Source organism: Cupressus sempervirens, chromosome 10 (assembly GCF_028749045.1).
Source record: "Cupressus sempervirens isolate cs-2001-9-10 chromosome 10, ASM2874904v1, whole genome shotgun sequence".
Classification (NCBI taxonomy): domain Eukaryota; kingdom Viridiplantae; phylum Streptophyta; class Pinopsida; order Cupressales; family Cupressaceae; genus Cupressus; species Cupressus sempervirens.
In genome coordinates, this window is record NC_143127.1 from 427,330,215 (window position 1) to 427,474,393 (window position 144,179).

The 144,179-nt window shown below is 35.0% G+C and overlaps 2 protein-coding genes across 2 annotated transcripts; both read left to right on the top strand.

Annotated features, from left to right (window-relative positions):
* The first annotated feature begins 5,421 nt into the window (after positions 1 to 5,421).
* On the top strand, positions 5,422 to 106,840 carry LOC149534537 (uncharacterized). Its single transcript, XM_089803008.1, has 11 exons — positions 5,422 to 5,602; positions 54,213 to 54,268; positions 54,567 to 54,688; positions 54,784 to 54,878; positions 57,176 to 57,381; positions 94,318 to 94,506; positions 94,594 to 94,803; positions 105,658 to 105,811; positions 105,932 to 105,995; positions 106,221 to 106,304; positions 106,383 to 106,840. Exons 1-11 carry the CDS (start codon positions 5,501 to 5,503, stop codon positions 106,457 to 106,459), a joined length of 1,359 nt encoding a protein of 452 aa, XP_089659134.1. The 5' UTR covers positions 5,422 to 5,500; the 3' UTR covers positions 106,460 to 106,840.
* LOC149534538 (uncharacterized) lies at positions 79,336 to 87,871 on the top strand. Its single transcript, XM_089803381.1, has 8 exons — positions 79,336 to 79,580; positions 79,780 to 79,984; positions 84,553 to 84,756; positions 85,899 to 86,237; positions 86,366 to 86,662; positions 86,774 to 86,898; positions 86,993 to 87,269; positions 87,377 to 87,871. The coding sequence occupies exons 1-8, from the start codon at positions 79,336 to 79,338 to the stop codon at positions 87,761 to 87,763; spliced, it is 2,079 nt and encodes a 692-aa protein (XP_089659507.1). The 3' UTR covers positions 87,764 to 87,871.
* Positions 106,841 to 144,179: the final 37,339 nt, after the last annotated feature.

Consider the following 144,179-nt stretch of genomic DNA (forward strand, 5'->3'; position numbering starts at 1 on the left):
TCTTGGATAAGGTTTGAGAAGGGCTAGTAGCTAAGGCTTGGGAAACAAGGATGGTGGGCTTGTGAGCACAAGTTTAGATCTTCCTTAGAGGTTTCTATCGGAGGTTGGATCTAGACTAGCTAGTTTTTGGGTTAGATCTTGAGGGGTCTTGCAAAACTATTATTTTAATTGTTTTTGTATTTTGGCCATAACCAAGAAGGATTTACAACTCGACACATTGCATGTAATCAGTTATATCTATGAGTAAATTATTATAATTTGGCTTCAAATCTTGCATTGTTGTTGAGTTTCCATTGTGTGGTTATTTTTTGGGGGTTAGGACGTCTCCTTTGGGGATTCTCCTACCTTGCATTGCATCCCAATTTTATCCACTTCTCATTTACAAGTTTACTAGTTGCAACAGAGAGTTGAAAAATGTCATTTTGACTTGTCCTACAAAAGATTTACTAATGTACTCCAAATATTTGCATTGCTCAAATTTTATGGGACATTCCACAAGTTTTACCCATACAAAAACATTGTATCATCAAATTTGGCACACTTACTTTTACTTACATACAATGCTTCTATCAAATATTATGCATGCTTGTAATGACAATTTACAATTACATTGTTAAATACTATTCAGCTCCACAAATACCTTTGTTGTTAAACACTTTTATCAAACATTATGCATGCGTCTAATGACAATTTACTATTATATTGTAAACTACTATTCAGGTTCTAAAATACCATTGTTGTTAAGCATTTTAGGACCACCCTAGCCATTATTGTTTCATGACAAAAAATCCTATATATCATGAGAAAAATATGCTTAACCCTTTACTGATCTATGCAATTTCGTACAATGATACTATTCATAAAATACACTCTTGACTTCTCCCTTGAACCTCTTACAGGTACAAGTGCTAGTCAATTAATCTCATTTTCCTTTAACCTACAAGTTTTTGCTGCCTTGTCAGGAAGAGGACTCCAATTACTAGTGTATTTACAATACATAAAATATTTCAAATATTGCATAGTTCAAATGAATTCTTGAATTGAGATGTCAAATATTAAATAATATATTAAAGTTATACAATTTCTAAACCTCGAAAGAAGGTAATCATAGATGTAGAGTCTACCTCTAGTTTACATTTTGTTGTCATTGCCGAACTCTTTTAAGCCAGTTTTATGCTTGATTACTAGTAGTATTGTTTTGAGATTATCAGATTTTGTTTTACATTCAATTGATTATATGAAGAGATTACTAGATACTCTATACTTCATGTATGCATGATGATTATTCAACAATTTCAGTTATTGATGATGTTTAGTTAGATGAACTATCATATGTGTTTTCTTATGGATACTTACCTCATACTGCATGTGTATGGTGTGAGTGTATGTTTTCTTTATGTATGACATTTCTGATGTGGTTAAGGAAGAGAGTCGTAGTCACATACTAGTTGGGATTTACACGATGCACCACTTCTTGCCATTGCCTGTTTAGCTTAGAATATTGTGTTTGTACATGCGTGGATTTTATGTAGGTTGCAAGTATCAGGTATCAACTTCCCTGAATTGCCAGGATGAGCGTACCCTATCACATTCTCTCAATGGTAAGAGAGAGGAGATAAATTCTTAAGTTCAAATCCTAAACCTTTAAGCCATTTGTTCTAGAAAATTAGGACAAGTATCTGAGTTAACTACCTTTTGAATGCATCAAATGACGTTAATTCGTGATTATAACCCTTTAGTTTGATTTTGTATGTGTTTTGCTATGATGGGCTTTCGTATTTTATTTTATGAGTTTTTGGTGAAATTACTTATTAATCAAGTCTAATTAAAAGATTAAATTAATGATTTAATTTAATGGAAAATTATTATGATATTCTAATATTTAATTATATTTAATTAATTAGAAAATTAATTAAAAAGAATTAAATGTGAAGAATAAAGTTATAAGAATAAATTTAGAACGTGATAATATTTAGTTAATTTAATAATAATATATTTAGAGCTCATTTTTAAATAAATGCTAAATAATATTATTGTTTAAGTTAATAAATGTTTTATCAATTAAATGTTCGAAAATAATTTAAGAAGTGGGAAAAAAAATTAATTTATTAAAAGTTCATGATTGCATGATTCGTGCATGAGATTAAACTTAATAAATTAATTAAAAAAGAAGTCAAGTGAAAATTAAATAAAGTTATTTAATAATTCAATTAATGTGCATGGAAAAGATAAATAAAAGTTATTAAGAGTTAAAGTTTGGTGAGTAAGGAGTCCTCTCGGTGAACGCACAATTAGTGCCTCGATTTTAGGAGAGAACTCCTTATCACCAATTGAGAATTCATTTTCAAGGGATCGAAAATTTTGGAAAGTTTGGGAAGGGACCGCGAATTTTGGAGGAGGAAGGAATTTTCGGAAAGAAGAAGGTTTTGGGAGGAGGAATTTCTCTACAATCTTCTTGGGCGTAGCAATTAGCATCAGTATCTAGGTAGACGCTCATGATTATTTGCTAAACTTATTATGCTCTTTCGTTCTTGTCTTCATCGTGTTTGTTGAATGTATTTCTGAAGAATTCTTGTGACAAATGTTTTTAGTAATATGCATTCCTAGTATGAATATTAAATCTTCTGTTTATTGAGAAAATCAAAAGATCTGTATAACCCTCTTTTAATAAATTAAAGAAATTAGAATATAATTTGGGAAGGGTTTGAATTTGAAAATGAAAACTCTAGATTGAAAATTTGAATGGTTGTCTGTAGTTCTCCTATCAAATTAAAATGGCAATTGTTTATTAAAAAAAATATATTAAAATTTTTAATTGGGGAGGGGTTTTGTTTGAATTAAATTCTATAAACAAAACAAAATTTAAAAAAAATAAATTAATAATATTATTGGGGGAGGGGGGGAGCAGGTTTCACCCACCACCTCCACTTTTTCTTCTTACCTCCCCATACCGCTGGCGCAGACATTAAAACTTGCGAGCAACAGTGTAACTGCCGCGGTAGGGTTTAAGGATGACGTGCCTTTAAAATATACGTCGTCATTTTTATATATTATTTTATTATTTTTTTAAATGTTATTTTTTATTAAAATTATTAATATTAAATTTTAATTATTATTTATAATTAATTAATAAATTTTATTAATATTTATTAATTTAATAAATAATTAGTAAAATATTAATATAGTTATTTTATAAACTCATTAATTAATCTAATTAATTGCAATTTTAATTAAGTTTAATCAATAATGAAGTTATTCCATGAGGATTTAAATTTTATTTAAATTATTATTAATAAGAATATTAATTTTAATAAAATTGTAAATTATTTTATTTAAAAATCGATATTTATTGTTTTAATAGTTTAAATAAATAATTACTTTTGATTATTTTGGAAAAATGTACTTGTATTGAATAGGGGTAATTGCACAAATTATTTAAAAATAAAGAATGGGTTAATTGTAAGGGTGAACTTTGAGACTTATTTACTTGGAATATACATTGAAATGAAAAAGAAACCTTATATTTAACTTAACAGAAAGTTTTCCAAATCAAAGCAAATTGTGAGACTATTTTATTTTCGATGTGGCATCTATGTTTTGGGGTTTTCAAGTTTGATCTAGCTTTGACTAGTCTTAGGATGTTACCAGAGGCTTGGGGGTTCTGTGATTGTGATGATATGATGAGTTGTCATCGATCTTTACAAACCCAACCATGGTAATGTGATTAGTATGCTCTATGATGAGATGTATTTATTATTTGTTATTGCTTTACAATCTTCTTGTGTGAAACTGAGGTGTATGTTTATGAGATACTTGACTTAACCATTTTGGGTCTGCGATCATTTATTTTTGGGATGCTTTCCAATTGCTCGTAGAGAATTGATGTGATTATTGTGAATTATCTTTTGATGCCTTCCAATCACTTGTATAGGATTGAAGTGATTTTATATAATTCTTTGATTTATACTTTTATGAGCCTAGGGTAGGTTATCTATATGTAATATTGGGAAGTGGCTTGCAATGGGGGTCAGGGCCCTAAGTGGTTCCCAAGGTAACCCATTGTAAGTTGTTTAATAAGTGAAAACACTACACTAAATGGGAATAAAATGAACCTAATAAGAGTCTTTGTATGTTCTTGCCCATGCCTCGAGTGCTAGTACAGAGTAGGATGGGAGTAGAGAGAACGCTTGGTTGCAACTTTGCATATGTAGTATGCTTTGTTAGTACAAGAGGATACTAGTAGCCACATAGGGATCACTAGGGGGCCAGGGTCCCAAGAGACTGCCAGGGTAACTCTAGTGTGATTTGTGCGATGACACTTGCCCGCTTACATAGTAGGTTTCTTACGTGTCTTATGTGCCTTTGGGAATTAGATGTCAACTTATCTTGGAACCTTTGAGTTAGATTGCTTTTAGGGTTTCCCAGACTTAGAGAGTATTTTTGATATTTGGATTGATATCTTGTTTGAGATTTGAGACTATCTCCTCAGTGCGGTGGGAGTGGGCCATTTAGGTTCCATGTGGTTGGGTGGTAGTGTTTTTTACTCTTACCATTGAGATTGGTCTGTTGATACTGTGTCTGGAGTTTCCTTATCTGCATTTCCTTTCATAATATCCTTGTATCATTATGATGGATGTTTATATTTTTAATGATGGATGGATATATCATGTATGATGGATGGTTTCATTTATTTTATTGTACTTGTATCATGGAAACGAAGAGGATGATGTATTTCTAGTTCTACATATGTATATTCTTTTAGCCCTTCATACCTTGTGACATGTACAGTGGATGATTGAGCATTCCGAATTTTATTGCCAAGTGGCATTCAGAACAAATGTATATTATTTAAATGGACTTTGGACTTTTAATTATTCTTTCATATGGATATGGTAGTTGTTAGAGTTAGTATTAGTTAAATTTAAATGTGATTCAACGTCATGGGATCCTTAAGGAATGTAACCTGCTATGTATGCTTATAAAAGAATGTATATTTTTGCTATGTTTGACGTGTATGATTATTCTTTCTTTAAAAAAAAATAAAAAATTGACAAACTTAGTAAAACTTTAGATTAATTCTTTTGGATCCCTTGACGAGGCGTTACAATAGATATATGCATCAACTCTATATAAAGATTTAATTTTATTGTATCAAATTTGAAATCTCTTTTTCAATTATACATCTCTTCAACTTTACTTTTATATTAAAACCTATCAGCCTATACCTTGCACCTTCTTATGATACAAATACTAGTTTCCCTTAACTAATTACACACCAACTCTTAAACTATGATTGATTAATGATTTTACCCTAGCATCTATATTAAATGGGTTTCATTGTTTCTCACCCCCTCCGTAACTAATAGTTTTAATTTAATCCGCTTTCCCATTAACAAATTCCGACGGCGTCCTATGGTAGTTGTGCTTGTCCTCCATTTGTGTCTGTTTCAGTTCAGTTTTTGTTGCTCTGGAAAAATAAAACGAAGAGCGATCGTAAGCAATGAGGGGCACAGTAGTCAATGGTCTCGTGGCGGCAGGGTTGCTATCTTCAAAACCTGTCCAAAATTTTCATGGCGCTGCCTGGGCTCTGGCTACCAGACGGGTAATTTTCATAGTTTAATTTTCCTCGGAAATTCGTCTTTTTAAGTTTTTGAAACGCTCTCGGAGTATAGGACATACTTCTCATCTACATTACATTGTAAGGCTTACAACATTGTATAATAATAATATGGTTGAAAATATCAGTTTGTAAATGTTTTCCAGATCTTAGGGTGCATTATATTGAAGAGGCCGAGAATCTTATTCTTGACCATTTATTGCAAAACTGAATCTAGTGTTTATTGTTACTTAAGGAACACAGCCGATGGTTTGTGAATTCCAGGAGATATTTCCTCCTTTTGATACTGTTCGCTTTGCAACGATTTGGGCATCTGTTTCCTTGATCCAATTACAATGTAAAGATTAGAATTTGGGTGGATATGTATTACGCCGTCTGAATACGTGCAGTCATCCCTATGATGTCTCAATATCTTTTTCCCCTTGATTTATGGAGTCAGAGGTTGGTTTCTACTAATGATAAATCCAACGTCAGTCTTATTCCAAGTCTGTTGTTATTTGTTGTCATTTTTCAACCCAATTCTAGCTCCAAGAGCTCTATTCATATCCTCAGTAACACTAATGGGATCCACCTCGCTTTGACATTCTGATTCATTGGACTTGAAAATGTAACTAATTGTTGCTTTATAAACTAACTAAAATATGGAGAACTTAGGCTGTTGACTGTTAGATTGATTCTATTGTCCACTAGTTTGAAGCATGTATAGTGTGTATTGACAAGGCAATCTAGCTAATTCTCAACATGTCCCAATTGCATGCAAACATATTGGTAAACTCTGCATCATGGCACTGCTAGAGCAGGACATGCCCAGACATTAGCAACGATACCTTGATAGAAATGGTGGCTTATATACACAGTATTTGGAAACGATAGAACACCAATATTACATTGCTATAAAATTGGGGAGAATGTCTTTTTCTAATGCATTTTTCATTTTGGTTATCTTTAACATGGAAAAAACTACCAGAACGTTCACTCATAGTTACAATATATAGGGCCTTAGTTAATAATTTATCCACTGCCTAAGCGCATCCATACGAAGAGTCCAATGGACAAAAGGTTATTAAAAATTTAATACAAATAGAAGATGAAAAAGACCCAAATTCTATTTAAGATATATTGCTGGCCTTGTAAAAATATGACGAGCCTATTATACTAAACTCTAGATATCAGTCCTTAAGGATTAATACACCATCAAAATATTTTGCCTTACAAAATTGTTTGTACTCAGATTGAAAATCTAAAAGTTCAAATAGAGATTTCATGAATTTCCAGGGATAAAGGCCATGGAATCAAGGAATCTTTGTATATAATCTTTAAATGATTAACAAAGTCCGAACTTTACTTTTAAGAGCTGCGCTCATCAAAAGAGAAACTCCTTTTATAATTGAGTTTGAAAATCTAGGAGATAAAGCTCTTTTGAATCTCTTATTTTATTTTCTCTTCTATTGATAGTGTCTGCATAAGATTAAGTAGGGTAATTTAGCCATCAAATATGCATAGTTACTATTAGGGTTTTACTATGTAAGATTGAGGTGACCTTCTCTTGCTATTTGGAATTTTCCCCAGTCATAAGGATCACCCATCAATGATTACTTGTGCACGATCATAATTAAAAACTTTTACAACAGTTGAAACTAAACTCAAGCAAGTTATAGACACATCTTTGTTTGAACATGAGCTTTGCTAACTTCACACAAAAAGGAAGTAGAATCACAATCATATCAAATCTGTATTTAGACGCAAGTAAATTTCGTAGACCACAATAATTTTTGTAAACAAGGTAATAAGAGCCACTGTATATAAATTGCCGTGCCACCTTTTCATAGTAGGCTGTTTTCATTGTCTTGCAAGTATGAACAGAAAAGAAGACTTTTTTCCTATCAAAATTCAGATGGCCTCTAAGGTTAGTCTATTTGAGTTTTGGGAGCATAAAACAAATTGTTCCGATGTCCATTGCAAACAATTTCATATCCAGAAACATAATGCTGGCATTCATGGTGATTATTTGAAATTTCACAATTGACAACTAGAACAGTTTAAATGTGCTCAAAGAATGTTTAAATGGGCCACACAAAATGATTGAATGCGCTAAATGTCATTTCATTAGGCACCACAAGAAAATAGTGAATGCGCTGTTCAATTTTGAAAGCGCTGCAAGGTAATTCAAATGCACTGTAGGAAAATGCAAATGCATGCAGGTTTCCAATTTTTGCAGTTTTTTGCTTGTGTTTGGTAAGTTTGACTTAAATTTTTTAATTTCTAGGATATTTTTTGCAAATCACTATGGAGATCAAACACATGAAGTGCAAAAACATTTCTTTTTCTCTTTTTCCATTAAATCCCTATACAATGAGTGTATGTTCTTTGGATTTTTTCAAATTTCAGCGAAGGAGAGACAAGTTGACCAAAACTCTGCAGCTAGATTAGTTCTGCTCCTACCTTGGGGGGTTATTGTGGGGGTCCCATAGGCTACTTTAGCCTCGTGGACTTCATTAAAATCTATCATATCATATCATATCTATGGGTTTGAACAAAATAACACTTCATGCATCTACCTAATGTCAAATTCGTTCATAAACATGACTCTAAATAGGCAGGTGAAAATGTTAGTGTTTTGCCCAAAAATGATGATAAACAACAATGAATAAACGTAAATAAAATTGCATAATAAGACAACAACTTTATCCTAGGAAAATCCTTCCACTTGAAGGGAAAAACCCAGCCACACCATAAAATATCTCTTTTATTGATTGTAAAATATTCAAGTACGATGCTTTCATATTTCCAAACGCATGGCTCTTCACATGATGCATGACACATCTCTTTTATATAATTTTATCTTAAGTAAAAATCTTAAACAAGGTCACTGGGAGATGGGGAGACTTGGAGGTCTTTGGTATTGGTACCAGTACATCAATTTTTCAAAAATAGGAGACAGGTACTTGGAGACGGCAATTTTTTTAAAATAGTTGAAAGAGTCTAATACTAAATACAAAATAGTAATATTGTAAAACCAAAAGACTAAAGTGAATAATAATAATAATGCCACATTAATATAGAGTCAAATGTTTCAAAACTCACATAATCACATTATTGTATCTCATAGTGATACTTGTTTTCTGAATATTGCTTATGATCATTATTACATGATATTGATAATCGTTGAGATTATCATTACATATTTAAATTTTAAATTAAAAAAATTGTAGTTTGATGCTAAATCGCTGATATGCAAATAAAAACAAACTTAGTACAGTAAACAAACTAGAAATCTATCTAGTACTAGTATGTTGATGGTACTATCATCTACTCCACAAGGTTGTGATCATCCATCTCAAGGTCTTCAACTATCATGCTCTCAAAATCATTTAAATTGTAATTGGTCTTAATTTTTGCATTAAAAAACATTAAAATGAGGGCTAAATATATAAAATAATTTAATATTATATTTTACATTTATTTTTTATGAGGAGACTTTGGGGAGATTTCACTTTTTGGATTAGGAAACTTGGAGACTTTAGGAGACTTTGTCATGAAGTCTCCAACCTTTTTTGCGGTCTTTGGAGATGCAAAAAGTCTCTAAGATGCGTCTCCGTCTCCGAGATGTGTCTTTTAGGGTGGGGAGACGGGTCTCCAAGTAACCATGATCTTAAATATATTCTCTAGTTGTAACAAAATTTACAGGTATTATCTTATTTTCAAATATATAGCAAAATCAGAGGTAAAGATCTCTATTGCAGCTACAATCTTCAAAACTCTCTGTTAGCAAGATAATGATCTTTAGTATGGTAGACACATAGCTGCAACTAAAGATGTAAATGATAAATTTGCATCACATAAAACCATGTTATCTCAGCATAACATAATTCACCATAGTTACTTGATAAGCACATGACTTCCACTATGCCTGCGCAAAGGGTGGTCCATCATACCTACTAGCAGAGGGTGGAATGAGGTCTATCATCTTAAACTTCTCCCAGAAAAGAATGCATTACCACCATGCCTACTCATAGAGGGTTGAACGAGGGCTTTCATCTTAGACTTCTCCCAGAGAAGAATGCATTTCCACCATGCCTACTTATTGAGGATGGTCCACCATACTTACTCGTAGAGGGTGGAACAAGAGCTTTCACCTCAGACTTCTCCTAGAGAAGATCGCATCATAGTAATCCAAGATTGCAAGCAACATCCCCATACAGTTTGCATTGCTTTGCATGTAATTTCTCATCATCTCATTGCTTCCTGATCCGTCCTAAAACCAAGAGAGATTAAAATAATTCATAAGGTCAACCTATCATAGAGACCAATGCAAACTGCATACACTATTTCTAGTTATTTTAAAAGTTCATGATTTATACAAAAAAATATAATCATAGAATACTTATCTTTATGTTGGTGCCAAACCAAAGTCTGCAACTCCATTAAGTTATCTCCTCTTAACTGTTGTTTCCTATTTACCACAAGATAGAGGACCTGAATGACGTTCTCTCTCTTTAAGATTAACAACAACAACACTTATACCATCAATATTGATGGAAGGCGGAGGGGTAAAACCCAATTTGTAGCTACCCTTGTTAGAGTCATTCACAAATGCCAGCCAATATAGGAGAAACCACAATAAATTATAGAGATATCAATTCATAAATGATGAGACAATCTTCATTCCACATGCCAGGCATAAGGCCTACTTGGTTGCAGCCATATACATTCAAAACACAATCTGTGAGCTTAGGAGCTCAAGCTTACGGAGCCAAACCTTTGTTATTTCCTCCTATGTAACTTCATTGTACGATGATGCTTTGTTGAATTGCATGTTTGAGATTGAGAAATATTTTGAATATGAAAGTATTCTTGATGATAAGAAGGTGAGGATAGCAGTTATAGAGTTGAAAGGACATGCATCTCTTTGGTGGGAACACTTGCAATCTGATAGACAAAGAAGAGGAAAAGAGAAGATCAGTATTTGGGTAAAGATGGTTGGTAAATTGAAAAAGAATGGCTTCTCGTTGATTATCAAGTTAATTGGTTAAGGAGAATGCAAAATTTGACACAAAAAGACATGACTGTGAAAGATCATACCGAAGAATTCTATGAGTTGGACATTAGATCTGGACAAGTTGATGATAAAGTAGTGAAAGTTGCTGAATACTTGAATGGTTCAAGGACTTCTATACAAGATTGAACCGGTTTTGTAAAGATCGAGAGTGTTGAAGAAGCATATTTATGCCTTAAAGGCTAAAGAAAAGTTGGCAAAGAAACAAGAACACGGACAAGGGACAAGAGGTGGGAGATCTCAACAAAGTAGAGGAAGATCTTTTGGAGGAAGTAGCATATCTGATAGTACATCTTATGACAAAGGCAAATCTGAATGTAAAGAAGATAATGGCAGCATATTCACTACACTAGAGGTAATTATATTGGTTACTCTAGGAATAATAGTAATGGAAAAAGAGAAGATAGATCTTGGTGTAAAGGTACTTGTTTTAAGTGTGGTGAAGAAGGACATGGACATTTTGAATGTAACTTTTTTGGTAAGAAGATGGGAAGTAGTAGCATAAATGCTTTGATTTAGGAAGAAGCTATTGATGCACGTAATGAACTTGAGAGAGGTGAGAACTTGATGTTGAGAAGAACTTTGTGGAATGAGCAGTTGGATAATGAACCTGTTTTGAGGAAAAGTCTCTTTAAAACCAGATGTAAGATTGAAGATAAATTTTGCAAAATGATTATTGACAGTGGCAGTTCTAAAAATTTGGCATCTAAAGAGTTGGTATCTAAGTTGAAACTGCAGAGATTGAAGCACCCTAAACCCTTATCACATTGCTTGGATCAAGGATGAACACAAATTACTGGTAAGTGAACAATGACTTGTGAAATTTAAGATTGGGAACTACTTTGATGGAGTTTTGTGCGACATTGTGCTTATGGATTATTGTCGTAATCTTTTATGAAGACCTTGGCAGTGTGATAGGAAAGCCTTACATGATGGTAGATTGAATCAATATAGTATTTGGGTTAATGGGGAGAAACAAATATTGTTGCCTTTGATTGAGAAGCCTAAATGAAAATCACTGTACTACTATGAGAGTTTGCTTAGTTGAAGGAAATTAGTTTGTTAAAGACACAATGAAACAAAATGTTTGTTTTGCTCTAATTCCTAGAAAGATTAAAAACCAAGATGAACTTGAACATGCACCTGAGGTTAGATCTTTGTTGGCTGAATTTCAAGATGTTATTTTTGATAATGTTTCTAATGGATTACCCCTTGTGAGAAGTATAAGTCATTGTTGTTAAAGTTTGTAGCTACGATAGAGATCTTTATCTCTCAAAATCTGTACATTATTATTGTTATTATTATCTTCAGCTGAAAAGGACACTTAAGTTTAACTTGTAATATTAAATATATATGACATATATCATTCTCATGCATTGAGGCATGAATATTCGAAGAGTTATTATTAATTATAGGAGTTATAGGAATCTCAAGAGACCTTTTAGTTATAATGTGAAGAGTCTCTCCTATTGTTATATATTTGCATCAAGCAAAGGGCATTGTACACTTGAAGTTTATTATCAATAAAATGATTGTTTTGTTGTGTGGTTGGGTTTTTCCCTTCATTCTCGAAGGGTTTTCCCTGTGTATTTCTGTGTGTTCCTTGTATCTGATTTGGTTTGCCTTATTGTTGTTTATCTCTATTTTCTGGGCTAAATTTAACATGGTATCGAAGGCAGTATCAAGATTAATTTACAGGTGTTCTCTTATGGTCTTTTGTGAGTTGCTTCTTTCATATTTTTCTTTTCGCCGAGTTAGTATGATATGGCTCCGAGTGTGTTGAGGTGGCTCATTTTTGGAAGATGACATGATTTAAGACTCATCGGGATGTTGATAATTGCTTGGGTTTGTGGATTGATATCAATTGTAGTATTAAGTTTTATTGCAATAATGGTAATGGTGGGTAGAATGAGGAGGAAAAGGGCTGTTGCGTTCTTTCATCCCTATACAAATGATGGTGGTGGAGGTAAAAAGGTGTTGTGGTGTGCAGTGAAGGCCATTCAGGAAGAAGCCCCTCATCTGATATGTTTTATTTATACCGGCGACGAAGCTACTCCTCAGAGTCTTCAAGCTCGAGCTCTAGATCGCTTCGGTGTAACTCTTCTTTTTCTTCTTTAGGTTTGCAAAGGGAGTAGAAGACTACAATTCGTATGACAATGAAAGAGTGGAGGGAGAATGAGCATGAGCATGGCATTGGCTGTACATCAAACTCCATCGCAGGGTTTTTTGTGCAATACATACTTCTCAACACGTAGCTAGGTGGGGAATAGAGAAGGTGGCTGCATATTTTCTTGTTGGAAACACAAGCAAATGCAGTGCATTTAATAATCATTTGTGTTTGAGCGTTGGATTGGAATACTCGTCAGATTTGCAGCTTCATAGAAATGGAGTGTTCAGCCGGTGCTTCACATAGTTGAATGGTTCTGGCATCATTCTTGTATCTCTATCGTAGCTAATGCTTCATACGAGATGAGCGGACATCTATAGTATCATGCACAACAACCAATTATGTTTGGCAAATCGTTATCGACAGATAAGTGTTTTATTTTTATATATGAGATTCATATTCTTTTGAAACCTCTTGTCGTTATTCAATAACCGATGGGTGTTTATTTTTGTTGCTTTATTGATAGGGGTTTATGGTAAAACACAAAATTATCACATGGCCCGTTTCTCGCTAAAAGGCATCATCTTTGCCAGAGGATTATCTTTGCATATTTTCTTGTCTTGTAACTGACGTCACTTTATTTATCATCTAATCTTAGTATTATAGTAATTGTGAAAAGTGTAACGTCAAGGTAGACTAAATATATCACCGCCTTAGTAAATAATGATCACACCGGTCGACAGCTTGAAAGTCTCTTTTATTCATATTGTGTGACTAAGGTGAATTTTGAGGTATTTTTAAAAAGAAATCGTGAAATCCATTCGTAAAATGTGTGCTTGATTTCAACTACGAAATTGGAGAATATTTTTGGAGGCATTCAATTTGGTGTTAGCTAATTGGAAGAGGTTATTCGGTTTTTAAGTTTTAATTCATACACAGTTTTACCCAAGAAGTTGTAGTTTTGGATGGCATGGAATTTCTTCAAATATTGCTCAAGCCTTCACATATTAGGGTCTCTAATGATCTTGATTGTGGCCGCCATTATCGGCGTTACTTATTATGTAGTAATTATTACAACTTATGGCCCTCAATTATTTCACGGAGGTTTTGAAGCGGTAGTAGCATTTCTCATTTTTGTTGTTTTCCATTTATTGCTGGTTATGCTGATATGGTGCTACTTTATGGTGGTCTTGGCGGATCCTGGTGGTGTCCCTTCAAATTGGAGACAAGTAGTAAATGAAGAGGATTTAGAGGCACACACAATGGCCATGTCTGAAACTCTACCACCTGGTTCAAATGTGGTGAACTATCCACAACCATTGGGGTGTCTGGAAGGGCATCATGATATTTGGAATTTTATTCAGCGGCTCTTGGACAGATTCAAGATGAGAGGCACAATACTCATATATGAAGTTGGCTTGCAATTCAATGGTGAAAATCTTGGCTCTTGTACTTGAAATGGGACCCACAGATTCTTGGTTACACTCCTCTTGCACATCAAGGAAAATTTTGAGACAAAAATGAGATAAGTTTTCATATTCTTGAATATTAGTAGAATACACTATTGTTTGGTATCTTTGATTGATTGATCTTTGATCTCTCATTATTACAGCTGCAACAAGAAAGGCAACAGGTTGCTTTGGGAGATGCTAATTTCAGAGGGAGGCTTCATAATTAAGAGGGAGTGCTTATGAAATCCCTTTCATTGTCATATATGCTTGTGATGCATGTGGTATTTGTAAAATTTGAGGCTTAAGTGGAACTAAGTCTTGTTATGCCTATTTCTATTCTTGTGTGTGTGCATGAATGAGATTGTAAGATCAGCTATGATAACTCTTTCACTATGTGATAGTGAACATCATGTTGAGAGAATTCATGATGTTATCAGGTTGAGAGATTTCGTGATGGGAGTTGAATGTCATGTTGAGAGATTCCATGACAGTTCACTTTGAGAGAGTCCATGAATAAAGGCTTAGTTGTGAGTCTTACAAATCTTTTTATGTTAAGTGATTCCATGAATATGATTGATTGTTTCATGTTTTCATAGGATGAATGGGATGAGAATTTATCATTGACATTTTTTGGTTGCAGCTTTATGTGACTGTTCAGCTAAAGATCTCTCTCTTGCTAAGAAGGAATTTTAAGTTTGTAGCTACGATAGAGATCTTTATCTCTCAAAATCTGGATGTTATTACCGTTATTATTATCTTCAGCTGAGAAGGACACTTAAGTTTAACTTGTAATATTAAATGTATATGACATGTGTCATTCTCATGCATTGAGGCATGAATATTCGAAGAGTTATTATTAATTATAGGAGTTATAGGAATCTCAAGAGACCTTTCAGTTATAATGTGGAGAGTTTCTCCTATTGTTATATATTTGCATCAAGCAAAGGACATTGTACACTTGAAGTTTATTATCAATAAAATGATCGTTTTGTTGTGTGGCTGGGTTTTTCCCTTCATTCTCGAAGGCTTTTTCCAGGGTATTTCTGTGTGTTTGTTGTATCTGATTTGGTTTTCCTCATTGCTGTTTATCTCTATTTTCTGGGCCAAATTTAACAATTGTATGGATTTGATACCTAGAGCTTGTTTTCCCAATAAAGCATCACATAGACTAATACTTGCAGAGAATGAAGAATTGAATAGGCAAGTGCAAGAATTGCTTGAGAAAGGTTTGATCAAAGAAAGTTTGAGTCCTTGTGCAATACTTGTTGTATTGACACCTAAGAAAAATGGGGAATGGAGAATGTGCACTGATTCTAGAGCTATAAACAGGATAACAGTTAAGTATATGTTTCCTTTGCTTAGGATGGATGACATTATGGATAAATTAAGTGGAGCAAAGTATTTATTTAATTTAATTTGCCTGACCAACTTGTGGCGTGAGTTTTTATTTAATTTAATTTGCTAGGCTGACTTGTGGCTTGCTAGGTATAAGTATAGTGTCTTGAGATGTCTAGAGGAATTAGTTTAGCATGGAGTAGCCGGGAGCATCTGGAGGGATGATAACTTGGAGGTGGATCTTTGTGTATGAGGATTGAGATGTTTCTTTGTTTGTAATGGTCATAACTCAGAAGGCTTTACAACCTAACATGTTCGATGTAAATCTTCTGATTCTTATTAATGAAAGAGTTTTGCTTGGATCTAAATCTCTGCGATATTGATTATCTTCTGTTGTGTGGTTATTTGCTGGGGGCTTGGTCACCCCTATTAGGGGTACACCTGGCCTTGTATTGCATCAGATGGTATCAAAGCAGATTTCAATCTTGTACTAGTTGTGTGGTGGATTGATTGTCTATGGAGCCCTAGATCTCTTTGTTGTAAGGTGGAAGATCATGGTTCTGGCTCACAAATGCAGAGGACTTGCAGATGGATCGTTTGGCTATGAAAGCTTGATGTGAGAAATAGAGTTTTCTTGGAGTGAAAAAATCGACAAATCGAGGCAGGTTGCAAAGATGGAAAGCAGAATGCCGAGTGTGAGGCAGCTGGAGTCTTGCAATCAGATCACCGATATGAGGCAATTGTACTTTGAGAGGAGTCTGATGGCTAAGTTGGATCAGTTTTGGGCTAAGTTTGATGAGAGGAATGAAGAGATGATGTCTTGTTTGAGTTGCCATCTACCGACTAGAAAGGGAGCCGTCTGACCAATTAGGAGGATTGTTTAGAGGAGAAGACACTTCGCTATTGAGGAAGAGGTAAAGGTTGACTTCACTGAAGATAACGAGGTATCTTTTGGTTTTCATGAGCAGATGGATGGATCTGACATGGAAATTGCAGAGCATCTTATTCTGGACAATTGAGATTGGTGATGATAAGAGTTTCACTCGTGTTCATGAGGAATCACATATGGCTGCTAATGTGAATATGGCTCTGGATTCACATGTTGCTGCTTATATGGTTGGGGATTCTATTGTTGCTGATATGGACATGGATCTACATGTTGATGATACAGATGTTGCTACTAATGTGGAGTTGGATTTACATGCTGCTAATGTGTATTCGCTTATTTCCGATGTGATTGAGGATCTACATGTTGTTACTGTTCTGGATTTACATGTTGTTGCTGATATGGATTTACTTGTTGATAAAGTTGCGGACTTACATGTTGCTACCATTGTGGACTTGTGTTTACATGTTGATTCTAAATTGGTTTTGGATTTTTATGATGCTGCTGATATGGTTTTGATTTGTGAGGATTCTACTATTGCTGGTTGTGATGATAAGTTGTAGAGATTACTGGTGAAGCATTGTGCTGTTCAGTTTGTTTTTGTGAGTGAGCATGCTGATTGGGTTGTTGGGATTCAAAAGATTTTGATGTTTGAATGGATGAAGCAAAGACGTTGGATTTGTAGATTTATTCTCGTCTTTGATGAATTGGAAAACTTTGATGAAGATGAAGTTGGGTGCAAATATTTCTTTTGGCATCAAAGTGTGGGACATTCTTTTTTATTTACCTCGAGAGTCTGATGCAGGAGCATTGAGCATAGTTTTGAGTGGATCCTATGTCTCCGAGCTTAGGGTTATGTTTGGGGCATCTCTGTGGACCTTTTCCTATGTTTGCATAATTATTGGTTTGATTGTGTTGGAGTTAGAGCTCTCTTGGTGGTTTGAGTGTTTATTTAAATTTAATCTGCTAGGCTGACTTGTGACCTGAGTGTTAATTTAATTTAATGTGCCATGCAGTGTTTATTTAATTAAATCTGCCAGGCCGACTTGTGGCTTGCTAAGTATAAGTATAGTGTCTTAAGATGTCTAGAGGAATCAATTTAGTATGGAGTAGTTGGGAGCATCTGGAGGGATGATAGCTTGGAGGTGGATCTTCGCATGTGAGGATTGAAATATTTTTTTGTTTGTAATGAATGTAACTGGGAAGGCCTTACAGCCCAGTATGTTGGATATAAATCTTCTGATTCTGATTAATGAAAGAGTTTTGCTTTGGATTTAAGTCCCTGTGATATGCTTATCTTCCGCTGTGGTCACCCCTATTGGGGGTGCTTCTGGCCTTGCACTGCATCAAATATGGAGTCCTTTAATACTGGCTGCTAAACAACACAGAGCTTTATCTTGCAGCTACAGATTGGCTTTAGCTCTCATAGGCATGATCCATAGGAATTTTGTCGTCACTGCTAGACAATTGCATGAGCTTGCTTAATCTTCAGGAAATGGTTCTCCTATTTCATAATCAGCCAAATCATTGGTTGAAATGCTGCTGCCTTTCACTTCCAATCAAAATTTTCTCCACATTTACCATGCAGCAGCTGGTAAAGTTGTTGAAATGATTAAGCTTTGATCAAAATGACAACGGTCTTTCATTTCTTGCGAAATTTGCTGGTAGCTTAAACTGGTATGCACTTGCTATTGCCATGATTTTTTCCTTATGAAAAGAAAGGTGAGAAAGAGATTTGAACTCGCAATAACGCCACACAATATTGACTACACATGATATATCTTGAACCACAGATTGCTTATTACATCAGACTATCACATAGAGAAAAGATGATGTGTAATGTCCCCGTTTTGGGACATTAGAAAAGTTAAAGACATTTATATAATATTAAAATTGACTTGGAGAGCGTGGACTCAAATTGTAAAAGGTCAATTTAATATTATAAAGTGGGCTACAAAGGACAAGGAGAGATAAGACAAAAAGCTAGGAAGGGAGTCAAAGAGTCACAACTGTGAGGATAAAAGGAGAAGAGACTCATTCATTTGGCATGCTTGATTTACGATTCAGATTTCTGTCTCTCCCTTGTGAGAGTTATTCAGAAAGCTTCAGCTTTCAGCCAATGTGAGGACGTAGCCGCTCGTGCTGGTAGACAATGGATGCAAACCCATTGTCCGTAGAGACGTCACTTCAGGTGTCTCGTATGCGCTTACAGGTTCTTCTCTTAGTGTTCCAATCTGATTGTAAAACTGTATTTAAGATTGGATTTTGAATGTTGGGTTATTGTATTGCTGTTGCATAATGCAATAACATGTTAGGAGGAGTTTAATGAGAGTTTATGGATTTTATACTATTGATTTGTAATGCATTTCCATATGCATGAATCCTAAATATTATTTAGAAAGAACAAATTTATATCTATTGGAGAATCTACTGGTTTCTATTGCTATTTTATAATACTTCTGCCTGTGTTTTAGTTCTGAATATATGTTGAGGAAAAAATTGAGTAAGTATCTGGTTTGGGATATTTCAGTGGTATCAGAGCTATCAAACCTGCCATCCTGTTGGGCAGAAGCAAGTTTACTAGAAAGATTATCAATTTTTTGAATAGTGTAACCTTCTCAGTTTTTCCATGCAAGTCTTGAAAGATTATCTTGAAACTGGATTCTGGAGTTTATGCACCAAGAGCAGTGATTGACCATTCCTAGTATTACTGTGTGAAGTAATTGCAGAGATACAATATCTATAGGTCATAGTCCTTTTCTCTAAGGATTTGGTACAAGGATTGGAAATTTATTTACACATTCCCATGAGTTGAGTCGAGGCTTTAATGTTTTAGATCCATAACTTAAGTTAGAAGTGACACATTGAATTAGTATAGAAGCTATGATCTTAAACGGCGGATAGCAAAATTCAGGCACTCTAAGTAAAAGGTTTTTGGATTGAATCTTGGTACACGAGTATCAATGATTCAATACATGATAACAAAGATGCATGACGTATGAAGACATATGAGGTTGCGCTAAAAGATAATGACTTTACAGAGGGTCCTTGGACACAGAGCAATTAGATGATGGCGTTGGTCTTCTAACCCTTGTTCCGTTGCCTTTGGGAGGGGTTATTATTATTGGCAAGCAGACGATTGTTTATTGTAGCGCATTTGTATATAAAATGATTCCAATTAGACCCTCCATCACAAAAGCATATGGCAGAGTAGATGCAGATGACTCTTGATATCTGTTGAATGATCATGTTGGATATCCAATTGCTTGTGATCACACATGAAAAAGAAAGGGTTATGGGTTTGAAAGTAGAAGTTCTAGGGGAAACTTTAGTCGCTTCAACAATTTCGTATTTAGACAATGGATATGTATATGTGGGATCTAGCTATGGAGATTCTCAGCTTATTAAACTCAATCTGCTACTTGACCAAAATAGTTCATATGTATCTGTGTTGCAAAGTTTTGTAAATCTTGGTCCCATTGTAAATTTCTGTGTTGTTGACCTGGAGAGACAAGGGTAGGGGCAAGTAGTTACATGTTTTGGAGCATTCAAGGACGGTTCACTTCATATAGTTCGCAATGGCATTGGTATCAATGAGCAAGCATCCATAGAGTTTTCAGGCATAAAAGGAATTTGGTCATTACGATCTTCAATTGTTGATATATATGAAACTTTTTTGGTTGTGAGCTTTGTTCGTGAGACCTGTATACTTGCAATGAATTCATAAGAGTCCGTCCTTGATAGGAAACCACACACAAATGCCCGAGCAATGAAAACTCCATTTTAACAGATAGTCTTTGCTTGGTATTTCACAACAATATTTATATCTAAAGCAGAGATCGAAGTGAGAGACATTGACATTTAAAATGACTGAAGGAAGCTTGAGCAATTGTCGTTATAGAAATTTTGAGATAGCAGACTATGGGTAATCGTTGCCTTATCAGGTTGAACGTATGTCCTTTCTGAGCAAAGACATTACGATTAAAATTCGAGAGGATCTTGCCTTTAGGTGAAATCATGTTGATAGTGATTGCCGTAAAGGAGAGTAACACTATCATGAGTTAAAAATTTCTTGAGTCGTCTCCAGATGTCAAAACTAGGAACGAATAGATTTGTTATTGCTAATATCCAAAATACAAAGTAGCCACAATAGAATCATTGAGTAGTGGTCAATAATTGACGGGAAGCTGCATTGTAACAATCTCGTCATTGTGCTACATGCGGGGCATTACTGGGTGTAGAATTGATCGTCAGTAGTGGAAAAGAAACCGTCACATACTCCAATTTAAATTGCCACTTGGCCAAATGATTCTCTAAATTTCCAATATTAACGGCAAATAATTGGTCATGATCTCAAAATATGGCATGTGTATGATTATGTTTGTTAAACGGCTAGAAAAATCCTAGACTCGACAAGAGAATGTCACGAATATTGGCGGACTGGATAAATTTGTCTAGGAAACATTCTTTTGGTAATAAAACGGAGTACAAGCCTCTCTAGAAAAGAAAAATATTGCATGCCGGGACTTACATATTTGTTTGAAGGAGTCATTGTGCTTGTGGCGAAACAAATTACCATTACATGCAAGGGTTGCATTCTCAAAAATAGTAGATGAGGTAGACGTGCTACTTATGTCAGAGAATAGAGGCAACACATAGGCTCAATCCTTGCAAATAAGTTGTTTTGACACAATAATTGATGTTGCAGTACCAAAGCACCTTCGCCTCTGCCGTCTCCAAGAACCCGTTCCAGTTTTCACTTCATGGCTTTCAGAAGTGTCATCATAAGGTTGTCATTGGTTAATAACTGTAATGCCATTAGAAGTGTGGAGGAAAGTTTTTTATTTTAATTTAAAAAAAGTTCTTATTTCTTCCACTTCCGATCCATCGTTTTTCAAGGTATTTGATGAACTCATTTTGTACAGTGTGGTTATGATGGGGTAGTATAATTGATTTGAAAATCAAACACCAAAAATCTTGTGAGTTATTGTGTTGATTCATTGCAGACTTTATTAACCCTCGACATTGTGAAAACACAAGGCTCAAGGAAGCATCAGCTTGTTAAATATACTCACCCCAGTGGCCGACTGATTTTGTATTGCAAGGTTGAGAACTACGGATACAAAGGATTACGCATTGGGTATTTTTCCAAATAATTTTCTGTGAGCTAAGGTTGTAAACTGCATCAATTGTGGGAATAATTATTTGGAACTTGGGAAATTTTTTGCTAATGTTGGAAATGTCTAGGCTGCAAGGAAGGATTCAAGGTGTTGCAGATCCATGAGAACAATAGCTTTCTTTGTTGTTGAAATTATGACCAACGTTCATGCAAATTCTTTGCTAAAATAACAAAGCAGAACTACTAGAGGATATTTCATTGGTATTAAACTTAGATCTCGAGAATGGTTTGCCCAGATTACAGTTGAAGACAGTTAATTGAGAATCTAAACATTTCTTAGACTAGTAGTATCTAGCCATGGGGGGGATACAAGGCTTGGTTAAAATTAGGAAATGTACTATTAAGCTGCAAGAATAGTTAGCACAAAATTTTGAATCCAATATAAGAGCAGAAATACTTGACATTTATAGAGAGTATAAAAAACTTCCTACCCACGTTTAGAACGACTTATTGTTTAGTGATTACATGGATTTTCATCCAAAGCAACAAAATAAGACTGATATGGCAAAAATGAAGTATTTGGATTTGGTTCAGAATCTCTTGCAAAAGATCAATGCAAAAATGTGTATGAAGAATTTCCAACAGATCCAAGTCATCTAATAGAGGATCTTAAACAAGAAGAGCCGTTAGCCACTATTGATTTGCAGCCTTGTCGGGATCATGTAGAAGATGTTACACAGGGTGTAAGTTTCTACGTTGGTGATTTGGAGGTTAGCTTTGACAAGTAGGTTGATGAGGTTGGTTGCACACGAGGTAATAATAGGTTGGAATCTTTGTATGATGAACCATATATTTTTGATGCCCATGATATGAATTTAGAGTAACAATCTAAGATGACACTGCAAGACGATGAACCGCTTCAACATGACAATAATGAAATGCATACCTTAAAGAACCAGCCGAAGGTTAGTGAAGACATGGTTGTGGCATCTTTGGTACATTATGACAGAACTCACAATATGGTGAAAGATCTCTACAAAAAGGCTCAAAGGGAAGTGGAATGAGATTGGCCTGTTGCTGATTTGCAGGTGGTCAAAACAGCTCTTGAAACCATGAAATTAGATTATTTATCTTTGCTTTCCAACAGAGATTATATTCTTAAGGTTGTTGAAGTATATGCTGATCAATCGAATAGAGAAAAGAATGAGATTAAGCAGCTCAACAGGGAGGCATTGGATGATACTCAGTTTGCTCTTTAGGAAGCAAAAAATCAAATCAGGATCACGAACCATTTTTAGGAACATGAGGGTAAAGAGAGGTAGGAGTTTTTCCAAGAAGTAATTAAGGAACTTGATAGCATTCAACAGACTTATGACTTGGACAGTTGCCCCAAAAGACCAAGTACCAAAGTTTTAGATCACATTCAACTTATAGACAACCTCATGTTTGAGGTGGATGCTGATTGGACTTCCGATAATCTCCTTTTTGAGCTAAATGAGAGAACGCCCTTTGATTGACATGAAGAAGATGATTCTGATTTCAAAATATGGAATCTTGGTACAATTCCTAGCAGTGAATCTTGGTCACAAGATGGGAATAGTGAATTAACTATTGTCGCTTGTCATTGGATCAATCCAAATATGGTTTCCTATTTCACCCCATATAGGAGTTGGATGGATTTCCTATATCAACCATTGGATAGATCTTGGTGGAGTATTGATGAGAATTATGTTTCAATCACAAGGAACGTTTTTTTAGCTTCACTCTTATTCATAGTACCTATGTACCCAGAGGTTCTCCAAATTGATGATGATAGTATGGTATTTGATGTGCCCTTAGTGTTATTTTTAGTTTTTGAGTAGTTTGTTTCTTACATCTATTTAGGTTTGGATCGTCACCATCTACTGGGTTATGCATAGCTCATTGATACATTTCTACCTCATCATATCAGTTGGTTATGACAACAAGGTTTGGGATCCAGGTGTTGACTGTATGTATCTATGGCTTGTTGAGGACTTTGTTGTAGTTCTACTCAGTTTGAGGCTGGATGATATGATGACTAGAGTTGTACAGTTTACAGGTGCAACTTTATTTCATAGATTTATATGGGATCTAGGGATTTGGTTGACGAATGGATGGTAGAGTGACACCTTGCTTCGCAGGATGGTCGGATTTGTTTTTAGATTGGGCTGCAAAGCTACGTGTAGATTCATATGGGATCCTGGTACTAATTGTTTGAGGACAAGCAATTTCAAGGAGGGGAGATTTGTAATGTCCCCTTTTTGGGACATTAGAAAAGTTAAAGACATATTTATATAATATTAAAATTGGCTTGGAGAGCTTGGACTCAAATTTTATAAGGTCAATTTACTATTATAAAGTGGGCTAAAAAGGACAAGGAGAGATAAGATGAAAAGCCAAGAAGGGAGTCGAAGAGTCACAATTGTGAGGATAAAAGGAGAAGAGACTCATTCATTTGGCTTGCTTGATTTATGATTCAGATTTCAGTTTCTCTCATGCGAGAGTTATTCAGAAAGCTTTAGCTTTCAGCTAGTGTGAGGATGTAGCCTCTTGTACCAGTAGACAATGGACGCAAACCCATTGTCCGTGGAGACGTCACTTTAGGTGTCTCATATGTGCTTATAGGTTCTTCTCTTAGTGTTCCAATATGACTGTAAAACTATATTTAAGATTGGATTTTGAATGTTGGTTATTGTATTGCTGTTGTATAATGCAATAACATGTTTGGAGGAGTTTTATGACAGTTTACGAATTTAATACTATTGATTTGTAATGCATTTCCATATGCTTGAATCCTGAATTTTATTTAGAAAGAACGAGTTTATATCTATTGGAGAATCTACTGGTTTCTATTGCTGTTTTGTAATACTTCTGCCTATGTTTAAGTTCTGAATATATGTTGAGGAAAAAATCGAGTAAATATCCAGTTTGGGATATTTCATGATGCCATATAAGAACACACCAATAATTAAATCCAACGATCATTTGGACTCTGAAAATACTTGAACTACACATTTTGGTTATCATATGATTATCAGAGATAAAAATTCCAGCAGCAGCAAATCTGTGAGAGGGAGCCTTAGTAAAAGAATAAATGAAGCTGAAAAGAAAAAGCATGAAAAAGCTCACTGACGCAATCGGACCCACATAAGGATCTTTTAATCATCGCTAATTAACGTGGAAGAGACTTGACTAATAACTTGCCTTGATGTTACATAGGTGGTAGTCATGGCAACATTAATACAAACAGGAAAGTAATGCTAATATAAATTGCCAGCATTCTGCCATGGTGAACAAGTTGGAAGAACTGACACCAACAGAAGACATCGATGAACTGCTACAAAGCCCAGACAAGGAACGAAACTCAACAGATATGCACATGACCGGGATGAACGCTGAAGGAAAATAACCAAACTGAATATTTCTATGGAATCAAGACAAAGCTGAAAATTCTTGCGTGTAGCATGAATAAAACAGCAGTTACAAACACCGTGTCATTACAATTTGGCATCACAATCATTAAGTGCACGGTGGAGACCAACGACATTCAAGATGTCATTAACTGACGGTTTCACCTTCCACGCAAGGAGACAAGTCATCATATGAACAACCACTGCAGGGAGACAAGTCATTACACACGAATAATATTAAGAGAGCTGAAACATTATTAATGGAAACCAATTCCAATTGGCAGTGAATACATGGATGCAGCCATATGCAGGTATATGAAACTTTTGCAGCAACATAATTTTTACTTGGATTGCATGATGAAGAACAACAACAACTGAACACATGGAAGAAGATAACCATAATTGAACAACAGCACGAGAAGAACTTTGACTGCATAAGCAGACATCAAACAATACAGAGATTTTCCACAATCAAACATGAGCATACGAAGGATCTACATTGTAGAGGATAGAAATTTTAAATAGAGCAATTACATCGATATGCAAATATCTCTCAGCAGCTACAAACTTTAACACATATTCAAACTGCATCAGATATACGTATTAGAAAAAAAAACTTCCTTTATTGCTGTTATCAAATTAGGCTCCGATACCATGTTAATATTTTGCCCATAAATTATGATAAACAGCAATGAGAAAAGTAAATAAAATTGCACAATAAGACACAACAACTTTATCTTGGGAAAACCCTTCCACTTGAAGGGAAAAACCCAGCCACACCAGAAAATATCTCTTTTATTGATCATATAATATTCAAGTACGATGCTTTCACTTGATACAATATATGTAAAGAATTTAGAGACTCTTCATTTCACGATTGAAGTTCTCTTCAATTTCTAAAAACAAGTTTTTTCATATTTCCAAATGCACGACTCTTCGCATGACGCATGACACCTCTTTTATAGAATATTATCTTAAATAAATATCTTAAATATCCTCTCCAGCTGTAAACACAATTTATAGGTATTATCTCATTTTCAAACACAGCAAAATCAGAGGTAAAGATCTCAATCGCAGCTACGATCTTGAACAAAAAATGATGTTGCCCCATAGTGGGTGCCATTTCGTATACAATCAAATATACACTCATGAAACATTAATTCGAAAGTCAAATTGACAATAAAATGATGAACAAAGCATAGGCACTTATCAAATTGAAAGATTCAAAAGTGTCTCATTTCTTCCTAACTAAAAGGACTAATAATGCTCTCAGCTAAGCACATTACTGACAACTTTTAGAATGGAAATTTAATTATCAACATGATTCTAAATGCAATTTTGTACTGAAATGCACTACTTAAGCTATGAAATCACAATTACTCTAAAGAATTCAAAAGGCTATGGTTTTTTAAAATATTAGCAATAGCCATAGAAATTTTATTTGGGAACTCATAAAAACTATAGCAAGTGCACATAAAAAAAGCTAACCTTTTGCTGGAATTTAACCAGCAGCCTCAGCTTCTTATCTCATTTTTTCTCACGCCAGGTCTACCAATTGGAGTGAATAAATCAGCAACCATACCTCTTTATTTTAGTGGCACAGTCTTTTAACAGCCCATATCATTAATACTATTCACTCTTCAGTCATGGATTCTTGTAAGTGTGTAGGGCTATGTACTAGTGCTATATCTAAGTTGTTAATGATATTTAAGTGGCCTATTATGAATTGGGATCCTGCCACATTGCATCTAATAGGCAGTGGAAGCTGAGACATAAATTTCCAAGAACCTTCAGTATCAGCTCCCATATTGGTTATATTTCTTCAGATACAAAATTTGATTCCCCTAATTCTGAACCAGCTCTCAAGATGCTTGACATATCCACAAAACTTTTAGACCTCCCCTGTTGCCAGTGCAGTCACCTCTATGCCTTCTCTTTTGCCCATTTACTTCTTGCTTGTTCAATTATATTGGTCACTATGTTACTATATTTTTGATTGTTCCCATGGCTATCTCCTTGAACTGCACTGAGCTGCTTCGGTAGCTTAATGTAGAGCCAGGATTGGTCGATGCACACTATTTACATTAATTACCCCTAGTCTCCAAATAACTGCAGTTCTTTCTTTCTTAGGATACTTTTGTTTCCTTTGTTTGAAATTAAAGACACTTCGCCTAAAAATTAATTGAACCTCTGGTTTTGGGCCTCCTTCAACAAATTAGGGGTTCTTGGCTCACAGAAGATTAAAAAGCTGATTCCACCCTAATTATTTTGCCTTTTGCATCTACATAGCAAACATATTAGGACAAAAAACAGATAGGCAGAATTTTTTTAATTCCATTTGTTGGGATCACATAGACCATTAAAAACTTCATACCTGCAAAGGAGGAGAAAACACTAGTAGCCAACCACTTCCATCTGCAATAGTCAGGTGATGGATTAAAATACCAAATTGCTTACCAAACAATGCAATATCTGAGTTAATGCTCAATCATTAATTAAAAAATGCTGTAGTTGTGAAATCTCTCTTTAGACCTGGGGAGAGATGGCACACCAAACATAGTAATATGGGGGTATGTGCATACAAGGGTACACCTTGTTAACATCCCAGCTTTCTCAGTAATGATCGGAGCCATACATGTTGCTCTGTGTGATATGATTGAACTTTTTTCCACCTTTGTTGATAACGTTAGTTTTGGAGTTTACATTTTCCAAGTTGAATGTCAATATTTAAAAGGATCCTTTGAAAAGTTAAGCCTCATATTCTTGACATAGGTGGAGGAGAATTTACTGCATGACTAGTCAACCCCCCAGTAACATACTTTTGTCTGTAATAATCAACAATGGTACTAATGGCTGGTCTCAAATTTTCCTTGATTTTATTCCACATGTGCTGAACGGTGGTGTAAGGTCAATTTCACAAGGATTCTGAGTGCTTTATACTTTTCACGCACATTTTCAGTAATCAGACATCAATAATTGTTGTTAAGTTTACAACTTTCCTCAGTAAGGATTTCTATAAAGAGTCAACCCTCACATTCATGGCATAGGTGAAGGATAACTTTTGGTGCAGCAATTGCAAGCCCTTGTCAATACTTTGGTCTCTTATAGCCATCAATAGTAGAAGGGTTATAGTTAATAATGTACTTTATATGCCTTTTGTATTTAGTTTTATCATTTCCCTATCTGTCTCTTTTCTTTTTGATGTGAAAGTTAGCTATGAGTAGGCAGGGAGCTAGCTTTTGATCCAGAGATCGTTTTGCTGGTCACTCATTAGTCTACAATCCTTTCCATTTTTTTTGGATTTAGTGTGGTGTTTGTTGGATATTGTAGCTGCCATAGAGATCTCTATCTATGGGCGTTAATACTGTTATGGTCACCTTCAGCTGAAAAGGACATTAATGATAAATTGTAATGTTTACTATGATTGCTTTAGTGAAGTCATTAAGGTATATGTTTTGTCTACCATAAATTCAATGAGGTGTGTGCAGTGGTTGTTTCAAGTGTTTTCTTGTTTTCATTCAGGTGTATCATGTGGATTTGTTATTCATTTTCAAGCCTTATGATATTGTGTGCTAGCATTTTTGGGGCTGTTTCGTGTCCTTCAATTTGTTTCCAATTTGTGTCATTGCTTTATTCTCCTTTTCTCTATTGAAGGATGTCATGGCACTAAGGTTACTTCATGATTGAGGTGGTTCGCATATCTGTCTGTGCTTGACTAGCTCTTCAAGTGCCGATATTTGTTGTCATCCTTTTCATGGCTGGTAGTCATGGCTTACTCATAGTCCTTCTTGAGAGTAGAGCTTTCGAGCAATGAGAGTCGTTTTGTTTTGCAGGTGCATATTAGGCATTTGTGTGGCTATTCTAAATTTAGTGAACTCTATGCAAGCTTGTGAGCCATGTAGAGAGTCAAGATTTGTAACCTCAACCTTTGGTCGTGGTAAGTTCCAATGCTGTGTGTAGAGCCATCTATTGGGTTTCAAATTTTGGTAATTGGAGGTGTGTTCGAATAGCCTTTGTCAGGGATATTTCTCTCTTCAATTGATGGTTAAAATTTTCCCAATTGTTGATGACGATGAGATATGCTTGTTTCTTCAATTCTTTTTTGTGTCTCTTTAGGTTTTTTTATTGCCATCGGTTAAGATTGATGCATCAACTTTGGCATTGTTGTTTTCCTTCTTTGATTATGATCGTGGCTTTCTTCATTTATTTTTGTTTGACACATATGCTCTATTTTGTCTTTCACTTCGAGACATAGAGGCAATTTTAATAAACCATATTATATTTTAATCACTACCTATTGCTATTCTTGCATTTTATTTGTCGTTGCTAGGTGCTCTCTTTCCTTCCGGTGTTTGTTATTTTTATTATTCATTTGTATAGCTCTATTAGACGACAGAGCATACATCGTGTATGATTGTGCGAAGTCTTAGTCAGCATTAAATATTCATTATTGTCTAGTAGTTCAAAGCATAAGGTTGTGTAATTGAGAGACTACGGTCTCACAATTTGGAGCCTAATAATTGGGTTGATGGCTCATGGAAGATAAAATGTACAGTCATCCACTGCAAGTATAGATCTTGCTATAGCTGAAGATAACATTGGTGAATTTGCACGGACATAAGTTTGTATGTTGAGATAAGTATCCTATGATTATTGAAGTTCTGTCATAGAGTTGAAAATAGTGATTGATTTTAAACACTGATAGTTAGTTCTATTAATATCCTTCTTGGTTGCAGGATGCAACAAGATGCAATAAGATGAAGATGTTGCTTTGATATGAGATGCAGAGGGAGCCCATGATTTAGAGGGAGATGTTCAATCTCAGAGGGAGGTTACACAAAGTCATCCTTGTTGAGAGGAAGTCTTTGTTGAAAGGGTATTTCCATCACTCTATACATGCAGTTAATGAGTTTCCTTATCTGTGATATGTTATGAATATTGTAGGATATTGAGACTCTTGATGGAACCGAGTCTCAACTCTTAACTTTTCCCTTGTGAATTATGGATTCTTATTTATGTGAAATAAATTAAAGTTGTAAGGTCAAACTGATAACTCTTTCATTTATGAGAGATTTATAGTGAACATCATGTAGAGAGAGTCCATGATGTCATTACGTTGAGAGGTTCCGAGATGGGAGTTGGAAGTCATGGTGAGAGAGTATACGACTGTATCATGTTGAGAGAGCCCGTGATAAAATGCTGGTTGTAAACCTTACTAACTTGTCATGTTGAGAGATTCCATTACAACATCACGTCGAGTGAGTTCGTGATGAAAGGTGATTGTGATTTTTGTAGATTTGTCGTGTTGAGAGATTCCATGACAACATCATGTTGAGTGAGACCGTAATGAAAGGTGATTGTATTTTTTATAGGTTTTTCATGTTGAGTGGTTCCATGTTTATGAGTAATTGTTACAGGTCTATCATGTTGAGTGATTCCATGATTATTAACAATAAGTCAACTGTTCTCGTAGTGTCATGATGACGGATTCCACGATAACATCATGTTGAGAGAATCCGTGATGAAAAGTGATTGTGTTTCTTGAGAGATTGTAGCTGCAATAGAGATCTTTATCTTTGGGCTTTAATACTGTTATGGTCACCTTCAGCTGAAAAGGACATTTATGATAAATTATAATGTTAAATATTAAGACATGTTTCATGCAACATGTGTTGAGGCATGAAAATACAATGAGTTGTATTTGAAAATAAAGAGTTATGTTTTGTAAATTGAAGAGACCTTTGGTTGTAATGTGAAGAGTCTCTTTTATGTTGAGTGACCGATTTGAGTTCGAGTTTAAGTTCGGGTTAAAAGAGCTGGTTTGCTAGTAAATCAAATTTTTGAAATGGGGTTTGGGTTTGTTAGTACAAAAACATGTAATATATTTATATATATCTACATACATACATATGTATGCAGCCTATAAAAATGAAGTAAGTTTAGAATGGCACATAGTATCATAAAAATAACAAAAACACTATAAACTTGTAATCTTAGCATCATATCTATTAGCAACACCAAAATATTAAAATAATATTGAGTTCAAGTATCATTGTTTAGACTTTCAACAATTAGAACTTTATGTTAAGTTTCAATCATCTAATGGATTATCTAAATCTTCATCTTCTTCTTCTTCATCGAAGGCATTAGTTGGTTCACAAACATTGTCAATGTTATTGGCATCAACTTCACTAATAAGATTCTTCCTTTCCATGTTGTCCAACGTTTATTACTTTTTCTTTATTAAAAGAGTTTGTTTATTTGTAATTAACTTGAAAAATGTTATATAAGTAGCTTGCAACTCCCTTTACCTATTGAAGATGTTTAATGTTTCATATATGATGTATCAATGTATAGAGCTGTTAGAATATATAGTCCACCAATATAACTGAGATGGGGGGGGGGGGGGGCGGGCGGGTGAATAAGTTATGCAACTATTATCACAAATATCAACCTTGTCAATCTTTAACCATATGAGCAATATAATTAGAAACCTTAACAAGATGCTCATGTACAATAACATTAGATATGTTAACTAGGGAAATTCTTGATCAGAGGGAAAACCTCGGTGGGGATGATACTCACAAGATGATGTACTAATATAAATATTCTTTGTTAGAGGATGGACCCTGTTAAGAGTCTATGAAATACATTCAGTACATATCAGTCCTTGTTAGAAGACTTTGAATCCCTGTTAGAAGATTCCAACCCTGTTAGGAGTTGTAGAAGGCAGATGGACCCACTGTCCAAATAGATTTAGGGGTAAGGCCAATGAACCCATTGTCCAAATGATCTCCATATTATTGCTTGCAGAATAATAGAAATGAATAGTTTTGCTCCTTCCTCTTTCTCTGTCCTGTTAATCGGACTTCTTCTCCTTTTGATCTTGTAACCAGATCACAAATCTCACATCCAATAATCCTTGGATCACTTACTCGCATTCACCAAATACTCTGCTCCTTTTCATACTTCCTTGCACACGTCGCAATTGATACACTTCATACAATACACTTTACAAACAAGGAAGACATCTTTCCTTTATACCATATCTTCAAATGAATTCCCTGAGTCAACTTTGAGGCTTTCCCAATTAATTATAATAAGATAGTTAATTAATTAGTAATTACAATAGCACTGTCGGCTCACAGTGTACAATTGCTCACACATGCGATACTAGGGCTTGTGCACTTGGTGACATCACCATGAAACTGTCTTTTGTCGTTGACTGACTGCGCAACTCCAGACTATATCTCTGTTGGAAGATATATTATAATCATCTCAAACTGCTTAATAATTACTCTGTCTCTGCATTGCTCTGTGTAAATTAGGCACATCTTCTGTACATCTTCGACTTACTTAATGCGTATTGAACCACAACATCAGGACACAATGTAGAACATGTCCATGACTTCGCATCACCAGACAAGCAAAACCTTGTCCGTACAACTATGATCTCTGTCTGTTACTCTGCCAGTCCTCACAGACTTACTGTTATGGCGACATCAGTGACAAACATAGTCACGAATGCAACATGTCAATACACTCCAATGCTTAGGATACTCCCCCAAAGGAATACCATCAGAATTCATACTAACAATCTCCCCCTTTGGCATTGATGACAACATAGATGAAAAACATCTAGGTTCCAAGAATACCAAATAGTACTCTGCTATGCTTTTTTTTGCAAATCCTCTTCATTAATCAAATCTGAAACCCTCTGGAGCACTGCTTTGTTCAACATCTTCTTTAGGATCGGCAATAGTTGTTCACACGCTAAACAACTCTCAACTTCTCCCCTATACATCAATCTATACTTATCTTCCCCTTTGACATTAATAACTCTTGATGCTGCATATCTCCCCCATAGAGATACTCCTCCTTACATGAATCTTTCTAAATCTCCCTAATAAAGTAGAGGTTTTTATGCACTCTTCTCCCATTCATACTTAGGAGATGTTTTTCATGCACTCTTCTCCCCCATTGACATCAATGACAAAGACCTCATTATGTCAATATACTGTTCTAATTCTTCAACTAGGTCGAGTGTCTAAAGACATTGTTTGTAATGTCCCCAATATTAGGGTTAGATTGGGACACTAATACTTGCAAAATAAATGTTAGGATTGAATACTAAAAAGTAGAAATATATTATTTTCTCCTTATTTCTAACTATTATCTCGTTCTCATCTAGCCATTTATATAGGGTTACGCATCTCTTGCATTGGCACGATAGCCATTTATACAAGGATCTCACTTCCTGCACTAGCACTCCAAGATTTCATCAATCCCATCTTAGCCATTTATATATAGATGACTCCTGACTCTATACTGACATGAAGCCATTTATATAAGTGAGCAATGTCTCCTTATACTAGCACTATGGGTTCTTAATCATTTTGTAAGAAATATATGTACTAAATAATTAATTAACTTATATTCATAAATGTCACTTCTAAAACCAATACCAATACCTTAGCAATTTCTTGTATATATTATATATAATTATCTACATAAAATGGGAATAATAATGTAAGCAGTATACATTATCTTAGTCATTTAATAAAGAAAATGTACTTACCTTTGTATGTGCAACCCAATATCCTTTACTCTTATAGATAAGTGTGGCACAATTCTATAACTTATGTATGGGTCGGATTGCTCAAACACTTCCATGCTTGTGGCCTTGTTAGACGTCTGCTTAATATATTGGTGCATCGTATTCTTAACTACTTCTCCCGAATGTGGTATCCGATGACGTTTCGATCCATGTCACCCATTATATTCAATTGAGTTTATGCAGTGGCTGATGTATTCTCTTTCCAACGTGGCTAATCCCTGAGTGGAATGCAGACTCACGTGGTGTGGACAGTTCGGAGGTGACGTGGTCTTCTGCGTTGATGCTTCCATACTACATGTGATATGATTAGGATGGCATATTCATATGTTATGGTTCAAGTAATTTCCACGTCACTTCTTTGGTTATGGTGTTCACATGTGGTGACATGTCTATAAACTTGTGGGTGGACTTATTTGCATGGGATGCATATTTACCTCTGCTTTTCTTATCAATTGCCTTTCTTTCCTGATGGTTTTCTTCCTTGTGCCCTCCCTTATTCCATTCATTGGAATCCTATTATGTACCGCCCAAATGTGAAGGGTCATGTCGCATGGTGTGTCCAAGGTTATGGGGCCCACATTGTATTTGGAAGGGATATGACCCACAGGTTTGATGTGATGACTCAAGGTTGGTCACTTTATTATGTTTATGAATCTTATATATTAAATAAATAGTTAGTATTACTTATTTATAAACATATATTTGTTTATTTAGTATGTAATAACCAAATAATTTACTATAGATAGAAAATATTATAATTGAGTTAGCATTTCATTCCTTAATCAATTGTAATTTAATATCAAATTCCATTATTAGGGGGGATATTACACTATTCAAGAGCAAATACCAAGAGTCCTTGATGACTCAACTTATCACAGATACTCTCCCATACAGGAAGCATCAACATTCAGTGCAGTCAAACAATAGTGCTTTGTACCATTGGATTGATGCAATCTCTACATCATCTATTCTGAAGTAGGCAGGGGTATAGCCCCAAGCATACCTTTGAAATACTAAATGTATCTTTAGGCAAAAGCTTAGTAAAGATATTTGCAATCTAATCTTTAGTACTGACATACTCCAATTTGATCTTATGCTATCTTTTCTCTCAAAACATGATACTTAATGGGTATATGCTTTTGTGTTAGAATGCAATACAAGATTCTTAGACATACTTATTGTACTTGTGTTATCACAATATATGATAACAGGTTCTGAAAATTCTATCACGATATCTTTCAACATCTGCTTCTTCCACATAACTTGATTACAATTATTTGCTGTTGCTACATATTCTGCCTTAGTTGTACTCTATGAGATACAATCTTTTTTCTTACTCAACCTAAAAACCAATCTTCCTCCAAGAAAGAATGCTCTACCATTGATGCTCTTTCTATCATCCATACTACCTGCCCAATCTACATCAGTATAAGCACAGAGTGAAATCACTTGATTTGTCATACCATATGTCATAATTAGATGTTCCTTTTAAATATCTGAATGTCCTCTTCACTGCTGCATAATGATACTCCTTAGGATCAACTTGAAATCTAGCTACAATCCCAACTGCATTTGCTACATCTGCTCTGGTGTGAGTCAAATATTGCAATCCTCCAATCATGGATCTGTACTTCTTCTGCTCAACTGTAGGTGTCTCATCTTTGCTAGATAACTTGTGACTAGTTATCATTGGTGTACCAATAGGTTTACAACTTTCAATTCCAAATCTCTTCAACAAATTTGTCAAGTACTCATCTTGTGAAATGAAAATACCATCACTATCTTGTACAATCTGCAAACCTAAAAAGAACTTCATTTTTCCTATCATACTCATTTCAAACTCATTCTTCATTTCTTTTGCAAACTTATCACTTGCTTCATTGTTACCTCCAAGTGTTATTTCATCAACAAATATTACTATTATCAGCAAACCATTTTCAATTTCGTTCAAATATAAGTTATTGTCTGCAGTACCTTTAGCAAATCCAAGTTTTGCCAAATACTTGTCCAACCTTGCATACCAGGTTCTAGGTGCTTGCTGTAAGTTTTAATAGATCGTGGTTGGTGTAGACTTATCAAAGTGTTTTGGTCTGTATTCTAGGTTATAGCACTGGTGTATTTTTTATGCAATGTTAGATTTTTGATATTCTTGCTGTGATAATATATTATCCTTATCTGAGATCAGTATGCCACATTATTGATATGATTGTTCATATATGAGATAGGAGTAAATACATATACATATTGAAGCACCACCAATTAGGGGCATGACCCTACGTGGTCATGCCTCAATATGCATATGGACTGATGTCGGTTCATATAGATTAGTTAGTCAAAGTTAACATAACATAAATCACGATTTGAGAGACCCGACTTCAAAGCGAACATAGCAATTAACGTAGGATGTCACCCGGCAATACAAGCAGTGTGACAGGGATGTAACCATTTGGCGACATTGTTATTAATGACCATTGTAATCTTAATACAAAGTTAATCTGCATTAAATGGTTCTTTTGAAGTAACCGATATATATTTCGATGAAAAAACAATTCATTTATAATGAGAAGCGACAATGTTAAACAAACAGTAATTACATTATATATATATATATATATATATATATATATATATATATCAATTACAAGATACTGTATTTGCTAATATCCTTAACACTCCCTCTTTAGCAATGAGGGATTGAAACTTCTACATACAGTTAAATATGATTTAATTATATTTGATAGGATATGGTATCCGGCAAAATCCGGTCTAAAGAATCATAATAGCTGATTTTCATGATGTCCGACAAGATCCGGCCTATAATCATGATGGATATCAATGTGTTTCGTAGAATCTGGCCTAATAACAATGGCACCAATAATTTTCATGATGTTCGGCAAAATCCGGCCTATAATCATGATGGATATCAATGTGTCCAGTAGATTCCGGCCTATAACAATGACATCAATAATTTTTCATGATGTCTAGCAAGCTCCGGCCTATAATCATGATGGATATCAATGTGTCCGATAGAATCCGGCCTATAACAGTGACACCAATAATTTTCAATACTTTTGGTATTAAAAATTGGTCATCTATTAATAAGATCGTCACCTTTCAATCGAGATCTTTAAACAAATATGAAAGATCGTCACATTTCATTTAACAAGTTTGCAAACAATAAGTTAATATAATATTCATGAATAAATTTACAAAGAAATGTGGTTACATGTTTGTCATACCAAGTCTAGATCTAAAATACTCTATTTTCACTCTTGCAAGAGGTTTGATAATTTGTTTTAACATAGATTAGCTTGATCACATTCCTGTAAACCATGTCTCTGTTATAGTTGTAAGGAGTCTCAATGTGCTTTGACCAATTGTGGAACACTGGATTTGTTGAAAGTTTGATCCAACTTTGATTATCACAATGGATCACAGTGGAATCTAACTTCTTTCCAAATAATCCAAATAATAGTTTCCTTAACCAAACTGCTGCACGTGCTCCCATGGATGCTTCCATATATTCTGCTTCAATAGAGCTCAAAGCAACTGTAGGTTGTTTTCTACTGAACCATGATATCATTGCCGATCCAAGGCTGAAGCAACATCCGGAGGTACTCTTGTGATTTATGGAACAACCAACCCAATCAGAATTAGTTTAGCCTTCAAGTTTGATTTCAATATTTCTGTACCTTAGTCCAAGACCAATAGTGCCACATAGATATCTCAAAACATGTTTAGCAGCCATCAAGTGTATTTTCTTAGGTTCACACATAAAGTGACTTAGTACATTCTTAGAATAACAGATATCAGGTCTGGTGTTTACCAAAACCATGAGAGATTCAATAATTTGTTTGTAGAGGGTAGGATCAATAGATTCTGTATGTGCTGCTTCCTCTTTTAGCTTGTGTCGATTAGTTTCTAGTGGAATTGCAAGTGGCTTCCTGCCCATCATGCCAAATCTATTCAAAATATCTTGAGTATATTTTCCTTAATTAAAGAATATGTAATCTTCCTTTTGACATACTTCTAGGCCGAAAAAATAATGTAGCAAACCTAGGTCTTTCATGTCAAATTCAGCGGCAAGCTCTTGTTTGCATTTAGCAATAAGATGGTCTTCACCTGATATCAAGAGATCATCAACATAAAGAACCAATATGATCATATCTCCATTAGAGATTTTAAAATAGATATTAGAATCAACTTCATTTTTAGAGTATCCTAATTTGATGAGATAGCTGTCAGTTCTTTCATACCAAGCTCGAGGAGCTTGTTTCAGGCCATACAATGCTTTATTTAGTTTATATACATAAAGATTTTCATTTTTTATCACAAAGCCTTTAGGCTGTTCAATATAAACTTCTTCATTTATGACTCCATTTAATAATACAATTTTCACATCCATTTGATGCACCTTTCATCCTTTCGCTGCTGCTAATGCAAGAATTGTTTTGACTGAAGTGAAACGAGCAATGTGGGCAAAAGTTTCTTCATAATCAATGCCTACCTTCTGTAAAAAACCTCGAGCAACAAACCTTGCTTTATGTTTCTCAATGCTCCCATTTGTTGCATATTTGATTTTAGAGCCATTTAGAAGAGACAACAGATTTGACTTTTAGTCTAAGTACAATGTCCTAGACATCATTTTGTACTATTGATTGATATTCTTCAACCATAGCATCTTTCCACGCTTGACAAGTTAGAGCTTCTTCAATACATGTAGGTTCAGATTTAGTGAGCTCAGTTACTAGTGCAGTATAACTTGATTTGTTTTTGGTTTTCTTGACTTCCTTAGTAATTTCATCTGGTTCAATGTCATTTTCTTCAATCATTTTCTTGCCTACAATGGTCTCTTTTTGATATTTGAGACGTGTCTATTTTTTGCATCCTGTACTAAACTCGTTCCTTCTGATATATTCTCCCTCTGAATTTCAGGTTGTGTACTTTCCTCTAAGTTTGTTGAAAGCTCATCATTTGTGCTTATAGATAGTTTTACGGTAGCGTTTTCCTCGAATATGACATCTTTACTTACCTCTACTGATCTTTGTCCAGGAACATAGATTCTGTATCCTTTTGAGTTTCTATTATACCCAACAAATTTCCCTTTTTTTCTCGATGGTTCTGACTTAGTTCTTCTTTCTTTAGGTATATGTATATACATAGGACAACCAAAGTGTAGGTTTTGGTCATGAAGCATAGCTTTTGCTGCCTCAACAGTAGTTCTATTTTTTCTTTTGGCTACCCCATTCTATCGAGGATTATAAGGTAGTGTATGCTCCCTCTTAATCCCAACAAATGTACAAAAAATTTTGAAATTCTTAAAGGTATATTCTCCCCCATTGTCAGATCTTAGAGTTTTAATTTTCTTTGACACTTGATTTTCCACCAATTCTTTGAATTCTTGAATTTTGATAACACTTCATTTGATTCTTTAACTTTTAGAAAGAAGATCCAAGTCTTCCTAGAGTAATCATCGATGAAGGTTATCCAATAGGAGTAACCTCCTAGGGAGAGAGTTGGCATGGGCTCACATAGATCAGAGTGAATTAGTTCCAGGATTGATTTAGACTTGTGTTCACTGGGAGGGAAAGGTTTTTTAATGTTCTATCCTAGAGCACAACCTTTACATATACTTATATGTTTAGAATTTAAGGTTTGGAATTGCAGAGGTGATTTTTCCTGTCTTTGGTGGTGAACTGAAACCAATATGCCCAAGTCTTCTATGCCAAATTTCATTAGAGTTTGTTATTTCATGATTAAGAGCTTGGTTTTGAATATTACATAGTTTATATAAGGTCCCATCTCTAGTCCCTATGGTGATAGCATTTTTTAGACTTGAGTTTTTAGGCTAGTACAAGACTTTGTCTTCGTTGAATGTAACTTGAAATCTTTCATCCATTAATCCAGAGATTGAAATTAGATTTCTTTTTATTCCAAGTACAAATAGATTATCTTTCAACCTTAATGTAACTTTTGTCCTTAATTGAATAGAGCAGGTCCCAATACCTTTGACTGGATGAGTGGAGTTATCTCCAATAGTAACTCCTTCAGATCTGTAATTCTCAAGTGTTTCAAATTTGTCCCTGAATCCTGTTATATGTCGGGAAGCACCACTATCTATTACCTACACACTTTCATTAGAGTTTATCTCACTTGATAAAGAAGAGTAGAATACTAGATTTTCATCTTTCTTATTTTTGGCTAATGAGGCTAAGATTCTTTCCCTTTCAGGACATTTGTTGAAGACATGTTCGAATTTCTCACACTTTTAGCATTTAACTTTGGAGAGATTAGTACAGTTGAACTTATTATTCTTTTTCTTATAGTCATGTTTCGTTCCTTTAAATTTCTTCTTTTTCTTTGATGATTTGGAGCTGAGAAAAGAGCTTGATTCTCTCCCTCTTGATTTGATACAATACCTCTAGAAATTAATCTTGACTCTTCTGATGTACAATCAATTTTTAGTTGATCAAATGAAGGAATTGAAGGTCTATTGACAACTTGAATGAATGCTTCCCATGATAGTGGTAATCCTCTAAGTGCTAATATAGAGAGTTCTTGATCTTCTACTTTGTTTCCAATGGAATTTAGGTGATTTTTAATTTCAGAGATCCTTCCAAAATAATATGAGATTGTTTCTCCCTTATTCATTCTAGTATTCATCAGTTGATTCTTCAGAGTAATCAATTTGCTTGAGTTGTTTATTTCAAATGCATTTTTTATTGTTGTGAATACTTCAAAGGCTTTCTTCAGATTTGAAATGGAAGGAAGTATGTGATCCTTTACGAAGTCTACTATTATTTTCTTGGCTTTATTGTTTCACCTTTTCCAAGTGATTTTTTTTGTTTCATCTTCAGAAATCAGATTATCAGATTCAATGAAGGATTTTAGTTCTAGTTCTTCAAGGATTGTGGTAATCCGAATTTTCCATGAAAAAAGTTTACAGCACCTTCAAGTCTATCTTCTACTCTTAGGTTATTTGACATGTTTGTAGCACTTTTGATAGTCTCTCTACCAACTAGGCTCTGATACCATGTAAGTTTTAATAGATCGTGGTTTGTATAGACTTATCAAAGTGTTTTGGTCTGTATTCTAGGTTATAGCAGATTGGTGTATTTTTTATGCAATGTTAGATTTTTGATATTTTTGCTGTGATAATATATTATCTTTATCTGAGATCAGTATGCCATGTTATTGATATGATTGTTTAGATATGAGATAGGAGTAAATATGTATACATATTGAAGCACCACCAAGTAGGGGCATGACCCTACGTGGTCATGCCTCAATATGCATATGGACTGACGTCGGTTCATATAGATTAGTTAGTCAAAGTTAACATAACATAAATCATGATTTGAGAGACCCAATTTCAAAGCGAACATAACAATTAACATAGGATGTCACCCGGCAATACAAGCGGTGTGACAGGGATGTAACCATTTGGCGACACTTACTATTGCCCATTGTAATCTTAATACAAAGTTAATCTGCATTAAACGGTTCTTTTGAAGTAACTGATATATATTCTGATGAAATAACAATTCATTTATAATGAGAAGCGACAATATAAAACAAATAGTAATTACATTATAATTACACACACACACATATCAATTACAAAATATTGAGCAAATGTTTCAATACTGTATTTTCTAATATCCTTAACACTTGTTACAGACCATATAGAGCTTTCTTCAGTTTGCATACCATGTCTGTTTCTTCTGTGAGAGGGAATCCTTTAGGCTGCTCAATGTACACCTCTTCTTCAAGTTCTCCATTTAAGAAGGCTGATTTAACATTCGCCTGATATACTTTGAACTTCTTACTTGCTGCATAAGCCAAGAACATTCTTACTGCTTTCATTTGGGCTATAGGGGCATATATCTCCTCATAATCTATTCCTTCTTGCTATGATTATCCTTTGCACACATGTCTGGCCTTGTTTCTTACAACTTCACCTTGTTCATTCATCTTGTTTCTGAACACCCATTTTGTTCCTATAACGTTCTTGTCTTTAGGTCTAGGAACTAATTCTCATGTATCATTTTTCACAATATGATCTAATTCTTCCTTCATTGTTTGAATCCAATGACCATCTTTACATGCTTCATCTGTGCTTTTAGGTTCAACTTGAGAAATCAAACACAATTCCTCATTAACTTTGTTTCTTGTCATCACTCCTTTGTCTTTGCTTCCAATTATATGCTTAGGGGGTGATTCTTTGTCAGATTCCTATTAGAGGTAGGAGTTGCTAACTCAACTCTTATCTCATCTCTTGGTTTAGACCTCTGTTCTCTTCTTTGTTCAACAATTTGTACATCATTCTGCAGATCATTGTTAGTCTGAATGAAAACTTAAACATTCTGTCTAATGATTCTAGTATTATCTTCTTGCAGAATTGTAATCTATCGTCTTTTCTTTTGTTCCAAACTTTTCATAAACTTTTACACTTGCACATTCAACTATTGTCTCGGTTCTATGATTAAAACATCTGTATGCTTTGCTTTTCAATGAATAGCCAATAAACACACCTTCATCACTTCTTGGATCAAATTTACCAATGTCATCATCTCTTTTAATGTAACACTTGCTTCCAAATATTCTGAAGTACTTAATTGATGGTGAATGACCAAACCATAGTTCATAGGGGTTCTTGTTCATACCTTTTCTAATCTATACTATGTTCATAGTGTACACTGCTGTATTGATTGCTTCTCTCCAAAATGTCTTGGATACATCATTCTCAAACATCATAGCTCTTGCTACCTCTAATACTGATTTGTTTCTTCTTTCAGCAATCCCATTTTGCTCTAGAGTCTTAGGTGAAGATAACCATCTCTTAATTCCATTCTTTTCATAGAATATGTTGAACTCTCTAGAGGTGAATTCTCCTCCTCTATTTGATTTCGAACATTTTATCTTAACACCAAATTCATTCTCAACTCTGTTCTTAAATATCTTAAACTTATCAAATGCTTCAGACTTTTCATTAAGAAATGCCACCCACATCATTCTAGTGAAATCATCAACAAAAATCATTAAATTCCTTTCTCCGTAGAATCCTCTTGTCCTTGTAGGGTCACTCAAATCCGTGTGAATAATTTCCAGCTTCTCTGTGGTAGTGAACTTCTTGTTGGGAAAAGATACTTTCTTCTGCTTAGCCAAAATGCATTCTTTGTAAGCAACATTAGTAGGCTTTGTTATCTTAGGTAAGTCTCTAACTGCAAATGTGTTGCTGACCTTCACAATGTTATCAAAGTTTATATGACAAAATCTCCTATGCCATAAGCAATTGTTATCCACTTTTGCAACTAAGCATGTCATTTCAGTAGGATTTAACTGAAATACATTACCTTTGGACCTTGTCCCTCTTCCAATTAGCTTACCATCTTTATCCTTAATAATGCAAGTATTCTTTGTGAATTACAACTGATATCCTTTGTCCACCAACTATCTAGCACTCAACAAATTATGCTTTAGTCCATCAACAAAATAAACATCATTAGTGTTAGTCTTTCCATCGAGTGTAATAGATCCTATCCTTGTGATGTGACAGGCTGCATTTTTACGAACTCTAACAATACCTCCATCATGATTTCTGATTTTAACAAACTTATTCATATCACCAGTCATGTGTTATGAACATCTATAGTCTATTATCCAATCAAATTTCTTTTCAACTTGGGATACTAAAGCATTTTCTTCTCTAATTTCTCTATCAAGGTCATCTTCTTTAATGGCTACAAATCCAAGCTTATTGTCGCTTTCACTTTGAGTTCTTTCATCATATTCCTCTTCTTCATTTGCTTATAAACAATTCCTAGGTCTTCTAGGCTTAAACTTTCCTTTATACTTTTTCTCTCTTTTAGGACATTTAGATGCATAATGACCGAACTCATTACAAGTCCAACACTTAAAGATATTCTTCCCATTTGGTGCTTTTCTCACAAGAAGAGTTATATCTTCTTCGATCTTCCTTTCTTTATCAGATCTGGTTCTACTGTTGCTATCAAAATCTCCATGAGTACTTGTGCTTTTAGACAAACCTGGCCAAATACTTAAGGCACCAAATATTGTCTCCATTCTTGTTAAATCTCTAGACTGTCTCAGACCTGCTTCTGCTGGTTCCAATCTTCCAAGCAACATTTCCCTGGTAAACTTCTTAGTCTAGGGTATAAGTAATTCAATCATCTACATGACTTGCTTGAATGGTGGTGTCAAAGTTTTCAGGATTTTCCATACAACTTCATCTTTTTCCTTAGTTCCACCATAAGATTTAATCCCTGCAACAATCTCAGATATTCTACCAATATAACTTCTTACATATTCATCTTACATCATTTTAGCATCTTGAAAAGAACATATCCAGTTTTGCAATCTTATCCTTTTTGTATGGTTATTACCTTCAAAGATAGATTCTAATGCTTTCCAAAATTTATGAGATGTTTGAAGTGATTTTACCCGACTGTAGAAATTCTCTGGAAGAGCTGATAGTAATGTTTCTTTGGCTCGCATGTTACACATGAACACATCTCTTTCTGCTTCACTACATTGTTCAAGCTTTTCTTCTTCCAGAATTGTCTTGCTACCTATTGTCAAGAGCCAATAACCTGGACCCATACATAGCAGATGAGTCTTCGTCTTCTCCTTCCAACTGTCATAGTTGACCACATCAAATCTAGGACTATCTTTTCTGAAAAGATTCACTATTGATCTCTCAAAGCTGTTAAGCTTTTTTTTCAAGGACCTGGTACTCTGATACCAATTGTTAGAGTATATAATGCACCAATATAATTGAGAGGGGGGGTTGAATCAGTTATGCGACTATTATCACAAATATCAACCTTATTAATCTTTAACTATATGAGCAATATAATCAGAAACCTTAACAAGATACTCATGCACAATAACACCGGATATGTTAACTAGGGAAACCCTTGATCAGAGGGAAAACCCCGGTGGGGATGATACCCATAAGATAATGTATTAATATAAATATTCCTTGTTAGAGGATGAACCCTGTTAGAAGTCTATGAAATACATTCAATACATATCAGTCCTTGTTAGGAGACTTTGAATCCCTGTTAGAAGATTCCAATCCTATCAGGAGTTGTAGAAGGCAGATGGACCCATTGTCCAAATAGATTCAGGGGTAAGACCAATGAGCCCATTGTCCAAATGATCTCTGTATTATTGCTTGCAGAATAATAGAAATGAATAGTACTGCTCCTTCCTCTTTCTTTGTCCTGTCAATCGGACTTTTGCTCCTTTTGATCTTGTGACCAGATCATAAATCTCACATCCAATAATCCTTGGATTGCTTAGCCACATTCACCAAACACTCTGCTCCTTTTCGCACTTCCTTGCACACTTCGCAATTAATAACTTCATACAATACACTTTACAAACAAGGAAAACATCTTTGTTTTATACCATATCCTCAAAATGATTCCTTGAGTCAGCCTTGAGGCTTTCCCAATTAATTATAATAAGATAATTAATTAGTAATTACAATAGCACTATCGGCTCACAATCTATACAACTTCTCACATGTGCGATACTAGGGCTTGAGCACTTCGTGATGTTACCATTAGATTGTCTTTTGTCACTGATTGATTGCGCAACTCTAGACTATATCTTTGTTATAAGATTTTGGCACTACTCTCTGTAAATCAGGCATATCTTCTGTACATCTTCGACTTACTTAATGCACATTGAACCACAACATTAGGATACAGTGTAGAACATGCCCATGATCGTGCATCACCAGACAAGCAAAACCTTGTCCGTACAACTATGATCTCTGTCTGCTACTCTGCCAGTCCTCACAGACTTACTGCTATGTTGACATCAATGACAAACACAGTCATGAGTGCAACATGTCAATACACTCCAATGCTTAGGATACTCCCCCAAAGGAATACCAACAGTATTCATGCTAACAAGAGCTTCCAATTATTCGAATAGGGATCATTATCAACAATTGGATGCCAAAATTTTACTGGAAAAAATCTTGAGGGTTAGTTTAATTTGATGTAATAAATATTTGAACTTCAGAAAATTTTGTTTGTAATGCCAAAATCTTTATTCAAATTTTGTACTAATTGTTTTCTGCTCTAAATTATAGAATATTTCCAATGGAACTATACCTGGTTCACACTCTGTCTACATGGGTCTGCCCAAGTTCAAGCTAGGTTTGACTCGAAGGAACCAACCTGCTTGGGTTCAAACCCAAGTTGAATCCAATAGGGAACTGGGATCGGGATCAAGAACCAGGCAACTAAGCTTTTATGTTATATATATCACATTAAGCGAAAGGCATTGTACACTTGAATATTTTGATCAATGAAAGTGACATTTTCGGTTGTGTGGCTGGGTTTTTCTTTTCATTCTAGAAGGGTTTTCTCAGGATATTAATGTGTCTCTTGCATCTATTTTGGCTATTCCTTATTGTTGTTATCTCTATTATCAGGGCATAACCTAATTGTGTTGGCTTCATGAAATAGGGATTGTGATTTGTTAACAGTTCTACTTCTTTGACATGCTCAATGGGATCTAACGTCATATAATTTCTACTATTGGGACTTGTTGAAGTGATTTTTATTCTACTACAACATGCAAAATCGAATACTTAGTATTGTAGGATGAAACATCAAATTGCCAACTCTCTCTTGAAGAAGGATGCTTATCAAATCTCCCTACTTTTAGGATTAAATTAGGATGAGTAATAAAAAAATAGTTGGTAAAGTCATAACAAATCAAGAAAATGTTCTACCCTTTATCACATGCACACATGTATTAACTATTTCTCGTCCCCCTTGTTCATTTGGGATGTCGTCGTATATATATTGCCAAACCCCTATTTAAAAGTCGCGACCAAGGGGTGTTAAGTATATGGACCCTCTATTAGATTTTAGGAATTAGATAATTAGTAATGTTTTAGAATGTTATTTAGGGATAATTATTAATTTATATCAATATATGATATATTTTTTGTTGATAAACATATATTTATATTAAGCTAATATTTGCTTGGTATATAAATGTAATTTATATTTGATTATAAATGTAAAAATGACTTGTGTGATCAAATGAGACAATCTCAAGGTTTGTTCTTGTGGTGGAATTTCACCCAGTTTTATGATGTGATATTGTGGTTATCACAAAAGGACTTACATTGTTTAATCAATGGATATCAACTTGAATTTAACTTCTTCTAACCAACAAAACTACAAGGGAAAGGGTTTAGATAGTCTAGTTTGCTCCTAAATGCAAGAAACTTTGGATGTCTTTGTGACTCTACTAGACTTAGTTTAGCCATTGACATCAGCGAAGCTAGTGCTATCTCCTAAGGTAAATATAAGATGTTCAAACTACCACTGTTCCATTAACATTATCTATCGATGCTTATCAATGTGCAAGCAATAATCGAAGTTAAGTTTATGATTTTATGCCATTCAACCACGTAATGCATACTTACAATCAACAAGTAGCTAGTGGTTTGGTCTATAAGTGAATTCACCAAAGATGCTTCGAAAATATCTTCCATTCAACTAAACACCACTCTAACCAACATGAAATAAAAAACTGTTCCTAAGATGGAAATGTAGAAACCATACAATACTCCAAAATGATACACAAAATTTACCATGAAGACCAACAATGAATTAAGAACAATTTGGCATCATCATAGCAACAATTTCAACAAGTCTCCCCTACTCTACTCTACCTTTAATCTATTCTCCTCTAATTTTTTTAGTTACAATGAGAAAGCCTTGGCCTTTTATAGTTGTTCAATTATAGTGAAGGACCAAGATTGATTCAAGATCAAGGGTGGGGATTTACCAATTACAAACCTTAATTAGGGTTGTCACACTATCATCCAGTTGCATGAAGACAACACCCTATGGGCCAATAAGAAAGTTACAATGCGTTTGAGAGCTAATGAGAAAATAGGTAAGGTAGAGATACTAGATGCCTTACACATGTATACTAGGCATATTATGATTGAATAACAAACTTGAATTTTTTGATTGGTTGGAGATGGGTGGGTGCCATCTTAACTTCCTTATTTAATAGACTTGATCATTTCTTTGTTCATGAGAAATTATCTCTTGATACTTGACATTATCAAGTCTTCAATTGTGACACATTCCCTAATTACTTCATCTTTTCAAAATTTCTCTATCTTTTGAAAATATTCTCATTCACACAATTTTGAGCTTGCTTGTACTCGCAAACTTGATGTTTCTTTCGATGCCTAGACCTTGATTGTCTTGAATTGATGAATCCTTCATAGAGTTGGATCTTTCAAAGTGAACTTGGATTTACTTGACATTATCAAGTCTTCAATTGTGACACATTCCCTAATTACTTCATCTTTTCAAATTTTCTCTATCTTCTGAAAATATTCTCATTCACACAATTTTGAGCTTGCTTGTACTTGCAAACTTGATGTTTCTTTTGATGCTTGGACCTTGATCGTCTTGAAGTGATGAATCCTTCATATAGTTGGATCTGTCCAAGTGAACTTGGATTTCCAAAGGAAATTCATGTTGGTGATGATTTTCTCCTTTTTGTAGATATATGCTTTTTCCTGTGCAAAATTGTTCTTCAAACTCCCTTTTGGTAATTTGATCTTGAACCACCTTCTTGCTTGAATTTTTAGAGTTTGATCTTCCCAACAAGTTTCTCCGTTAATAATTACCTTGCAAAACAAACAAGAATTTCTAAGTTGCCGATTTGGATTTGGGATAGGTTTGGGTACAAGAATCTAATTCGTGGATTTATGGATTTTTTTTTCCAGTATGATTCATATGGATTTGTGTGTGTGTGTGTGTATATATGTATTACATATATGGATTCGTGTGTACTTATTCCAAATTTGGCTTGCGGGTCCTTGGGGATCTGTACTGGATTCCATTGGGTCCGTGTGGATTTGTGACCGATGTCCAAATTTGACCTTGTGGGTTCGTTCCGATCTGTGGATCCAGATGGACCCACACAGTGATCTAGACGAACCCACAAGGTTTGAATTTGACCTTGTGGTTTTGTCCAGATCCGCAGATCGAGACAGACGGACAAGGTGATCTAGATGGACCCACAAGGTCAAATTCAGACCTTGCACGAATCTGGGCTCGTAGGAAAGTTTCATTGAGTTCACAAAATGATGTGTACAACTACAAATGATATTAAGGAAATCTGAAAGCTTACATGATATGAAATTGCATCTAGATTTGCTTTAAATCGATCACGTTAAGCATGTTTTATCCCCGATTTATCTTCTTTTGCAAGTTGTAATTCTGATTTTGCTTGTTTTAAAGCCCACATAACTTTCTTTTGTGCAAGTTCTGAATTCCGATTAGACAAAATCAGAGATTTGGCTTTTGGAATTTCATCAAAATCACCATTTTTCTCAATAAATCGCTGCCATCATGTCCTAAGTAGTTCGCTGCTTAAGAGGAGGTCGATCTGTTTTTGTTTAGTGGTGAAATGAAATGTTCTCTCCTCCTTGTATAGTCAACTGGGTGAAGGGGTGCAAGTCTCTAGACAAGGCCGAGTTAGCACATTAATTAAATCAATTGATTAGAAAAATCGCACCTCTTCAAATTTCATGATTAATTCAAATTAATTGGTAATCATTTTTTGTGTGAGTTAAATTGCCTCCCTTTCATAGTGCGCTAGGTTTCTTGATCTAGCGTGCACCTGTAATTGATCGACATGTGCCCATCATTTAGCCTGAGAGAGGGTGGAATTCCTTCCTCTCTTGGGCTTGACCCAAGATGAGTTCACTCTATACCCAACATTTGTTGATTCCCTTCACATTTTCATGTTTTGACCTCAATTCTCCAGATTTGACTTGGGACACACGATTTTGAAGGCCAATTTCTCCATTCTGTTTCACAGCCATTTTCAGATTTTCCAATTGTTTTCAGTTTTTGTATATAAAAGTTATCTGTGCTTTTGATTGTGAATCTTAACCTCCATGCTTTTGATTTTGATTAAAAGACACACTAAGGGTGAGGCTTTGATGGGAAGATTATGGGAGTGGAGTCTCAAGAGAGGCTGAATTTCACCCCTTTCTTGGGCTCGAGAGCCCCAAGGAGGACAAAATTCTGCCCTTCATTGGGCTCTTGTCAAGTGAAGTGTCATACGAATCTCTATCAATGTACGTCAAACGTTTTTGCAAATTTGACTTCTTGTTTTCCTCATTGATTTGTGTTAAGTTTTATGATTATCAGACTTACTGGTATAGATGATCTTTGTCTTTGATCCTTTCACTAACTCCTTATAACAGTTTGTGACAGATATCTAACTTTCAGTATATATCTGATTTAAAGAGGACAGTTTACAATGATAATAATCAGTGATAATCAAAGGTTGATGGCTATCAATCTGATTAACGAGATTGAATTGGAAAGTGAGATTGTTTGAATGCCACAAATGACTTGAAGACTGAATTATAAAATGTGTTCATTGTGCATCTGCTGCTGTTCGAATTGCATATAATTAAGTATATGAGGAGTCATGTCCCCAGTGGGAGTGATTCCTCAGATAAGTCACTCCATTGGGAATGTGATTCTTGGAGTTACGTGGATTAGCAAATAACATTCAGCGATAACCAGTTGACTAATTCAGTCGGTCAACATTGCTATGGTCAATCGGTGTTTGGACAGATTTGTTATAAGTTGAAAAGATATATATATATATATATATATATATATATATATATATATATATATATATATATATATATATATATATATATATATATATATATATATGTATGTATGTATGTATGTATGTATATGTTTTCAATATAGATATTATCCTGATTGAACTGAACATTAACGATTTGGTTTCGAATGCCTTCAATTGGTTTCAAGTTTTCAGCATTGCAAGTGTAAAGCAAATTTAGAGAAAAGCTGGGGTGGAATCACGGAGCCCAATGGAGGGTGGGATTCTGCCCTTAGCTGGGCTCAAGAGCCCCATGCAAGGTGGAACTCCAACCCTTCTTGGGCGTGAAATATCCCTAACTGGATATTTACTCGTTTTTCCCTTTTTAAATATATTCAAAACTAAACACATGCAGATGTATTATGAACACAATCGAAACTAGTAGAAATCCCCACAGATATTTGACTAGCTTCTTCTTGAATATAACATTCAAACTCAGATATAGGCAAATGTAATACAATACAATAATAAACCAGAAGATTCTCCACAAGATAATAACCCGTTATTTCCAAAATAACATTCAAGATTCGAGCGTATAACAATGCGTTACAAACCAGTAAGATAAAACCAACAAACTCTTATAACTCCTTAAAATGTGTTATTGCATTCTACAACAAAAATACAATAACCAGCACAGACAAATCCAATCTTAAACACAGATTAACAGTCAAATTGGAATACTAGAATAAGAACCTTTAAGCGCAATTAAAACACTTGAACTGATGTCTCCCTAGACAATGGGTTTGCGTCCACTGTCTGCCGGTATGAGGGGCTATGTCCTCATACTAGCTGAAAGCTGAAACTTTTTGAAGAACTCTCACAAGAGAGAAAACTGAACTGAATCATAAATCAAACATGCAAATGAAAGAGTCTCTTCTCCTTTTATACCCACAGTTGTGACTCTTTGACTTCCCTCCTCGCTTTTCGTCTTATATCCACTTGTCCTTTTTGCCCACTATATAACATTAAATTGACCTTTAATATTTTGAGTCCACACTCTCCAAGTCAATTTTAATATTATATAATATGCCTTCAACATTTCTAATGTCCCAGAAAAAGGGGACATTACAAGGCACGACCCAAATTCGTTGCCTTTAAAAAATATGTGTAATTGGTCTAAGCTTCCAATTTTATTGTTGATTTCGCTTGCCGTTTTCACTCAACTAAAACAGCAAATCAACTTATCCTTACAAAAATTCGCCATCAACAATTTTTCTTCATTTTCAGCAGCTTAGATGATTTTCAGGTCTCAAAATTCATCTTTGAAGTGTCCCAACAAAGGGTGGAAATCCGAACTATCTTGGGCTCTGGAGCCCAAAAGAGGGTGGAATTCTGCCCTCCCTAGGGCTCTACCCATGTAAGTCCTCCTTTAACACACTAAATGTTAACTCCTTTTTTATGTCTGCACGTGTCTTCAAAACTGACTTGAATATCACTTCCGCACCAAAGCTATTTGGGTTTATCTCTCTCTCTTCATTTTGACTTAATTTTTGCTTCCCTTAAAGTCTTCCATAAGCCTCTTGAGGGTTGTGATTCCTACAAAACTTCAAAGGCAACTTTCTTCTCCTCACAATTCCCACAGGCTTGCCTCATACTCAAATTTCACATATCTCCCAAAGTTGCTCCAACTCATCACTTAAACTTAGAGACTTGCAAAATTGCCACCAAGACTGCCTAAGATCACTACTTCTACTGCCAAGCAAAAAGATGGGCTTCCCATTTGCAATGGGGTGATGGTGTGAAAACCTCACAAGAAGACTCTTTCTCAATTCGCCCTGGAATTCCCAAATGGGGTTTGGATTATGCTTGCGGTTGTAAATTGTCAACTTAATATAATAATTTTCTGTTGTCTGCTGTCCTTGATAATTATAGCAGGCATCCTCGGTTTTTGTGAAGGAGCAACATTATAGGGGATCGGGATGTCATATATCTGTTTCTTTTTCAAATTGATGAGCAGGATTTCTTCCTTTCTGTTCCCTGACTAGAAGTAGACACATTAACATCCCTCAATTTCTGCGGCACAAGCAAGCTGTATTTTATGTTACACCTTTTACAATCTGTTAGTTTCATATTTTTTGATTGCTTAGAACTTCTCTAATGATAACTCTCAAGATGCTATTCAGTCATATAAGAGAAACGTTCAGACCCATAACATTTTTGGCTAGCTTCAAAAACAACATTTTGGCTAGTGTTATAAACAGCATTTTGGATAGTTTCGGAAAGAAGCAGAATGTAGAAGAAAACATCAGGACAAAGAAGAGAACATGATGGGTAAGGTGGAAGAGGTGGCAATAATTTTGATAAATGTTCTTCAGAATTCGGGGTGGCCTTTTAGACAACCCTGAAACTTGTGCTTCTTGCACCCTGCTTCCTTTGTTGCTTAAAAGTTAACTATAATCAAAGTATAGCAACAACCTTTTCTTCAGAACACACAAAAGGATAAATTTTCTAGTTCTTTGTATCCTTTTAGATTTTCTCACAAATAGTTATTGCTGTTTGTGTGATATCATAATGTGACTGTTCATGATATAACTGAGCATGGGAGAGGGCTTACAAAGTCATGTCTGATGACAAGCCTTATGTTTCAAAATATTTTTGAGAGAGATTTTTATGGTCTCTACAATTTCATTTGATCTTGCATTATTGTACCGGGGGCATTTCTATGTGTTCAAAAGTTAAAACATTACAAAGTAATAAAAATGTCTCATTAATTATCGGGTTTCACCTTTACTTCAGGATTCATTGGTGACACAAATTTTACAAATTTTGATTTTGCGTCTGTAGCAGATTGGTTCTCAAGATATTGTTTAGCACTGTTTATGTTTGCATAGTAGCATTCTGTTTACATGAAATTCAGTTACTAGGGTTTAAAACAGGAAACGAGGGAAAAATATTTGGCAGATGAAGAATGCTGAAATACTCAAAGAAGTGGATAAAAACTACTATTGTAATTTCATTCTCAAATAATGTGAAGAGAAACAGAGTTCAAGCACAGGACATGAATATTCAATGTTGCCAATTGCTCTCACACTTTTGATAAGTATCAAATTGCCAATCAAATACCCTGCACCCATTAAATCTTAATTCTCTATGCTCTTTCATCCAGTGTAGATAATAGCAATTTGTTCTATATTCAACTTAAAACCAGAGCAGGGGTTTCGGTGTAGCAGAAATTTTTGAGGCCACAGAGACCTTTATGGACATTACCATTTTTCATAATTGTGCCATTTTTTACCAAGTTCCATATTCTTTAAAAAAAGACCTTCTAGTGTTTATATTGTTTATTTTGGAAAAGACAGTTTTTGACTCTGAAAAAATGTTGTGATTTGATTTCTGGATTTGATTGTGCGAACAATTTTTTACATCAACGTTTCGGATCACACTCCGTGATCCATTATCAGGATGCATGCAAGAGAAGAGAAGGAGAAAGCATCCCAATGATGGATCACAGATTGTGATCCGAAACGTTGATGTAAAAAATTGTTCACACAATCAAATCCAGAAATCAAATCACAAGACTGATGGATTGTGGAAATCTGATAGCTTTGAAAAAATGTTAGTCAAAAGAGGAAAAAAAATCTGGCTGGTTGAAACTGGCATGTTCCATGTGCTGAGTGGTGGTTAACTATGTTCTTTCCTGGTTACTGTCTCTATGATTTGTAGGTTCACTGTAATTTTTCCCGACCTTGGCATTATTGTGTTTAGCATGCAGTATATGTTTGAGTTTCATACATCTTCCAAATGGTTTATAATTTCTCTCATAATATGATGGTTCAAGTTTTATCAATTTTTAATTTGTGGGAAAAATTCTAAATATTCTCTATCTTATCATGACATTATGAAATCCGTACAGTATGCAGCCACAGCGGCTTTATCAGAAGAAGAATCAGAATTGCTACCATTTCCTAGGTGGGTTTCAATTCATTTAGGTTTTGTATTATTTTTAACATAAGATTGCTAAATATAGTTTTAAACTCATCTATTGAAAAGTGGAACAGTGGATGGAATTACTGACACAAAGCATAAAGTATTTACATGTTGCCACTTTTAAGAGTCTTGGATTAGCAGAGAGAAAGAAATAAATCATATTAATATCTACAAATTTTGAAGGTAGACTAAGACAGAATATTCCTGTAAATTATAGAATGCAGTTTTGGCTTGATGAAGGTTCTATTTCTCCTATAATTGTTTAACATTGATTGTGAAGGGAGGGTCCAGGAGTTTCATATGCACTAAATTGGGCTCTTGCATCTAAAAGGGTTTTCCCAAAGGGTGAAGTCGTTCACAACTTGAAAGATGTTGATTTAAAGCAAAGTGCAACTTCAACAGGTATTAGATGGCTTATTGTGCAAAGGCATTCTGCAAATTCTATTCTCTTCTTTTTTTGCTGAGTATTTATGAGAGATGTTCTACTTGTTTGTCAGAAATATCTGCTGGAAGTCCTATTTTTGCTCAAGGAAGCTTCTCTTTGGGAGCATCTGCTATTTCAAAGCCCCAAGTTAACAAACTCCTGAAACAGGTATTGTTTTTAAAATCTAAAGTTTTTCGACATGTAGAAAACACCTTACTGAAGACTACACTTGATATTAGTAAACCTTTTAATGTTAAAGATATATATCCTAAGATCCAAAATGAATTCCTTTATTATTAACAAGCTGCATATCCTAGATAAGACTTAAGAATATGAAAGGAAGTGGAGATGGCCTTCTCTTATGCACTTACTGAAATAAACCCCCCCTTATGTTTTCTTTTGGGATTTCTCCGTTTTCTCAGGATTTTTTGACAGCTCAGTGTACTTGTTAGTATGCAAATAGATAATATTGGCAAAGTTTTAAATCTTTTATAATTATGTTGTTATCCTTGTTTTTAAGTTTGGGGCAGACACTTATTTTAGTTTGAGTACATACATTACTTTTGTAAGCTGATTTTTTGAACCAATAATTTTTATCTTTTCATTTTATTCCTTGTAATTGGGGTCAAGCAGATCAAATTCCCAAAAGACTTGTTTCCCGTTATCTTTTGTTTGTTGTTTTTTATATTTTGAAAGAAGATAGAATTTGCTTCTTTAATTAAGCTCACTTTTGTTTTTTGTTTTTATATGTTGAAGGGAGATAGAATTTGCATCTTTAATTAAGCTCATTGGCAGCTTTTATATGCCAGTAACTAGATTTGCCTTATTGTGCAGGAAAATTGAAGTGTCATTTGGTTTTTGTATTAAAATAATATTGGCTTTGAATTGAGTGTTTAGATGTTATATCGTTGTGTGTATGTTTGGAGTAGATTCTTACTTCTAGTTTGAGGACATGTTTACTGTATATTGTTTTGGACCTTGGTAAACTTTCATTGACCCAAAATATAGATTTCAATAAATCTTATTTATCTTCTCAGTTTATTTCTTATTCTGAAATATTGATTTGTACAGGGTTATCACAAAGGCTGAGCAGACTCTTTTTTCCCCTACTATTAAAGTATTAAAGGATCACGGAATATATTGGAAGCATGCATGTGCTTAGTTATAAGGAAAATTTGGAAAAACTGGGCTGTGTGATTAGACTAGGATAATTGCCATAGAGTTCAGTATTATTGATGTTACTATCTTATATTTTTGAGTAGATAATTATTCCTATCTAGACTACTATTATATGCTTTTTGTAATGCTATTGCTGAGCCAATGAATAGATCCTAATAGATTGTTATCTCAGTTTATTTCTTGCCCTAAATTGCCTTATGATTTGGGTTAATTAGCTTGAATCCTCGAATATCTCACATATCCTTTAAAAAATTTGTTAAGGTAGAATGTGTCAGTTCTTTGTTCTTTTTATGGGTGTTGTCGATATGATAGATTTATGTCAGCATAATGGAAAGTCAGGTTGTATCTGTGTTATAAATAATTTCTTATGGGTTTAGGCTTATAATGTTTAGGATTGTTATTTTCTTGCATAAGATTTTATAATTTCACATCTTAGTTCCCAGAGATGCAGAGACATGAATCGGTATCTATTGCTTGGAATATTGTGATTGGACTTCACCTAAAATATGTAGTGTACATAGGACCTACTAGCACTTGGCAGCATGATAGAACACATGTAGATGAGGGCTAGTGTCTTTCCATACCATTGTTTAGACAAATAAAATTTCAGCTTTCTAGCAACACTAGTGCATTTGTTTCTGTCTGCTCTGAAGTATTCATTTCTTTTAATACAAATTTGACGGATGGTCTGTTGCGTACTACTATCCAAGGTCAAGATGCTTATGTTTTCAAGGTGGTCAAGGGTATCATGCAACAATTAGTATTCTCATTGTATATTTGACATCTGTTCATTTGTGAGATTTCTATGTCATGCACACAGCAGAGTAATATTGTAATCCAAGTTCAGGAGGCCCCTTTTTTTTGGCAGGTCAAGGGGATCTTGCCATAATTCATTATGTACGATATGTACTTTTGAACTTAGTTGTGTTTTCCCTGTTGTGCATAATTCAGAGTAAGTTATATCATCCAAATTCAAGATACCATTATTTTCCAGTGAGTCAAGGGATCAATAATTCATTTACTTGTAAAGCCATTCCGTATTCATTTTCATTTCAATCATTTCTTGATCGATTAAATAAAGCTTTCAGCTTTTGGGAACACAACTTGTGTATCTATATAATTTTTGTAGAGTGGTTCTTTTTGAAATCTCTATCACAAGATGCATTATTAATATAGGCAAACCCTGTGTGGTTTGAGTGGAGCAATGTTGTGGTAGTTAAATTATCAATCCATGTATTGCTATTCAGCTGCTTGGATTATTAAATTTTAGCATTCTAATCATTCAGGTCACCAGTCATCTTTCATCTATCCCCAAAATCTTTGTGCAAGATGGAGCTGTTGGTTCATCCCCGAAGATCGATGCAAAAGTGCGAGCTATATGTGACAATCCCTCTGCTGCTTCAACTCTCCGTAACATATTGTGTCGAACTCCATCTCGAGAAGTTTCTCATGCTGCCTTTCCTTTGACTGTTTATGTTGCAGCAGGTGTGAGGTGAGCCTCCTGTAACTGGAATTGTAGTTAAATTTTTCAATGCATTTGTTAACATACACTTTTCTTCTGTAGCAGCAGTGCAGGACTTCTTCAGTTTTAAATATTATCCTTTTCAGGCATTTGGTTATTTTTTCCTACTAATGTTGAGGTTTTGGGAGTTAAAACATGAACAATTAGTATTGTGTCTAATTAGGGAAAACATTTTAAGCTGGGATAACAGAATATTTCAAGTAAAGTTATTTTCTTATTATCAATTTTTTTCCCGGACTTAATGCTTTGTACTTTTATATAACAAAGTGATTGGTAGCATTTTCTACAGACTAACTCCCAATTGTGCGTTGAGCCTTGGTCAAACAACAGGCAGCTCTGTTAAAGCTATTTTTGACTGTAGTTATGAGATCTGATCAAATTCTCTAGCTCTCTGAAACAATTTTTAAAATTTGGTCTGATCCATTTAGACTTTAAAAAAAATATAAATAGTTGTTGAAAATGAAAATATTGGATAACAAATAAAACCTTAGCTAAAATGTGTAACTGGAAAATAACAATGAGTTAAATCCATCTAGATCTAAACCTGAAACACTTCTATACTTTTTTAATTTTTGGTGAGTGCTCATGAATTGTTGTGTGTGTGTGTGTGTATGATACTATGATGTATATACTTAGGTTTATAAAATTACATATGATATCAATTTAAATTTATTTTTAATATTTATCTGTACAAAGTTGCATTGTTTAGGAAATCCTAATTTTTAAAATCTTTTTCTTTTCTTTACAGCTGTACTTTCTGTGACTGGTAATGATGTTTTTGACCATGGAAACTAACGAATACTTTATAGAAAGAGCAATCATATGCTTTATAGGACGTCAAAGAGTAGGTATCTCTGATAACAAGCACATTTTGTAACTGCACTCTTACTAAATCTTTGAGTCATTTTATTTAGAAACGCATGCCAGATGGCTTTGGTACAATTGCAGAAGTTGGCAGTGGCAGTAGAGGGTTTGAAAGCAATAATTTAATAAACCTCTTAAATGCAAAAGCAGTAACAGTAATTATCTTCTTTTTAAGAATTTTGTTTGTTACACAGAAACTCCTGGTGAACCCCGCTGGTATAGATGTAGGTTGTGGCAATGGTAGTAGAGGGAATGTTGTTACTCATTCAAGAAGAGAATTTTCTCTGACAATGTACTAATGTGGATTGTATCCTCCCACACCTTTTGTAGGGTAGCATCAGAATTTGTGGTCTATGATATCAAGGTAATTTCTCCGGGCTTCAAAACTTATGTCCTGATAAATATTAAAAACATATAATTAGTGAAAGACATGATATTTCTGTGGTCCATGAGAGTGCTTAGGAGTTCTGGATAAAGTATGTGATAAATTAGATACATTCTTAGCTTGAATGCATGGAAGAAGATAAGGCTATATAATTTGCTATGATGCACCTGGAGGGAGTGGTGTATGATTGGTGGCACCACAGATTAGTGTTCCAAGATCATGCCATGATACACTTCTATGAAAACTTTATAAAGCTGATTACTTGTTTTGGCAGGGAAGATGTAGAGGTTTATTACAGGGAATTGGCCCAACTGAAACATGTGGGACATGTGGAATTGTACATTAACAAGTTCCAAGAGATTTCAGTCATGGTTACTGATGTCACAAAAGTGAGTCAAATGCTTCTTGATCTTGAGGTTACACCCTCTTATCAACCAAAAAAGAAAAGTTTCAGCCCATGGAAATCTGATAAAAAATTGTTATAATCAACAAAAGAACATGCCTCCCAAAGTTGATCAAGAGTCAAGGAATGAACTAAGGTAGAAGCTATGCTTCTCTTGCAAGGAGCCATAGGAGCTTGAGCATTGTTGCCTTGGTAAAGGGAAAGCACATTTTATTGAGGTAATATCCGATGATGATTAGGATGAGTGAGATGCTAGCTTTGATGAGGATGATGCACAAGGGGATCAACCTTGACAAGTAGAACTAAAGGATGCAAGAGCCCAAGAGACTCCACACATTACCACTTTATCTGTAATTCTTCACAACTATCCCTTATAGTTAAAAGGTGTATTTAAGGGGCAATAGATGGTTTGTTTAGTAAACAATTCAGCCACGCATAATTTTATTGATGAGTGACTAGTGATGAAATGTGGGCTTTAGGCTGAGGAGTTTCGAAGATTCAATGTTAATAGTTGCAGATGGTTTTCCATTGAGCTGCACTAGAGTGGTTCCTCAATTGAATATACAAATTGGAGATTACACATTGCCAATTGATTTTTATGTGCTTGAGTTGAGCAATGTGGATGCCATATTGGGACTTCAGTGGCTAGAGTCAATTGAGTGGGTATGTTCAAGACTTTAAACAAATGCAGGTGGAATTCATGGTTGATGGTAAGAAAACTATGTATAAATGCTATGACAGATGGTGGTCCTTTGAGTGTTTTCAGCAAGGAGGATGGAGGCTCTATTTAGGCATGAAGATGTGCTAGTCCAAGATTTTGTATCCAACAACCCTTTACCTAATAGAGAGCCACAATATCTTATTGATATCCATACAATTTTGGATAAGCATAGTATAATGTTTGGAGATATTCCTCTTGGTCATCCACCTGGTTGTAGGTTTGAGCATGTCATTCAGCTTGACAAGGGTGCAAAGCTAGTTATTACTACACCTTATGTACACCCACACCATTTTAAGGAGGAAATTGAAAACAACATCAAAGAATTATAAAAAATGGGTCATATACGCCCTAACTCCAGCCCTTTCGCTTCATTAATTACTCTGGTTAGAAAGGATGACACTTTGCATATGTCCATAGACTATATAGCCTTGAACAAGAAGATCATAGAGAACAAGCACCCCATTTGCAAGATTGATGAGCTTCTTGACGAGTTACACGGGGACAAGTTTAGGCTATCACCAGATTAGTGTCTGGGAAGAAGACACACATAAGAATGTTTTTGGTTGTCATTGCAAACACTTTGAGTTTCTTGTCATGCCATTTGGACTCACAAACGCTGACAATGACATTTCAGTCCTGCATGAACCACACATTCTGTGGGAAACTGCTGGAGTTTGTTTTGGTGTTCTTTGATGATATCTTGATAGACAACAAGACATGGAGTGATCATTTGCAACATTTTGATGTGGCCTTGAGTATCATGGCGACACATTCACTATATTCAAAGGTCTCTAAATGTGAGTTTGGGATGACTGAGATTATTTTCTGGGGGCATTTGATTGTAGTTGATGGTGTAAAGGTGCATTGAGAAAAATACATGCAATTTTAGATTGGCCGCCTCTAAAGAATATATTTGGATTAAGGGGCTTCTTGGGTTCGTGTTGTTACTACATGAGATTTGTTCAAGGTTTCTCATAGTTGGCATCACCCTTGACAAAACTTACAAAGAAGGGTGCATTCCATTGGGTCTAATGAGGTACAAGTGACATTTGAGAAACTCAAGGAAGTAATGAGCACATGGCTTGTGTTGGCATTACTTGACTTTACATAGATGTTTGTTGTTGAGTGTGATGCATCAGGTAGGGAATTGGTGCAGTTTTTACGTAGAACAAAGACCCTATTACATTTGAAGGCAAGAAAACTCAGAGATCTGGAGAGATTGTAGTCCACTTAAGACAATGAGATGCTAGCTATCATGCATGTGCTAGCCAGGTTTAAACGACATCTAGTGGGTACAAAATTTGTTGTTAGTACTGATCACAACAGTCTTAAGTATTTTATGGAACAGAAGGATCCCAATAAATGAAATCAAAAGTGGGCAAGTAAGATTCAAACATTTGACTTTGATGTGGAGTATATTAAAGGAAAGAATATTGTTGCTTTTGCTCTTTCTAGGAAACTCAACAAAAGAGATTAAGATTCAGGCATATGACTTTGATGTGGAGCTTATCAAAGGAAAAAGGAATATTGTTTCTTGTGTTCTTTCCAAGAAACCTATCCTCTACTCTCTTTTTGAGATTTCAGCTGATTGGAAATCTCATTTGTTGGCCAAACATTCGAAAAGAATTTTTCCAATGATTTGATTGATGGACGAGTACAAGATGATAGGTATTCTATTGTTGATGTTGTTGTCTATTATAAGAAGAAAATTTATCTTGTCGTAGGTTCTAAATTGAAGGACAAGATATTGAGGAAGATGCATGATACCTCTGTAGCAGGACATCTAGATTTCCTCAAAATATATTGTTTGATGCAACATAGATTCTTATGAAGGGACTAAAGGATGATGTGTTGCAACATGTCAGAGAGTGTTTGGTTTGTTTGTAGATAGAACACACCTTTACTACATGCCTACTTCGACCGTTGCCTTACTTGAACATAAGTGGGAAAGAATATCCATAGACTTCATTAGAAGACTTCCATGAGTTTAGGGTAGAGATTGCAACTTTGTAGTTGTGGACATGTTAACAAAGTATGCACATTTCTTCGCCCTTTCTACGGATTATTCAAGACCTCAGGTTGCAATTTTTTTTGGAGTGGTGTTCAGGTTGCACAAATTCCCTAAGACCGTAGTTAGTGATTTGGATGACTGATTTCTAAGTATCTTTTGGAGGAGTTGTTCCAATTGGTAGGTGCAAAATACAAAGTATCAAGTATTATCCTCAAGATGGTGGCTAGATCGAGATAGTAAATAAATGGGTTGAGGGTTATCTTTGTAACTATGGATCAGATCAGAAATATGCTTGGATTAGATGGCCTCAATTAGACAAGTATCATTACAATACCACCTTTCACATGTCCATTGACATGTCTCCATTCTAGGCCTTATATAGGTATGATGCTTTATCATTTGTGGATTTGACTTTTGATGATGGGAAGGTCCCTTGTGTGAAGGAAACAATGCAGAATATCCTCAAGATATTGAAAGATAACATTCAGAATGCTTTGCATCAACATAAAATGTATGTAGACATGCATAGAGTTGAATGATCATTTGAGGTTGGGAACTCAGTTATTGTGCATCTACAACCATAAGGTAATCCACACTAAAGAAGAGTGGTTCAGAAAAATTATAACCACATTTCTATGGCCCTTACATGATATTGAGGGGAGTTGAAGAGGTTGCGTATGAGTTGGAACTACCAAAAGATGATAAAATGCATAATGTGTTTAGTGTTTGATGACTCAAATAAGGCATTGGGCCAACACATGGTTGCATATCCAAAGCTGCCCCCATTCGATGAGGAATGGAATTTGGTACTAGTTCCTAAAGGTGTTACTGTGATGTGTGAGAGAGAGAGAGAGAAAGAGAAAGAGAGAGAGAGAGAGTTGATTAACAAGGTGGTCCAAGAATATCTAATAAAATGGAAGAACTTACTGGTTGAGGATGCTACTTGGGAAGGTGAATAGATTTTGCAACATCCCAATTTGCAATTCGAGAGGACTAGCAATCTTGGGAGGGAAGGGACTATAATGCCCCATCACGCTTGATGATTAAACTGGTTGAATTTTTCTAACTTTTGATATTATTGAAGGTTAGAAAATTAAATTGAACAACAAGGGAAGAATGAGAATAATTAAGAGCAAAAAGTTTAAGTTAAGGCTTGATACTTAATTATTCACTTGTATTATGAAAGGGCACCCATTTAATTTATGACTAACTTCTAGAATATTTGCCATGGTGTCCACTATATTAATAAAAGGTAACATTATTGAATGGCTAAGACTAAAGACAAAAAGTATGGAGGAAGTTGAAGAATCATTATGTATCTTTTGAAGATTCAATGGGTTTGAAGAAACATTATGTATCTTTTGAAGTTGTTTATTTTGCAAAAATTCAAACCCGTTTTCTTTGTTAGGATGCAACCCATGGAAGCTTGAGCTTGGACGCAACCCCAAGCTGTTATGGATGGATGACAATATATTGATTACGGTTTCATGGTTGTCAATTTCAGTTTACCAAATTTAGAAGAAAGGCAGTGACTTAAATTCAGTGGAAATCTGTTTTAACATGCCAAGGGTTTGAAGCTCAAACTCCTAGTTGTCAATGAAACCTTCAATAAAATTTCATCTGCTAATTTATGCATCGGGAATTGCATGCACAAACAACAATAAATCAACCTTTTTGGTTTCAACAACTTAGAAGATCGATGATGGATTTCTTTCAGAATTATATTGCTTCAGCAGTGTGTTTGTAACCATCTTCTCAAAATCTAAGACACTAATAAAGGTCAAATATTTCCATTTTTGTGTGGATAAACTTAACTTGTGAGCTTAGTGACCTAATAGGGGCACATAGCCTGAAAGCACACCATCCTAGCGAAGGTGGGTCCAAACCGACATTAACACTATTTATGTAATGTCCCATTTCTAGCCCATTTTTTCATGATGTGTTGATTAGCCTTATTTCCCTTGGTCTTGTCGGCTAGAAGAGACTTTCTAAGGATCAGAGTGAGATTTGGCCTTGGCAATTCAGTTTCAGGCTGATCGAAGTTGTTTCAACAGGGCTTCTAAATGCTTAGTATTTATAGTAAGTCAAGAGGGTTCAATATTTTTGGCATTTTAGTTTTGAACTTGGAGCATCTCATTGAGATCTTTCTAAGGAGCTATCATATATGGTTTTGGGAGTCTGATTTGATATTTTTTGTAATACCCGAAGATCACATAATTTTCTAATATAGTGAGTATGAAATTAAATTATATATTAATAAGTGTAAAGATTCTGCTAATTCTTTGTTCTTTGGATCAGACTTTTGGTTTAGTCTTTAATTGCTGAGAATGATCTTCTAAGTACTATGATTATTCAGATTGTTGAGGAATTTAAAACTTATTTTGAAAGCAGATCTAATACTCTATAATCGATCTGATAAAATAGAATATCTCTGACTTAGTATTCGTTGGAAGTGAAATGCTTATAGGAGCAGACTGCTGTGAATTGTGTGTCCTATAAAACTGCATTTATAACCGACTATATATCCTTTCTAGAGGGTATGTCCCTCAAGGGACATAACTCTTAACTTGGCACTAATTATAATTCTCCTAAGTCGGCAATCTTAAGAGACTTAGATTAGTAATGACTAAGTAAGTGTTAGTTTAGTCAACCACCAAACAAAAGCATCACTTAGAAATCGCCGACACCTATAGGAGAAACACATATATATATTAAATGCCAATCATTAGATATATTATCATTAAGAGAATGTACGGTCTGTACTATCAAACCTGTAGGTTTATCTTGGTTAATATTTTAACACTCCCTCTTAACTTGATAATCCTACAGAGAGATATTATATCTAGCAATCATCAATACGGATGAGTAAGCAAGAATTAATACTCTATATCTGTCTGTCTCTTATGTGGTATCATAGAACACATGATACACAGTCATATTACTTAAACCTGTGATATGACAAATCACTGCCACTAGTGATATTATACAGGATAAATCTGAAGAGTAATCTCTTCATTTATCCAAGTTATGATTTCATAGAAACTGGTATTTCCATATCACAACACGATCCTGAGTTTTAAGATCTACCAGAATACAGGATAAACTCGGAGAATACTAAAATTCTTCCTTTATCCAATTTGTGACCCATGAACATAGCAATGTCAATATCACAATATGATCTTGAACTTATCTAGATCTTACAATAGAACTCTACAGTTTAGCACATTATCTAAGAGATCGTCACCTCTTAAAATAATGAATACAAATGGTGGAGCCCATAATAGTAATAGCCTGACAAAATAAAATTATTTTATTAATAATCAAGAGAGTACAAATGGATTACAACTCAACCATACCAAGTCTCCTCCTGAAGTGTTCTATCTTCACTCTAGATAGAGGTTTGGTGAGTATGTCTGCTGTTTGATCTGCAATGCAAATGTATTCCAATTTTACAGGATTTCTGCCTACCATATCTCGTACATAATGGTAAGGAATTTCAATATGTTTGGACTTGTCATGGAAAATTGGTTTCACTGAGAGCTTGATGGAACTCTGATTATCACAATGAATAATCGTAGGATTTATGGCTGGCCCAAATAATCCTACAAGTAACTTCCTCAACCAGACTGCTTCACGAGAGGCCATTGCTGCTGCAATGTATTCAGCTTCTGTGGAGCTCTGAGCTATTGAAGTCTGCTTTCTACATATCCAAGATATCATAGTTGATCCTAAATTGAAACATCCTGAAGTGCTTTTTCTATCTTTAACATTTCCACCCAAATCTGAATCGGTGAATCCATGCAAAACTAAAGCAACCTTCTCGTATTTGAGTCCAAAATTAAGAGTGCCTGTAAGTATCTCATAATGTGTTTAACTGCAGCTAGGCGAATCTCCTTTGGCTCACACATAAACCGGCTTAAGGCATTAACAACATAGCAAATATCAGGTCTTGTATTTACTAAGTACATAAGGGACCCAATCATCTGCCTGTAGAGAGTAGAATCTATGGAATGTGATTCTGCAACTGCTTCTTTAAGTTTATGTAAATTAGTCTCCATTGGAGAAGATATAGACTTGCAATTCCACATTCCAAATCTCTTCAAGATATCTGATGTGTACTTCCCTTGATTAAGTATGATACTGTCAGAATTTTGTCGTACTTCTAATCCTAGGAAGTAATGGAGAAGCCCCAAGTCTTTCATCTCAAATTCTCTAATTAGATCTTTCTTGCTTTGATCTATAAGATGATCATCACCTGTGATTAATAAATTATCAACATACAATATCAGAATTACCATATCATCTTTATCTCTTTTATAATATAAGTTTGGATCGGCTTCATTCTTGGAGAATCCTAAGCCTGTGAGATATTTATCAATCCTTTCATACTTGGCCCTGAGAGCTTGTTTAACCCCATAGAGAGCTTTCTTGAGCCTGCAAACAAATGCATTAGGATCATGAGTTTCAAATCCTTCCGGTTGCTCCAGATAGACTTCTTCTAAAATGTTTCCATTTAAGAATGCTGTTTTTACATCCATCTGATGTACCTTCCATCCCTTTTATGCGGCAATTGCTAAGATTTCTCTTACGGAGGTATATCTGGCAACAGGAGCAAAGGTTTCTTCATAATCAATCCCTTCTTTCTGAGAAAATCCTCTGGCTACAAATCTGGCTTTATACTTCTCAATACTACCATCAACAGTATGCTTTATTTTAAATATCCACTTGGAAGAAACAATAGATTTTCCTTTAGGTCTTGGAACAATTTTCCAAACATCATTTTTCATAATAGATTGGTATTCTTCTGTCATAGCTTCTTTCCAGGTTGAATGTTTAATAGCATCAGAAGGATTGGTTGGCTTTGTTTTGGATAGATCACTCATGTTTGTTGTATAACCAGAGAATCTTTTAGGTCTTTTGCTTTCTCTGACTGTTCTTGAAGGTGCAACAAAGTCTTGAGCCGCTTCAACTGTTTTTATTCTTTTCTTTGAACTTTCTTTAGGGTTCATATTTTGGATTTCATCTTCGATTTCTTCTAAGTTCTCCCTCCCTCTGGGATCCACATTCACTATTTCTTTCAGAACTAGATAAAGGAGAAGGTTCATTAGAACTTATGGCTCTTTTGAATGCAAGATCTTCTTCAAATATTACATCTCTACTAAGTTCAATATTTTTTGTTCAGGTATGAAAATCCTATATGCTTTAGAAGTTTCACTATACCCTACAAAAATACCTTGCCTCCCAGAGGGTTCTAACTTGGTTCTCTTCTCTTTTGGAACATGGATATATATAGGACATCCACAAATTCTAAGATGACTTATATTGGGTTTTATTTTAGTAAATACTTCTTTAGGGGTTTTATCTTTAAGATAGGAGTGAGGACTTCTGTTTTGAGTATATATACAACAGTACAAGAGGCTTCTGCCCAAAGATAGTATTCTAGATTTTGGTCAAAAATCATAGCCCTAGCAGCTTCTATAATTGTCCCATTCTTTCTTTCTGCTACCCTGTTTTGTTCTGGGTTATAAGAAACAGTGTACTCCCTCTTAATCCCCGATTCTTTACAAAACCTTTTAAACAAGTCTGAGGTTTATTCTCCTCCGTTATCTATTCTAAGGGTTTTAATTTTATGACCTGAAAATTTTTCAGTTAATGCTGTGTATTCTTTAAATCTTTGTAGGATTTCTTCTGATTCCTTGCATTTTAAAAAGTAAATCCATGTTTTCTTAGAGAAGTCATCTATGAACAAGATATAATACTAGAATCCTCCAAGTGAAGGAACAGACATAGGTCCACATAAATCTGAATGAATTAATTCTAGTACATTATTAGCTTTCCTAGTACTATCATGAAAGGGACTTTTGGTGCTTTTACCCAGAGCACACCCTTTGCAAATACTAGGGGTGGAATTATTTAATTTGGGTAATCTAGTAACCATCTTTTCCATAGTTGATAAAGTTTTAAAGTTTAGATGCCCTAATCTTTTGTGCCATATTTCATTTGGATCTTCAGCTTCGTGAACTAGGGCTTGAATGGATCGACTAGATTCTGTATTCAATTCATACAAATATCCCTTTCTTTGACCAATAAACTTTTCTTTTTTAATGGAAGAGTTCTTAGCCCAAGTTAATACTTTGCCATCCACGAATGCAACATTGTGTCCATCATCTTCAAGTGCTGTAATTGAGATTAGGTTTCTTTTAATCCTTGGTACATAGAGTACACCTTTAAGAAGAAGAGTATTTCTTGATTTTAGTTTCAAAGTACAATTTCCAATTCCTTCAACGGAGTGTGCTGAGTTATCACCAATGGTAACTTCACCGTTAACCTTCTCTGATAAAGAATCTAGAGTTTCTTTGTATCCCGTTATATGTCTAGAAGATCCGCTATCGATCATCCATGCTTTGTTTGAAATTTCATTTGATAGAGAGGAATACAAAAACACGGTTCTCAGGATCATAAGTATCTTCTTCTCTAATGACATTTGTACAATTTGCCTATTGTTTGGAATTTTCAGGACAATTAGATCTATAGTGTCCAAATTTTTCACATTTGAAACATTTTATTTTAGATAGGTCTTTCTTGGGCTTTCCATTTTTTTGATTTCCCTTTTTCTTCTTGAAATGCTTCTTCTTGCCCTTATAGGAGTTTGCATTAAGAACGTGAAGTTCTTCATCGTCTACTTTTGGTTTCCCTCCTTTTTTTAGTTTTTTGGATTCCTCTTGAAGACAATCATTCTTGAGTCTAAAGTCCGGAAGCTGATCTTTGGCACTTATTCCTTGTGCGAATGTCTCCCATGAATCTGGCAATCCATCTATAGCCATAAGCGTTAATTCTGTGTCATTAATGATGGTTCCTATGCTTGATAGTTCATCTCTAATGCTGGCAACTCTTAGGAAATAAGAATTTATTGATTCTCCTTTCTTTATCTGAATGTGATTCAGTTGCCTTTTTAGTGCAAGAACCCTAGTTGCATTGTTTACTTCATATGCATTTCGTAATGCATTCATCATATCAAAGGCAGTTTGATGTTTCGTAAGCATAGGTACAATATCATTTTTAACTCCATCCAAGATGATTTGAATAGCTTTTCTATTTCCTTTGCTCCATATAGATTTGTGCGGTTCAACTGGGGGTTGTTTGGATGCTCCATCAACGAATTGTTTAACACTGTTCTCTTCAAGAATCATCAAGATTCTGAATTTCCAGGCTTCAAAGTGTTTTTTCCCATCAAACCTGTCCTCGGGTCTAATTGTGTGTGCCATTGAAGATAGGAGAAAGCTATTGAGTATATATGAAGTCTGATACCTGAATTTCGCAGAGCCCTAGATTTAATAACTTGGCTCTGATACCATGTAAAGATTCTGCTAATTCTTTGTTCTTTGGATCATACTTTTAGTTTAGTCTTGAATTGTTGAGAATGATCTTCTAAGTACTATGATTATTCAGATTATTGAGGAATTTAAAATTTATCTTGAAAGCAGATCTAACACTCTATAATTGATCTGATAAAATAGAATATCTCTGACTTAGTATTCGCTGGAAGTGAAATGCTTATAGGAGCAGACTGCTGTGAATTGTGTGTCCTATAAAACTGCATTTACAACCGACTATATGTCTTTTTTAGAGGGTATGTCCCTCAAGGGACATAACCCTTAACTTGGCACTAATTATAATTCTCCTAAGTTGGCGATCTTAAGAGACTCAGATTAGTAATGACTAACTAACTAAGTGTTAGTTTAGTCAACCACCAGACAAAAGCATGACTTAGAAATCTCCGGCACCTATAGGAGAAACGCATATATTTATTAAATGCCAATCATTAGATATATTATCATTAAGGGAAGGTACGATCTGTATTGTCAGACCTGGAGGTTTATCTTGGTTAGTATTTTAACAATAAATCACTGTATTATTAAAAGGCCATTTAATTCTCTAAGTGGAAAAGGACATTTTTCAAAATAGGAATTGAAGATGAAGAGACAGGCAGGGGAAAGCGAAGAGTCAGAGGGCTATTCTTTAAAAGAACAAAGAGACACATATGCTTGGATTATGTTTTGATTTTCTTCAATTGGAGAATTTGGAAGCTCAACTTTCAGTTGGTTTGAGTATAGAAACTGTCTGGCATGGAGACAGTGAGCGGAAACCCATTTTTGTTTGGAGACACTGCATAGGTGTTTCATATTGTGTTTCAGGTTTGTATTTCTGACTTCCAGTCTCGCTGTAGTTCTGTAACTATGATTGGATTTTGTCACAGATCTGAAGATTTCGTTGTAATATGCATTTCTGAGACTATATTTTTATCTGGGTATTTTTTGGTATTTTTCTGGTTGATTTGAAATATATTGCATGAAATTATCTGTTTAAATTTTTGTGATATCTTTTGAGAAATTTGGGGAAAAATATTTGTCCGGGATATTACAGTAGTATCAAAGCAATGTATCCTGTCAACCTGGAGGGTTAAAATTTGCAAAAATAAAATATTTACAGGTTCTAAAACTTTTACTTTTGGCCATGAATGTTGCATGGTGATCAAAGAACAAATTTATAGTTATCATTTATCTGCAGGTAAAGAATATATATGGGGTTTATTGAGTACGAGAAGCTAAATTTTGTATTTGGCGTGGAGAACAAAATTTGAGTACGTTAATATGAAAATGTCGACATATATATTTGGGCATCTGACTATCAATTGAAATTCACGTTCGTAAATAAAAATGTCTAATTATTCCATCCGACAATATAAAAGTGACTATATAATATATATGTTTGAATGCCATTTGATAAATATTAAAGTTGGGGAAAACTTTTATGAAGATTATGTGAAATATGTTGTTGGGGAAGATATTGAGTGATTTTAGGAGATATTAATGTGTGATATAATAAAAAGATCGTTGAGCAACCATATGTTAAGATTTTGGAGATTTTACCCGATTGATCAATATTGCAGATATAATAAAGGTTTATTTCCTTGATATTTTATTGACAAAATATTGCATGCCCATGTCTAATGTAAGGTGATTTATATAAAGTTTGACATATATTTGAAGAAATAATAATCGTGACTTGAATGCTTCCACCACCGTAAGGCATTGGTGTTTCATTAGGAAAATATTTTAATATTTAGTGTAAACTTAATGGTAATTGAAAGGTTGGTGTTAATAATATTTTTGCAATCTGCCCTGTGCGGGCCAAGAAGGTGAGACAATGGCTTGTTTTGGTGTTTGAGCATGTATGCATAGCTTTTTTTGCCACGGGCATGAACGGAAATAAAGGAAGTGTTGTGTAAACATCAAGCCTCTAGAAACTCTTTCCATCCTATGCCAGCCAAAATCTTGCTGTAAATCCTGAGCAGAAATGCAGATTCTAGGCATAGCAATATTCAATATTCAAATGTTGCATAGTGAATAGAGAGTTGTCTATTGGTGCAAACTCCTTGAACACATGCTACTCCATATCTGTTGAATGCTGTTGGTATATACTATTGTCCATAGTTGTTATTCCAGATCAAGAGTCATGTCATTTTCAGTTTGTTGTTGCTATTGAAGTCAAAAATTGTGTTGGTTGATTGGATATCATCAACAGGCATCATTTGAATGACATATTCTGGATCAAAGGAGTCCATAGAGGCCATAATGTGGACTTTGTCAAATATTTCCCAATAGTGTATCACAACAGTAGAAGTTATTCATCTTCAAATTATTTGGCAGAGGCAAATAGATAAAGATGTACCTAGAATTTATTTGCAGGTCTAGTTTGTAATTTGGGAAGATGTTGGGAGACACCAAATCCCCTGGTGTTTAAAGTTAATGCCTATTCCTAAATAGGGCATCTGTAATGTCATCATTTTTAGTTGGTTCCTGCAGTTGGTCAGGTTAGTTCACCATCGTGACCCTTGTGAGCTAACAATGGGATTTGAGGGTCTCAGTTTTGTGGTTATAGGCTTTCCAACAACCTATGGTGTGTTTTGGCCCCTTCCGATGAGCTCAGTGGAGTTAGAGGAGTTGGAGGATGCTCTCGGTTTTTATTTCGGGCTTCCGATTTGGGCTCCAAGAATCTTGGAAGGAGCATCTATTTATAGTAAGTCACCTCCTTAGGTTCATTCATTGTCTTTCATCATTAGGATCACTTTGGTGTTGTCAGATTTCGATTTTGATGCTTCTTCAGTTGTTTTTGCAAGACAGGTGAATTATTATTAATCTAAATATGTTGAGGTTGTTATTTTTGTTAGTGTTGTTTGGTAGTCACCTCAGTATCATAGCTCATTGGAATCGAGATGAAAAGTTTTAAATCATGGGAACAAGAAATAGTGGTCTTACGTGTCAAAATTTTAAGTTATGGTGGAAAAGGTCATTTTCGGAGCCAAAAGCAATTAATAAATTAGTTTATAATGACATTTTATTATGTTTTAATGTTGTGTGTGGGAAGCTTCTTAAGTGAGGCTCATCTGGGAAACTTTGTGCCATTTGGAGATTATAAATATGGGCCCATTTGATGAGTAAAGTATCTAATTATTGTTTATCTCTTATTTTTGCTGCCTTTGTGGCTTTCCTAAGTTTCTTGCTTTGTGCCCTGGCTGAAGTATAAGGGTTTTTGAATTTCTGAGAAGATCTAAGTTTCGGATTTGAGGTTGTCATAGGCAATTGTGCTGAAGTATACAATTGTCTAATTCTCCTACTGTATTTAGTGTGCCTTGTGTTATTTCTAGGATCGTTTCTGCAAATGTAGAATCATAGCCATTGTTATTGATGATTTTCCAAATGAAGAGACATGTCTCATGAAGAGACATGTCTCTATGGTTAAACATCACTAGCTAACATATCAATATAATAGTAATATAAATAACCATATAGGTAACTCATCTTAAGCATATATGTAATATTAATATGTTAACCATACATGTAATATATTATTATATTATTATATAATAATATATAATATATAATGTATAACATATATAATATATATTATATTACATATATAATATATATTATATTGTTAATGGGCCCTTGGTCTACTGGTGAAGTTGAATGGCTCACAAAGAGCCCTCCAAGGATCAAGTCTTGCCGAGTGCAAGGCCCAAGGACATCATAAGGGATGAGGTTGGGATCGTGCCCCGGGCGAATTTGGCAGCGTGGATGCTCCTCAGTCCTTGGCTCTAAGACGAAGAGGTTTCAGGCACGAGTGGCCCGTATCGGGTTCCTGAAACGTCTAGGCGGCCTTCGCTTGGTTGGTAGCTCGCAGGCTTTGTGCCTCACTGAGCTGCGTCGCAGGTCTGAACCCTCCATAAAAAAATTAAAAATATATATTATATTATTTATCTTAAAGATGATTTACCATCAATAAGGTATCTCATGATAAAATCAATCCGATAGAAGCTATAACCTTAACACTCCCTCTTAGCTAGGGAGGATTTATAGAACACATTATGCTCTCAAGAATAAGAAGAGATATAATCTCAGTATGATATTCAATTCAGTGAGGTTAAATTTCTCACCTTTCATAGACACAGTTGAAGTGATTTCCATAACTTTAAAACACCACCTTAAGTGTGGCCTATAGTAGTAACTATGGTGTCTGGCAAGATCCGGCCCAAAGAACCATAACAAGTTGGTTATCATGGTGTTTGGCAAAATTCGGCCTAAAGAACCATGATAACAGGTCTACCATTTATAACATCGCCCTCTTACAATGGTTACCTTCTGTTTGTTTGTTGTCATGATTTCCAACACTTCGGAACAACAATTTAATGAAGTCTGTCATGATAACAGGTCTACATTTATAAGATCGTCATCTTATAATGGTTACCTTTTGATCATATATGTCAATGAAAGATCGTCACCATTTATTACATGTCATATGTGAAATAGTAACCACCATGAACCCAGTTAGAGGGTGGTACAAAGGCTTTCAACTTATTTTTTTCTCACGATGAATAATGCATCACAAGTAGATTCACTTAGAACTTCTCCTCATAAAGAAGATATCATTCACAAAGGATTGCACCTCAAAAATTCTCCTTGTGAACAATGACCCTGGGAAGTCAGGTCCAATAGTTACTCCCTTAGACTCTCTTCCCCAAGGATTCTTGTTAGACTCACTCTGAATCCAATATCTAATTTTCTGGTGATAAGTCATCACTTCCACATGATATACATAGGAGTGGGCCCATCAAAATCATGCAGTTACCCACATATATTTCTAGACTCCCTCTAAGTATCAATCTTCTAAGCTCCTGCATTACCTTTAGAAGAAGTGTCATCTCCCTCTTAATGTAGAAGAATATCATAATCTCAATCATCAAAAGATGTTTGCTTCAAGATCCTCACTTTATCCATCTTGATCATCAGGGTATTTGGAGCCACTATCATCAGATTGAGTCTGCACAATATTTGGTAGCATGTGTAAAGTACTGACCTTCCTTTCTAGTAGGAACATCCTTAGACATAAAGGAAAGGATCAAGGCAAATGACTTTTATAGTATGTATAGGATTACAAACAGAGAGAGAGATTACAATGAGTAGATCAATGTAAAAAATAAGAATACCTATTTGCACATGAGGGACTATAGATATTTTGTGAGTGGAATGTCTCTTTTCTTAAGATGTTTCAAGTGGGAATGAAACATTTGTTATTATTTCCCCCCACAATGTAAAATTCCCACTCTTATATTTTTGAACAACTATATTAATTTTCTTTTCTTTCTTTACCTCTGTGCAACAAATTATCCCGCAAGATTCTCATTAACATGCTTCCTAATGCAATCTGCTTCCTTGTTCGAAGTACCCTTCATTGTATTTGTTGTGTTGCTTAAAAATCTTGAGGATAGATCTCACATAGTTTGGAGACAAGCTTGATGTATCTCTTATGGACCCTTGTATGAGTAAGGATATGATATGGCAAGTTCCTTTGTAGGTCAAAATATTTGTACTCATGTCATGTAAAACTCATTTTGAAATTCTTCCTCTCTAGTTTGAAGCCAAACTTTTAGATGTGGAATGCTGGGGAAGCATAAAAGATGACCATCCTAGACTTTTTACCATATATAGATGCAAGTAGTAGCTAATGCTCTATCAAGTCTGAAACCTCAACCATTTACAATTGTATTCCCCATTAGTACTTAAGAAGTTCCAAATTTATCATAGACCAAGGTCTTCCCAATGTCTTGTATATACTAGCGGCTCCTTTATAAGCCACATCTTCAGATTTCTTGGCAAAAGTATATTAATTCATTGTAATTTGATTTTGAGACTTTTTTAACCTCTTTAATAATCATTTCTTTAAAATGTATATATCTAAATTATATAAAATATCATCACATATATTGTGTAGTCATAAATCCATTTCTACACATAAAATAAATAAAGGAGAGTAAATTTCATACCCTTTGCTTTTGTTTTGGGCCCATTCCTTATGCTTGGGAAATATTATCACTAACCTGAGATTATAAAATAATTGTTGATCACTTATAGTAATCTTGCCTTGATTCTCATGCATCACCACCTTTTTGATCACGTAAAACGCTAAGTCAAATTGGTATGAACAAAATTCCCCTAGTACGATGCCTCTTATCATGGGTCCAGTGAAATTGACCTCTGTCTTTCTTGCAGACTGAAAGGTTTGTACCTCCTTTTCTTATATTTATTTCCATGTCCTTGCCTATGCTTAGACTCATCTTCCATGTTATTGGCACCTTATTTTCCTTATTTTTGCCTTACTCCTACGATATGTGTGGTCACCAGGTCTTAGTTGGTTGTCTAACCAAACTCTGATTCATTTTAATGGCCCTTCTTTGACTGCATTCATTGTCCTTAGTTTACTTAGATGAGACTTATATATAAACTTCTGTGTTGATTCTTCCCATCAAATATTGCTAGCTTCCTCTATAATATTTGTTTCTATATCCATAATTTAGTGGTTGATTGACCCATTTCAATCTTAATTTATTCATCTGCCTTTGTCCACAGGAGTAGAATGATATCTTCCACTTACTAAGGGTTCGACGCCTGACGTGTCTCCTTTTGTCCTTATCTCTTCAAGGGAGGTAGAGTGTTTATGTGAATTGCTTCTCATGTGCTCATTGATTCTGTAATACACTTTTGCTAATAATATATGTTATTGGTTAATTTAAAATGTCCATCGTGCCTCTCATTGACCAATGCGGAACTTTGTTTCTTTATCCACAATTTGCAAACATTTTGGTCAAATATTCCATATTATTTCATATTGTACTTACTATTCACCAAAACTGACACATCTTAGTCAGTGCAATTCATGCCACATGCATTTGTGTAGGTATATAACAAGCATTTATTAATTCTTTCTTAGTGGTGGTTGTAAAATGGTTTGGACGGAATCCTCGATCGAAGAACTTCCAATGGTTTCTAACCTAGTCATGTCAATGAGGTATCATGTAGGGTCGATAACAACTCCAGCTTTGTCAGAAAATCGTTATCTTGAATTCTTGAGAAACTGTTGCAGACAATACCTTTTGAAGAGACAAGCCCGTGCATTTTCAAACGGTTAAGATTTCAGTGTGTACCATCTAAACACAAGCCCGTACAATGCTTAGTCAACAAGATTTTATGGCTGATGGTTGCCCAATATTTGCATATATGCACATAGACCAATTACCGTTGACGGATCTGTGAGAGATCAAATGTGCATGATAATTAGATCCATAATTCAAATCACTTGATCTCCATCACTTGATTTATTCTATGCATGTTCATTTGCAGGATGGCTCTAATACCATGTTATTTCTAGGATCGTTTATGCACATGTAGAATCATAGCCATTGTTATTGATGATTTTCCAAATGCAGATTTGAGGACTCATAAATATGAGAGGAGTCATGAGACATGTCTCTACAGTTAAACATCACGAGTTAACATATTAATATAATAGTAATATAAATAACCATATATGTAACTTATCTTAAGCATACATGTAATGTTAATATGTTAACTATATATGTAATATATTATTATATTATTATATAATATTATATAATATATTATTATATTATTATATAATAATATATAATATATTATTATATAATAATATATAATATATTATTATATTTTATATAATAATATATAATATATAATGTATAATATATAATAGATATTATATTACATGTATAATATATATTATATATATAAGATATTTAATAAAGATGATTTACCATCAATAAGGTATCTCATGATAAAATCAATCTGACAGAAGCTACAACCTTAACACCTTGGAGATCAAATTTCTGAAGGTAATCATTGAGAAGTTATTCAATGTTTAGGATTGTGAATTTAATTGCTAGAGGCCATGATTTCTATGCTACAGGCTGCTGATTCAATGTTTGAGGCAGCGATACCATTATTAAAGATGCCAAGTGGTAAACTTCGATTCCAATTCGCATTAGGGGATTGGGAGGCATAATCACTGGACCTATGATTTACAGTTCTGGTAATTGGTAACAAATTACGGGCTGTGTGAGTATTGGAAGAGGCCTGCGTCTATTCATTTCTGATCTGCGATTTATATTTGGGCCTGTGGTTTCATTGTAGAGACCATCGTACTCCATTAAGGGCCTGTCATTGGGTGTACTGGGCTGCGTTCAGCAACAAGGCAGCCAACTGGCATTATCCAAGGGTCACGTCCAGTCATTGCATGTATTCAGGCATTATTTCTTTCAGCAATACTATCAAGAAGTGGCTTACAGCACAAATATTGGATGCAACAAATTATATCAGGTTCCAATTTGGTATTTGATAAAATCAGTAGCCTTTCATATATATTTCAGTGAATTGTTGCTCTAATTAATCGGAAAAACAGTAGCTGAAGGGTCCTTGTTATTATCTTAATCAATTTGAAATTAGAGTGACAAAGTTGTTACTGTTATACTATTGTTGTAATTCTCCATTCTCTTCATATCCAAAATTTTAAAGAACATTAAAAATATTTGTTTTTCCAATCACACTGCTGGAGACTTCTTTGCCAACTGTTTGACAAAATGTCAAATTTCTGGTTTGATAAGGAAATAAATGTGTTAAAGCTTATTGTTGAACTATAACCAGCTGAGGGTTATTACAGCATCCATGTGAGGTCAGGAATGCCATCACTTTTCTTGTAATCATTTTTAAATGTAATAATTATGCCCAGCTCTGACATGGCAACAAATTTCAGATCTTCCCTATGTGTGTTCACTTCTTTCATATTTGATTCTATATTTATCATGTATAGAAAACACAAATAAGCACGTTCTCTCATAATTGCAAACTGAAGTTCACACCTTACAAACAAGCAAACTGTTTGGCAAATTTCAAGACTGGAAGGGTGAAAATTTGCCATGCAAATCTGAAGGCTCTGCAATTGCAAACCATTTAACTCCATTTCAGAACAGTGAGATATGTGTTGTCAAAAGATAAGAGGCAAAGTGTTTGATGGAATGTCTTTGTGGAGTAAATGAATATTTCTGAATTTTCAATTAATACTATTGTTCGTTCAAATACCAATTTGTGAAAATTCCGACAATTAAGACAATGGAAAATCTGAAAAATAAACTTTTCTCACAAGAATTTAACGATACATTCAATGGTGATCAGCTATGGGGCTTGCAGATAGAACAGGAAGTGGGCAATTGGTTGTATATGATTGGCTTACAATTAGAGTCCATGTATTCCCTAGATGTGTTCTCTTCAAGTTGAAATATTAGAAACATATTTGTCCAAACCAGACCAGGCAGATTGGAGACTTCTAAATTGGGCCTTGCAGCCCTCAATGCTCGTCTTGGTTCAACAAAAGTTTATGGAACATGTACAATAAGATGTTAGGCTTGTAGTTGTTTCATGTCTGAGTGAGATCACATGGATAACAACTCCTATAACACCCTATAATGATGACATGTTAAGGAAGGTTTTGCAACTAATTGGGAAAAGCTTTCAGGGGTTACATGATGACAAAGGTCTTTCCTCTGTCCAGAGGGATAAGATCTTTAGGAACTATGACAAATGTCAAATCATTTTACATTATGATTGACCTTGGATGTATTGATTTGATTCTTCAAATATTCCAGTACTTCTTGACTGAGATCAGGAAGCGTCATCTAGACAATGTGAGGGCTTGCATGCACACACTGATTTCCTTGATCCGTGATGAAAATGATGAAACATGGCAAATGCATTTAGATTTATTAGCCTCTTGGAGGAAGGAGCAAGTTGTATCCCCTATTACTTACGAGTTCTCAAGGAGATTGGTTGAACATAAAATTGAAGTGTTTAAGGAGCACGATTGAAAATGAACCAATACCAATGGGCTTACAGGTTACAGGATCTCCATAAATGAGCAAGAACCAAATGTGAAGAGAGCAGATTTGTTTCACATGGACACTTGGACATCTAATCATGTTTTTTGGGGATTGTAATGAAGATAAGACAATGGAAGAAATTCAAACCAGCAATGAAGACAATGGGAATCTCATAGCTTGGTCCCAACAAAATAACACAAAAATTGGTGATGTGTTGAATTAAGCTATCGTTAAAGGTATGGAATATACAAATCTCTACATTAGTGACTTGGAGGTTGTAATTGACACACATTCTGTTAAGGATAGTCTTACTCAATGTGAGAGCATGTTGGGATCTCAAGATGCTTCCAAAGAAGTTTACAAAACTTCACATTGTGAGAAATTGTTTGAGAATGATCGCATAGCAACAACCTTGTCTTTGTACACAAATCAATCATACAAGGATGTGGAGGCATATGATGACATTGATAACACTTATGAAGAGTATAATGAATCATGTGTTCTTTACAAAAACAACTCACTTATGCATGATAGTGATATAAAGGACCTATCAAAGATGGCATTTAAGGACCTATCAATGACCAATCAGAAAATGCTCTTCATAATGTCAATGATAGAAGCATTCTTTGAAGAATCGGCTGAATGTTACTGCCGCTTCAGTTTGATATGAAGACACTTATAGGATCATTGAGGATCTCTATGGGAAGGTTCAAATGGAAAAGAGGCAAAGGGGCATGGAAGGGGATTATTTTGTTGCTGATTTGCAAGTGGCCAAGACAGCCCCTGAATCTTTGAAATCAGATAATTTATGTTTGCTTTCAGATAGGGATCATATTTTAAAGGTTGCGGAAATATATGTTGATAAATTGAAGAAAACAGAGGATGAGGTTAAAAAGCTCATCAAGTAGCTTAACCATACATGAGAAATGTTAGAGAATACACATATTGCTCTTCAAGAAGGAGTAAACTAGATTGTTGCTACCAATTAATATAGGGAACAAGAGGATAAAGGAAGGTTAGGGATTTTTAGGGAAGCGATTAAGGAACTTGATAGCATACATCAGACCTATGACTTGGATAGCTGTCCCAAAAGATCAAGTACTAAATTTTTGGATGAGCTAGAATTTCTATATCAGTTGGTTAACTTTTAGTTAGTTGACAATTCTTTGTTTGAGGTGGATGCTGATCGAACCTTGATAATCCACTCTTCAAGTTAGATGGGGACATTTTTTTCGATTCAAATGGTGGGGGATGAAAATGACTGTTGATTTCAGACCCAGGTACAGATCCTAGTAATGAGGGATGGTAGTAATGAGGGATGGTCACAAGATTGGAGTCGTGGATTAGTTTTTGGTGTTAGCACTACTACCCACTTATCAATCAGCCTACACATGGGCTCAGATGTGGATCTATAGGTGAACAAGATGGATCCTTTGGTTCAATGAATGAGTGGTTTTGGATTGAGGATGGGTGGTAGATATGTTTTGATTTGATAAAATGATTTTTTAGCTTCTTCCTTACTCGTGATTTCTATGTGTTCAGTGGCATTTTAGATTGTTTATTGTTGTGCTAGTTCCTTCCTAGTGTGGGTGTTGACTTTAGAGTACTTGTATACTTTAGTGCAACTAGTCGTGGGACATTTTTTTGGCACAACTCAATTATTCTTCATGACTATTTGGGATAATTTGAGTCATTATGGTCACTTCAAAATAGTAGTTTGTGTGCTTGTAGTGAGTTGGGCTTGTTGGAATAATCATTTTTCCTACACTAGCACTTGGAGGCAAACTGTTGACGACAAGTTTATAGTAGTTGACTACAACACTCATACTTGGATCATGATTGATGAGATGTCTTATGAGGTGGTCTCTCTCGAGTTACCTTGGCAAATATATATCATGGCTTTGATCTCAATGCTCTTAGAGTTTTCAAACCTATGAGAGTTATGCATTACATTAGTAACTGATGCTAGGTTGGTATATGCCTATAGTGGGTGTTATGCAGTTTGAAAGTTTATTAGAAAGATGGCTTCTTGAAATACTTTTATCTCTTCATATCTGAGAGTCGTGATAACATGATAGTCCGGTATCCTGGGTATTGACTTGCTTGGTACATTACTTTAGTGGGGGTTTAATTAGTAGCTTCACAATTCCAGGCATGTTATTTTTATGTGTAGAGAGCAATAGTTTGTTAAAGTAACATTCTTAAGGATTATATGGGATCCTGGCATTTGGCTCAACTTGTAGCTGCAAATTGCTTGAGGGCAAGTCTATGGAAAGGGAGGATTGTAATGTCCTCTTTGCTAGCCAATTCTTGCATGATGTGTTGATTAGCCCTATTTGCCTTGGTCTCGTGGGCTAACTAGGACTTCCCAAGGATTAGAGTGAGATTCATCCAGGGCAATTCTAGTTTCAGGTCAATCAAAGTTGTTTCAATAAGGGTTCCAGATACTTAATCGTTATAGTAGTCTACAGGGTTTAATAATTTTGGCATTTTAGTTTTGGACTTGGAGTGTTTCGCCAAGATCTTTCTAACTAGCTATCATACATGGTTTTCTGAGTCTGATTGGGTATTTATTAAATGCCTGAAGATTTCATAGTTAATTAGCAAAGTGACTATTGAATTAAAGTACATATTAATAGGTTACTTAATCATTTAAAGGGCATTCTATTTCTTAAGTGGAAAAGGACATTTAAAAAAAGGAATTTAAGATGAAGAGACGGGTAGGGGGAAAACGAAGTCACAGGGCTATTCTTTAAAAGAACAAAGAAAAGCTCATTTGTATATGCTTGGGTTATGTTTCGATTTTCTTCTCTTGGAAAATTTGGAAGCTCAACTTTTAACCAGTTTGAGGAAAAAAACCCTCGAGCTTGGAGACAATGGATGAAAACCCATTGTCAGTCTGAGACATCGTGTAGGCGTTTCAAGTTCGTATTTTTGATATCCGATCTTGCTGTTATTTCTGTAAGTACAATTGGATTTTGTCCTTAATCATTCCTAAGACTATATTTTCATTTGGCTATTATCAAGTATTTTACTAGTTGATTTGAAATATATTGCTTGAAATTATCTATTTAAAATTATGAGATATCTTTTGAGAAATTTTGGTTAAAATATCTGTTTGGGATATTACAATTTATTGGGCCAAGTGGGTATTTAAACTGTGGTTGCACCATTAACAAAGCAACCACTTAACCGTTACACCTCTAGATGCTCCCCAAAAATTTCTAGTTTATTGTTTGGATGCAAGTCTCTTGTATATTTTAATAAGACATCTCAATTGTTATTATATTGCAAAAATTCAACTCTTATTATTATATGCACTCATTGCTCATGATAAAAAAAAATGTTTGCAATCAATTAATTGAAATACAAAATCAAATCACTGTCAAACTCGTGGTTAGCAAAATCCATTTTCGGTTAGATAGGAAGTCATTGTGATTCCTCCAAATGAAAGCTTTACGAGGAGTTCCTTGTTTGAGAACCCATTTCTGCAACAAAAATTGATCCTGCTAAAGAGTCCTTTGAGAAGAAAAAGCAACTTTAACCTCTATTCCAAGTCTATTTGCATCTAAAAAATCTCGTAGGCATTTCTTTATAATTTGCAAACTATGATTGGGAGCCAAGAGAGGATTGGATGTTTAGGAATTGAGGAACAAGATTGGAAAGATCCAAATATTCCTAGAACTTGCCAAATCAAGTACATAAATCTTGCTGATCCAAACCAATCTTGACAAAAAACTAATATTCTCACCCAACAGTTGAAGCATCCTTGTGGATGTACAACTTAAGAGGAAGGTTATAAATGTGAATCCAAATGAAAACATTCAAACAAGATGCATGCTTAGGGTAAAAATATGGTTACTACAAGCTTAAAAACAAATTAGATCTACCACAAGATCATAGAGGTTTGCTCCATGCTTACTCACAATCCTCGGAGGGATAAAGTGGAGACCTTGTTGAAAGAAAGGAAATATTGCATTACTCTAGCTTTGGTTAGGAAAATTCTACACAATGAATTTTTTTCTTTGTACATATTTTAATGCACAAATTCGCCCACCTAAAAAAGAACAGTCATGTTGCAAATAAACTTCAACGACACATCTTTAGAGCAAGGTATTCGTCTTGGATACAACAATATTAAGGGGAATATTTTCACAAAGAATCCAACATCCATTTTAGGCTGCTCAAGAGCTTCATGTAGAATGTTTTGAAGCTACATCAACTTCTAGGTGGGGGAAATTTTTGAATTTATGGTCATTGTAAAGTTAGATTAAGTTGATACAATCAAGTGGAAAGATATTTGTGCAAGATCCCTCAACAAAGGATCAAATTTTGTTCAAGTGAAGATGGTATTGGCACTCTAGAAGCACAAGTTTTGGCATTATTGTAGAGCAATAAAAAGCAAACCAAATAGTAGGTCATTAATCAAATCACTATTCGTTAGATCCCTCAACAAAGCATCAAATCTTGTTTAAGTGAAGATGGTATTGACACTCTGGAAGCACAAATTTTTGCATTATTGAACTGCAATATAAAACAAACCAAATAACAGGTCGTCAATCAAATCACTCTTTGATAAAGAAAGGATCTAGAGGGATGAATTCCCCGTCTTCGTCTCCTCATTTTCAACCTATAGAGAGCCACCCATTTTTGTCCATATCTAAAGAAGCACCTTATGACTGCTACACATAAGAGATCAAAGAGGTTGTTGGAAATGACATTTTAGAATGAGTCTGTTGATGTGAGTTTTAGGACCACCCCACATGTAGGATATAGTACCAAGTATTCTACCCTTTCTTGAACAAGGAAACACCAAATGCTTAAAAATATAATAATATTGTGTGATCAAGCGAGTGACCACAAGTTTACATTGTCTAATTGCAACTTTCTATTGGACAAAACTCAATTCTGCGATGTGAATTGTTAGTAACCATGTGAGGACTTATGCTATTTTATTGTGGAGGATGTATCAACTTTTTTTTATGACAAATGATATGGAAATTTGAGCTCTTCAACTAATTCTAACCATGATTTGAAAAACTAAATGCAAAAGGTATTGGAGTTTGAGAGCCTAAGCTACTTTTACTACTATACCAATGCAAGAGACTATTGAAGATGTGAAACTAAACCAGTCCTTGCTTTGCCAATTTAAACAACTACACTAAGGAGGGTGCTATCTTCTAAGGATTTATGGATGATTTTCAAATTGCTTATACACCAACACCACAACACATGCAAATCAATGAGCATAGGGCAATTGAAGTTAGGTGCTTGCAATTAGCTTAGTCTAACCTTGCACTGTTGCTTGCAATCAACAACTACCAAAAGGTATGAACATAAATTTCACCATGAAACACTATCAATAATTTCTTTCATCGCCTAGTCAACTACTTAACAACGCCTATTCAATATAAGCGAATCCTATTCTAAGTGAGAAGTATGGAAACAATCTTAGTTACCGGATTCGCCTGGAAAAGGCCGGATCCGGGCTCGGGTCCGATTCGGATCCGGATCCACGTATGGATCCGTGAGGATCCGGGCAGGATTCGTAATCCTGCCTATGGATCCGGGCAGGATTCGTAATCCTGCCCGGATCCTCGAGGATCCACGCGCGGATCTGCGTGAATCCGCGGCAATGACAGGAGGATTATACAAAAACGTGGGCCCATTATCATTTTTTTATGTTTTTTTTTTCCCTAAAGGCCCTAAACCCTAAAAACGACCCTCTAAATCACAATGCAAGTTCATTTGCTCTCTATTTTGCTCTCTCATTTTGCTCTTTCATACTTGCTAGTTTGAAGTGAAGTGCTTGGATTCGAAGGAGATCGGTTGTGGAGCTTCAAATACCTTGCAAGAAGTGTTTAAGGTATGCATTTCAACCATATGTTTGAATTCTTTCATAGATTATTGATTTATTTTTAGTTTTCCAAATTTTCAAGTTTTTGTGCAAGTCTGAAGTATGGTTTTCTTTCACTTTTTCTAGATTGCAAGAATAGAACAATGAGTAGTCAAGGCTCAGTGGGTGGGGGTAGGGCTGCATCACCAAGCTTCAAAATTGATAAGGGGTCTCCTTTATGGAGACACACAACAAGAGTTGCACAATGTCCTGGGGGTGGGGCATACATATGGAAATGTAATTTTTGCAACATACAACATAGAAGCTCTTATTCCCGAGTGAAACTACATTTTTTGGGCCTTGCGGGTGAAGGAATTCACATGTGTCAAGGTAGTGATAAGAAGGGATTACCAGCTGCACAAATAGCAGCATTAGCAAAAGAGCAAGATGATGCTGATAGAGCAGTTGCAAAAGCAAAACATGGTGCTTCCCAAAAAACAAATATACCAACGCCATCATTTGATCAAACAAACACAAGAACACATCCTTTTTTGCCTATGCCAACTACAAATGATGAAGATGAAGACCCATCTCCACTCACCCGCAAGAGAGGCCCACTAGATAGGGCATTCCAAATTGAAAAGAGAGACATTGCTGATCACAAAATTGGACGTTGTTTAATTGCAAATGGTGTTTCATTTAATTTTGCTAGATCACCTTATTTTAGGGAGATGGTGGAAGCAATAAATGATGCACCCCATGGTTACAAACCGCCTGGTTATGAGAAGTTACGCACTACCATATTACATGATGAGAGGAAAAATGTAGAGGCTCAACTTCAACCAATAAGAGATTTTTGGGTTCAATCGGGTGTGTCTATTATTTCGGATGGTTGGAAAGATTGTAGAAACCGTCCATTGATCAATGTTATTGCTGTATGCCGTAAGGGGACAATGTTCTTGAAGGCAGTTGATTGTGAAGGGCAAGTGAAAGATGCAGAATTTATTTCACGCATTCTCATTGATGCCATAGAGTCAGTAGGTCCTGATAATGTTGTTCAAGTGGTCACGGACAATGCAAAAGTTTGCAGGGCTGCAGGGATAATTGTAGAGTCTAGATATGATCATATCTTTTGGACACCATGCACCGTCCACTCTCTCAATTTAGTGATGAAAGCAATTGGCACCGAAATAGATTGGGTGAAAAGGATATATGAGGAAGCTGAAGAGATTCAAATGTTTGTGACAAATCACCACATGTCACAAGCAATTTTTAGGAGTTTCTCGGACTTGGAGTTATTGAAGGTAAATTTTTATATTTAATATATAATTGAATATTATTGGATTCCACAATTATTAATTTTTGTTGTTGTTTACATTAACATGTTTTAATTTTTAAATGTTTTACTAACTTGAGTTTAACATGTTCTTAGGTTGCTGAAACCCGCTTTGCCTCTCACACAATCGTCTTGAGACGACTTGTGAAGGTAAAAGAAGCATTGAAGCATATGGTCATTAGCCCCCAATGGGGCATTTGGAAGAATTCCAATACAGCAAGGGCTTTAAATGTGAGAAGAATGATACTAGATGAGGATTGGTGGGGTCTTGTGAGTTATGTGTTGGAAATCACCGATCCAATAATGGCAATGCTTCGCTTCGCAGATAGTGATGAGCCATGCCTTGGGGATATTTATGATTCCATGGATAGTATGCTGGAAAAAATTAAAATGGTAAGTTTTACGCTCTTTTACAACAATTTTTTATTTGAGAGATATCTAGATTCTAAAGTTTAAATTGACATATTCACTAATTATAATTATTATTCATATTTCATATCTTAGGTCATACAGAGGAGGGAGAATGATCCTGAGGACACCCTTTACAAGAAGGTGGAAAAAATTGTTCATCATCGATGGAACAAGATGACCACACCTTTGCACCTCCTTGCATATGCTCTATCCCCGAGGTACTGTAGTTCTTATCAAATGTTTGTGCTTATTTTATCCAATGTTTGTGCTATTGATATTTGATAGTGTTCAATTGTCTTTTGTTATCCCCAGGTACTATAGTGCAGATGTACTTCGCCTTCCAGGTAGAGTGCCACCATTTAGAGATGCAGAGGTTGCAGATGGGTATAAGAGGGCACTAGCTAAGATATTCCAAGATCCAGAGATTGGGGCAATTGTGAGGAGTGAATTTGCTGCTTTCAACTCAGGTGAGGATTTCGACCCTATTGCCATAGCAGACCAAAGCAGGATGGGTGCCATCAAATGGTGGTACCTTCATGGGCGAGCCTTCACGTACCTCCAACCTCTTGCCATAAAGGTCCTATCCCAAGTAAGTTTGTAAAATTAAGCTTAAGGTTAACATTCTCAATTCCTTGAATTTATTATTTAATTTATTTATCTTGATTGTTGTATTGATAATTTTTAATTTCTCTTTAGGTTGCCAGCTCTTCTACCGCTGAGCGGAATTGGAGTACTTGCTCCTTTATCCACTCAATCAAACGCAACTGGTTGGCTCCAAAAAAATCAGAAGACCTTGTGTTCATTCACAAAAATTTGCGCTTGTTGTCACGGAAGGATCCTAAGTACAAGAAGGGGCCCGAAAAGCTTTGGGATGTAGCACCCGAGACTCCTGATTTAGATATGACCATCCGAGATCTTGCTAGATCCACTTTGATTGATGTGGATGATGATGAGGAGGATTATGAGTTAACAATCCCCTCTACTACTAGTGGTTTGGGTTCCTCTACTAATACAGATGCAGCACTTGCAGCTCACCAGTACCCCTCTGATGCGGATTTTCTTGAAAATCCATTTGATGATTAAATAAAAAACTTTAGTGTTGACTCTTGACTCTTTTATGAGTAAATCATGTTATAAACTTTAAGTTTAATGATCTATATTTTGAATGTTACAAGCTTTCACTTTCAGTAATTCAATGTGAATGTGTTGATTTCTTTATAATCGTGAAAATAGATTAATTATCAATGTCATTGATCAAGTATACCAGATTCATACTATGAAATGATTTAGTTTTAGAATTATGTATATTTCTCTTATTTTTTAGTATATATAATGCATATATATATATATATATATATATATATGCACGAATCCTCCACGAATCATAATTGGGAAAAAAAAAAAATCCCGAATCCACGGATCCGATTCATGTGCCCGAATCGGATTCATGTCACGAATCGGCAACTAAGGAAACAATGCAACACACCAAAATAATACAAGTATCCACCATGAAATAATAATGGATCTACAAGTACATTGGTAACATTTCAGCAACAATATCTCTAAATTCTTCTCTTGTAAATGATTTGAACATGTCTTATATAGACGAGTCAAGTAAAATGGATGGCCCAAATTGATCTAAGATCTATGGTCTAGATTGTTCAAAATAACGCTAATCAGGTGTTAACCTAACTACCAACTACACGCATCAAATAATGATCAATGAGAAAATTATATTGCATTGAATACATATCCTCTTGAGGATGAACCAATTAGAAAATTCGATTGGGAATACATTAAATGTCTTCTGCATGTGCACTTGATTAAACTTGATTGGTTGCACTTGTACATGATAAGTTGGAATCCTTTGATTAGTTGAAGATGAGTAGGCACAACCTCAACATGTTTTTTTTTTTTGATCCTACTACTCCATCTTCTGCACCTTAAATATCTTCTCACTAAAATGTTCCTGGAATTGTACTAGTAATAATACCTTGGCCTTGATCCTTCATGACTTGAACTTGAAGACCACCTTCTTTCCTTGTTTGGGCTTGACTATGACTCTGTCACTTGCATTGTTTGTTAACCATTATATTACCTGCAATCACTTTGTCTTTGAACTTGATTTGTACCCTAATTTTTCTTATTATAGGATATATGTATATTTGCAATTTGATCATCACTTTTGTTGAGGTTTCCAACAAATTTGGATATATAACATTGATCATCATAATCCTTTCCTCTACATTGTCAAAGTTATGGGGTTGCAATGGCTGCTCCTTTTAGCCCTAGGATTGTTGGCTTTGCACTTGCACTTTCATCTTTAGTTTCCAATTCTAGCCTTTTTGTGTACTTGATAAATCACTTGAGCCTTGTTGATGCTTCCGTTCAGTGCTAGATGTTGTATTGTGATTGCCTCGTTGATGCTTCCGTTTTGCACTAGATGTTGTAATCATGTAATGGTCAACCTTGAACATCATCCTTGCACATGAGATGCTCAGCCCCTTGCTTGTCATCTCCATCTTGGAAGTCACCTATTACTTTGAACTTTTTCCTTTAAACTTGGTCTTTGAGGTCTCCTTCCTTTATGTACTCGCTTGAGCTTTACCTTCTAGGGTCACCTCCATCTCATCATCATGCATGGAGCCTTTCAAAACAAGAGGGGAGACTTGTGCTGGAGATAAAATTATTGCAAGAAAATGATCATCAATATTTTAATCAAGAAATCAATTTGTGACTTGCTTCTAACTAGCAATTATTCAACCTTGTGCATCTTATGAAATCAAATTATGAGTTTTGGTCTAATTTCAGAATTTCCCACTTGAGCATGAGCAGCAAATCACTAATTTGGTCAGGGTTTTACCATTGCCTATTATATTTTTAGACTCAAACTTGATTGTAATTTTGGTTAAGTTTTGAATTCTCTTCAAAGTTTAAGTCTACTATTGCGCTAACCAATTTCATAGTCTTGATGCTCTTTGAAGGATACCAAACACTCAACTGGTTCTCTCCATTCTGATTTTAGCTTCTCTTAAGTCTGGTCTGCTTTAATTCAATCTACTTGCTTTTGGTCTGAGTGTTGAATTGTGGTTCGGATGGAGGCATTTGACCACCCTTTATATGCTTCTCCCTTAATGACACACACCGTTGCCTTACTAGGCCAATCTCATATGATTAAAATTTCTTGGCCGACTCTCCTCTATGTTTCAAATTTCTTCTCAATGCTGGTCGATTTTTACTCTGGGAAATCAGATTTTCTTTTAATAGTTTCGATTTTTCACCTTATTGCAAATCAGGATTCATCTTTTGTTTTGGGATTTATCCCAATTGCTTGGTGGAAATCTTGGCGTCTTTGGTCTTCAAGCATCAAGGAGGTTGGATTTCCGACCTTGGTTGGGCTTGCTTGCCCAAGGGAGGTCAGATTTCTGACCTCTCTTGGGCTTTCTTATTAAATTCAGTTTGCCAAGATCTTAAAGTGTCAAAAATGTATGTTGAAATGATATTAGATCTTCACCAAGTTTCGGAATTTTTACCATGAAAAGTTCATTTTTTCACCATATTCTTGGATTTTTTGTCCAAATGCATATCTGGTTGTCATTCATGACTTGAACTTTTACAATATTTGTTGAGGACATGATATTTGTTTTCTTGAAGGCATGATGATCAAGTCAAACTCCTAGTCATATGTTTGAAAATTTCATTGACAACACCTAGTTTTCAATCTTGTCTTAAGATTTTCATTTGCTATGCAAGTTGGATTTCAGCTTTGAATGCAATTTGCCCAAGGGAGCTCCAATTCCCAACCTCTCTTGGGCTCTTGTATTAAGATCAACTTCAAAATCGTTAAGTCTTAGAAACTCATCTTGGCACAATCAGATCATTCACCTTGCCTAAGATATTTCGTTTGCTCAACGAAGTCAAAATTTCAACACTTGATGGGACATAATCCCATAAATTTGGTGGAATTCGCATGTTGTTTGGAACATGGTTGGGATTAGATCAGAAATTTTATGAAGTGTTTTAAATTTTTCTCACAGTAACCAGATTTTACCTTCCCTTAATATTTCTCATCAATGTGCAAATCAGATTTCATTACTTGGTTGTACAAATTGCTCCCATGGTAGATCAGAAATGTGATAGTTTTCAGGAATTTTTTCTAGAAGCAAGCTTCCACTGCGTTAAGAACTCTTTGCCATAGGCAGGTGAGCAATTAGCCTTGGTTTGGGCTTTGGGAAATCTTCCCAAGGGAGGTTAGATTTCTGTCCTTGGTTTGGTCTTTGGGAAATTTCCCTGTGGGAGGTTAGATTTGCGACCTTTCATGGGATCTAGTACTAAGATTGACCTCAAAATTTCACAAAGTGTTGGAAACTCAGCTTGGAGTAATCAGATTTTCAGTTTTATTATTCTATGTTTTGCACCAACATTCAGATCAAATCCTATCACTTGTTTGCATAAAATGCCTTGGGTTGAATTGGAATTTTACACCTGTTTGGAATTCCGATCAATACTCTATCCAACTCCCATGTTTGCTAAAGTTTTTCCAATAGAGGAGATCAAATTTCATCCAGGATCTCACTAAGTGTATGGATCATGACTTGACAATTGAAACTTTTAACTCATTCAAGGATCCTGAATTGCAAGTTTGCTCAAATTTCTTACCTTGTCAATATTTTAGACTTAAAGATTTTGCTAGACTAAGACTAAACTTGACAAACCACTAAATCACTAAGCAGATGAGGGAGTCCCCATTTGCAATGGTGTGAAAAGGTCACAGCATAGTTTAGAAGATAGTAAATCAAGACATATCAAGATCTATCTATCCGAATGGAGTGACATTCAATGTTGTTTACTCACCATATTGGCAATAGATGGTGAAACGATTAATGAGGCTCAAAAGAAGTACGAGGGCTCAGGTTTTGAGAAGGTGTATAGCATCTTATTGAATAATGAGGTGAAATTTTTAGAGGATTTGTTGAAGTCCATAAGGGATTCATATGTTGAAACAAGGATGGCCATTGCTGCTAATGGATAAAAAGATTCAAAAAATTGTCCATTGATCAATGTTATTGTAGTGTCCTTTAAAAGAGCAATATTTTGAGAGTAGTGGATTGTGAAGATTGGCACATTTATTGCTAACATTCTTTGTCAGACCATTAAGGAAGTGGGCCTTGAAAACATTGTGCAAATTATAACATATAATGTCAAAAGTATAAGGTTGTTGAGTTATTGGTTGAGAAGCATTAATTGCACATTATTTGGACAACTTGGGTTGCCGACAAAAATTGGCAGCAAAATTGATTGGATCAAATAGGTGTATGTTAAAGTTGAAGATACCCAAATGTTTGTGCTTTCAACTCAATTAAGCACAATCGAGATGAATTGAAGCACACACTCTTTGTCAATTCAATAAATCACAATAGACTACACTCAAAAAACCGAGGACTAGGTGTATGTACATTCAAACTTGCAGCTTTTTGCAAAACAAAGTGGCCACCAGGAAGAGGAGGCAAGGAGGTGGGATATCAAAGACTAAGCTTATTGACTTGGATGCTTCCACTACAAATGCTAGTGCGACTAGTTGTGCTAGTGCTAGCGACAAAATTTGCGGTTCTTTCAATATACCACTACATACATCATCTACTGTGAATGGTGGTGATGATATTTTTGATGACCCATTTGATCTTTGATCAGTGATGGCTGATTGTTGACACTTGACATTATCATTTTTTCACTTCAATATATATCATGACATTTGAGTTTGACTAATATCTGACTATATGGTGGTGTTTTTTGAAATTAATTACAGCTGCAAATATGCATATATTTCGGATTTTTATATGATTTGTATGGACAAGCCCAACCTATTTTTTTCATCTGATCCTGCAAGTTGAGCATTAAAATTTTTCTTGAATCAGTACTAACTTAACTTTCATTCGAGGGATATCAAACCCATTGATTTTGGACAAATGGATTATTGATTTATCATTTTGAATAATCGTTTTTGAAACTTCCAATTTGAATCTTTTCACTTTTCTTTTTAGTGTAGTTGAATTTAATTTTTTTGCTATTATTATGCATTGTGGCAAAAATTATCCTTATTGGGATGTCTTTGCTGATTTTGATGTTGTGAAATTGACATTTTTTGGGTCAATTCCAATGTCTTATGAATTATAAAAATTTCAATTCTTTTGTAAAATTGTAAGTCTAGATCTTCAGTTCTTTCAAGTGTGCATTAATATTATTTCAGGCCCAACTGAAATTTAAATGTTTTGGAGGGAAATGGCCAATATATGTAGCACAAAAGGAGATCAAGTGGGGATGCAAGAAGGTTTGGAAATTCTTCATTGTGCTGAGTTTGGGTCTACTAAATATGATATGGATGCTGATATGTATCCTGCTGTATGTGAAACATGTTTATACATCATATTGGAATTGATATTGCTTGAAGGGGGCATATCTAGTACCATTTATTATTAATTTGAGAATGTCATGACTTTTTACTGTCACGATTTATTTAGCCTGAAATTGTAATGCCTGAGGAATTTTTGGACTTAACTCAAGCCAAGCACACTACTTACTGATTCAGTCCTGAAATTCTACTGCCTGAGGAATTTTTGGACTTAACTCAAGCCAAACACTACTTACTGATTCAGTTTTCTCATCAGCACAAAGTACATTCACAAGTATTAGATGAAAAAAATATAGGATGCATTATTTTTTTCCCTAGAACATCAATGAAATCCGATTCAAAGAGGATTGTAATGGACAGAGTGACCTCTGACTTGATCAGATTGAGGTGAGGTAAGTTGGCATAGAGATAATTTGCTTCTGGTCATGTAAGTGCTCAAGGAATCGAGGTCCTTTAGGCACTGTATGATTTAAGACTTTCAGAGAAAAATAAATGATGGTATATTGGCATATCACTATCTCACATTGTGCTGGTAGCCTATTTGTGATGATCTATTTTTCATTTTAAATGTTAGTGTAAAGGACCAATGAAGAGTAAATTGAGCTGTAAAGTCTTAAATATTATTGCATGGAAAGAACTTGTGCAAAACAGAAAAGAGGAAGAGAATGGGACATGCTTTTGTGGTGGTATGATATATACGAGTGAACTTTGTTGAAGCCTTAGAGGTATACATTGAGCTCATTTTGTCCCTTTCAGTGTCTCTGTGATTAGGTGGATTCCTATTTAAGGAAACAACCTTCATATTGTGATAAGCTAAAAGCATTACTTGAGTAGGTATAGGATAGAATTTACATAATTCACTTCACTTCTGCAGTCTTCTGTTTGTATTTGTATTCTTGATATGTGAACTATATATCCTTAGATGGTGGTGGTATACCGAATCCATTTTGTAAATTTTTAGTTATAGGTTATAACTTCACATTATATTTCTTATCACAACAAAGAGAATAATGGTACTATTATGACATTTGTTAGATTGTTAGTCCATATAAAAGTTTTAGATGCAATTTGTCTATATCTGAATTATAATTTGTTTCGATTTTATGTGAAAAGGAAGAAGTATTGCTTGGAAATTTGAGCATTGCTTGGAAATTTTACTCATATTTTAAGATGTCGATCAAAGGTGCTTATATGTATTCTCATACTTTTAAACTGTTTCAACTCACAGTCCAACTGCATGGGCAAACGTTGGGCTGGGGCCTCAGGCAAATGCTGGATTTGTGGTAGCAGATTATGAAAAATCATCCTTGATCCTCTGTGGGAAAGCTTTCACAGATACTGCTGTATTGAAGAGAGCACTGACTGCTGTTTCTGGCCAAACAGTATCTTCACGTAATGCCCTCCCCTTATCAGCATGGTGAGTGTTAGGAAAACAGCTGAATGTAAGCTTTGATTAATTCATATGGATAGAAAAGATTGTTGATTGTATACTCGTATATTCCAGGCTTCTTGTGCATGGAGAATCTGTTATCTTGTTATTTGCACCAGAAAAGATGGTTCAAAGTAGCACAGCTTTGCATAAAATGTTGGTTTCAAAAGGGGCAGATGTTGCTTTGTGCTCTGATGGAGTAGCAACATTGTATCAAACCAGCGATTCTAAAGCACCAAACCTCTTCAAGCTGCCATCATCGGTGGCCATGCTTTCGGCTGACAGGTAAACTTTAAATGCTTATTTTGTACATCAGTGAGTCCTGTTTGATTAAGTTTTTCAAAATTCTAGAGAAAAAATTGAAATTCAATGGGTCATAGACTCATATGCTATGAATATGCTAGGAAACTTAAGAATATTGTTTTTGTTATGGTGATTTTTTTCAATATTGTACTTTTGTCATAATGCTTATTTCTGTGGGTGGTTTACACTGACTTTGTTGTGTGTAGTTTGTAAGTGTACTCTTGTGAACCTGGGGGAACTAGGGATGTACTCCGGTGAAACTGGTTATGGTGATTTTTTCAATATTCTACTTTTGTCAGAATGCTCATTTCTATGGGTGGTTGACACTGAATTTGAGGAATATAGTTTGTAAACAGGTATACTGAGAGACACTCTTATATTATCTATGTTTTGTGAAGTTTCAGAACAAGGAGATGGGGGAGATACAGATGGGTTTACAGATGGAGGAACTATGCACTATAGGAGATAAAGGGGACTGTAGCACTGCAAATTACCTTTTTTTGTCAGTATATTGTTTCAGAAGTGAATTTAAGTGTTTATCAAAAATCTTGTAATTTCAGGGATTTTAAGGTGTTTCCTAACCATCATCAATAGGAGGGGTAAACCAGAGACATTTCTTGCTTGTACAGGTTGCCTCAAGTGTGTTTTCCCTTTGCTGTTGCTGTTGGAAGTGTTGGGATGCATCTCCAACATCTCCAAGCTCAAGGAATCCCATCCCCAGAAATGAGATATTTTCAGGTGGGGATGCGCCCCCATAAAACTAGAGAAGCACAAGATATAGATCTTTGGGGGTTGCTCATTCTGTTGCCATGTCGGTGCTGAAGGGTATCATAATCCATCAGGAGTTCCAGGCCCAATCGAATATGATGATGTAAAAACATTGTGGAAACTGTTATAGAGCAGGAGCCAAGATGATGAGACAACTGCTAAATGGAACTGTCATTAAAGAGGAAAATAAAGTCCTCAATGGTGCCCTCCAGATCTGCAAGATAGAATTTAACATACAAATGGGAAAGATCTGTCAGTTACTCATCCTAGTGAACTTTATTTAGAAAACAATTATCCTGCTGCATTGAATGACTAGAAGCCCTCACTGACACAATCTGAATTTTTAGTTAGGAGATGTTGGAATCTTATCTCATGTCATGTGACTGCACTTTTCATGCCACAATGTGTTTATATAATTATATCGAATGCTTGAGTATGAAGAATCGTCAAATTTAGCAATGTTGGAGGTGAAGGCTTCTCAATCTTTAGAATGGCAACTCAGAGATAAAGGAGTTGAAGCCTTTGAATTTATATTAGGGGTCATGAAGTCAAGGAATCAATACAAGTCTTTTTAAGATGAAAATGAACAACATCAAGATAATTCTGTCATCATGACATTTAAGATTTTGAAATATTCCTAATTGCAGGCTATTCAGTTTGACATTTGCGGTGGATTCTTAGAATCAAAGGTACAAAGCAATCGATAATAGTAGTATCATTGGGAAAGGAGGATCATCGAGATCTCCACACATCTCCCGAATTTTGGTCCAAAGAGTATGGAGGAAGTCAACATGAAATATTGCAGAAATTGAGTCAATATTAACACAACTATTTTGTCTTGGGGCACGACCCTTTAAATCATTCCATGCTTGTTTCCACCAAAATGTAACTGGTTTAGAAACAAATCAACATAAATGGGTCAAAAGTCTAATACATTCGTAATGTTTCAGGATTTTGTCTAATTGGGACTTATAGTCCTATCCTATGTTATTGAAAATGACTCTTAGAGGTCGGGTGTGCGCTTGGGTCTGGCCCTAGTGTATCATTGCTTGGAGGAACTAGGGATGTACTCTGGTGAACTTGGGGCTTCTTGTTGGCATAATTGCCTAGAAGAGTCATTTTCAACAGAAGATAAATAATATTAAAATATGCTCCTCAATGTGTCTGTGTTACTAGGTATGCCTTTAAGATACCACACACTTGTATCGGGTACAACTAGGTATGGGTTCACTCATGGGTACGCTTAGTTATGCCTTGAGTACATATGTGGGTGTTTGGGTATGCACAAGTACATACCTGAGCATTCTAAAACTCTTAATATCAAATGCTAGTAGATAAAGATAAATATCATATCAATACTTATCACTACCATTTTGGCATTTGGCATTGATCGACAAAGTATCATACTATGAATTGTATTTAGTTTTCCAAATTTGTGATCTTTAAATTTTTGTATATATAATAATATTATATATATACACATGCCCAAACTCACATACCCAAGGGCAAAAAAATTATCTGTACCCACATACTTAGTTCTTGTACTTGCACCCATAATAACAACTAGCAATGCATTGTTTTGTCCTAACTTTCATCTATTTGGTCATTGCATCTCATTCTATAAACACGAACACCAAGGATAGTTTTTTCTGATAGTTTTTTCCTCCAAGTTGCCATTGTTTGGTTTTGAAGTTTGCTTTAGCTTTTCCGAAGGTAAAGGCTATGAAGGAGTAAGATGCACACCAAAAGATTTAGGCATCAAAGGTGAGTAAATCTTTCATTTTTTCAAGTTGGCAAAGGAGAAAACTTCAGTGAAGACATCATCGAGAGTGGTCAAGGTTACATGGTCCAAAACAAGCTTGTCCATTTCTGAGGGATGGAAAAATTGCAAAAATAGACCATTAATCAATAATATGCAGTGTTCCCTATATAGGGGTGATATTTCTAGGGCAATTGATTGTGACGGGCAAGTAAAAGATGTAGGTTTCATTGTCAATTGAGGAGATGGGGCCTAAAGATGATGTTTAAATCATAATCAACAATGCTATAACTTGTCGGGCTGATAGACCTATAGTGGAGACTACATATGGGCACAATTTTTTGGACACCATGGACAATCAATATTGCAAAAGATTGGTAACAAATTGAATGGGTCAAACTAGTATACACGGAGGCCAAGGAGATTCAAATGTTTGACTGAAAGGCCTTCCATATTATTAGAAGTAAATTTACATATATACACTTAATCTCACACACAATTAAGCTTACATTGAAGCAGTTTTCTCAATTATTTAAGATATGATAATAGATTTAGATTTAATGGCCAGCTACACAAGGACAAGAGTAAGAAAAACACAAGGAAACTGTTTCCTTGTCAAGGGACGATGAGGTTGAATACAATGAGTGTATAAAGTACACGACTGATGATAATCCTAACAAGAAATTCTGACACCTATCTCCCTGGAGGACACTACAGGTAAGAACATTGTTAGAGTGCTTTTTTCCAAACGTAAACTACACATGTTGGAACTCTTACTAACATAAATAATACTTGACCTTGCATGAGGATGCTTAGCAATACGAAACTAGGAGTAATGGAATTTGGGGCTACATGATAGTATATTATAGGATTCTAATGTAGCGATGTCATGATGGAAGAGAGTGTGGAACATAATGATTCAAATAGCAAGCATATACTAAGAGATCAAATAAGCTTTGGCCAAACCACCTTTTTAAGTTGACCATTGGCATACAAGCTAAAGCAGAGACTTCCCCTTCTTTGCTCAATATTTGGCACCTGTTTGGAAACACAAATCAAACAAGGAATACACTGTACACACAATACACTAAGCATACATGAGCAAACAAAGCATCGATCCATGCATTATCCATTTGTCAATTACTCACAAATATTAATCAATTGTGTTCACAGTATATATTTTACACAGCTAATAGAAGCTAAATTTTTATCAATAACACAATGATTCATATAAAAGCATATCAATAACACAATGATTCATATAAAAGCATAGAGTATACAAGATTACAAGTGTGTACAAAAGCATAGCTGAATTCTTATTTCAGCTCAATTGTTTCATAATATGTCTATATAATGAATGGTGAATGCAGTATTGTATGAATATTTTAAATTTCTTATATTTTTAAATTTTCCCGATTTTCTTTTATTTCCATCCCCTAAAAAGTCCTCCCAATAAAGTGTTCCAAAAACATGGCTTCCTGTCTCTTGCATCCTAGAAACTTGGTGCAATTGAGGGTGATGCAAATGAACTGAGCTTTAAGAAGATGACATCCAGAAGCTGCATGCACAAAATCGTCCTCTTGTTTATTCAAATACATATCACGCAGTTAACTCATACCTGTATTATTAGTTTTATTGTAAAAGAAATGTGAATTTGGAAGTCCCCATGGGCATAGGATTCCTTTTAATTTATAATTATTTTTCATATTTTAATGCATCACAAATGTAGATGTTACTGCTTTAAAACAAAGATATTCAACTAACTTCACCACATTCACTCAAGTTCATACTCTAGTGATATTTGTGTCAAAAGAAGTCATTACCCTTTATACATCGCACTATTCTTATCTTACCACCCATTGGCATCCTACATGCAGAGCATGAATTTTATGTTTAAAAAATTAAATATCTTCACTCCCTTTGCATATTGCAATCATCCCTTTGATACTATCATACAAAAATATACTCTCGAATGAGCACCTTCTTCAAAGCATATCAAGGTTTGTAACAGGCATTTTAAATGATATACTTTAACTAATGCTTTTGATGATCCCTTGATGCTCATAGTTAAGTGTCACCCTATAATCTGGGACCATACTATTCTTATAGTTTTAAATTCAACTTGGATTAACATTTTTATTATATCTTTGAGCCTATTAAGTGCCATTTGGTGAAGATCACAACTCTAAATTTGGGGAACCCATCTATAGCTAGGGGGCACCAAATGCAGTGTAAACCATCAAGCAAAAAGTGGCTTACTTGCCTTGCATTGATAACAGTTTCATTTGTTGACCATCTGTTTTTTTTTTCAAACTAAAGGATTTTCATGATATTGAGGGTTACATGGGGGCATGTCCCTGGGGTTTTCCTTGGTATCCTTGTTCCTGAGGTGTTTCAGTATGTGAGGATGGACAAGAAACATCCCTTGGACTGTCCTGTGAGCTGCCAGCTGTTGCCCACATTTTCTAAAGAAGGAAAATTTGTAAAAGACAGTAAGAAAACGTAAATCTTATCGGACATCAAGGATATTAGGAAGGATAGGCTGCAATCTATGAACAATCATTTTAGTTATGATATTGTATAACAAATGGGTAATGAAACATGCTTATATCACTCAGGCTTTTCAGATGCATATTAATTTGGACAAGAATGGAATGAGTAAAAGTTTAGTCTTTGAGACTTGTTGCTTGATGACATACCATTTGTGATTTCTTGCTTGACAGTGGATCTTTCAACCACCCTAGTAACCTATTGCCAATATATTCCAGAACTTTTGGTAAATTTGTTCAGGTAAACCAACCACTTGGTCCTTGTCATTGTCAGCTTGCACTGAGAAAAGAGTGTACTTTGTTTTGGTTAGTATTACTGGGATCATATAAACTTGATTCTTTAGCTTTTCAATAATGTAAATTTTTTCTGCTGCAGCTTATTGTGTTATCTCATATGTCAACGAGTGGTTCTGCTAGTAGTAGTACATTTTAAATTGAATTTGAAAGTGTGAATTGTTATAAAGATCCTCCTCCCGTTAGTTCAATGTTATGATTGTTTATAAATGTTGTGATAAATTATAATTTCCTATATTTTGAATTTTGTTATTTTTAAAATTTACTATTTTCCAAAATTTAAAATGCAATTGGCCACAATTCCCAAAAAGCTGCCTCACGCCACTGCCATCTCCAAAACATACACCCATATTTTTTGCCCTCTATCGTGGAAATTCCATGGAACATAATCAAATTCTAATGTTTTGGCCGAAGCTAATATTCTGTGCATCTTGTTTGAACTTCAGGCATATCATATTTTCACAATGCCATTTAGCAATTGGTTCCTATAAAGAAGAAAGAAATAATCCATTGCTAATAAAGAAATCACGGCCATCTGAATATTCTTTCTTGAACTTTTATGCTGGATAGCTGTGAACACCCTCTTGCTGCCAACTCAATCCTTACGGTACTGGTTTTTTTTATCAAATCACAATTCATTTTTGAATGGTTTTGATATATGGTCATTAATCCTTTGGGTATTATGGCTTCTAAATTGCTTTCTTTGAGTTTGGTTTACACATTTTGGACATCAACATCTATGTGTGGAGAAACGACAGCCTGCAAATCATAACCAGTTATTAACTCTTGTGGAGGAGTTGAAGCCCACGACACAGGATAACTACACTGTTTGAGGAAAGACTCAATCTCTTTTCAAAATTTATGACACCATAGGTTAGAAAAATAATGAGGGAGGGGGTGATGCAGATGGTTGAGCCTCACACGAATGGACCACACAAGGTATCCAAAAGATATGCTGATATTGCTCTTCAACCAACAAACCAGCAGCTCTGCAATTCTTTGCGTTGTCTGTTATGACTTGAACAACGTCTCTAGCACCCCCTTGTTCAATGGCCTCAATTAGGACGTTAGCAATAAATGGCCCATCTTTTACTTGGCCCTCACAATCCATTGCTTTCAGAATTCATTGCTCCTTTAGGGGACATCACAAGGACATTGATCAAGTGACGGTTCCTAGAATCCTTCCACCCATCTGAAACAATTGTCACCCTTGTTTTAACCCATGAGTCCTTTACGGGCTTCAATTGATCTTCAATCAGCTGGACCTCTTGATCCAACAAGGTGGTACGTACTTTCTCAACCCGTGGCCGCAATACCCTCTCGGAGCTTCATTGGCAGCCCTCAACGTGTCCTTCCAAAGTGGAGAGCAAACAACGTTAAAGGACAACCTATTTGTATAGAGGCATCTTCCCACCTTAATGTCAGCAACTTCTTCACTCTTATTTTGTAAAGTAGTTTCTAGTGGTCCCTTTCTTTTGTGTGTGAGGGGTATAGATTCAGTCTCACTGTCCGCTGCAATACCAAAAAAGGGGCGGTCTTGTACCATGACATCTAGGGGGGAGGTGGGGTTGCATTCCCTTTGCTCTTTTCTTACTTTTATTGCTACTGAGTTCGGTTGTCCTATGTTTGCTCTCTTTAGTTGCCTCATGCCCTTCAATATATTTTAACACGGTTTCATTTGGTATAGGGGCACCTTCTTTGCCAAGGCATTTCTTGACTGCTCGTCTAGTGTATCCACACAAATGACCTATTGCATGATAATGAGAACTATTTCTTTCTACACAATTCCGAAATCTCCAATAGAAGCACGACCTCTTGGAAGGGGTTTTATAATATCTACATACTTCCATATAAGAGAATTAGAGCGGGGTTCTATTCTTTGTTCGGTATTGCCAATTGATGAAGAGGTAGATGCCATTGGGGTTCGTTTTCCTATGGCAATAAACTAGATACATGTTCATTTTATAATTTATATGCAAGAAAATGAAAAATTGAGAAAAAAATGGAAAGAACTTATGAAGAATGAAAGAGAAATGGAAAAATAAAAAAACTAGAACAAAAATAAAAGCAAATGGAACAAGAACTTACCTTTTCCAGCCATTGTAAGCTTGCAAATGTGTAGGAATGAGGCACAAACACTTGATAACACCCACAAATCAATCTTTGAACTCCTCGTACAATCAAACTCTTGCTCAGCCACCTATATGCTGTTTCTTAAGACGAAATAAGCTGTTTGGAAACAAAAAATGACAATGAGAGGCCACCAAAAACATTTCATAACAACCTTTGAGGGTCGTAGACACCAAAAACTCATTAAATTTTGCAAACAAAACACTTAATTGCCATCCATGGGGCCCATAAATGACTTGGTTCGAATGTGGTTCAAACTTGGTTTGACACTTAACGCAGTGGTCCACCTAGGTTCAAACTTGGTTCGAACTAGCAGGGAAATTTTTGCACCTTGCTCGGACTAGACATCAAACTGGACCTGAACTTCGAACTAGTTCGAACTTTTGCTGGTCCGGGGGGTGCAGGGACGAACCATGGTAACTTAGGGATTCAAGATCACCTAAATTCACCAAAGATCTTTACTTTTCTGATTCAACCTTATTCAAGTTCACGACAATCAGCACATATGGAACTTTTTTAATACCCAAGTTACCGATTTTGGTTCTGGTGATGCGTGGATGCACATATTTTTTATTTTTGGGATTTTGGATGCATTTGTCCGTCCATACATAAAACTATATTTAAAAAATAAAATATTAATACATATATTTGTAAAGTTGTCAACTATAATTTATGTATGCAAAGAAATACAAGAAATATACATAAATAAACCATTCATTGAATCATTATCATAATCAAATTGAAATAACAGTAATGTCTACTTAGTAAATTACTTGAGTTCAAGATTCCAATGCAACTCGAATTACAAAATCAAAACATAGTTCTTGGATCAATGTTGATCAATCAAGAGTCAAGGCTCAAGATTCAAAAATTACATTTAGTCATTCAGAATCATGAGGATTCTCAAAAAAATCCAAATTCTCATCGTCTCCTCCTGTCGCAATACTTGCAAGATCATTTGTACCATGCATGGTTCCAATTGTGCAAGATGCATGTGCTATGATGTTATCAACATGATCATCTGTCATCATAGTAAGATCTTGAAGTGTTGCATCCAAGTTTGCAGATTCAGGGGCTACATCCCAAAGTTTGGTTGACCCTTCCTTGTATCCATCCTCCTTATGTGACAAAAGACACAAGTTGGTATGTATATAAACCAAGTCCTCGGTTTTCTTTGAGCCCAACCGGTTGCATTTCACTGAATGGATATAGTAGTATGTACTCTAATTCCATTCAACAGTAGAAGAACTTGCAACTTGAATAGTCTTCATAAAAATTTAAAATTAAACATACAAATGAAAAGCAAATTAGAGAATGTTAAACACTAAAGTGTAGAATACAATTGCTAAATAAGTAAATAAATGGAAACTTGTGAGAGGATCTTGATTGCAAGAGGTTGTAGATGCATGAATGATTGACCATACATGTACCACCATGTGATAGCTCCCATGTCATTTTGGTCCTTTATTGCATATGGAGGAAGTTTTGATCCTGAAGCAAATAAGTCAAATTCTTGCCTCACCTTTTGGTGCATTTCATCATCTGGGAAGAGTCTTGCAAATGCAGTATAGCACCCAGTAGCAACTTCTTCATCCACATATGGTGCAATTCTACCCAGCATAGCAAGTATTTTCTGGCTATAGTACTTTGGAAATAAGGCATATGCAAAAAGGTGCAATGGCGTAGTCATCCTCTCCCAACGATGATGAATGATATCCTCCACCTCTTTGCACAAGGCTTCACATTCTGTGGGGATAGTCTCCGGAAACTTGTGATGATCATGTGGTGTGTCTCCATAATGGAGATGCAACATCAATATTGAAGTTATCACTTTGTTCTTGCCTTGCTGCTGAACTTTGACTATCAATAGTGGCCATTCTTGCACAATAGAAACTATGAATCTAATAAGAAAATAGAAAAAATTAACTTAGAAATGCTTAAAAAAACTATGAACATGAAACATACAAGTGCAAATATTCAATACAAAAATACTCAAAAAAGATGGCTAGGCTTATTCCTTCATTTCTTTAAAAAAAGAAAATAGAAAAATCTTGAAAAAATTCTTCTAAAACTTGAAAAATTCTTGAAGATCTTAAAAAAATCACTATAAGAGCTCATGAAATGGATTGAATGCTTACCTTAGATGCTTAATCGTCCTTTGTGGAAGCTCAATAGACACCCTACGAATGATCCTCTTCAAAACTAATGACCTTGCTTTTAGAATGGCACAATAGAGACCAAATGAGAAGAGAGCCTAGCTGCAAACAAAATGGGAAAAATGGCCAATGATGGCCTCTTTTAGGGCCGTTTTAGGGTTGTGAGGCAAATAAGAGAAAATAAACAATAAAAAAATATATAAAGCACATGTTTTATTAAGTCACTTAAGTGACTGGCTGCTGAAAACATCCGGATGCTCACGGAATGCACCCAGATGCTCTCCCAAGCACCCCGCGTTCATCCGCAAGAGAAGATAGTGCTTCCTGACAGCACTCCCCATGCATCCTCCCGCATCTGCACACCAGATCGCATCAGCATCCGCACCCCCCTCCAGACCAAATGCATCGGTAACTTAGTTTAATACTAAGACTCCACATTATTCGAAAGGGCAATAGATGACAAAAATTATTGTTGCAGACTAGTTTTCTTGTTGATTTGGCTGACATAACAGCGAAATATTTAGAGATTTTTAGAAGTGTATCTATTGGCCATTGTTAATTTTACAATTAGATTCATCCATACACGTTTATGGTGAATTGAGTTTACTGCAGAGATTTTCTTGAAGTGCCAGACAATTACTGAGTCTTTTGCATTTTGTGCCACCTAGAGGCCTAAACTCCCTGTCCAACTTCCTCTGAACTTCTTTTGAGTTTCCATCAACAATACTAAGATTTGATCGCCACAACAGTTGGGGAACTTTGAGAGGTTCTAAAGCCAATTAAAAATATGTTGACATCCGGTTGTCTACGAACTCTGCCATTTTGGTGGCAATCTTTGAGCTTACTTATTTGTTTTCTTTCTGCCATTTTGGTGGTGATCTTGGAAGTTGCTTATTTGTTTTCTTTTTTGAATATGTAAAGCTTGTTTAGAATATTTTAGGCTAGGCCTCTGTTGGCAATGCCGTTATTACAGATGTTTACAAAATTTTTCCTGCTAAATTTGTCCATGCCTTTTTTGCATTATTTTTATGCTCCAGTTCTCAAGGCCTTTATATGTGATTTGATATGCATTTTTTGTACGGGAGAATACATAATGGTTTTTTGGCTTCTAATTTCAACTTTCCAACTAGACTATAGTGTGTGGCTCTCTAATTTTAGATTCTCTTTATTGAGAGTGCAGCTCAGGTGTTATTCCATCTATATCCAAGCTTACACCTGGGCAAGCTGCCTATCACTTTTTGGCTGGCTACCAAAATGGAAACTTCATGCCTGCATATGAATCAGGTCCTATGTCTCTTGATCCTGTGGCAGTTGCCAAGGAGTTTTCTTCACAGGTTATACTCTCTGATTTTTGCAAATCTTTTTTGAGGAAAATGTTTCAATTATCTATTACTGGGACAATATATGAATTTTTGATGTATGTATAACCTTACAAATTGGTTGGTACCTCTCAGCTAACAAACAACAAAATTCCCTCATTTCTTGTTAATGTTAACGAGAAGGAGAAGACTCTGTCAGGTATGTCCCCACCATGAGTTTTATTGCAGAACATTTGAGTATTTTCTAGGCATGTGAATGGTTGCCCATTGTCAGTGATTGGTTGTGAAGGATGTTAACTTTTATTGATATAGTGGAAACCAAATGTTCTTTTTTAGTCTTGTACACACAATGTGTCATTAAGATTTATGCAATACCATTTAAGTTTGTTTGCTAAATTTTGGTAGCTTTGTCATGGTCCAACAGGAGAGGATATCTTGAAATTGGTGGAAGCAACTCTTTCAGATAAGTTGCCTTCAAGTAAAGCGAAGAAGCCATCTAATACGGCAGGTATAGAGTATGTTATGATGTTTAATAATGAAGATTATTATATACTTCAACTTCTTATACAATGGCATTGTTGGGCAGTTGATGATTTGAAGGCAAAGTACACAAATTTCATGTCTGGGAGGTTTCCAGATCTGCCAGAGGATATTTCATTCTAATCACTTTCTAGGGGCTGAATAGGTAGTTGTTGAGCACATCTTGCTGGCGTGAATGTGCATCTTGCAAATATTAGGATGGGATAAAAAGAATAAATTACCAGTAAATGCTATTAATCCGTTATTCAATCATTCATTTCTTGTTCCCATAAACAAGCATGTCACTTGATTTGTTGCAAGTTAGAAAGTTACCTCAATACATTTACCAACTTGTTCTAAATGTGCAAGTAAAGACTGTTGGTTCAAATTCATGCCCATGTGGGAGGCCTTTGGCAAGAAAAGCATGAAGTTAAAAATTAGGGGAAATTTAATATCTTGTCACAATGAGTTTGGATCCATAAGATAAAACATTGAGTGCATTAATAACAGTTATTAACTTTGACCTTTTGCGTCGTTTGGCTAAGTTCTTACGTTGTTAGAATCTTCCTACAAGGAGATCTTAAATTGATCTGTAGGCTAGTTACGCTCTTAGAACTCTTCACATCCATCCTGAGGAATTGATGTATTCGATTGAAATTTGCAAGTCTCACTAAGAGTGTGGCTGGTTATTGTTGAAATTTTACTCATCCTATTTCTTTTGTGAGCCAAGAGCTAATATGCACCACATACAAGGCATTTAACTGCCATTTATTGAAGAGCATTTAATATTTGCAAAGGAAAATTCTTTTTATATTTTGCTAAAATTGTAGAACAACGTGAGGATGATGAATATCTGTGGGATATAGACAGTAAATGGATTCGGGCTAGCTGGTAGATTCTGTTGGGTATCAGCAGTTGTAATAATGTAATGGTATGAATCTTTAGTCTATTCCTCTATTTTGGACAGCTATTGATTTATTAGGAACCTTCTGTCGGATATTTGAAGTCCTATGGTTATTTTGTCTTCCCTCTAATTGTGTCTTGGCCTTTCACATTTTGGACAACTCAATATGTTTATTTATTTGGTGTACACTGTAAACTGCAGCTAGAAATGTAGTTGTAAAAAACAGAGATTAATAAGAGAGCTTTTCGTGCTTCAAAATGGATGTTACCTTTATGGCCTAGTTACAGGAGTGTGCCCCACCCCTGCGCATCCAGGCTGGATGTGTACCAGTTTGGAAACGTTGTCTGGATCTGTGTGTATGCATCCAGGATGCACATCATGGATTATATATTTCTTATTTTTTTTGTCTATTTGACATTGATTAATGATGAAGTATCATACTATCAATTGATTTAGTTTCACAAATCTATATGTTACAATTTTTTAAATATTTTTTTACATCGTTTGTCTGTGTTTGGGTGGTGCGGGAGGGGGTACCCAAACACTTCCAGGCCTCTATATGTTTTTTCACACATCCTTGTGCTAGGTTCTCTTATCAGCATCCAAAATCAATAACTAAGCTTTATGGTGAACCACTATAAATTGTGTTGTTTATCTGTGATTGTTTGTCTTCTATTATATGTAGTGCCACATCAAATTTTTAGGGGAAGTACAATAGGGGACAGGTGTTCAAGACACTTTGTTTTTGCCAATTTTGGGGATGGCTAGGAGACGACTATATAACAACAGGGAAAATTGAAATATATAGAGAAATTATAAATATATATATTAAAATATGGACAGCACATGCACTTATACATAAAAGACCTTAAAATATAAGAATTAGTAGAATTCATATGCCAAATTTGTGTTTCTTTGAGTGTCAAACAAATTTGTTCTAGAAGTTGAAGTCAAATTCCCCTCAGCGTGCCTAAGGCCCAAGACGTTTTTGTGATAGGGATGTTTGTAATGTCCCCTCTTGAGACAATAAAGTATTCTAGGTGGTTATCTCCACTTCACTTTATATGGTGCCAATCAATTGTAATAAATTTTTTTTAATTAGAAGTTGATTTCTAGATATTACAGAATATGATGTCGGGCATTATCTAGTGTACAGGCATTACATGCTTATGAATTGGTTGATAAGAATGTGAAGATATATTAGTTATGGTTGACAATCTTATGTAAAAAGTATATTTCTTTGAACTATGGCTCTAAATATATGTTTTAGATAAAAATGTTTCCAACAAGGGCTGAGGTTATTAATATAACAAGTTATATGTAACTTGGATAGTATTGTTTAGAAACAATATGTACTTTAAAAAAATGTTTTCCCTCAAGAGTGAACGTTGTATCCGACTTATAATCCGTTGTCTATGTTACACATAGAAGTCTCTTATTTGCACTATACACAGCTACTGATAACGTCAATAGTTATTTTCTTAGGAGCTATTTGCTTTCACTGTTCGGGTGTCACAGATTAGATAAAAGTTGCCGGTGTCTTCCCCTATTACCAGTATGATGATTTACGTCTTACCTTCTTGTGGGTCAAGTATGATATTGCATATCTTGTTAGAGAAATAGGTCTTGTCGTTATAGTCAACAACAGGGCAAGTATCGTGGACACCTTATTTATTCACGCGAAATCCTTCTTTATCCTTGGAACGATGAAATGTTTGGGTGTTCACTACCTTGCAGATACAGAGCTCCGAGTGCTTATGCGTGGATGTGTTTGATGATTATCTGCCCTCACATTGGTTCTGTCCGAGTATTATGCAGCTGCGTTTGTTGACTCCCGCACAGAGTTTGGTGTCCAATGTTGATGTGCGTCCCTCGATAGAAGAATGCTTCTTCCTCTTTATATCCCAAATCCTTATTCGATGCCCCTTTTTAGTACGTCTTCTTCATTTGAAACATTGAGATGCATTGCAATAGTCCCGTCACTTGTATCCTTTAATCACATGATTTTGTATTTAATGCTTTTGGCCAATATTAAGAATGTGTAGCCTTGAATGATCGATAGAAGTGATATGGTATTTATAATTGTTTAAATCATTTGTTATTTAAAATACACCTTTCACTTCGTTATTGCTCTTTTAAATATTTTTTAAAATTATCTTCTAATTATCAACTATGTTAATTTCATAATAGATTTATTTCTATTTTAATATTTATTATTATTTATTTAGTTAATCTATTGATTTATTCGTTTACTTATTTAATTATAAGTACTATATTATTATATTAATAAAATAGCTAGTTTTATATTATTAACATGGCTTGAATTCCATTTAATTTAATTTAGCTTTACTCTTATTTAATAATGTTGTAATATTTTATTATTATTGGAAATGGGGCATGACAATGTTTTTGCGACAGGGACAACCGGAAAATACCTAGGACACATCCCTAGGTAACACTTATTATTTCTTAATCTATACATTTCTTTATTCACACTTTATTATTTACAATTGGTATTAGAGCTTGGTAGTGAAGTTGTGGTTGGTAATCAATGAAGACTTTCCAAAATAACAAAGGAAGTAAATAAATGGAAAATAAGAAAAAAATTGTAGGGCAAAATGTAGAAATTTTCACTCACATGAAAAGTGAAACCAAAAAAATCAAATTCAATGATGGATGAAGTTGAGAGAAATAGAAAAGAAAGAAAGGCTTGAGAAGCTTTCACGATAGGAACAACTGAAAAAATACCTAGGACATATCCCCAGGTAACACTTATTATTTCTTGATCCATACATTTCTTTATTCACTCTATATTATTTACAATTGCTATTAGAGCTCGGTAGTGAAGCTGTTGTTGGTAATCAATGAAGAGTTTTTAAAATAACAAAGGAAGCAAATAAATGTAAAAAAAATAAAAATTGCAGGCTAGAATGTAGGATTTTTGACTCACATGAAAAGGGAAAGCAAGAAAAAACAAATTCAACGATGGATGAAGATTGAGAGAAAGTAGACAATAGAGTAAGGGCCAAAGTTTTTCTTTCATTTTCCAACATTATTGTCTTAAATGTCTTAGCTTAGAAGACATCAAAGGAACTGTGGGATAGAGTTTTTGATATGTATGTGATGGCTTCAACTACAAATAATGTTTTCATCATGAAGAGCTTATGTGATAAAAAAAAGGTGGGATTGTATCAAATCACTTGAATAAATTTAATGCTTTAGTTAGCCTATTGATTTCATTGGGTATCAATTTGGATGATAAAAATAAAACTATTGTGTTATTATGTTTTATTGAGTAGTGGGAAAGTGGTGATGATAGTCAACACATTAGTGACTTTAAAGAGAAAATTAAAATTTGATGACGTTGCAAGTACACTTCTTAGCAAAGACATTTGGAGAAAAGATCAAGAACCCTCATTTGAAGATGCCTTGACAATCATCAATAGGTGAAGACCTTATTATGGAGGCAAAACTAATAATGGGAGGAGGTCCACATCTGCAAGATTGAAGTCAAGAACCAAAAACAACAATTGTTGGTTCTATGACAAAGTGGGTCACACTAAAAGGAATTGCTTGTCTTGCAAAAAGCTACACAAAAATGTGATAGATAGCAAAGGCAATACACAATATGACAAAGGTGAATGTGTTTCAATTCTATCTTCATGCGATTCATGGGTGTTCGATCTTGGTTCCTCTTTACATGCTACTCTACATTGGGAGGCTTTGCAAACTACTATAAAGGTCAATTTGGAATGGTGTATCTTGGAAGATAATAAAAAGCATGTGAGGTAAGTGGCAAGGTGATGTAATGTTGTAATTGAAGAATATACACAAATGGGTGTTAAAACATGTTAGACATGCTCCCAAAGTAGAAAGAAATTTGATATGTGCAAGGCAACTTAAAGTTCAAGGTTGCAACAATGTATTCTCCTTCGATGCTTTGAAGGTGACCAAGGGAGCCTTGGTAGTTACAAATATAAACAAATTAGTTTGTCTATATGTACTAGAGAAGGGCAACGATTGTAGTTGTGGATAGTGGGATGGAGCTTTGGCATACAATGCTCGAACATTGAGCCAAATAGGACTTGTGAAGTTATGCTCACAAGGGATTAACTACTAGGTTTTGGGATTTGTTGTTTTGGAGTTTTGTGGATGCCTACATGGAAGATGGAAGTGGATCAACTTATTGAAGAATAGTTGTGACAAGAAGACAACACCTTTGGAGCTTGTACTCTTTTTGTGGACATCGTTTGGTGCTCCCCCTGTTGGCATTTGCCCTTTGTACTGTTTCCAGTCCCTTAGACCCTCGTTGGTCTCTTGTTGGACATTAATAAATTTATCTTATCTTATCTTGGATGTCTTCAAATGTATGTACACAATCTCTATTGGAGGGACACACTACTTTGTTACATTTCTTGATGATTGTACTAAGAAAGTATGGATTTATCTGATAAATAGAAATTTGAGATATTTGTCAAATTCATAATTTTCAAAGCCATTGTTGAGAATTAGATTGGGCACAGATTAAAATGTTTAAAGCTAATAGTGGTAGAAATTTTTTCTTCAAAATTTGATAGTTTTTTTGTAGATAAAGATATTCATAAATTTTAAACAATTTCTTTCATTCCTCAAGAAAGTGGTGCAACTGAGAGGTTGAATCAAATAATTTTAGAGCAAGTTTGATGTATGATATCTAATGGAAGTTTAGACAAATAAATTATGACAGAGGCTTGTTATACAACATTTAATTTATTAGGTGGAATGTCATCTCGCTTGAATTTTGATATTCTTGAAGAGAGGTGGTTGTATAGGGAGATTTCCTACAATCACCTACACATATTTGGTTGTGAAGCATTCAATTATGTCCTTAAGGAAAAGTGAGTGAAATTGGATGTCATATCAAGACATTGCATCTTAATTGAGTATGATGAAGGAAAAGTGAGTGAAATTGGATGCCATATCAAGACATTGCATCTTCATTGGGTATGATGAAGACAATATGGGTTTAGATTGTGGGGTCCATTTGATAAAAGGATAATTCAAAGTCGAGATGTGGTATTCAATGAAAAGCCATTTGTTGAGTTGTAGATACAAAAAATAGAAGTAAAAGAATGTGCCACCATGAGATGTTATAAATAATAATGTTAGAGGCATCACAACTTGGAGGAAATCAAAAATCATTTGCACAAGGAGGAATGTGCCATGTTTTTTGAAAGTGCTATGTGATGAGTTTATCCCCTACAATTGACTTCACTATCTTAGATGCAAGGGATGTTGAGGCAATGTACAAGGAGTAATTTGCAAGCAAAAAGTATCAATTTTGATGGTATTAATTTCTAGGAATTAAATTGTAACAGGTACTAATCAACATACATTCTTTCATTGGTGAAATAAGGGCATAGGGTATAGAGGAAACCAATATCAATGATGTAACATTGACTTTGTTCGATTCTACCTTTGCCTGTATTTTGGTGGATTTGGATGTGTCTCATATACTTCTGGAGATGTGGTGCTCCTAGTTGGGGAAAGGTCATGGTATCAAGCATTGGATTATGAGGGCATTCCTTTTTGTTGTCATTGTTGCTTCTTTATTGTTCACATGGCTTTTGACTATGTTTTCTTGCACCATAAAGGTATCACATCTTGGTTGAAGCCTACAAGTAATACTCATTTGACTAGTCCACTGATGATTCTCTTTCTGAGTCATCTAAGAATTCAATGCCTACTACTGCTGATGTAGATTGTGGTCAAGCCTCTAGTACTATTCAATGTTATGCTCCTACCGCAACAATTATTGTTGCCTCCATTTCTATTGGTGATTTTCCCTTTGGCCAGGAGGGCATTTCTACTTTCTTTAATTCTGTTGTTACTTCGCACTAGGACTCTATTGGCACTGCTTAACTTCTTTAACACTCTAGCTATTGTGTTGAGAGTTTCCCTAATAGAGTCTCCTTTGTTGGGGAGCCTAAGGATGGTATTGTCTAGATAGTTGTCTGACAATGTAGAAATAACTTTCTCCTCTCCTCTTGCAGTGTGAGTTTGACCCTTCTGGTGGGGCTCTAGCCTTTGTGGTTTGGGGTGGTGGCTTTTTGGCTTTTTGTCATCACTTGTTGTGCCAACTTGTGCTATTGATGGTCTGACAATATGTTGTTAGGCCTTTCTTTTGTAAAGGATCAAACCCCTTGTTTGGTTGGTTTCTTAAAAAAAAACAATATCAATGTTGTTCATACTGACAATGACATGCCAAGTAAAACTCATAATGCCCCTAATTCTATTGGTACTATTGGGGTCCTAGATTCAAAGTCAAAACAAACATAATAATCTAAGCCATGTTCTTAGTTAAGGCCTAGTAGGTAGAGAGAACCTTTGACAAAATTTACAAATTATGAGTTGTTAATTAATGATCTCCCAAAGTCGTTATTTATTGATCAAATAGTGCTTGTTATTTTGAAACAAACATATAGTGCCGATGATTGTGACAAATGGGTGAAAACAATGCAAACGAAAATTGACTCAATGACAAATAGTACTTGGGATCTAGTGAAGCTTTCGTCTAATTGCAAAGCTTGTAAGAATTAATGAATATAAAAATTGGAAGAGGAAGGGAACAAATCTTTAAACAGGCTAGACTAGTTGTGAATGGGCTTGACCAATAGAAAGGGATAGATTTTTATGAAATCATTTCACCAAGCATGAAGATGGTCATAATTCAAGTTGACTTGGGATTTGTAGTTGTATGGGATCCAAAGCTTGAACAGCTTGATGTGAAGATTGCATTTCTCTATTGTGACATTGAGGAGAAGGTTTATATGGAGTAGTTTGAAGGTTTAAAAAAATAGGGGCGTGGACATCTATATTGTAGGTTGGAGTAAAGTTTATACAAGCTTAAGCTTGGGGGTAGTAGTACCTTAAGTTTGATTACTTCATCACTGAGCATCAATTCATACATCATGAATAAGATTCATGTGTTTATTACAAGAAGCTTCCTAATGATGAGTTTGTTCATTTTCTTTGTGTTGATGACATGTTGGCAACTGCTACTAGCATAAGGGTTGTTTTCTAGTTAAAGAAACAATTAGCTACAAAATTTGCATTAGAGGAATTAGGAGTAGCAAAGAGCATACTTGGGATGACCATTATTTGGGGTAGATGGAAGAAGAAAATATAATTGTCACAAAAGACATACATTGACAAAGTTTTGGGTAGTATTGGAAAGATAGGTGCTAAGATTGCAAGCACTCCAATTGCTAGTCATTTTCGTTTATCTTTTGAAATATGTCCCGAGACACAAGAAGATCAAGACTTTATGAAAGATATCCTATATTCATCAACAATTGACAATCTCATTTATGTCACGATTTGTACCCATCGAGATATTTCTTTTGTAGTGGGGGAAATGACTAGATTTATAAGTGATCTAGATAAATCTCTTTGTAATGTGGTTAAATGAATATTAACAAATTTGAAAAGTAATTTAGATTATGCTTTGTATTTTAAAGGGATTTATGCACAACTACAAGAATTTGTTGATTCTCATCTAGCTAAACATTTAGACAAGCAAAAATCCACTACAGGCTAATTTTTCACATTTGACGGGGCAACAATTAATTGGGTTTTACCCCTAGTAGCTCTTTCCACCTTGGAGGAGAAGCAAAAAAGGTAACGTGGGCACAATAATTGTTGAGTTATTTGAGATGCAGACAACACAACTTCATTATTATTTGTGATAGCAATGATACCAATTCATTTCCTCCAAATATAATGTCATTAACAAACATCTCCACTATAAATACCTTATCTTTTGTTTCTCTCTTCAAGTATACATTACTATTGTCACTAGTTCTAATAAAACCAATTCTAATCAAATAAGAATGTAATCTATTATACCATGCTCAGGGTGCCTGCTTCAATCCATACAGAACTTTGTGTAGTTTACATACCACATTCCTCTTATTTTTTCCACAAATCCTTGAAGTTGTTCAATATAGACTACTTCCTCTAGAATTTCATTATAAAATTCAGACTTGAAACCTATTTGATAGACCTTGAACCTTTTGTATGATGTGTAAGCAAGTAGTATTCTCACTCCTTCCAATCTTGCAATAGGGGAGAAGGTTTCAACTTAGTTAATTCCTTCTTCCTGAGCATATCCTTTACATACCAGCCTTGCTTTGTTCCCTACAACTTCTCTCTTTTCATTCAACGTGTTCCTCAAAATCCATTTGTCCCATACGGATGTCCATGTGTTATTCTTCTTAATTTGATCTATCCTTTATTTTAAAGTGCATCTTTAACTGTTCTAAGCTCAACCTCATAAATCAAGCATGTGTTAATTTACTTATAATGATTCCATCATTCTTATCTCTAATTATCTAATTTTTTGAATAACACCTTTTGACATACTTTGCTAATATAGAATTAGTTTTAGGTTCTCCATCATTTCAACATTTGGTGGTGGCTCAATAGTTTTCTCAATGTTCTCTTGCTATGGCTTACGTACTGCACGTTGTTTCTCAATGGCTCTCTATTGTTGATTAGGAATCTTTGCTTATGACTCAGTTGATTGCTTGAGTAGAGTGTTAGGTGCTCCTTCCTGTACATAAACAAATCTTCAATACTCTTCAGGTTCTTTCTTGCTTACCTTATCATTTTCATCTGCAAACTCATCGATTCTCACATTTTCACTTTCCACCACAGTGTCAGTATCTTTATTCAAACACCTATATACTTTTCTCCTAGTAGACTATCCTAGGAATATTCCTATTAGAAAGTAAAGTCCACCAAGATAACTGAGAGAGTGGTGGGGGAGGGGGGGGGGGGGGGTTGAATCAATTATCAGATCAATACAATTTTGATCAACCTTATTAAACCTTAAGCATGAGAACAATATAATCAACAACCATAAGAAAATACACATATAAAATAACACCAGATATGTTAACTAGGGAAACCCTTGATCATAGGGAAAACCCTTGTGGGGGATGGTATCCACAAAATGATGTACTAATATAAAAGTTCCTTGTTATAAGAGGATGGACTCTATTAGAAGCCAATAAAATATATTTAGTACATATTAATCCCTATTAAGAGACTTTGAATCCCTGATAGGAGATTCCAACCCTATTAGAAGTTGTGCCAACCTTGTTGGGAGTTATAGAAGGCAAATGTATTCACTATCCAAACAACTTTAGGGGAAAGAGCACCAAACTTGCTATCAAACTAGTTTCTGTATTATTCATTGCAAAATAATAGAATGTAAATAAATTGAACTCCTCTATCCTCTTGATCAAACCAAACCGCTTCATATCTCAATACAAGATCTTCAAACTCGCATCACACTAATCCCTTTAATTGCTTACACACATTTACCAACTTTGCATATCACTTGCACAATTCAAAAATCCACATCTCTTATGTATCTTACATTTTTCATCACAAGGAAAATACCTTTCCTTTATATCATGTCCTAAAATAATTCATTGAGTTGGCCTTGAGCCTTTTCATATTAATCATAATAAGACCTCATTAACATATTACGATTCATTACATCTTTTTCACAAATACAAAACACTATCGGCTCATTGTAAATACATATTGTCACACGTGTGACCTCTAACCTTGTGCACCTGCTAAAATCATCATCATAATGTCTACTATCACTATTTAACTTCACTAATAATGATTCTATCCTTGTTAAGAGATACAATCCAAACATCAGAAACCACTTCTCATACACTGTGTTTGCACAATGTCCTCTGTAATTCTTGAATAACTCTTGCATGTCTTGAAAAATCTCTGAATGTGTCCTTGTCCACATCATTAGGACACAATGTAGATCATATCCTCAACTTCTCGACTTTATCATCAATACACATTTCGTACAACCTTGTTCTTTGCTTACTACTCTACCAATCTTTATAGAAATAGTACTATGTTGACATCAATGATAGACACAATCATGAATACAACATGTCAATCATGCTAATAGTCTTTCCAATGCTTATGATATTACCCCCAAAGGAATATCATCAACATTCATGCTAACAATGTCCCCCTTTGGCATTAATGGGAACATAGATGAAAAAACATCTAAGTTCCAAGAGTACCAAATCCAACTCTGATGTTGCTGTTGCTCTCATATTTTCAAATCCTCTTCATCAATCAAATCTGAAACTCATAAGAACAACTCCCCACCTATGCTTTCTCATTCTTACATGGATGGTATAAATTGTTCACACTTCTCCCCCATTGATATACTTAAATGTGATCATCTTTCTTTAGTATATCTCTCCCTCAACACACACTCTCCCTCATTCATAGGAGATGTTTTTCATGCAATCTCTCCCCCATTGACATCAATGACAAAGGCACCATTATGTCAATCAACTTCTCAAAGTATTCAACTAGCTCAAGTGTCCAAAGTCTATTTTATATTACCTACCAAGAGTCATTGGTGACTCTACTCAGCCACATATACTCCCCTATACAAAAAGCATAAGCATTCAATCTAGATAAATAATAGTGCTATGTACCATTGGATTGACACACTCTCTGCATCATCTATTTAGAAGTAGGCAGGGGCATAACCCCAAGAATACCTTACAAATAATCAAATGAATCATTAGTAAAAGGCTTCATAAAAATATTTATAATATGCTCTTTCATATTCACATACTCTAATATGGTTTCTTTCTCTACAACTTTTCCTCTCAAAACATGATACTTAATCGATATATGCTTAGTCTTAGAATGTAATACGAGATTCTTAGACATACTCACTTTACTTGTGTTATCACAATGTATGATAACAGATTCTGAAAACTCTATTCTAATATCCTTCAACATCTGCTTCATCTACATGATCCAATTGCAATTATTTTCTTTTGCTATATACTTTGCTTCTGCTATACTTTGTAAGATAAAATCTTGTTTCTTGGTTAGCCAAGAAACCAATCTTCCTCCAAGGGAAAATGCTACACCACTTTTATTCTTTCTATCATCCATACTTCTTGCCTAATCTGCATCACTTTATGCACATCTAGTAAAGTCATTTGATCTGTCATACCACAAGCCAAAATCAAACACACCCTTCAAATATTTGAATATTCTTTTTATTGCTGCATAGTATGATTTCTTAGGGTTTTCTTGAAATCTTGCTACTATACCAACTGCATTTTCTATATCTAGTTTGGTTCGAGTCAAATATTGCAAACCTCCAATCATGGATTGGTAATTCTTCTGCTCAATTGAAGGTGTCTCATCTTTGCTAGATAAATTGTGACTAGTTATCATAGGTGTACCAACATGCTTACAACTTTCCAGACAAAATCTTTTCAACAAGTCTTTCAAATACTTAGTTTGTGATAAGAAAATACCATCACTGTTCTGCACAATCTATAGACCTAAGAAATATTTAAACTTACCAATCATACTCATTTCAAATTCATTCTTCATTCCATTAGCAAATTTTTCACTCGCTTCATCATTACGTTGAAAAATTATGTCATCCAAAAACATCACAATAATCAACAATCCATTCTCAATTTCTTTTAAAAACAAGTTACTATTTTCAGTACCTTTAGAAAATTGCAGTTTTCCCAAATACTTGTCCAACCTCACATACCAAGTTCTAGGTGTGTTCTTTAGTCCATACAACACTTTCTTCAATTTGCATACCATGTTTCCTTTTGCTATCGAAGGAAATCCTTCAGGCTTCTAAATGTACACTTCCTTTTCAAGTTCTCCATTCATAAATGCTAACTTCACATCCATCTGATACACTTTGAACTTCTTACTTGCTGCATAAGCCAAGAACATTTTTATTGCTTAAATTTTGGCATCAAGAGAAAATGTTTCTTCATATTCTATACCTTCTTGATGTGAATATCCTTTACATACCAATCTTTCTTTATTTCTCACAACCTCACCTTGTTCATTCATCTTGTTTATAAAAACCCATTTAGTTCCTATAACATTCTTATCTTTAGGTCTAGGAGCCAATTTTGATGTCTCATTCTTCACAATCTGATCTTATTCTTACTTCATTGTTTGAATCCAATGATCATCCTTGCACGCCTCATCTTCACTCTTTGGTTAAAATTTAGAAATCAAGCACAATTCTTTATGTACTCTATTTCTTGTCATAACTCCTTTTTCTTTGCTTCCAATAATATGAGTAGTAGGGTGATTCTTTGTCAAATTCCTATTAGGTGTAGGCATTATTGACTCAACTTTTACCTCTTTTCTAGGCTTAGATCTTGGTTCTTCTCTCTATTCCACAACTTTAACACCATTTTGCAAATCATTGTCAATCTCAAAGAAGGTTTCAACATTTTCTATGATAGGCTTAGGATTAACTTCTTCTTCATCATAATTTTGATCCAAAATTCTTCCTTTGACTCCAAACATTTTATCCACTTTAACATTTGCACACTCAATGATAGTCTTAGTTTTTTGATTAAAACATCTATAAGATTTATTTTCAACCAATAACCAAGGAACATGCCTTCATCTCTTCTTGCATCAAACTTACCAATGCCACCATCCCTCTTTACATAATACTTTCTTTCAAATATTCTAATATATTTTACTAATGGTGCATGTTAAATCAAAAGTTCATAGGCTGTCTTATTCCTACCTTTTCTAATTTGTACTTTGCTCATTTTACATACTATTGTATTTTATGCTTCTCTCTAAATGTATTTGATACATCATTCTCAAACATCATGGCTCTCACTTCTTCTGTTACAGACCTATTTCTTATTTTAGCAATTCCATTATGCTCAAGAGTCTTAGTTGCTAATAGTCCTCTCTTAATGCCATTCATTTCACAAAAGGTGTTGAACCCATTTGAGGTAAATTTTCCACCTCTATTTTATCTTAAACATTCAACCTTCACTCCATATTCATTCTCAACTCTATTCTTAAACAACTTAAAATTTTCAAATGCCTAAGAATTTTTTTTAAGGAACTCTACCCACATCATCCTAGTGAAGTCATCATAAAAAATCATGAGGTATCTTTCACTATAGAGTTCTCTTGTCCTAGTAGGTCCACTCAAATATGTATGAACAATCTCCAATTTTTCTATTCAAGAGAACTTCTTGCTAGGAAAGATACTTTTCTTCTTCTTATCCATAACACATTCTTTGTACACAACATTGGTAGGATTTACAATCTTCGCTAAATCTCTAATAAAAAATGTACTAATAGACTTCACAATATTATCAAAGTTTATATGAAAAAATATTCTTTGCCACAACCGTTATCCACTTTTGTAACCAAACCTTTCATCTCTGTAGGGTTCAACTAGAAAAAATACCTCTAGATCTTGTACCGGTGCCAATCAACTTACCATCTTTGTCCTTGATAATGCATGTCTTTTCTATGAATCGTAATTGATATCTCTTATCAACCAACTATTGAATACTAAATATGTTATGCTTTAATCCATAAAAAAAGTACATCATCTAATGGTAATGCAATTGTTCAACACAATACAACCTTGACAGGGTCGTAGCGATGGCAAGTGGGAGCGAGGAGAGCAGTGTGAAGTTTTTGGGCAGAAATCTAAATCTAAAATACTCTATACTTGGTGAGCATTCTAGAGATTCCCCTGTTGAATTTGGGGATGTTGAATCTGGGGATGCTGATGATGGTAGGTTTTTGGAGGACTCGGGAGGGGGGCCCAAGCAGATTAAAAAATGGTCTAGTTTATTTAGGGTACATCCTACTGGAAAGTCTGCTTTCCCGCCGGTTAGAGATATTTTTGTGAGGGATAAAGGTAAGTTCTCAATCGAAATCCCTGATTAGATTATTGATAAAAATATTTCCTATATGGACATGACTTTGGTTGGGCATTTTATTGGAGCTAGACCCAATATTGAAGATGTACGAGCTTTTGTTCACAAAAAATGGTGTTTGAAGGGCCAAGTTGACATCTCAGCGATGGCTAAAGGATGTCTTTCCTTTTGTTTTTCTTGTGAGGAGTATAAGCGAGATATCCTTTGCAACAGTCCTTGGGTTATGGGAAGGCATACCCTACTGTTACAGAAATGGATCCCCAACTTTTACTCTTTGGATGATTCCACTATTCAAGCCCCTGTTTGGGTGAGACTACATGGCCTCCCTCTTGAGTTTTGGGTGGAAGACGTGTTCAAGGGCATTGCTAATACTTTTGGGGAACTCCTCTCTTTAGATCTTGTGACTGTTTCGAGGATGCGACTAAACTTTGCCAAATTCTGTGTTGGGGTTTCACGTGGTGTGGATCTTCCCGAATCCATCTCTTTGAAATCTAAACTTAGTATTTGGGACCAATGGATTGAGTATGAATCTATCCCTTTTGCATGCTTCCACTATAAGAAAGCTGGTCATTGAGCTAAGAAATGTCCTTCTCTGAAAGGATAGGCTAAGAAGATCAAGAAATTGTGGGTGAAGAAAGATCTCTCTAAGGGTGTGAGGGTGGATTTAGATGAGTCTATTTCCTTAGAAGACCAGTCTAAGTGTTCTGATGGTGGTGTGGTGGGTAGTGTGACTGAGGGTGTGGAGGTTCTTATTGAACCTTGTGAGATTGGTGTTCCTCCTCAAGTTCCTTCAGTCATCTCACACTGTGATGTGGGGGCTCCCCATCTTGGCTTGGTTTCACCTCTAGAGAAGGAGATTGGTTTGATTGATTCTACCTAGGTCCTTTTAGAGATGCCTAATAGTGACAGAGGAATCAAGAAGATATGGTGATCATGACTAAGGAGGTTAGGGATTCTGTCAAAGAAGGGACCCAAAAGGAGACATGTGTGCCTTCTGTACATAAAGCCCAGGAACCTGTGATGAAGGATGGTAACTTTGATAGTGGTGAAGTCCATGACCTTCTAACTGTCTCTCATGTTGAGGAAGCAATGTGGGAAGAGGGCAATTCTGATGCCAATTGGACTAAGGTCAGTAAACAATCTAAAGGAAGGAAGAAAGGTAGTAAAAAAGATGAGGACTCTGCTCCAATGAAAAATAATAAGAAAGGATCCAAAGCAAATTCCAAAAATGGGGAGTCAAAACCTTTTAAGGGTAAACATGGAAGTTCTTTGTCTAAGAATGGTGGATCTACTTTCAAGAATGGTGATGTTGGGTCTTCTCCATCATCAGTTGGAAGACCATCCAATTTGTAGAAGAGAACAACTGAGGCTAATAGAAGCATTGCTGATGGTAGTCAGAGAACCATCCTTGAATCAAATTTTTTTCATATATTATGAAGATAATTTCTTGGAATATCTGAGGGTTAAATAACCCTCATAAACATGACATTTTGAAAAATAGGATTAGGGATAACATGCCAGACATTTTATTTATTCAAGAAACTAAGATGCTAAAGGATAAGGTGGAATGCCTTTCTATTTTTAAGGGAAGAAAGATGATTGGTAATGATTATGAAGGAGCGTCAGGTGGTGTGGCAATTTTTTGGATTAATAAATAGATTCAGGGGGAACTCATTTATCAAAGTAGAAATATGATGAATGTTCAATTTTTTTTAACTCAAAAGACAATTTTAGTTGGGTCCTTACTAATGTTTATGCCCCCAATTCCAAATGGGGGAGGAAGGCATTGTGGGAAGAAATTTCTAATCAAAGAAAGCTTTATGTTGAGGATAATTGGTTGGTGATGGGGGACTTCAATACCTCTTTAAAGGATTCTGAAAAATGGGGAGGTAGTCAGACCAATTTGGATAATAGATTAGATTTAATGAACTTTATTGATCTTCATCTTCTCCATGATCTTGATTTACATGGGATTGAGTATACATGGATGAATAGAAGAGCTGGAAAGGATCTTATTCAGATTTGAAAAAATGTGGAATCTTCATCTGAATTTGGAGAACCTCATTAAGGAGTGGTGGGATATTAAAGTGGAAGGTACAACAATTTTTAGAGTGGATGCCAAATTGAGAAATATTAAGAAGAATATTAAGATATGAAATAAACACACCTTTGGCAACATTTTTGAGAACAAAAAAAATATTTTGGAGGAACTCAAAGATATTCAAGATAGGATTTAGACTGATGGTTATGAGGTGGTCTCAAGGGAAGAGGAAAGCAACAAACTGGTTAAACTTCATGATCTTATTACCAAGGAAGAGATGTTTTAGAGACAACATTCTAGAAAGGTCTTTTTGAAGGAAGGAGATCATAACACCAAGTTATTTCATTTGACTACCTTAAAGCATAGGATGGCTAATAGAATTTCTAGACTTAATACAGATGAAGGTTTGACTGATAATGAAGAGATTATCAAAAGGGAGGCTGTGGAGTTCTTTAAGTAGATTGCTACAAGGCGACCCTGATTTGAATTTGGATAAGCATAATATGTTCATGGAGTGCATTCCTTCTTGTATTTTTGAGGCCTAAAATTTTTCCCTTACGTCCATTCCTTCTTCGGATGAGATATCTAAGGCTGTTTTCTCTTTCAAGGGTGACAAAGCCCGTAGTCCTGATGGGTTTCCTCTTTTGTTCTTTCATAAATACTAGAATATCATTGGTGTTGATGTTTGTAATGGTGTGAAGGAATTTTTTGGCACTAGAAACATACTTAGAGAGTTAAATGAGACATTTATTGCCCTTATTTTGAAGAATCTAAGAGCTAATAGAATGAATCAGTTTAGGCCTATTAGCTTGTGTAATTCGTTTTATAAGATCATCTCTAAAGTTCTTACTCTCATAATTCTTTCCCTTCTTCCGAATATCATCTCAAGGCATCAAAATGGGTTTGTTCTGGGTAGAAAAATCTTGGATTCCATTATCTTAGTTCATGAAAATATACATTCTCTTGCAATGTCAAAGAAGGAAGGGTTTCTTCTTAAGCTTGATCTATCAAAAGCTTATGACAGAGTTGACCAGAATTTCCTCCTCAGGAGTTTAGAAGCATTTGGCTTTAATAAGAGATTTCAAGATCTTATCTTCATGTGAGTTTCTTCGGCCTCTTTCTCGGTGCTTGTTACTGGATCCCCTACTTCCTTTTTTAAGGCTTCAGGAGGTCTTAGACAAGGGGACCTGATCTCTTCTATTTTTTTTGTTTTCCTGGCTGAATGCTTGGGGAGATTTGTAAATAATATGGTGATGAAAGGGGACTTTGTAGGCCTTAATCCTTCATCTTCTACCCTTGTGTGTTCGCATTAACAATTTTTTGATGATCCTATTGTTATGGGGGAGGCTTCAATGAGGAATGCTAGGAACATTAAGAAGGCTTTGAGTGACTATGGAATGGCCACTGGTCAAATCATTAATTGGAGTAAAAATGTGATTTACTTTATCAATGTTAGTGAGGCTAGACAAAATAAGATCAAAAAGATTATTGGCTGTGAGAGTGGTTCTCTGGCTAGAACCTATCTAGGTTTACCTTTGGGCTTAACCCCTCTTGATAGATTTTGGAACTCGCTGATTGATAAAATTCACTTCAAACTTGTTGGTTGGAAATGTTCTCTCCTCAGTCAGGCTAGTAAGGTTATTGTTTTGAAGTCTATCCTTCAATGTGTCCCACTTTATGCCTTGAGTGTTTTCAAAATTCTTAGAAAGTTTGCCCTTGCTATTGAGAAAATTTAGAAGACTTTCTTGTGGACTGGTATAGAGACTAAAAAATGACTCCCTCTTATTGCTTGGGAGAATGTTTGTATAATTCGAGGGAAGGGAGGGCTTGGTTTGTGAAGGATTTCAACAATGAATGAACTCTTACTAGCTAAATTACTATGGAGATGACACAAGGAAGAGGGGGAATGGAAGAATATTTGGGCTGACAAATATAATAGGGACCACTTTGACAACATTTCCTTTCTACTAATGTTGATCAAGGGGGTTCTCTAATCTGGAAGAATGCTTAGAAATTTAAACATATTTTAAGGAAAGGGGTTAAATGGAAGGTGGGAAAAGGTAGGAAAGTTCTTTTTTGGGAAGACATTTGGATCTTAGATCACCCTCTTAGTGCTGATCCAAGGTGGAATAGGTATATGGAGCAGTTCAAGAATCAGTATGGAACTTTTGTGAGTGATTATTGAAAGGATGATTTGTGGGTGAATCTTCATAGGGTGGACCATAACTTGATTGAACCTGGTAAGCGTTTGAATGCGTTCTTTCTAAACCATGAAGAGGATATTCTAATTTGGAAAACTGATCCTAGTGGTATGTACTCTATTGCTTTAGCCTTTGCTAACTCTTTTGATGATCATGATGAACCTTGTTGGGCTACGGCTTGGGTGAAAGGTTTGACTCCCAAAGTTAATATCTTCTTTTGGATTCTTTTGCAAGATAACATTCTAACTCTTGACAATCTTAAGAAGAGAGGTTTCATCATTGTTAATCGATGTGTTCTTTGTAAGAATGATGGGGAATTGGTGGATCATATTATGCTACATTGTCTCTTTACCAAGAAGGTTTGGGATAAATTTTGGAGCTTAATGAATGTGGATTGGGTTTTCTATGCTACCATCTAGCTATTCTTTTCTAGTTGGAAGGCTCCTTCAAAGAATGCTTTGATTATTAAATTATGGGACTTTATCCTTCCTTATCTATGTTGGGGCATTTGGAAGGAGCGTAATGATAGGATCTTTAGAGGGGTAGATTCCAGTCTTGCTCAGGTATTTTACAAAATTAAGGTCCTTATAATTGAAAACATTAAAATTTGTGGTTCTGGATAGCAACCTTGTAATGAGTGGGAAGAAGGGGTGCTTAATAATTGGAATATAAGGAGTTTGGGTATGAATATTAAGGATCCTAACCCAAGGGATAATGCTAGATGGGATTGTCCTCTAGTGAATTGGTTTAAGATAAAATTTGATAGGGCATCAAAAGGGAACCTAGGTAAAGTAGGTTGCAGAGTTGTTATTAGAAATTCTAATGGAGACTTTGCGGGAGGCATGGCTATACCATTTGGGAGACAAACTAATCACATTGCTGAAGCTTCTACTGCTCTTCATGGTCTTATCTATGCCAAAAGTATGAATTTGAAGAACATATGGGTTGAAGGTGACTCCCTCAATATCATTAATTATTTAAATAAAATTACTCAACCCTCGTGGACTATCAGTAATATTATTTCCAAGGCTATTAACATTATAAATTCTTTCCAAACTTGCATTATATCTCATAACTTTAGAGAAGCCAACTGTTTAGCTGATTGGGCTTTGAATGTGGCTTGTTTAAGTGATCATAAAATTATTTGGGAGACTTATGAGACCTTACCTCTAGATGGTTTCCATCATATCGAGTATGATAAATGGAGATCTCAGCGAAAACAATTTTATTATGATGGTGTTAGTGAATTGCAATTACGAGTTTAATTCCTTTGGAGTGAGGTGGGTTATGATTTTTAGAAAGGTGGGCTTTCACATTGATTCTGGATAGTTTTTACCTTTCCTCTTTTTGGTAGTGATGTGGTTTTTAGTTGTAGAGCATTTTGGGATTTATTAGAGAATGAAAACCAACGAATTCGGTGTTGAGAAAATGGGGGAAAAAAGGAAAAGGGTGGAGCTGCCTAGCTACTCGGAGTGGAAGAACAAGTCGGAGGTGTGGGACATTCTGTGGCATGGCAATTTCATAGGGTACATGGAAAGGTTGAGAGGTAATAATCTGACAATTATGCACTAGTTCATTAAATCTTGGAAGGATAGCTCTATGATGGTTGGGAACCAGCGTATGGATATCACCGAAGAAGTTATTGCAGAGGCTACAGGGCTAGACATGGATGGGATTAATTTTTATTGAGAAAGGAAGCTTTCAGACAAGGCTATCAATGATTTTTTGGAGACTGAGCAGGAGAGAAATCGTCTAATCAAAATAGGTAACTTGTATTATAACCTAGCCTTCGTTTCTCAACCATGGCATTTTGTGGTTTGTGATAATGGAATATCTGACTTTAGATGGGAGATTCACTAATCTGTATGGGTATCATTTCATGTTGGAAAATCATTTCTGACATGATGTTAGGATCAATTTTCCTTTTTACCTTTTGCAGTCTCTTAGTATTTCCACTCAGGCCATTTAGAAAGGCCTGAATAGAGAGCATGTTTTCCATGAGGGTCTCATGGTCTTGATTATGAATGTGTTAAAGTCAATTTTTTTTTGAAACTTAGGAGTTTGAAAGAAGTTGATCAAGAAATGAAAGGGAGTATCCCGGATAAGGGCTATGACTTTGATACCCAAGATGAAGCTGAAGGGGGTTTGGGAAACATGAAAAAGAGCTTGAGTGGTAGTTCAAAAAAGAAGAAAAATATTGTTGAGGATGATGACTCTGATTGGGAAAGTGACTTCGTGTAGGAAATTGTGAGAGACCATTACAATAAGAGGAGTGGAGGCAAAGGAAAGAGTAAAGGCTATTGTGATGATTGGGTCTCTCCTCCTTTTGATGATGAGCCTCTAGCTTACTGGTTGGAAAGGAAAAGAAAATCCTTAAGGTAGCAGGAGGACAGGTATAAAACAAGGAAGAATGAGGAATTGGACAATGAGGATGATGGAGAACAGGGGCATATGTCAGATTTGGATGATAAAGTCGAAGGTGGGCTTGGGTCTTCCAAGGGATTATTTGGAAACTTAGGTTCAATTTTGAAGGAGATTGGTACCCTTAAGCAACAAAGTAGCTGTTAGGCAAGGAAATGGAGCAACTCAACAAAACTTCAAGAGGGGAGCGAACATTGGGCCAACATATTGATAAACTTTCAAAAGTTATTGGGAATGCAGAAGAAGTGAAAAATCTCATGCATAAGATACCATTGCTTGAAGCAAAACAAAGGGTGATGGATGAAGAGATAAGAAATATTCAGGGGAAGGTGTCAAAATTGGAAACAAAGCTGGGAAATTTGGATAAATTGTTCAAACAACTAGCAGACAATGTGAGTAACCTCTTGAAGAGGAATGGGATTGACAAGGGCCAGGACTCCCCTTCGGGGGTAGAGATTCAAGGAACAAGAAAATACACCCATGCTCACTCTAAGAAGAATGAGGAAGTTAGTAAGAAGGACAAGGTGAAGGTTGCCGCTGAAAATATGCACACTTTAGTGAACCAAGCTATTGACTTGATAAATACTTCTTAGCTGGTCGGTTGCTGTTCTTTTGCTGTACTTTTATTATTTTTTCCAGCTCTGTATTGTATGACCTCATGACTATTTTTGTTGGAGGTCTGTTTCATGTTGTTTCATGCTTCTTTTCTCTGATGTTTATCTCTTGACTTCTGTTATTGTAAAGGTTTCAAATCCTTTAAAACCTATTTTTACTTAATCAAAACAAAGTACATCATCTAAGTTATTCTTTCTTTCAAGAGTAATAGATCCTATCCCTTGGATATGACAAGCATCATTATTACCAACTCTAATTATCCCTACATCATGGCTACTAAACTTGATAAATTTAGTCATGTCACCGGTCATATGATGTGAATATCCACTATCCATGATCCAATCAACTTTCTTTTCAACCTTTGAAACTAAGGCTTTCTCTTCTCTAACTTCTATTTTAGGATTTTCTTCTTTTATAGCTACAAATCATAACTCTTCATCACATTCACTTTGAACTTTTTCATAAGACTCATTATCTTAATTTGTATACAAAAAATCTCTAGGTCTTCTAGATTTGAAATTCTTCTTATACTTTTCTCTCTTTTTAGAAAACTTAGAAGCATAATGACTAAATTCATTGTGAGTCCAACATTTAAAAATTCTCTTACTATCTGGTTCTTTCCTTACAAGAAAGGAAATTCCTTCTTCAATTCTTCTATCTTTTATATATGGATATATTGCTACTAGCATAGTCTCCACTAGTGTTTGCACTTCTTGACAAGGAAGGACATACACTTAATGCACTAAAAGTAGTTTCCACTCGAGAAAAATCTCTAGTCTACTTCAAGCTCACTTTTGCTACTTCCAATCTTCCAAGAAGAGTCTCTGGTAAACCTCTTAGTACAAGGTATCACTTTCTTAATCTTTTGCACTATCTTCTTGAATGGTGTGGGCAAAGTTTTCAAGATCTTCCATATAATCTCATCTTCATCTTTAGATCCATTACAAGACTTAGTTTGTACAATTTTTTTTGATATTCTACCAATATAGCTTCTTATAGATTCATCTTCCATCATCTTAACATCTTGAAATAAACATATCCAATTCTGTAATCTTATTCTCTTAGCATGCTTATCACCTTCAAAAGTAGATTCCAAGGATCTTCAAATTTTATGGGATGTTTCTAAGGATTTTACCATACTATATTCATTATCAAGAAGAGGGGACAATAATTCTTCTCGAGAAAGCATATTACACACAAATAGATCTCTTTCAACTTCATGACATTCTTCAAGTTTCCTTTCTTCCACAATCCTCTTTTCATTCTTTGTCATCAACCAATACCCTAGACCCATACATAGAAAATAACTCTTGATCTTATCTTTTCTGATGTCATAGTTAACTCCATCAAACTTAAGAATTTCTTTTTTGAAATGACCCACCATTAATCTCCTTAAGCTCTTAAGATTTTCCTTCAAGGACCTGATGCTCTGATAGCAATTGTTAGAAAGTAAGGTCCACCAAGATAACTGTGAGGGGGTGGGGGAATGAATTAGTTATTAAAAATTAAGCATGGGAATAATATAATCAACAACCATAAGAAGATGCACATACACAATAACACCAGATATGTTAACTGGAAAACCCTGAAAACCCCAGGATGGTATCCAAAAAATGATGTACTAATATAAAATTTCCTTATAAGAGGATGGACTTTGTTAGGAGCCAATGAAATAAATTCAGTACATATCAGTCCCTATTAGGAGACTTTGAATCTCTATTAGGAGATTCCAACCCAATTAGGAGTTATGCCAACCCTGTTAGGAGTTGTAGAAGGAAGATGGATGCATAGTCCAAACCACTTTAGGAGCAAGCCTACCAAACTCACTGTCTAATTGGTCTCTGTATTATTCCTTATAGAATAATATAATGTAGAATAAGTTGAATTAGTTGTTAGATCAATATAACTTTTATCAACCTTATTAAAGCTTCAACATGAAAACAATATAATCAACAACCATAAGAAGATCCACATACACAATACACACCAGATATGTTAACTAGGAAAACCATTGATCAGAGGAAAATCCCAGTGGGGATGGTACCCAAAAAATGATGTACTAATATAAAAGTTCATTGTAAGAGGATGGACTTTGTTAGGAGCTAATAAAATACATTTAGTACATATCAATCCCTGTTAGGAGACTTTGAATATTTGTTAGGATATTCCAACCCAATTAGGAGTTGTGCCAACCCTGTTAAGAATTGTAGAAGGAGAATGAACCCACTATCCAAATAACTTCAAGGGAAAGATCACTAAACTCACTATCAAATTGGTCTATGTATTATTCCTTGCAGAATAATAGAATGCAGAATAATTTGAATTCCTCTTCCTCTTGACCAGACCAAACTACTTCAGATCTCAATACTAAATCTTCAAACTTGCATCACATTGATCCCTTTGATTGCTTACACACATTTACAAAATTTTCATATCACTTGCACAATTTTCAAATCCACATCTCTTACGTATCTTACACTTTTCATCAATTATTATTTTTCTTTATACCATGTCCTCAAAATAATTCTTTGAGTTGATCTTTAGGCTTTCCCAATTAATCATAATAGAACCTCATTAAGATATTCAAATTCATTACATCTTTTTGCAAATAAAAGACACTGTCAGCTCATAGTAAATACAAATTCTCACACATGTGAGCTTTCACCTAATGCACTCACTAACATCATCCTCAAACTATCTATTGTCATTGTCTATCTTCGTTCATCATGATTCTATCCCTGTTAAGAGATATAATCTAAACATCATATACTATTTCTCAGGTACTATGTTTGTACACTATCCTCTATAATTCTTGAGTAACTCTCACATGTGTTTGAATCTATGCACACACACTTTTTCACAACATCAGGACACAATGTAGAACATATCCTTAACTGCACTTACCTTATCATCAATACACAATCTATATGACCTCGTTCTCTATCTTCTAGTTTTCTAGTCTTTATAGAAGCAATATTATGTTGACATTAATGACAACCATACTTATGAATGCAATATGTCAATCATGCTAAAATATTTTCCAATGATTAGGATACTCCCCCAAAGGAATATAATCAAAATTCATGCTGGCAATTCCTTCATCTCCTTTTGATTAAAACTTTCCATTTCTACCATCCTTATGAATATAACATCCACTTCCAAATATTTGAAATAAATGACATTCATTATGTGCACATACCAGAACTCATAAGGGTTTTTTGGTACCTTTTTTAAAACTCTACTCGGTTAAGAGTGTAGACAAAAATACTAATTGAATTTGTCTAGAATATTTGTGCAAATCATTTCACAATCAACATTGTTATAGTACAATAAGAAATGGATATGTTTATCTATTCAATAATGTCATTATGTTGTGGTGTATAAGGTGTAGATACTTTCATTTTAATTCCATTATCATTATAAAAATTAATAAATTAATTAGCAATGGACTCACCTCCTCTATTAGATCTTAAATATTTCAATAGCTTATCAATTTCTTTCTCAACTCATGTGTTATACCATTGAACATTTAAAACACATCAAATTTAACTTTTAGAAACATCACCATTATCACTCTTGAATAATAACCATCAAATAGAATGAATTATCTATCACCATAATAGCTTTCAACTTTCACAGGTGCACAAAGGTTAGTATGAACCAAATCCAATATATATCAATAGATGAATATGATTTTCTTAAGAAACATGACATTGTAATCTTACCAAGTTGACATTCTTTACACATAGCAATATTAGGCTTATGTAGGCTTAGTAAACCTCTCACTTTGTTTTTATTACTAACTTTAATAATTTAATCAAAGTTTACATGAAAAATCCTCTCATGCCACAACCAAACATCTTTAATACTAGAAAAAAAACATGTATTTATAGTAGAATCCAAGTAGAATAGGTTACCTCTTGTTTTTCACTAGTTCCAATATGTTCTCCATCAACATCAAAGATCTCCACTTTTCTATTTTGAAACTCCAGACCATGACCTATGTTGTTCAGTTGCACAACGCTCAAAAAATTGCATTTCAAACATTGAACCCAATATTCATCATCACACCTAATATTTTTATTCAACATTAGTGAAACACTTCCTTTCATAGGACATGGAATGCTAGTTCAAAGTTTGAAAAATACACCATTGCACTATTCTATGTTATCAAACTTATCAATATAACCAACCATATGATGTGAACAACCGCCATCAATAATCCAAGTATCATTCTTACTAACATGAGATATAAAATCTTTTTATTCTTCATACATTTCCTCATTTGAATCTTCTTTCACAAAAACATACACAACTTCCTCATCTTCATTTTGATCATGAGATACCAACTCAGTTTGTTCTTCCTCAACTAGCTAACAAGACTTATTTCCCTCATCCATGTAATCCTTTTTTCCTCTATAGTTTTCCTCCCTTCCATTTGTCACTCTTATCATTTATTCTCTTATTAGGACATCTAGATTCATTATGACCAACTTCATTACATTTGAAGCATATTAAGGGTAATTTACCTTTGAACCTTCCTTTTCTTCTTGGTAGCCTCCTAGCCAACAATTCTTCTAGCTCATCTTGTTCTTTCTCATCTGAATTATAATCAACATCATCTTTTCTATAGTGAGTATTCTTATCTTTTCTTGAAATTCCAATAGTTAGTGATGAATTGAAAGAATTTTTTACCTTACATAAATTATTATCAAAGTTACTCACAGTCCATCGACCAACCAAAGAATCAAGAATAAGGACATTACCAGGGATAGATCTTAGTTCTTGAATAACTGAAACCCTAATTACATAAATAGTTAACACAATTCTTAGTGCTTTACTTTTAATATATTCATCACTTATGATTCATCCAAAATATTTATTGACACCAACCACTTCCTAGATCCACTTACTATATTATGCAATGTTATCTCCTTCTTACATCCACATGTCATGAAAGTTTCCTCTCAGATTCTTAGCTTTTATCCTTAGCACATTTTGATCTCCTCCATAAAAAAGTGCAAGATTATCCCATATCTCTTTAGTAGTAGAACATTCCTTAACATCATAAAATTCAACACCATTAAGAGAAACAATCTATCATTAGGGGATTTTGTTATTTCTTTTCCTTCATTTTTCCATTTGTCATTAATCGAAGTGGCGGTGAAGTATACTAGTTATCCAAATAGTAAAATGCATAATCTCCAATTTCTTATAGCTACAAACTCATCCTAATTTTCCACAATGAAATTTTTTCTATGTTCAACTTAGACACCTATCTCTTATACATCTATATATCTTTAGCTTAAGTCTCTTTAAACTTTATTCTTCAAGCCATAGGATCCGATACCAATTATTAGAAAACTAAGAGGGAGGGTGAATCAATTATTCTTAGGCCCTTATTACTAATTTCACCAACTTGACAACTTAAAATTCCAAACAACAATATCTTTAAATTGAACCTTTGTTAGTAAACTACTTAAAAACTTACACTTCCAAACAACACTATCTAATTCAACATGTATTGGTAAACTATTAGCTTATACCGAGTATTAAAGTAATTGATCGATAACTGTGTAGTTCATGTACCGATTTGCAATAATAAATAGTAAACACCAAATAAGCATGAAATAACATGTAACACAATCATCCACACAATTTGACATAAATATTTTTATTGTGGAAATCCTATTAAAGGAAAAACCACTTGGGACTAGTAACCCAAAATTTTTACTCTTATGAAGTGAGATTTGTATGCATTAGAATGAGGAGCAAAATATATAAAGAAAAAGTAAAAAATATAATAAGCTAAATTAGTTAACAAATCTATATGATAAATCAATAAGGAAACTAAATAACAAAATATGAAAACTCGTATCTATCTGTAGCCTCCTTGATGTGTTAATGTGGTTGTGATCGTGGATGTGTGCTCAAATCTAGTGCTCAAACTTCAACAATGGATGAATTCGATAGATGCATGAAAATATGAGTAATACTGCTTTGAAAGTAATTAGCTATCAAAATGGTATAATAATTATACTCAAAAGGTGGATGATTTGTAAGGAGCAACAGGTTCAATTTATAGCTATTTGGGTGAGGAGGAGATAAGTAATACTGATGGCTAGTTAATTGACTAAGGTGTGAGATAGGCTCCAGTTAACTAAGATAGGTGGAGGAGATAAAATTTTCTACTTAGAGATAGATGAGGGAGATGTGACATGAGAGTGGACTTGGGCTTGAGTCAGAGTGAATAAATCATGCTTTAATTTATGCAAGTGACCTGAAGAGAGATTTTAGATGTGGAAGAGGAGGTGATGTGTTTCAGTTAGGGTGGGTGAGGTGGATAAGTTGACTAGATAATGTGGAGGTGGATAGATTTGTTAGAGAAAAGGTTGGTGGGTGAGGCTAATTAAATAAATAAATAATTTAATTAAAAGAAGAATTATTTATGCATGAGATTTAATTAAACAAATGAATTATTTAATTTAAAAGATGAATATTTAGTTCATGAGATTTAATGAAATAAATGAATTATTTAATTAAAAGAGGAATATTTAGTTCATGGGATTTAATTAAATAATTGAATTATTTAATTAAAAGAGGAATATTTGGTACATGATATTTAATTAGATAAATACACTATTTAATATGAAGATGAATTATTGGTGCATGAGTTGAGTTTGGGTAACTACTGGGTTGAAGGGTTAGTTTGTGGGTGGAGGGATTTAATCAATTAAATTAATTAAATAGAGAGGGATTTTTGGAGATTGAATTAAATGGGTTTCGAATTTATTTAATTTAATAGAGGAAGGGAGATTTTATTGGTTGTCTATTAATTTATTAATTAGGTTATAATTAATTAATTAGGGGATAGTGCTAAAATAATTAAATATTAAATATTTTATTGAAATATGCCTTAGAAGATGACTAAATTTGATTACAAACTTACAAATTTATGTGATCAGATTCAGGTGTGTACATTTTCTCCCTCTTCAATATAGTGTTGGTACAACACTATTTGAAGACATTTTAAAATAATAGAGAACACAAAGAAGGTTTTAAAGCAACTACGTTGCCCCAATCTTGATAAAAGATTGTAATGTATGATGCACCCTCGAGAAGGTGGTGAGGAGAGACAATGAGACTAGATGACATCTTGAAAAGTAAAAAAAAATGGTGTGAGATGGAGGATGTGCAAATGATGAAATAGGTTTAAAAGTGACTCACAATCTCACTATGGGAGTACAAGACAAGGGGAGATAAGTTGTACAAATTAGATAAATTTTTGAGGTAGGATGGAGGACATGCGGGATTTAAAAAATAAAAATTGAATCCCTAGGATGTGATGGATGAATTGGTGGGCTTTTGAAAACTTTGTAGGATTTTTTCTAGGATTTTTGAATAGGTTTCAAGATATGATAAGGATGTAGGATAGATGATGATAGAATAATGATAGGATTGATGCTGATAGGATAAATATGAACTCTTTTTGGGCTTTCCTTTTTATGAATGAGGGGATCATGGATGAGATGGAATCCATTTGAAGCTTGAGCATGGGATTCTCCATAAAGAGAACCACCATGAGGACTTGATTTAATATAGCAATATTGGTGACTTGCGGGTAGTCCCATGCAACTGGTTCCCACTTTCCATCGTGAAGGAATTGGATGGCAAGTCGAGAAACTGAATTTTGACAACTTCACGCGAAGGTATGGCTTCGAGCGAAGTGCACGTGGCACTTCGCTCAAAGCTGGCTTTGAGCAAAGTCTATGGCATAATTCAAAAGAGGTTTCTCGCTTTACAACTTCGTTCGAAGTTGCTACGAGCGAAGCACTTCGAACGAAGATGGCTTCGCACGAAGCCTCCAAAATGAAACTTTTGTCTAGTTTATATAAAATTCACCCTTTTTTTGCCATTTGGAGGGCTCAAACAAGGGCCAAATAGGTCTAAATTTTTAAACTAAACTTGGAAAAATATTCTCCTTTCAATAAGATTTCTAATGAATATATTTTTAGCATATATTGTTTTGATTATGATGTTATAGTTTTAGTTTTAGTAAGTATAGGTTTTTTAATCATTTTAGAAACCTTAATTCAAAGCTTCGGGAAAAATATAAAAATGAAGAATAATTTTTTTGAAAAATATGAACATCAAAGCTATATGTGTTAGCTTTCTAGCAAATCAAGAACAATGTTATTTCGATAAATACAAGTGAAGTTATATTGATCAACAGAAACCTATGTCTAAATTATAGTTACTGTCACTTTGACACTAAATAAAACCGTCAATTTTTTACAAAATTGAAAAAAACCAACAAAACGTGTTAGATATCAATGTTACTATTCTAGCCTTGAAAGAATTTTGTAATTATCAAATTTAAAAAAAAAGTTATGTGGATCAAAATACCCATCACTTTTTGAAAATGTCAATTTTCGTATAAACCACTTCTCAAAGGAGATGAAAAAATGGACTTCAAATGAAATTATTAAAAAAATTAAAAAATATCATCAGAAACTAGATAGAAAATGCTAAAAAACACTAGTTTACGTCATCATCAAATTCTCTACGATTTTTTAGTAATATGTATTTGAAAATGAAGCTTTTGTTAAAAATATCTATTTTAGTGTCAAACTTGGCAAAAAAGTGGGAACCATTACCATGGGACTACCCTTGCCAAGGTTACCAAGAACATAAAGGCCTAGACATCATTTTTGCATAAGACTGACTCAAAACAAATACACTAGGATTGCCCTAGCATCACACATGAAACCCAATAGGAATCAGAGTGGAAACGACATTGGGTAACCCACAAACAAATGATATTTTTCAAGTACACCATGTAATCATAAATGATCATATGTTTGGATATGAAAAGGTTATACTCAATTGACTCATATGAAGAAAAGAAAAAATAAAAGATAAATGAAGACCTTTCTCACTGATTTCCCCATTCATAACACACCATGATATGAATGCTCGTGGAAACCTTTAGGAGGGGATAACCAAATTGCTTCAAAAAATATAATCAATAACCAAAATTTAAATCCAACATTGAAAGAAAGAATAAATCAAAAAAAAAAAACCGTGTGCTAGAGAGATTGGTAGTAATCCATACTAACGAACTCAACTCTGATGAGAGGGAAGATATATCCTACAAGGACTTATTGTTAGCACCTAGCATCTAGACTCAAAAAGAAACTAGAAATTCTAAGGACAACACTTTAGTGACAAAGGATTGCACAAAGGACTCTTTGAAGCATGTAGTAGTGAGAACTAAAGAACCTGATCTGACATGAAATCACATAAGTTTGGGCTATTTATGATGGGATTAATGAAAGACTAATCAAGACTTTGAGCTCTAATTTATCCATTCACAACACACCATGATATTAATGATCATGGCAACCTTGAGGAGGGGATAACCAAGTTGCTCAAAAAGATAATGAAGAGCCAAAATTGAAAAATTAACATTGAAAGAAAGAGTGACTCGTCAAAGAATAACTGCATGCTAAAGAGATAAGTAGGACTTGATATTGATGCACTTGAGTCTAACAAGAGGAAATATGTATCTTACAAGGACTTATCAGTAGCACCTAGTGCCTAGACTAAATAGAAAATGAAAGTTCTGAGGAAGATACTTTAGTGACACAAGATCTCACATAAGGACTTTCTGAGGCACAAAGCAGGAAGATCTAGAGGACTTGATCTAATGTGAGATGACATGAGATTGGGCTATGTGTAATAGGACTGACTAATGATGATGACTAAGGACTAAAAATGGATGAGTTGATGATTGATATGGGGGGATAGTGATGATTGACAACTAATATGGGGGATAGTATGTACAATGAAATTGACCAAGATATTTACAAGGATGAAACTATACAAGAGCTATTTACATGGGTGAAAGGTTGAATGAGATGGATTTGTGGTGGTGAAAATAAATACATGATGGTGTCCTAGTTAAGTTAAAAATCCAAGATGAATAGATGGTGGATTAGTGATGTGGATAATGGGAATGATATACCTCAAAATAAGGAAAGGATTGGGAAGGATGAATCCCAATGATGATGATTATATTTGGATCAAGGATTTAAAAAAGGCCCAAAAAAAGACTAAGGGTGTGACTGGATGGGTTTATTGATGCACACTTTTAGATAGCTAGAGGGAAAGAATAGGATGAGGCATGTGATTGTAGATTACTTGGAGCTTTAGGATATGAATGGATAGGATTGGGTTGCATGGGAATAAAATAGATCTAGATACTGCTAATAAGGGATATGTTAGTTGATGGTATGGAGGAGATATTGGGAGGCACAAGGATGGAAGCAAAATGTATGGTGAATAGGAAGATTTGGGTAGAGAAATGTGGGAAGATAGGGATTGGAATAGAAATGGAACAATAATAGGGAGATGGGAGGTGGATAGGATATGGTCTCCAAGGAATACAATGGCCCTAGTTATAGTATGTCAATTCATGGGGAGGACTTAAGAGGGGTATGGAAGGAAAGGGATAGGGTAACAATAATATGAGGAAGGTAGATAGATGATAACTAAGATGGGTTGATGGAGCTAAAGGAAAGGAGGAGGATGGATTATGTGGAAGGAAGAATGGATGGATAAATGATACTTAGATACATAGTGCAATGGGATAATGCATGTCAAAAGGTGACCAAAAGTGGGTTTCTATAGTGGTGGCCTTTAGTTTTATTTTATTTATTTATTTATCAAGATCTAGAGGATGGAGGAAGTGAAATGGATAAGATGTGGTGGGTATCGTAGGAATATGGGATGGGTATGGTGGACAGAAGAACTTAGTCCAAGTGTGTAGAGCATTTGGATGGAAGGATTGCACATGACCCTTTTTTGCCATGTTTTCATGGATGATGTTGGTAGGATGGGTGAATAAGGAAACATGAAAAATATTGGATTAAATGAGTGGAATGGTGGGTGGGAGTTGAAAAATAATGGATGGGTAGACATAAGACTTGTGGGTAAATGGTTGAGGGAATTGGGGTGATCATTATTGACACATACCTTGAAGGGTGTGACGTAATGGGAAAAATGATATTGAACGAAATTAAGGAGAAAGTAGAGTAGGAGGAATATAAGGACCAACAAAAAAGTTGGAAGATGGATGATATGCAATGTAGGATAACAAGCATAAGGACTAAGAATGAATTGGGGGGATGAAGGATGTGTATACGAAGGTTTGGATAAAAATTATGAATAGATGAGGCTTTTTGAGCAGCATAAATGGATGTTGATTGAGATTTTTTCTTTGAGGTGTATTTATTTTATGGTTATCTTGGGTATCCACATGATTTTTGACTTTTTCATTTTGGGGCTTTGTGGCCTTTTTATTTTTTTAATCTTTTGGATAAGATGTTTCTCTTCTTGAACATGTTAATACTTGAATTTTTGTGGATTTTTGGATTTATGCTTTCTGATTTTGGCATCCAATTTGCTTCCATTAGCCATGGTACAAGAACAAGAGTATGGAGGATATGGAGATATTATAGAGGGAATGATAGAGGTTGAAGGTTGGAACAAATTCAAGGATGAGTGGAATGAAGGATAAGGACCTAAAGTAGATGGAAGCGATGAAGGAGTAGGCACTAAAATAGACGAAGGAGATAAAGGATTTCGATTAGGTATATAAGGACCCAAAATGGATGGAAATGGTGAAGGATTTAGATAAAGGATATAGTGAACCAAAATGGAGGGATAGAAAGAAGTAGTAGGATAAGGACCCAAAATGGATGTGGAAGGCAATGGATGAGAACTTTTGGGTAAAGATAAAATGACTCATGACCATGAAGGGATTCTAACATCTAGAGATTTTATTTCTTTCTTCAATATGATGTTCATTATTTGGAACACAAGATATGAGTTCATTAGTAGGTGGAGGAGTAGAAGTTTTAGTTAGGACAATTATTTATTCTTCTGTAGGTGAATTATAATGGATTACAAGAGATTTAGGATCATGAAGCATAGGTGATGGGGCTTGATTATGTTTATTTGAATGGGTTAGTGGAAGTGGATCTTGAATTGGAGGGATGAATGAAATAATAGGATTTTGATGTAGAGTGGCAGATGAAAGGGTAGGATCTTGATATGGAGAAGATGATGACTTAGATGGAGTAGATGGTAAAAGTGGATCACATAGGAGAATAAGTGGGATGGTAAGATCATGAGATGGAATAGGTATGCTGGTAGGATCTTCAATTTATGCCAATGGATATTTCAACATTATTTTGAACAAGATCTTAGTAGGATTGGTTGGGAGTGGATGGTGTGATATGATACATATGAGTGAACTCTTCATATGGGGTTAGTGGGAGGATGGTAGTTTGTTCAGTGTGGATGGGTAGATGGAGGATAGAGTCATGAGGTTCATTAGATGGGGTTTAGATAATTTTAGGAGGAGACGTGGATAGGAATTGTAGGGATTTAAAGGATGGGAGGCTTTCAATGATGGTAGAAGATGGAAGAGGATATATAGGTAGAGTGGATGAAAGAAGGATGATAATTGGGGGAGATGGCAGAGGAATGATGTGAGTGGGAGATGGGAATGATTTACTACTAACTTCATGTGACAGAATTAGATGATATGACTTATCAAATTTAGGAGATGAAATTTCTATTAGATACCTTGGAGACTTGGCTGTTAGATTTTGAGGTGGAGAAGTTATGAAGGATAGAGTGGATGAAATTGGATTGGAAATAGTAGGTGAGTTAAGTTGATGGATTAGATAACTATGATTGAGTTGAGGATTTGGAAAATGGGATGGAGCATATGAAGGTGGTGGATTTTGACTAGGGATATAGCTAGTAGCATTTCTACGAAAAGGTGGAGAATGGGATATGACCGTGGAGGAAAATGGAGACATAAATGATGTATGCAGGGGATATATGGGTGCGATATAGGAAAAAGGTAAGGATGAATGAAAAAATGGATTTCTCTTATTAGAGGTAGCATAAGGAGTACTGGTAGGTATGCATGGAGGCAATTTGGGATAATTTGGAGGAACGTTTGGAATTTTGAGGATGCCTAGAGTAGGAATTTGGGATATGAATCATGGTAAACAAGAATCTCATCATCATTGGAATAGGATGAAGTGGAATCTGTGGTAGTGCTAGATTGTGGCATTCTCTGAAAGTCAAAACCTTTAATGTATTATCTTTGAAAATGTGCCCTGATGGTATATTTATGCTTTTCAATGATGACATTAATCAATGATGCATTCCCAAAGCAACCCATAAATGCCTCTATGGAATAATCTGTGTGTTGTGAAGTCATGATGTTTTTAGTGCTAGGTTCTGGATCTTGAGATGTTTGGTCCTACATGTTTGTTATTTTCTTAGGATTGAGACATGTGCTAGCTCTTGTGCCAAGAGGATATGGAGCAGTTCCATTTTTCTTCCTTTAACTAGGACATATGGTTTGTGGTATGAAATGATACTAAAACTTAGAGGTAGGGTACAAAAATAAAATGATAATGGATGAAAGTTAGGAGAAAAAGTCTATTATCTTTCTAAAGTGCACAAATTTTCTAAGAGGCTAAAGATGGTGACCAATATTGGAAGATCATCTGATGGTGGTGATCGATGTTGGAAGATATTCTGATAATGGAGGATTATCCTAAGGATTTGATGTATATAAGACCATGAGAGTTCTCTTGGTATCAAAGGTGGATATAATGTGATATGTGTGGGAGCTATAGGATGATGTTAAATAATCATGTACGGAGCCCAATCTTTTGATGAAAGTGAAGAGGGACACAAATGACAAGATAAACTATATTAGATTAGTATTTTAGCCAAGGGATAGTCATAGTGCTATGTGGATGTGAGATATGAGATATATGGTTGCTATGATGATGATACCAAAGACAGGGTGTGATAAAGGATGTGCATCAAGAGGTAACTTGGCAAGGATTCTAGATGTACTTCTAAGGGTTGATGAAATTAACAATGTTGAAGAGGATAAGCTATATGATGGATCTAAGAAAGGACTCTAGGGTAAATAAAATGCAAAGTGTGTGATGAAGAAGTTGAAACTAATCACAATATTCGTAAGTGGTGATCTTGATAAGGGCATAATTAACTCTAGGGTGGGCTCTCAGTTTGTCAATCTTGCACTCCCACTCTACTTGCAATGGGGAAATTATTGAAAGGGCCCCCTTTTAGACCATACTATACCTAAAATTATAGGGCAATAATCCTCCCCATAGAATTCTAGGGCCTATAGAATAATGGGTAGTAGTGATATGAGTGATTGCCTATATCCTTTTATCACCATAGGTTCACATCTTGATCAACACTCTACTATCTACAAAGGATATCCCAGATCGGGATGATCTAGAGTGGCCCTTCCTATTTTCATAAGCTTTCCAGGTAATGAAAGTATATACGTAATAGATGACCTTCACCCTACTATTCTAAAGGGCTAATCTCCTCCCACTAGGGGCCTCCTCCCCCACTCCATCATGAATTAGATAAAGGGCCTCCTCCTTCCCTACTCCATCCTCCCCAACCCTAGAGGTAGTGGGCAGGGAATTTAGATGAGTGCAGGAAAAGTTGGTCATGACCTTGGAATAGGATATGAAATGGGCTATTATGCAACCTTTGTATTCACTGGTAGGGTTGTGCGTTGGGTAGTCTACCTCTTCTCCTATTTTCTCCTTTGCCTCTTCTTCTATCGCCTTTGATGTGGGTTCACTTGGGGTGAGAAAATGGCTCTATCACCTATCCTACAAGTTCCACATTTGGATTGGCAACCCCCCACCCCCACTTCTATATTATTGGACTAGAACCTCTACTTCTTATAGTTCCTAGTAAAATGGATCAGGATCTCCAACTTGGTCCTTGAGGTGATGGCTCTCTGAGCTATTGAACCTAAAAGGGATGCTAGCTATGGTGAGGCAACAAGATATGGATATGGAGTAGGGACTAGATACGACCAATAATCTAAAAGGGGATATCAGGGATGCTTCTTACTCTATCTATGCTCTACTACGCTTTACCATTTCCACTATCTATTATTTTGGAATAGGATTGAAATGAGCTATCGAGGGACACTGAAGGTAGTAGCTAGGATGCTCAAGCTCTAACAAAAAGGTATGCTATGGATGTAAGGGGGGGATATCTCCATAGAATGGAAGTGAATCTATGCTTGGGATTGAAGGATGCCCATATAAGAGTAGGGCTAGAGTAGTGTACTATAGTATATCTCTTGAATATGAAGAGATTTGGGGTGATATGATGCTAGTTAAATTCAATCAAAAGCCTCTTCCCCCACCTGCTCTCTAGCTCCCTTTCTTACTGGTATTGGTGCTTGAATTAAAAAGGTGAACTATAGAATCTAAGAATTTGAAATTCTATATATCTATATAGATATATATAGATAAAATATTCTCTATTGTATTGGACACTAAATCTTAAGCTAGGGACTCTAAATCTCGATCTCGGTCAGTCTCTTCCTGTGCCTATGCTGATGCCAATGGACCTGAAACTAAGCAAGAGGCAATATATATCAACAAAGGGCTAAGTGAAGCTGCTTATTCTAAAACTAATGAGCCACCACAATAAACTACCTATGCTTTTGGCCCCTACTTATATATATGCAAATGGATATGAATATGCAATTGGTGAATCTCTTGGGTCAACTTAATCAATGAGACCAACTGGATCAACGGGTTCTTTAACTAGATCAATTGGTTATTACACTAAATCTATAACTTGATCCACCTTTCCCTCTACCACTGGTAGACCTGGAACAATGAGTTGCAGTTTTCATATCAACATCAAATCCCATAGTCAATATTTTCTCCCCACTGGGGGACTAACTCCTAGCAAGGGATTAGTTATATCACGT

Excerpts from the sequence above, each read along its gene's own strand:
- LOC149534537 (XM_089803008.1), top strand. The coding sequence starts at position 5,501 with ATGAGGGGCACAGTAGTCAATGGTCTCGTGGCGGCAGGGTTGCTATCT. Across the intron at positions 54,269-54,566 it reads GAATTGCTACCATTTCCTAG|GGAGGGTCCAGGAGTTTCAT; the intron begins GTGGGTTTCAAT and ends TTGATTGTGAAG. Across the intron at positions 94,804-105,657 it reads GCCATGCTTTCGGCTGACAG|CTCAGGTGTTATTCCATCTA; the intron begins GTAAACTTTAAA and ends TTGAGAGTGCAG.
- LOC149534538 (XM_089803381.1), top strand. The coding sequence starts at position 79,336 with ATGGAATATACAAATCTCTACATTAGTGACTTGGAGGTTGTAATTGAC. Across the intron at positions 86,238-86,365 it reads CGGACTTGGAGTTATTGAAG|GTTGCTGAAACCCGCTTTGC; the intron begins GTAAATTTTTAT and ends ACATGTTCTTAG. Across the intron at positions 86,663-86,773 it reads TGCTGGAAAAAATTAAAATG|GTCATACAGAGGAGGGAGAA; the intron begins GTAAGTTTTACG and ends TTCATATCTTAG.